The sequence below is a fragment of the Dipodomys spectabilis genome, unplaced genomic scaffold (genome assembly GCF_019054845.1).
Source record: "Dipodomys spectabilis isolate Male_0828 unplaced genomic scaffold, ASM1905484v1 ptg000098l, whole genome shotgun sequence".
Classification (NCBI taxonomy): domain Eukaryota; kingdom Metazoa; phylum Chordata; class Mammalia; order Rodentia; family Heteromyidae; genus Dipodomys; species Dipodomys spectabilis.
In genome coordinates, this window is record NW_024870775.1 from 1,465,015 (window position 1) to 1,609,193 (window position 144,179).

Genomic DNA, 144,179 nt, shown 5'->3' on the forward strand with positions numbered 1-144,179 from the left:
CATTTATTTATTTTATGATAAACCCTTTGTTTATGTTGCTGGTGATCCAGAAAATGTGGTCTCCTACAACACGCCATGACCCAAACAACGACAAGTTGAATTACTATTTCATGTACCATAGGAGACTTTCTACCACGTGTCTTGTAGCAATGATTTTTGACATAGCTGAAGAAATGATAAATTATACCCAACAAAAACAAAAGAGAAACTCAGGGTTTCATAGCAGATAATTGTAAGGAAAATAGTTATTTGCATCTCTGTCTCCTACATTTAAAAAAAAAACACAAGAGACTTGAAATAAAAAAAAACCCAAGAATTATAAAAACAATTTCATTTTCCTCTTATAATTGGAAACATTTGGAGAAAGCACTTTGTCTCTTCAAGCTTTGTATTCACTGCTTAATTTTACATAAAGAATGCATACCTACCTTCTCCCACTTCTTTGTTAATTTATTGGTTTTTGTTTTGTTTTGTTTTGTTTGTTTTGTTTCATCTTTATATCAGTACTGAGGCTTGAATTCAGGGCTTGGGCACTGTCCCTTAGCATTTTGCTCCTGGTTGGCACTCTACCACTTGAACCACAGTTCCTCTCCTGGCTTTCTGGTTGGAGATAAAAGTCTCATGGACTTACCTGCCTGGGCTGGCTTTGAACTTCGATACTCAGATCTGTCTCCTGAGTAGCTATGATCACAATCATGAGCCACCCAGCATCTTCAATACTTTAATTTTCACAAATGACCATTATTTTTTTGCTGAGACAAGTAAGATGTACAATAGCCTTGCTGCTCACCAGTGCGGCTGTCTTTTTATTTCTCTATGAATGGTAACTGAGTCTGAAGTTCATAAGAACATGGGAGGCAGAGATAGAAATATTTTCCACAAACCTGGGCACTGGTGGCTTATGCCTGTAATCCTAGCTATTCTACAGGCTGAGATCTGAAGATCATGATTCAGTTGACCTGGGCAGAAAAGTCCATGGGATTCAAATCTCCACTTAACCATCAAAAATCTGGAAGTGGAGGTGTGGTAGAGCGCCAGCCTTGAGTGAAAAAGCTAGGGGACAGCACCTAGGTCCTGAGTTCAAGCCCTAGTACCAGTATATACACAAAACCAATTCAGTAATAATAACAATTGGATGGCCAATTTACACGAGGACAACTTCTAGTCACTGGTGCTCACTCAAGGTATCATGAAATCAAGTGGAGTATGAAAACATTCCTAGAATATTCATAGCCAAGATAACTCTAATTCATTTTAAACACACAGTATATGTGAAACCCTCATTTTCCTTTGAATTCCTTAGAAATTAAATGAATGTTATCTCCATGAGGCAAAACTTTGATGGCTAAGCATCAGTGCTGATTTCTATTACACTAATTAACTCACTATTTGTAAATTTTCAGAATTTCAGCTGTTTACACTGATTAACATCAAGCTGCAGAAGCATTAATTCAGGAACCCAGGGACACTGAGCCACCTTCCCAGCCCCTAGACTAATTTTGGGTCATGGATTACATGTATATTAAAACTGCAGAAGGGGACTGGAAGGGGCTCAGTGGTAGAGCACTTGCCTTGCATGCATGAGGCCCTGGGTTCGATTCCCCAGCACCACATAAGCAAAAAAAGAAAAAGAAAAAAGCCGGAAGTGATGCTGTGGCTCAAGTGGTAGAGCGCTAGCCTTGAGCTGAAGAGCTGAGGGACAGCACCCAGGCCCAGAGTTCAGGCCCCACAACCGGACCCAAAAAAAAAAAATGTGGGTTTTCTTCTCTCAAAGGTAAAAACTCAAATATTTTTAACAATGAGAAACAGAAAACTACTAGTGTAGGCCATAAGGCTATATAATTATTAACTTAACCAGAATCTGTAGATGAGGTAGCTGATGATTGGACTGAGCTGGGCATTAATGGTTCATAGCCTATAATCCTATTTGGGTCCTGGAAGTTCATAGCTTGAAGCCAACCTGAGGAGCAAAGTCCTGAGACTCTAATTATCAGAAAAATGCCAGACCAGAGGTATTGGCTCAAGTGGTAGAGCACCAGCTGAGAGCAAGCAAGCAAGACAAGTGAAAGCTGAAGGCCCTGAGTGCCAGCTTCAGCACCAAAACAAAACAGAAACAAAAAAGATTCGATGATAGCTTAATGTTCGCAAGAACTAAGGTTCTCTCTACTTTTCCTTTTGGCTTTCCTTAGCTCATTAACTTTTCAGTCTTACCCTTATTGCCTCATGATAGCTATTATTGCACCAGGCATCACATCCACATTCAAGACAGGAAGGATGAGAAGAAGTCATACCAACATCTTGCTTTTCATACCATTTATTTTATCAGGAAAGTCAACACGGTTCATTAAGAGCCCCCAAGACAATTTCTCATTAGGTCTTTTGGCCCACATCTGATATATGTGACCATTTCTAGCTGGAAGGAATACAACAAATTGACTGTTAGGCTATTAGAGGAAAAGACAAGCTGGGGAAATGCAGTTGGTAGTAGCTGTTGAGTTAGCTAATCAAGGAGTGTGCTTCTTAATAAGTAAGCAGAATTCTGAGGTTCCTTGGCTTAATGAGAGCATCTCCTTGGCCATCTGTTTCTCAGCTGCCCTTAGGCTTCTGTGAAGGCTGAACATTCTCTTTAGCTCTGTTAGAAACTTTGAGATCTAGCCTTGATGAATGTTGGAATCACTAAAGAGTATATGACCTTCCTATTGCTCCCTCCCACTCTCCCTTCTTATTTTCTTTCCTTCTTTTAGCCCATCTGCTTTTTTCAAAGCATGGTGCCTCACAGTGGTAATTTTGTGCTAAGCATTTAATAATCAGCTAACCATTTAATAATTTTAAAATATATTAGTAGAAGGAAGGTAGGATTTATATATTAAACTAATGGGTAGATCATAGGATAAGGTATTCCTTGCACAAACACTGTCAGCTAAGTAATAATGATGCATTTTAAACTTTTATGACATTTCTTATACTTTAAGACCCCACACTTATGAGACCCACTTGGGCTTTGCTATTAAGAATATTGTTGAGAAAGGTTCTATCCATCACTTCCTACTCTAGATTTCTTTCAGAATTCAGAGCTGAGAAAGATTCACTTACGCTAAGAAAATTGACAATGCCATCTTCTTGATGATACCATAAATAATGTAAAGCAAGGTCCCATCTTCTTAGGCTGGAATACCAGGAAATGCACATCTGAACGTGAGCCACTGTTTAAACAAGTCCATGCCCCCCAGGATCTCTGTATTTGTCTCATTGTTCTCCATGATCTGGTTTTCATTTTGTTATTTTATTCACAGCGTTCTGTTATAACCCACCTCAAATTTTCTGGAGAAAGGAGGATAGTATGTAGATAAGGGAGAGAGAAAACATTTATTTTGACATGCTTTTAAAAGAAAACTCCAAGGGCCAAAAATAATCACCCTGGCAAATCGGGGAATGTTAGAGGAGATCAGTTAGGTTGAAAACAACAGTACATGGTTTCTCACTATATAAAACTCTCCCAGTTTAAATGGGTCCTTAATGACCAACCATTTGGTTCTATATTAACCAGCTTTTTATTTCTGTAATAAAGATATTAAAGATATTAAAATTAAAAATAGAAAAAGGTTGCTTTGGCTCAGAGTTTTAGGTTTCAGTCTGTGGTCAAGTCCAATTGTTTTGGGGCCTGTGGCACAGCAGTACATCATGGTGGGAGCTTGTGACAAAACCTTAGTGAGGAGATAGAAAGAAGGGGTTGGCAATATCTAGTATATGTATGAGTCAAGCAGAAAAGATCAGATAATGTGATGTTAGGAAAACGAACCCTTAAATATGTATTTTAATGTTTTTTTTTCTTTCATGCATGTGTTTCTAACGAATTTATAAGATTATTTCTTTGTTGCTTTGTATGTCCCTCCCCCACAGTGTAACCCCCGCTTTCACTATATTAGATGTCAGTATAACTTGTGGAGGAGATGGGGACAAACAAGTCATTTAAGGATTCAGGTGGACCTGTTGCAACAATGAGAAGTACAAAATGTCATGTCAAAAACGAGCTTTACAATGTCGGTGTGGGGGGGGAGGGAGGGAAGGATTGGTTGGGGGGGAGGGGGGAGGTTGGGAAGGGAGGTGAAGGATAAACAAAGGAGGAGGCTGCAATGCTTGGTAAGAAATGTATGCATTATCCTGCCCATGTAATTGTAACCCCTCTGTACAGTATGTTCTCAAATAAAATTAAATTAAATTAAAAAAAAAAAAGAAAGAAGGGGTTGGCTTCTAATACCTCCTTCAAAGGTGCACCTCCATGAGCTAAAGTGCCCATAAAACCTCATTGTTTAAAGTTTCTACCACCAAAAGGAACAAGATGAGAAGTCAGCCTTTAATACATGGGTTCTTGGGGTGTGTTCTACCTCTAAACTTTAGCAAGTTCTAAAATTCCTCTGACATATTTTAGCCTGTTCCTGCTTATCCTTTATGTGTTGTACTTCCCAAATTTTAGTTTTTACTGATTTAATTATGAAAAATTACCCAAAGATAAGTATTCATGTACATTGATCTTAGAACAGGCTAGCTGCCTGTCAACTATGCAACTTTTTCTTCTCTATGTGGGCAAAATCTCAATGTATTTAGGGCAACCAATGTGCACACTTAAAAAGCTGATTTTTCCCAGTGGCCCTTACAGTTAGGAATGACCACATGATCTGATTCTGGCCAATGATATTGGCTAGAATTTGTTAGAATAGATTCCTGGGAAAGCCCTTTAAAGATAGCAGACTTAGCTGGTATCCTAGTTTGCATTTCCCCAAAAGTAGATGCTGAGAGGACTGGCGAGTGGGTTGCTTATTTAGGACACAGAAATGAGGGGAGAGAGACAAAAAGGAAAGGAGAGAAATAACTGAGGAAAGAATTGATGAACACCAAGTACCAGTGACTCATACCTGTAATCTTAGCTATTTGGGAGGCTGAGATCTGAGGATCAAAGTTTGAAGCCAGCCTGGGCAGAAAAGTCTGTGAGACTCCTATCTCCAATTAACCAGCCAAAACACCAAATGTAGAGCTCTGGTTCAAATGGGAGAATGCTAGTCTTGAGCAAAACAGCTATGGGACACTGCCAAAACCCTGATTTGAAGCTCCAGAGCAGTACCACAAAACAAAAACAAAAACAGGATAAATGAACCAGTTCCCATAGAACTATTGAGAACATGCTTCTTGATTGTCTTCCTGGAGGACAAGGGCCTTGGAATCCCTTGTTTTCTACTGGTTGGATTACAACTCTATGAACTGCTTGTTCTTATACATGGTGAGAAACCTTTGTGGTAGAGTATGTGGTGCTTTGAATGTACTTGGAACTATACACACAGTTGCCTGAAACAGACAGCCAAGGGAACCAGGCCAGAGCAACCCAATCATCTCCCAGAGCTAATGCACACCTGTGCACCCCACTTCCCAATGCCCAAAATATGAACATGGAACCTGGGTCTGAGTAGCTGTAGACATGAGATGGGAGCCATACTTTCAAAAGGGTAGAGTAGAAAATGAGAAAACACCTAGCTTCCTAATATCACTGCAAAACCCTTGGACCATATATGGTAACTCGGTTTGAGAAAAAAAGTAATCTTTGTAGGGTTTAAGCCTAAATTGTTTCCTTTCAAATAGAGTTGAAATCAGCCCTAACTGATTCACAACCCCAATACCAGGCACATTCACCAGAATCAGGCTCCTGCATCCTATGAATGAGACAGTGCTTTTGCATTGTGACTAAATCCCTCTGGCCCAGCTCAACCGAGTTCCTTCTCAGTGAAGTCTACCCAGAGGAAACTGTGTTCACTTTTAGTTTTTCTTGGCTGCCTGGAAGTTAAGCAGTATCTTGCTTTCCCACACAAATATTGCTACACATCTGAGTTTACCTGAGGCTTTCTTTCCAACAGATTTTACATTAGCGTAGGCTAAGCATTGTGACCACCACTCTCAAATGATATACCATAGAAAAGGCTTATTTCTTAGTCATATCACAATCTGAGACAGGTGGGTTGGAGGGGACTGTTCCATGTAGTCATTCAGGGATCCAAGCACCTCTCTCTAGCAGCTCTGGCCTGCCCTGAGGCTTGCAAGATCTCTCAGTGCAGCATTAGAATCCCACCATCAAATAAAAAGGATAGAGTGGTTGAACAAGTTTACACTCCCACCAACAGTGCAGTAGGGTTCCCTTTTGGCTACATCCCTTCCAGCATCTGTTGTCATTAGATTTCTTGATTATAGCCATTCTAATCGGTATGAGGTGGAATCTCAATGTTGTTTTGTATTTCTTTTATGGCCAGAGAAGTTGAACATCTCTTCATGTGTCAATTGGCCATTCTTATTTCCATGCCCCTCAGTAGATGAATGGATCAAGAAAATGTGAGATATATGTGTGTGTGTGTGTGTGTGTGTGTGTGTGTGTGTGTGTGTGTGTGTGTGTGAATTCTATGCTTCCATCAGAAAGAATGACACCGGCCCATTTGTAAGAAAATGGAAGGACTTGGAAAAAATCATATTAAGTAAAGTAAGCCAGACCCAAAGAAACATAGGTCCCATGGTTTCCCTTATTTGCAATAATTAGTGTACATCTAGGATACTCTTAGCAGATGAGCAGAATAGCCTCAATAGCTATGTACATATGACCATATCAGATGATGCTAAGCGAAATGAACTCCAAGACATGGACACAAGAGGTTATTCTGTGTTGTTGTTGTTTTTAATGTACTTTGTGATGTCTTGTTTCTTTTGTATGTTCTTCCCCCTATGGCAATCCCCTGTTGTCACTGTATTTGATTTTGGTACCCTGGTGTTGTATATACGCTTATTTGAATTAGGGAAGGGAAGGGGAACAACAGAATGGTGAGACAAAGGACGAGGGGGAACCAATGCAACAGCGATATTCACAAGACAATATGTTGGAAATGATCTGTACAACTGGGGCAGGTGTTGAATGGGAGGGAAAGTAAGAGAAAAATGACAAAGGGGTAACAAGTTTGATAAGAAATGTACTTAATAGCTTACTTATGTAACTGTAGCCCTTCTGTACATCACCTTGACAGTTAAAAAAAGAGAAATAAAAAGAAAGTTCAAAGAGAGAGGATAGCAAGGGCAGGAGGATTGGATGTGGCACACACACTGTCTGATTCTGGCATGCTCTGATTATTATTATTATTATTATTTTGGTCAGTCGTGGGGCTTGAATTCTGGGTCTAGGCACTGTCCCTGATCTTTTCAGTTCAAGGCAAGTGCTCTAACACTTGAGCCACAGGGCCACTTCTGATTTTCTGGTGGTTAATTGGAGGTAAAAGTCTCATGGTATTTCCTACAGGCTGACTTTGAACTGCAATCCTCAGATCTCAGCCTCTTGAATAGCTAGGGTTACAGGCGTGAGCCACTGGCACCCAGGTTGGCATGCTCTGATTCTGACTCTCAGAGCTCAGTGTTGTGCATTGTATATTTGCTGAGGAAGTTGGGAAGTAAAGTCTAAGCACTTGGGAGCCCAGGAAGGAAAAAGACAACAGAAAGAAACAGAAGGAGAGAGAGAGAGACAGAGACAGAGAGACAGACAGAGAGACAGACAGAGACAGACAGAGACAGGCAGAGAGACAGAGAGACAGAAACAGAGACAGAGATACTCTCTAAAGAATAATCTTTGGGCTGGGAAGGTGACTCAGTGGTAGAGCGCTTGTCTTGCATGCCTGAGGCCCTGGGTTCAATTCCTCAGCACCACATAAGCAAAAAGAAAAAAGCCGGAAGTGGTGCTGTGGCTCAAGTGGTAGAACACTAGCCTTGCGCTAAAGAGCTGAGGGACAGCGCCCAGGCCCAGAGTTCAGGCCCCACGACCGGACCAAAAAAAAAGAATAATCTTTATCTGGGAGTAGGCAGGTGAGAAATACACATGCCACTGAGACCACAAGTATATTTACAAGGAGAAAAGGTAAAAGGGGTAAAAGGAAAAATTTAAAGCCCCAAGGAAGACAATTGTGTAAATTGCTTTGAAATAATAATCCTTGGCTACAAGATCACTAACAAGGATGGTGCCCATCCAAGACTGAACAGACAGACACCCTTGCAGAATTATTCTGTGAAAGTTGTAGAAGTCTTTATGCAGCCTTGTGGTTTTGGCAGTCTTTTGTAATAGTTATTATCAGGTATGTGGCATGAGAACTCCTCTGTCTTAACCTCCCTCTCTTCTTCCTCCCCTTCTTTCCTTCCTGCTTTTGTTGTTGCTAATGTTTTACACAGAACTCCATTTTGCTTCTGACATCCCTACCACAGATGTCAATGTCTCAAAAAAGTTTGTTTTCCAACAACTATTTCCAAAAAATGTCAAAAGCCTGGACTATTGCCATGTTCCTGAAAGTGGTGTATTCCCATTTCTCTAGTGTTGGATATTTTAAAAAAAATTGTGGGCTTGTTAAACTCACGTGAAATTTTGCATCCTAGATCTTTAAATAACTGTAAAAGGATGTCATTTCTGGAGTCTAGATACCAACACTGGCAATGGCTATGAAGATAAAGAACTTAGATTCTAGCTCATCCTTTAGAGAAAGACTTGGTCCTCTCCCACCCCAACCCCTGCCAGGAGTATAGCCAGGTCATGGTCAGCTTCAGGTGTAACAGTGCGAGGCAGGGGTGGAGTGATTCTGACCCACTAGACCTGATCCACCATCTAGTAGTGGAGCTCCTGTGGGACTAGCCAAGTCTACCATGAGCCTACATCACACAGGCAATCCTTTATCCCCAACTCCATCTTGGCCTCCTTTCTCTTCCTCAGAGGCTCCTCTAACCAGCAGCCACCACAAACCCTCTACTAGTGAAATTTCACCTTGCAATGCCCTTCCTGGATACCCAGCCTTCAAGGGCATTTCCGAGTTAAGTGACCATAAATTCGTGTGCAGCAACAACAAAAGGCATATAAATAACTTTAAGTTCATCTTTAAAAACAATTCTCAGTACCAGAAGCTTTCAAGTCACATCTGTAATCTCAGTTACACAGGAAATGTAAGTAGGGCAATCATGGTACATGGACAGCCCTGGGCCAACATTGTGCATCTTAGAAATTGATTTTCTGACATCCTGAAAGCTGTGGAGACACCAGGCTCCCTTCTTACTCAGCCTGTCAGCTGGAGCTGAGCAGGCCCCAAGACCACAGCATGGCTCCTTCAGGCTTACAATTTGAAAGTCTCATGACTTGCATAGGAAATAGGTGCCAGGCACCAGAGGCTCATGTCTATAATCCTAGCTACTCAGAAGGCTGAGATCTGAATATCGCCGTTTGAAGTCAATCCAAGCAAAGAAAGCCCATGAGACTCTTATTTCCAGTTAACCACCAAAATAACTGGAAGTGGAACTGTGGCTCAAGTAGTAGAACACAATGGAAGTGGCACTGTGGCTCAAGTGGTAGAGTACTCGCCTTGAGCTGAAGAGCGCAAGGACAGCGCCCAAGCCCAGAGTTCAAGCCCCATGACCAGCCAAAAAAAAACAAGTAGTAGAGCACCAGTTTTGAGTAAAAATGCTACGAGACATTGCCCAGGCCCTACATTCAAGCCTTAGTATTGGTACAAAAACAATGACAAAAGGAAGTGATCAGACCTGTGTTGTGTGGAAAGCACCTTCATTGGTTGGAAAGGGTATAATTATATTTTAGTTTCACATTTCCCAGATTCCTGTTAGTTTTTTGTTCTTTTTTTTTTTTTTTTTTTTTTTTTTTGCTTTTGGTGCCAGTAATGGACCTTAAACTCAGGGCCTTTCTGCTCCTGTTTGGCTTTTTTTTCCCTCAAGGCTGGTGTTCTATCACATGAACCACACCTCCACTTCCAGCTTTTTGCTGGGTAATTGGAGATAAGAGTCTTTCAGATATATCTGCCAGGGCTGGCTTGGAACCATGATCCTCACATCTCTGCCTTCAGAGTAGCTAGGGTTACAGGCATGAGCACAAGCACCCAGTTCCCCTGTTAGTTTTGGAGACTTTGTTTCAAGAGCTTGAGTTCATATAAATGAAAGAAGGTTGCTGTCAAGATAAGGTGGGGTTGACCTAGGACATTAGAAGTTTGCTTCTCCCACCATGGAAAGAAGTCCAAGCTCTTCTTTTGAACCATGTCTTCTGAACACATGGGCTGGTAGACAAGTTACTGCAAATGTCCCAGGTAAATCTATCTATAGATCATAGTCTAGCTTAAAGATGGTTGTTTAAATGCCAGAGCTAGTGGCGTCAAGTCAGGCCTCTGCAGGAGGAAGGTGGCCCATTTGTCATGAGGCATTAGTGGCTTCCTCCACACAGCTAAGCTATTTTTACTGCATGCCTCATAATCATTTTATTACCTATTAAGTGCAAATTCCCAAGTCCTATCTTTCCCCCTTGGAGGCATTGTTGGCACAGCAGGCCATTTCATCAGGCTCATTCCTTTCTGGAGAAGCGTCCTTTGTCCAGCAACTCTCTAGCATGGTACCAGCCCCCAGGAAAGCCAAGGGCCCTGTAGAACTAAAATTTGGAGCCTCTGTCCCACCCAGGTTTGACTCTCTTCTTAAAACCAGCCAGGGACACCTGTGTTTTCCAGAGCATTCCACCATAGAGTAGATGGAATGCTCTTTTATTTCCGGGGCTCCACCTCCTTTGCCCAGGAGAATTGCCGATCCCAGAGACATACTAGGATATACCTCGTGCCTCAAGAATTGGCCTTTCCCCTGAAAGGCCAAAGGTCAGCTGGCATGTGCCATCTCTCAGATTCTGTTTCTCCATGATGGGTTACCCAAGCTCCAGGAAAGCTGTCATGCCTACACGCTCACCCCTAAACCTGGGACAATGGCCATCTACGACCTTCAACACGGATTTAAGAGAAGAGTTTGTCTTCACTCCCGGCCTGTGCTGTGACCTGTCTCATGCTGGTTCTGGGCCAACACTTGGTGTTCTAGTTGTTTCTTGTGGTAAAACTCGTATGTCAGGGCTCAGCAGAGATCCACAGGGCTGGCTGACCCAAGATGACCGAATTGATGAACATGTGTGTTCAAAGTCATGGGAATGAGCCAGACCCAGGCTCCTTGGATCATGAGCCAGTGCCAGGGTCTCAGCTCTCCTCAGATACAAGAGAGTCACCTCCCCTCCAAGAAATACCCTCTATTTCCTTCCTCTGCCTTGTTTCTCTTCTCATTGCTTCCTGCTGTTTTGTCTTTAGTTCTTGTTGACTGCCTGTCTCTCCTGTCTCTATAAAGAAATCATAAGAAGGGGAGATCCACAGTGGCTGAAGACTGTTCCTAGCACCTACAAAAGAGGCTGGCTGGTAAAAGTTTAAGAGGTTTTGGGTGCTTCTTTCAATGTGCATGAACAATACAAATGTCTAAGAAGGCTGAGATTCCACACAGACACAAAACTTACCACTTTCTTTTTACTGTTACTGTTGTTTGTGCAGGTACTGGGACTTGAACTCAGGATCTGGGCACTGTCCCTTGGCTTTTTTGCTCAAGGCTGGTACTATACCACTTGGCTCAACTTCTGGCTTTTTGCTGGTTAATTAGAGATAAGAGTCTCATGAACCCTATCACCCTGGCTGGCTTTGGACCTTGATCTTCAGATCTCAGCCTCCTGAGTATGTAGGATTATGAGCATGAACTACTGGTGTCTGTCTCTAAGCACTTTCATTGACAATGAATGAAGAGTTTAGGTCGACTGGCCCAGGAGTAGCAGATTGCTCTGTGCCAGTTTGTGCCTTTTCTGAGCATGTACATAGCAGCCCTTTTCACTGGCATAGGATTTGATCTCAGACATTATCTATGGCAGAGTCAGCACCTGACTGGCACTAAACTGGGCCCTGGGAATAAAGGGGCATGTGACATTTGGGAATAGGGAAGTAAGCAGGCAATCAAACAAATGAGATGACCTTCAGACAGTGACAAGTTCATTGAAGATTATAAATAATGACAGGGGTTGTGCTGGGCAGTGTTATGGCTTGAATACTGTACAGGTGTGTTCCTTGAGAAACTTGCTGGGAACATGGCCTCCAGTATAACAGTGTTGAAAAGTAATAGGACCTTTAAGAGGTGGGGAACTGTGCATCCAAGGCTATCCCTTTACTCTGGCTTCCTGTGATCTCTCTCTCTTGTACATAATTTCTGTCATTGTGGTGCCGACTGTCATCTGGTGATATAGGCAGAGGAAGTCTTCACATTGTGTTCTTTTGACATCCAGTAATCTGAATCAGCCTTTTTACTTCTATGTACTCAGCTCAGGTATCTAGTAATAGTACTGGAAAATAGAAGGAAACAGATGGAGTGGTTCCTTCTGAGTACCATTACCTACTGTGAACAGAGACATCTTAGATACTTGACTCTTTTCGGAGAAAATGGGTCTTATGTAGATTGCAACACTAAGTCTTTTCCGTTACATTTCAAAGTACCCAAACCCACAGGAGACAAAGAAAATTTGTTTTGGAAGCCCTCATTGCATTTAAAAATTCAGTGAAAATTCACTGACACATGTCATTTTCTTGGTGAAGATGATCTATATTAAATCTAGGTTTGTGGTTCTGTCTCACTTAGCTTTCCTAGTTATGCCTAATTTCTAACAGTCTTGGTTTGAATCAACACTTATCAAGGGTCCACAGGGTGTCAGGCACAAGAATAAAAGATGCCAAAAGGAATATGGCGAAAGCAAATGAGTCCTCCTTGGCTGGGAAGAATAGAGGTTCTAAAATCCAGTAGGTTTGGGCTGAAATCTTGGCTTCTTCCCCTCCTACAGGGCAGCTGATCTTGCCTGCAAAATGGGATTATGTCCACACCAAAGAGTTGTTGAAGCTGAGTGCCTATAGCTCATGCCTCTAATCCTAGCCTGAAATCTGAGGACCTAGTTCAAAGTCAGCTTGGACAGGAAAGTCCATGAGACTCTTATCTCCAGTGAACAACCAAAAAGCTCGTATTAGAGCTGTATCTCAAGTGGTAGAGCACTAGCCTTGAGTAAAAAAAGCAAAGAGACAGTAGTGCCCAGGCCCAGTTCAAGTCCCAGTATCAGTATGAAACAAAGATTTGTTGAGATAGTTAAATGAGATAAGTGATAATACATTCTAATCTCAATGGCATCACACTGAAGGATGTTCAATAAAAATGAAGTCATTTTCTCCCTGAGACATCTGGTCTTTAAGAGCCATTCAAGCAATCCTATAACATGATATGAGGAAGGATCCAACACTCACAGAACAGGTACAGATGAAGGCTTGAAGTGTTGGCTAGTTTTCCAGAATGGTGGGACAAAGAAAGTCACAGTGGTAACTAATGGTGGCAGATTTTCTGTACTTGGGACACAGACATATCACTTGGGGGTAGTTGGCCTCTTTGGCGTTTGGTCACAGTTATTATATTTCATGACAATATAGAAAATCTAATAATAGTATTTTCCACCCCAAGAGCAGCAAGGGGTGGCTGTTTTACCCCAAGAGCAGTGGAGGGGCTGCTTTGCATATTTTACATCCTTTGTAGAGCCCTAAGTCACTTGGTAATGTGAAACATATCTATGGAGAGCCTTTGTATTATTTGTTCTTATGGCTTCATGCAAACATTGAGCAACAGGAATTTGTTATAAACAGCTTGCAATTATTTAGTGACAAAATATAAAAATAAAATTGGGTGGGCATCAAGCAGACTTCTGGACAAATCTAAGTTCTTTTAGCAAGAATGATCAAATGAGATGGCACACCATCACTTCTGTCAGCCTTACTTACAACTCAGGAATGTCTGCTTCTCTGCGCTCTTGACTGTGAGTGGCTTGGAACCACGGTGCATGAAGACACCTTCCCAGAGCCCACCCACTGGGTCAACCTTAGTAAGATGTGAAAGAAGAATTCTCAGCCTTAGGGGACCAAGTGGGGAAAGAAAGAAATTCTGTAAAAGGGATTATATAGGATTTCCCATTTTTTTCTTTTTCTCTCCTCCTTCCTTCCTTCCTTCTTTCTTTCCTTCCTTCCTTCCTTCCTTCCTTCCTTCCTTCTTTCCTTCCTTCCTACCTTCCTTCCTTCCTTCCTTCCTTCCTTCCTTCCTTCCTTCCTTCCTTCCTTCCTTCCTTCCTTCCTTCCTTTCTTTCTTTCTTTCTTTCTTTCTTTCTTTCTTTCTTTCTTTCTTTCTTTCTTTCTTTCTTTTCCTTCCTTCTTTCCTTCCTTCCTTCCCTCCTTCCTTTCTTTTCTCTCTTTTGTCTCTGTAATCTATGGTTCAAATTTTTATGTTGAGAAGTTGCAAGTTCATTGTGGCTTATAAAAAGCCAACTACACTTTCTTCCCCTCAGTTCATCAGTAGGCATCTCTGGTTGGAAAAGGATGAGCAGTGCTTGGTTGTGTCTGTATGTTCATGTGTGCATAGGTGAGGACGCATGTGTGTGCCCATAAATGAACACACATGTGCCTGTGATGGAGAACATACACTTGTGATTCCATTACAGTGATATTTCTAGAAAGCAACTGTGTGGCAAGAAAAGTCTTGACTTCTGTGTTCTGTGAGCTGTCATGATGAGAAAATCACCCAGGGAATTGACATTTCTACAAAACAATGGGATGGCCTAAGTGCAGAGATACATGCCTACATAGTCCATGCCTTTTTTTTTTTTCCTCCTTGCAGTACCAAGAATTGAACCCAGGGCCTTGCAAAGCTAGGCAAGTACATTACCTCTTAAACCAAGGTCAGGTACTGGTGGCCCATACCTGTAATTCTATTTTTTAGGGGGGGGGGTCCAGTCGTGGGTCTTGAACTCTGGGCCTGGACACTATCTATCCTTCAGCTCTTCAGCTCAAGGCTAGCACTCTACCACTTGAGCCACAGTGCCAATTCTGGCTTTTTTTTCCTTTTTTTTTTTTTGCTTATGTGGTGCTGAGGAATCGAACCCAGGGCCTCATATATGCAAGGCAAGCGCTCTACCACAGAACCATGTTCCCAGCCCACACCTGTAATTCTAGATACTCAGGAGCTGAGATCTGAAGATCAAAATTTGAAGCCATACCAGGTAGAAAAATTCATAAGACTCTTATCTCCGATTAACCAGAAATACTCTGGAAGTAGAGGTGTGGATCAAATTGACAGAGTGCCAGCCTTGAGAAGAAAAAAGCCAAGCAAGACTTTGAGGCCTTGAGTTCAAGCTCTAATACCAGCGTGCATGCTAAATAAATAAATAAATAATAAACCCAACCCTTCAGCCATGTATTGCGCCATGTTTAATGAGCAGGCTCTGATGAACTGTTTCAGCAAAAGACATTTTCAAATGACATTTCCACGGTTCCGTTGAATTCACTAACTGTAATTTCCACCTTTATAAATGTTATAAACTACTTCAGAAGTAATTGCTTAAACTAACAGTGAACTCTATTTCCATTCTTACTCTATGTTTTGCTGGGACCATCTCATGACAATCTCTCTGTCTCTCTGTTTCTGTCTCTGTCTCTGTCTCTCTCTCTCTCTCTTTCACACACACACACACACACACACACACACACACACACACACACTGGTCTTGGGGCTTGACTCAGGGCCCGGGTACTATCCCTAAGCATTTTCCACTCAAGGCTAGTACTCTACCAGAGCTCCATTTTTGGCTTTTCGTTGGTTAATTGTAATGAGTCTCCTGAATGTTCCTGCCAGACTGGCTTCAAATCACAATCCTTAGATCTCATTCTTCTGACTAAGATCACAAGTGTGAGCCACCACTGTCTGGCTTTTTTATTTTTTATATTTTTGGCAATAGTGGGGTTTGAACTCAGGGTCTTGTGCTTGCTAAAGAGACACTAAAATAATTTGGTCACTCTGTTTCTTTGTACTAGTTATTTTCAAGATTAGACCTTGCTTTTGGCCTACACTGTCTTGGATTGTGATCCTCTTATTTGTGTTTCATCACTGAGATGATGGGCACAAGTGACTATACGCAGCCATTGTGCTTTCCCAATGGCTGGGATAATAGACCTGCACTGCCAAGCACAGATATGGCTGAGATGGAGCCTTGAGACTGGTCTCCTCCCAAGTAACTAGGATTATAAGCTTGAGCCATAGTACCTGGCTTTATCTCATGAACATTTGATGCCTCCAGCCTTCAGATTTAAGAAGAATAGCATGCTCTGCGGTAGGAAGAGTTGCACATTTTTCTTTGCATGAATGGAAGCTGAGAGGAGCTATTTTCCCTACATGCTTTCTCAAATGGAGCCACATAGACAATCTAAATGACATAATTGTGTGTATGTTGAGTGTATGTGTATATTTTGACTAACCATGGGAATACGTTCTGGTATCCTTAGATTGATGACTTCTCCTCTAAGATTGTGCTGTCAGCTCTCTGAGCCTTTTGTCAGAGGCCTTTCTGGTTGAATGAGAAAAGCAAGGCAGCCGTGCACTGCATGGAAAGAGCATGTGCCTTTTGTTCACTGAAGGGGAGAAGGTCTGCTACCCCACAATGGCAACATGAAGACAAAGCAAACACAGTCTCCACTTCCCTGACGTTCGTGTTGGCTTTGGAAAAATATATCTCCTAAAATTCCACCTTCCTCACCGCTGCCATCCAAATGAGGGCGCCTCCAAGGAAAACAACCACAGTTGCAGCTCTACTTCCATTCTCTTGCATGTGAGGCCTCTGTTTTAATAGAGGTGTTTCAATGTTTCCAAGAAAGGAATAAACTTCGTGCAAGTGATCAACCTTTATTAGCAGTTGATGACAGGTATTTGCTATCCACCAAGAAATGCATAAATATGGAAGAGACCAGAGTGGGTTCCTCTGATATTTTAATAACAACAGCTTCCCACACCCCAACTCTACTCACACTTAGACTATTAGTCACCTCCTCCTCTCCTGGAATTTTATACTTAGGCATCAATTATAGAACTTTTATCTTAACACGTCTGACTAGACCACTTGGCCATGAGCCCCTTGAGCTTAAAGATATGATTTTTCTGATTTTGAGCCTTAAGACAACCTTTAGGACATAAAATAGATGCCCTATTGATTTGAGTGATTCAATAGACTTTCAACTGCTTTATCTTTAAAAAATTTTTTTTTATTGTCAAGGTGATGTACAGAAGGGTTACAGTTACATAAGGTAATAAGTATATTTCTTGCCACACTCGTTACCCTGTCCCTCATTTTTCTCTTACTTTCTCTCCCCTCAATCCCCCACTGCCAAGTTGTACAGATCATTTCCAACATATTGTCTTGTGAATATCGCTGTTGCATTGGTTCCCCCTCGTCCTTTGTCTCACCATTCTGTTCCCCTTCCCTTCCCTAATTCAAATAAGCGTATATACAACACCAGGGTACCAAAATCAAATACAGTGACAACAGGGGATTGCCATAGGGGGAAGAACATACAAAAGAAACAAGACATCACAAAGTACATTAAAAACAACAACACAGAAAAACCTCTTGTGTCCATGTCTTGGAGTTCATTTCGCTTAGCATCATCTCATATGGTCATATGTACATAGCTATTGAGGCTATTCTGCTCATCTGCTAAGATTATCCTAGATGTATACCAATTATTGCAAATAAGGGAAACCATGGGACCTATGTTTCTTTGGGTCTGGCTTACTTTACTTAATATGATTTTTTCCAAGTCCTTCCATTTTCTTACAAATGGTCCGGTGTCATTCTTTCTGATGGAAGCATAGAATTCCATTATATATATATATATATACACACACACACACATACATACATACATACATATATACATGCACGCATACCACATTTTCTTGATCCATTCATCTACTGAAAAGCATCTGGGTTGGTTCCACATCTTAACTATGGTGAATAATTCTGCGATGAACATAGTTGTGCTGGTACCAGCTGCTTTATCTTAACAAGAACTTTGATATTTGTTGGCTCATCTGAAAGCTGCAGAAGTTCTGTCCATGTGAGTCTTCCTTAGGCTTTGGATGCAGCAGTTCTCTTCAGTCCAGCCACATGTTAGCCATAATGAATAGATCAGCATAGAGAACACCTAGCAACTACTCAGTCACCTGAGTTTACTACTACTTAGTAGGTTTGCTTAATACTCTTAGCCTAACTTGTAAAGTCAATCACTAATAAGCACAAACAACTCTACAATTTTTTTTATGTTTTAGGTTTGAATTGTTACATTAACAATAAAAAGTAAAATAATCTTTGAAGAACAATTCAAAGAAAATATTTCATAAGTTCCTTACCATCTCAGTTTTGTTTTGATAGAAAAAGATTTTTTCAAAGCGCATCATTTTACCAAAAACAAAATAAAGTACTGACTATAAAGAGAACAGGCCATTTTCATAGTTCTGAAGTTGTAGAGAACACAGAAACACCTGGTACCACAGGTGTCTGTGTGGAGACTGAGAACTTCCAGTTCTTGAAAGCTTCCAGATAATGGTGGGATAGTAGTGATGGATGGTGATGGTGTTAGTGGTAAAGGTGGGGCTAATGGTGGTGATTGTACTGATGGTAGTGATCCTGGTATAGAGATGATGGTGATGGTAATTATTATGGTATAGATGCTGACAAGGATGAAAATGATGGTGATGATGCTGGGTATAGTGGTGGTGGTGAGGGGGATAATGGTGATGGTGGATATGGTAGTGCTGATAGTAATGGTGATGATGAGGATTATAAAGATAGTGATGGTGGTAGTGGTGATTGTGGTTTCATGGTGATTTTAATGATAGTGGTTGCTATATTTGGAATGTAGAATATCCCTCAAAGACTCATGTGATAAAAGCTTACCCCCAGCATGTGACAGGGTTAGAAAGTGGTAGAAACTTTAGGAAGTAGCGTTTGGTAGAGATCTACAGGACACTTTCTCTCTTTCAAGCTCTTGAGATTGAACTCAAGGCATAAGCTCTTGAGTTTTTTCACTCAAGGTTGGCACTCTACCACTTGAGCCACATGGGCTTGAGTCTCATGGACTTTTTTCTATGTGGGCTGGCTTTGAACTGGAATCTCAGATCTCAGCCTCCTGAGTAGCTAGGATTAGAGTCATGAGTCACTGGTGCTCAGTAGAACTTCCTATTGTTGACACTCTCGGGTATTTTTCTAGTATAGTAGAAAGCTAACTAACAAAGACAGGCGATAGTGTTTATTGTAGTCATAGTTATATTGTTATCTGAAAAAGCACACTTTGGGTTAAAAAGGAAATTTTCTTAATAGTTTGGAATTGAGTTGATCAATTGCTTGATTTGCTACTATTGATGCCACCAGGTTAAAGTCTTGGTAGTGGATAGACAGAAACCTCACTTTGCCATTGGTTTTCTCCAATTTAAAAAAGGCAGACATTTATTTAATGGCGACACCTAATTTGTAGGCGGGTAGAATAGTGTAGTAATGAACAGATGCCTGTCAACAGTAACAAAATCCCTAAGTTCTGTTCTTTGCTTCCATGATGTGAATCCCCTCCTGCAGCCATCTTCAAGCTGACAGCATGAACTCACTGGGTGTGGCATTTGGAGCAGCCAGCAGCACGTACTTTAAATTGGACCCAGACAAGCTTTGTAACCTACTACCCACTTGTTAGGTCCTGGACTTTTGGCTCAATCTCTCCTGGCCTTATCTCATCTGAGATAAGGAGGAGGCAGACCTCCAGCGTGTTAAGGAGGAGAGAGCAAGCCAGGCTGTAGAGGCCTGGCTGCAAAAATCTACAAAAAAGCTCCCTTAAGCCATTGTTCCTGGCTCCTTATCTTCTTCAGAGGATAGATGTTTAGAAGAGCTACTTCAGGGCTCTACAGTATGGCTCAACCTCTCTGTTGCATGAACATGGAGGGCTGACTAGGTTTGTGCTTCCATGCCAGACTCAGTAGCTTTTAGGTATACTCACCTTCCAGTCTTAGCTATGCTGGCTCAAGCTCCAAGTCTATTGAAAGCTTTGCCTTGGTTGTCCAGTTGCTGTATCTCCTTTGTCTGTATAACTTGACTTGGCTCTTCTTTCTGCTGCCTAGAAGATTTTCTCTTCTGAGTCAACCACCATATGGATAATTTGGGTTTTAAAAGTCATTGATTCCCTGACTTCCTTGGTTAAAGTAAGAATCTGAACATTGGTGTAGTGCTTGCGTTGTAAATTGCCTTGCATTCCTTCCACACGACAGCATGCAAAGGGCTTGGCAACCTGTGAAAAGCAGTTAAAAGTAGGCATGGGATTTATAATTGTGAAAAAAAAAAACAACTGGAAAGAATTCAAAGGGCCAACAATGGGGGATTGGTTAAAGAAAGCCTGTATAGCCACAGGATGCCTGTTACACAGTAATTAAAAATGACATTTGTGAAGTGTTTCTGAGAATATAAGAAAATATAAGAAATGCTATGACTTGTCCTATGACAAACACAGTGAGTATTTGCAAACACACCACACACACACACACACACACACACACACACAGACTAACCCTGTAATCTCAACCTTGTACAAACAAGATTAAGAAGACAAGATTAAGATAGTCCTCATGTGGGAGGTGAAAGATCATTGTTTGAATCCAGCCCAAGCAAAATGTCCTGTAACAATCCACAAGCTAGGTATGGTGGTGCATGAGTGCTTTCACAAGCTATATGAAACACCACACATAGGAGGAGCATGGTCTAAGGCCTTGTTCTTCCACCAAAAGCAAGACCCTGTCTGAAAAATAACTAAAGTAAAAATAGGGACAGGGGTAGGGCTCGAGTGGTAGAGTACTTACCTAGCAAGCACAAGTCTCTGAGCTCAAACTCTAGTACTCCCAAACAAACAAAGATAATCCTTGCTTTCTACTCTCTCCATCCATTTTAGATTTTAGACAATAGCTTCTAGTTATGAGTTCATGCTTTCCTGGTACAACGACAGGCCTTGTTCACATCCTTTCTCTTGTTCTCTCATTCCCAAGACAGAATCAAGATAAATTTTGTTCCTCCATTACAGATGAGAACACTGAGTTATAGAGAGATAAATCAACTTGCCCAAGGTGACAGAAGAGCAAACGCAAGAACTAAGATTTGAAGCAATATCCATTCACCTCCCAACCGGTGCTTTTGCTCTTCCACCACATCACACTTGGAAGATTATGCATTGCTTTTATGATGTTAAAGCCATGTAAAAAGTATTGAGTTTTTTGTTTGTTTGTTTGCCAGTTCTGGGGTTTGAACTCTGGGCCTGGGTGCTGGTCCCGAGCTTTTGTAAGCAAGGCGAGAGCTCTACTATTTGAACCACAGCTCCACTTCCAGCTTTTTGTGGTTAATTAGAGATAAGAGCCTCATGGACTTTCTTTCCTGTCCAACCTGACTTTGAACTGTAATCTTCAGCTCTCAGCCACCTGAGTAGCTAGGATTACAGGTATGAGCCACTGGCACCTGCCATTACAACAATTCCTTATTACTCATTTTCTGCTGTGATTGGTCTCACAGAAGTATTATTTTGTAAAAGCATGATACAATTTTTTTTTTAAATAGTAGTGATGAAAGCCAAGGTTAGGGACCATTTCAAAGAAGATATGAATGGGAAAGGTTGTACGAAGGCCACCACTCACCAGTACTGTTTTTCAAATGTAAAACCATCGTCTTTCCTCCTGTCAGCTGTCAGCCTTGCTCTGACTCCCAAGTCAGAGAGCTGAGTGCAGAGTGGAGTGTAGTCCCTTTTTCCTCTTGAGAGGATGCAGTAAACAATCTGTGCCACTGCCTGGCAGTGCTAGCAACCTGCCCACGGAGGCTGGGTATCAGAAGCAACACCCATCTACACTGTTGATGTGGCGACTCTTTTGTCTGTGTTCTTTCTCTCTTGCCTTCATCTCTGTCTCCAAGCTCATCATTACTTGGATATATTGTTGGCTGTTCCCTTGAATCTGAGACTTGAGCAGAGAACCTGCACTTGCTGTCTCCCACTCTTTTGAGACATTGCTCAGATCTTTGCACATATGTCTTGGACAATAGGCTGATGCTCAGAACTTTGCAGTGTTCAAGGTGATCATTATTTATTTGGAGGATGCAAGATTCAAGGGTATAACATTTAAACCAATATTCTCTAGGAGCTGCGAACCTAAGTTACAGTCCTCTCCAGTTTGGTGCTTTTTTTGAGTATCCCTTGTAATCTTACACCTCTCTGTACACTTTCATGCTTTACTGGAACCGTTTGCATATGCTGGGTCTGGTAGGCCAGAAATTCATGGCAGGTTCTTGCTTTTAAAGACTTAAGCTGCTATAGAACCATATCTATTACCCTGAGATCACTGTGGAGAGACCAAATGGACAGACCACATGGAGAGGCCCACTGCTTCTGTGAGGAGAGAAATGCCCCCAGCAAGATAGATTCACTGCTTTTGGATAAATACATACCAGACATCTAACTGATTTCTTTGGGCTCTAATTCTTGAATGTAATTGAGTGGATCAGAACATGATATGTTTTTCTTGGAACTTCTAGGAATCCTCCAGATTCCTAATAGAGAATCTCCAGAAGAGAATAGGAGGAAGGAGAGAAGAAAATAATTTTAAGATGCATGTTTGTGTGGTAGAAAATATACAGAACACCCATGAATGGGATCTGGGAACTGCAGTATCATATTGATTCTGATGGTGGAGAACATAGCTTCAGGTCTTATAGCCTTGTGGGTTTCCTTAGAGACCCCAGAATTAGACACAGATTATCACTTAGTCACACACACACACACACACACACACACACACACACACACACACACACACACACACACACACACTAGTAGATGACCATTGGACTCCCAATGTGATCAAAATTTAGGACATATAGAAACAAAAAAAAAAATCATGCACTTCCTATGAACGTCTCACGGGCTAAAAGAAGAAATTAGAAAGGGATAGAAATAAGCAAACTCAAGTCTTTTCCCTTTCCTTTCCTATGCTGATACTGGAGCTTGAACTCAGGGCTTGGGTACTGTCTCTTAGGGTTTTTTGCTCAAAGCTGGCATTCTACCACTTAAGCCACAGCTCCACTTGTTTTTAGTGATTAATTGGAGGCAAAAGTCTTATGGTCTTTTCCTGCCTGGGGTCGCTTTGAACCTTGATCCTGAGATCTCAGCCTCCTGAGAAGGATTAAAGACATGAGCCACCAGTATCCAGCAGAAGTCTTTCTACATTATTGGAATAAACTAAACAAAAGAAATAGAAGGTAACCAGGAATGTGATGCTAACTAAGCTCTCCCCCATGGAAGAGAACAATAAAATGTGTAAGAAGCAACGGAATAATGTGAAGCAATGAAGCCTAGAAGGGTGGGCGCTGCCTCCCCTTCCTCCCTCCAACAACAGGGGACCCCAGCAATTACATCAGTGCAAAGACATGAAACCAAGTTCACCAGATCATAAACTTGCTTTGCATTTCAACTCAGTCAGCACTTATTACATGTCTACTAGGACATTAATCTTGATAGCATGGTCCTAATTCTAAGTACATGTGTTAGTGAGGAGATAGGGAAACTGTCATAACCAAAGACTCAATAGAAAGACTTTATTCCAGACACTTAACTAGCTCATGGAATAAAGGGATGGATCATGGCAAGGGTCTGTTATGAGAGAACTACCTGATCAATGATTGAGACAGACAGGTAGTAAGAAAACAATAGGACAGTAGTGCTATACTAAGGCCATGTTCATAGCAACACAGGTATAAAAAAGCCATCAGCTCTTCCTAAGACAGGGAGAAGGAGCAAAGAAAGGATGATGAGCCAAGAGGAGCAAGAATTTGCCAAGATCGGGGAACAGCCTACAGAAACCATGAAAATAAGAGAGTGAGTCATAAGACCAAAAAAAAGAGTTCTTTCCTCAATAGATATTTATTAAAGGTGCCTGCTCAGTTTTAAGGATTCAGTCTTGAACAAGAGAGGTACCATCCCTGTGATTAGGGAGTCTATTCAGAAGACAGAGCAGGAGACAAGATGAGAAAGATGGACTGGGGTCAAATCATGGAAGCTCTTAGGCATTGTGATATGGGAATTGAGGGTTTGCTCAAAAGGTGTTCCCAGACTGGTATAGCTCATACCATACTAGATAACTGGATCAGGAGGGAAACATACCATATCCCTACTGGAGGTCCAAAGTGGCCATGCTTATGGAGGATGGATAACAGAATCTAACAAAGCAAGGACATTTCATGTTCCAGGAAGTCTAGGTGGGCAAGGAAACTTTTTTAAAAAATTATTTTCTTGTAAAGATGCTGTACAGAGAGGTTACAGTTACATCAGTAAGGTAATGAGTACATTTCTTGTTGGACAAGGAAACTTTAAAAAGTTTTTTTCTTATCAAGCCAAATCATAACAAAAAAAGAGAGTGAAACACAAGGCAAAGAAACCAAAGTAAAATATTATTAACACTCAAATTCAGTACCATTAGGCATAGTAAATCTTTTGAAAGTACTATCTGATTTAGTAAGGTTTCTGGAATGAATATCTTCCCGGCCAACTGAGAAACAAAAATAAAAAAGGAGTTTATAAGTGGCTCCAACTTCTGACCAAATTTTCAGGACACTGGTTTGTTTATTTTTGTTTTCTTTTACTTAGGCTCAGTTGATGTTTAAACTGTTCTGGAATGATGCTTCTTAAAGAAAAGTAGGGAGGAGAGTCATATACCAGTGGCACACACCTGTAATCCTAGCTACTTGAAAGGCTGAGAATGGGAGGATTGTAGTTCTAGACCAGCCTGGGTGGGAAAGTCTGCAAGACTCCATCTCCATTAGAGGAAGCTAGAAGCTTGGTGCATGCCTACCAATCCCAGCAATGACAGAAAGTCTGTATTTGACGTTGGTGCCCTGCATCTTGTATATACATCTTTGTAATTTGGGGAGGGGAAGGGAAATAACAAAATGCTGAAACAAGGATACAGGTTGACCCATGAAACAATGAGATGTACAAGACACTATGTAGAAAACAAACTTTACAACTTGGAGGGGTAGGGGGAGTTGGGGAGGTGGGGAGGGAAGGGATGGTAGGGGAAAAATAAAGGAGGTAACAATGCTCAATAGGGAATGTACACATTACCTTACTCATGTAAGGTAACCCCTCTGTATACTATTTTTACAATAAAAAACATAAAAAATAGATTGTGATCCAGAATTGTATTTAGGCAAGGCTTCAGACCCTACTTTAAAAATAACTAGCCCCAAACAAGGGTAGAGGCATGACTCAGTATTTGAGTGCCATCCTAGCAAGCTTGAGGCCCTGAGTTCAAATTCTAGTACCACATGAAAGGAAAGAAGGAAGGAAGGAAGAAAGGAAGGAAGGAAGGAGAGAGGGAGGGAGAAGAAGGGAGGAAAGAAAGATGAAAGAAGAGAGAGAGGAGAGAAGGAAAAATTCTTTAGTAACTATATAATGTTTAATGCTTAAAATTTAATGAATACATTTGCACTGTACTCAACTTATATATGTTCCTAAACCAATTGTGGTAGCACATGTCTTTAATCCCAGAACTCAGGAACAGGCAAAAGGATTGCACGAATGTAAGGTCAGCCAGACTACATTGCAAGACCCTGTCACAAAACAAGACAAAATAAAAACAAACAATTTGTTACTAAGAGGAAAGTTCCAGTTCATTTAGGTTTTTATAAGAAGAAAAATGGGCATGCCTTCATCGGAAAAAAAATAATCTGAAACAATTGTGGGGGGTATATTGCTTCAGTGTTTTATGAGTAGATGGAAGCCCTTGTCCAACTTTCCCATTTCTTCTGATGCTCAAAGGGTCAAATCTCTTTTGAAGAGAAAAAAAACTCTTTCTAGTTGGAGAAACAAAAATTATCATGGGGATTTACATGGGTGACTTGACAATGAATTATTTAGCACAATTGTCTCTGCTCTGATTTTTTCCACAATGCAGGGAGGAGAAAAGGGTGGTCCTTAGGTTTAAATCCCAAATAGCCAAAGAGACAGACCTGAACTGCATTAATTCACACACAGTCTCTGGATTCTGTAGGAATCATTAGAATTCTCCTCTCTTTCTGGGGGACTTTGAACTTCCCTCCTGCTCTGTTCAAAATTAGATGTGGCCATATGACTTATGTTAGCTAATCAAATGCAAGAAATTCATCACATTCCCACCTCCTTGGTCTCTCTGCCTCCATTATTTGGAGGTTAATTCTGCAAGGACAGCCTTTCAGCAAGAAATAAACTTCACTAGATAAAAAGATGTATTATTCTAGCAAACTTAGGTCCCTACTGACTGATGGCAAACATTCTTGATGTAACCAGCCATGTGTCAAGCTTTGAGGGAGCAAAGGTGGTCAGACAGTATGCTTATTCTGTAGTGGGAAACGCCTATGGAATAGGTAAAGAACAAGAAAAAAACAATGGGAGACAGCAAAGCCACTGCTGAACAGTAAATTCAAGTTTAGGAATATTCAACATTGAGGAAAAAGTGGTGATGAGGAAGGAAGGGAACTGTTAGGTAGAGTGATGGAGTATCACATGGCAGATATCAGGTGTTCTCACATGGCACTTGCTCCCATAGTGCCTCAAGCTTCTGCTCACATCTTTTTCCATTAATGCCCTGGGTGCTCATTCAACCAAATACAAGAGCCAGGGTGCTGTATGCCCAAACCCTCAAGCAATCTTTGCAAAGCCTAGGAGAGGAGATAGGGGAGGAGCTCTATACTATAAAGGGGGCCGTCCAAGAAGAATCCTCTTTGAACCCCTCTCCAAATAAAGAGTCTCACTACTTTAGCAGCTTTTCTTTCACTTTCACGTAAACTTACTCTGTTTACCTTATGCACTTTCCTGCCTTTAAATTATTTAATGAGTGGAGAAATGACCCATTCCTCCTAAACAGCATCATTGGGTTTGATTTTTCCTTTAAAACATGAAGAACAAAGACTGAAAAGGCTTACTTATGTATTCAGTTACAATTAGATCTATGCCTAATTATACTTTATTGCTGTTTATAGTGAAGTGATAGCTCTGTTTACAAGCTAATGGAAAGTTTGATGTTCTACTCAACACATTTCAGTGTTTCAGTGGAAATTCTGCTCCAAGATAGCAATTGGGAATCATAGTTTGGATGTCCTCCAAAAGATAAGTAGGGTCTACCTGGCCTTTCTTTTGAGAGAAATAATGATAATGAAGCAGCCAGGCTTGGGAGATTAGACATCTGCCTTATGTTTAGAAGAAAGGAACTTAGAAGTCCTACATTACTATTTGCCAACCTATGCCTGTCTGAAATGGTAGAATTTCTTTGACAGCTTATTATCATGTCCCACCCTAAAGAAGAATTAAATAACTTTGAAAAGTCATTTATATAAACAACAGCTAACCTGTGTGGAAAAGGAAAATAAGTATCACTCTGGGTTGGAAAGTCTTAAGTTTAAATGCCTGAGATGGGAGAGTAGGCTAAGCTGCTATAACAAAAAGGCTTTATATACAATGGCATCATTGTCTACATGGCATGAAGAGGAAGAGAAGGGAAAGAAGGGAAAGGAATTTACTCTGTGTGTGTGTGTGTGTTTGCGCCCGCGCGCGTGCGCACGCGCGCTCATGTGCTACTAACTAGGTCTTGAACTCAGGGACTAGGTGTTCTACCACTTCTTGGTACTTAATTGGAGATAAGAGTCTTATCTTTCCTTATTGTGCTGGCTTCAAATCAGTCCTCAGATCTTAGCCTCCTGAGAGCAGCTAAGTCATGAGTCACTAGTGCCCAGCTTAGGAACTTTTGTTGTTGTTGTTGGTGATGGGGCTTGAATGCAGGGCCTGGGTGCTGTCCCTAAGCTTTTGCACTCAGTGCTAACACTTTACCACTTTGAGCCACAATGCCACTTCCAGGTTTTTGGTGGTTAAACAGAGATAAAAGTCTCTCAGACTTTCCTGCCTGGGCTAGCTTTGATCTGTAATCCTCAGATCTCAGCCTCCTGAGTAGCTAGGATTATAGGTGTGAGCCACCAACACCTGACAGAACTTACTTCTAATGCATAGACATTATTAACATTCCATTGACCCTGCACGGTCTATGATCCCATCCAGTTTCAAGGAAGACTGGAAAATGGGATCTCCAGCTAGGCAGCTCTTTGATCAGCTTAATGTTGGCATAGTATTCCTTGATTAAAATTAAGAATAAAAAGAGACTGCAATTATGGGAATGTAGTCTCTTATAAAAGAAGGGAGTGACCAATTTATTCTGAAGCAATTAGGGAAGCTTTAATAAAAGAAGGAAGAGTTAAAGTAATAGAACAGGATAAAATGATCAGAAATGTGTGAGGAAGACTAAAATATAAGATTTCTCAACTATGCCCTGTGTTAATATCACCAATAATTAGTGTTATTAATGGCATGTAAAAAAAGGTAGAATTCAGTTGGCATTAAATATTTACAATACAAATCTAATGGTGAGAAAATATTAGCTAAGTACTGCTGACTCATGCCTGTAATCTTATCTACTCAAGAGTCTAAGATCTGAGGATCATGATTCAAAGAAGCCCAGGCAGAAAAGTCCCTGAGCCTCTTATCTCCACTTACCCAGCAAAAAGCTGAAGGTGGAAGTATGGCTCAAATGGTAGAGTGCCAGCTTTACTTGAAAAAGACAAATAGGAGTACAAGGTCCTGAGTTCAAGCCCCAGTACCAACATGTATGCATGTGTGTGTGTGTGTATACATGTACACACATACACACACACAAGTATTACATAAAGTAAAATTGTGGGACACATTATAAAATAACTGGTTATTCATCTTCAAAAGTGTTGAAGTCATGAAAAGCTGAGGAGATAAAGAAATTACTCAATACAGTGTGGGATCCTGTATTGAATACTAAAAGAGAAAAAAAAAATTAGTGGGAAAATCAAATTTTAATGAGGCATATAGGTTAGTTACTGGTGTTTTATCAACATTAATTTCCTGGATTTGGTAACTGTCTGAGTATATATAATGTTTACTTTAGGAAAAATTGGGTGAATACAGTATGGAAACATATTTCTACTTTTGCAACTTTTCTTTAAGTCTAAAATTATTTCCCAATGAAAGGTTTTAAAAGTCCCTGTCATATCATATTAACACATTTACCAGAGAAGATTAATGAAAGCTACAGAGTTAGAAACTCAGGCCCCATGGCGGGTATCCATCTCTTCTTTTTGGGCTATTCCAGTAGTCATTTAATTCACTGCCATGCCTTTTCCTCTCTGCAATCCTGCATCTAAATGGCCCATTTCCAGTACAGATCTGAGAAGCTGGCTCCCCTATGTTGTGCCTCTTCATTGCTTAAAAGATTAAATCACACACTTCAGTGACCCACAGGATCATAATAGTGTAGGCCAAACCTATGTGTCCATTTGCCACTACTGCCATATATTGATGTTCTCCAACCAGTAAAACTCCTCACAGGGTTCAAGGATTCCATTTCTATCTTTTAGCAGTACTGATGTCTGATTTCTGGTTTCCTGTGGTACCAACAGACTCTATGTCCCATTAGTAATATTATTGTAACTATTGAAGAATGAAGTAAAATATTTTCATCTTTTAATCTAATTTTTCTCATACAGCTACCAGATTATCAGAACATACATTTTGTGGAGATGCTTGAATGTGCTTCATAAATGGAAGTGTATATTTCTTTTGGCCTAGAGTGCCATGAAAAAAAATTACTGGGAAACCATGCTGTGAACTGAGAAATCTGAGACCCTACAACCCACACTACTATTGAATTGGTGATGATTTTGTTTTCTTAAAATTGCTTCATCTGAAGACCACTAAATTCTTTGGTATTTTAAGGCCTCTGTGGACCTTCAAGTGTAAAGACAAAGACCTAAAAGCCTAACAGAAGAAATCTGTTTTATCATTAAAGGAAATGGAAAAGCCTATTTCATTGCTTTGGTCTTCAGTAGTGGATTATCATAACATCATTCTACAGATTCTATTACCATTCATAAACTTCATCAGAGGGCATGGCAATGGGTTTGACCTATATTCCTTTATGTACTTATGGGAAAAATAGATTTTTCCATTTGGACAGCCAGTGTGGGGTTGGTTTCTATGACTGTATTCGTTTGTTTTGTATTACTATAACAAAATACTAGAGGCAGCTAAAGGAAGGTTCATTTTGGCTCATGGTTGTGGAGGTAGAGGATCTCATTTAGTGATGGACTTCTTGCCAGTATAGTCCTGAGGCAATGCAGGGTATCACAAGACCAGAGACACAGGTAACATACAGGTATATATGTGTGTTGTAGTCTTTACCCTTCTTCTTATAAAGAACTAGTATTAAGTTATGGGGCTCCACCTTTATAACTTTATTTAATCCTAATCACCTCCTAAAAAGTCCCATTTCTAAGTATCATGACTGGATTAAGTTTCCACACTCTTAATAACTCTCATTATCGATTAAATTTTAACATATTATCTCTTTTGAGACATAGTCAAACTTATCCAAACCATAGAGTGACCAATCAAAATACAACGAAACTCTTCTTACTTTTTGTTTTATGAAGTTGCTTCCTCACTGAGGTTTAAACTTATTGCTTCAAACTCATTGGCACTAGAGTTGTTGTGACTCTAACCAGAAGCACAAACCAGCACCTCCCCTAAAGCTCTAGTACAATTAGATGTGAGCATCACTGAACAACAGACAGAATCCAGGGGGTAGGAATGAGAAGGGGAAATACAAAAGCATGTGTTTCATTGAGAATGGGTTGTAAAAATTATCTTCTTCCTGTGAAACTGAAAATAATGTAAAATTAAAATCTCAACTAAAGAGTTGACTAAGAAAAGCACTTGGTATTTTTAATGCTTGTGTGTGTATGTGCATGCACACACACACATGTGTGCACTTGCATGTGCTAGTCCTGGGTAAACTCTGGGCCTTACACTCTATTTCACTTAAGGATAGTGCTCTACCAATTGAGCCATACCTCCACTTTCTTACTTTTTGCTGGGTAATTGGAGATCTCATAGATCTGTTCTCAGGCTAGCTTCAGACCACGATTCTCAGATCCCAGCTCCTTGAGTACCTAGGATTACTGGCAGAGACTCTAGTTCTGAAAGCCATTTTAAACATTGGCCAAAATAAAATTTTCAATGGAAGATGCTGTATCCTAATAGATCACCATTAATTCCTTTAAAGCTAAAACAAAACTTGGCTATAGTTATCTTTCAGAATGCATTTGTAAACTGGCTAATATAAATATATTTTGTTTTATACCCTGGCTAAATCAAGCAATTTGCTTATTCATTAGGGATTATCTCTCATCAGTCATGCATTCAATATATTTATTGACCTTTATTTAGAACCTGACATGTTCTACACACTGCCTCAGCCGTTCTACTTGCTGGCAAAACTGGAATTTGGGAGAAGGCATGAGTCCAATGAATTAACTACATCTTTCATAAATCCTCATGTAAGGGATTACGTTGTGGTTACTAATGCAGTATCCTCTGTAGATCAGAGGGGTATTTTCCCCATGAGGCTCAATGACACACACAGATGTGGGCAAGAGCAGAAAGACCATGTTCTTCTTTGGCTTAGAGAGATTTGTTCAAAAATCCTAAGAGTGTTTGTCATGAGTGGCCGCCACTTGTGAATTGAAAGATTGTCCAAATGTTTCTATCTTGCAGCTAAATTTCTTTCTTGCAACTGCATCCTATTTCTAAAGATTGAGGCCGCAAATTAAATGAAGGGCACATAATTTGATTTTCCCTGAGATCTTTTCTATTTGTGTTCTAATTAGGAGTAGTATTAGATGTTCACAAATAAATGATGTTATCTAAGAACAAGTTTTTGCCTTTTATGTAATGAATAAAGTATACTACTATCTCATCCTAGGTTATGGAAACTTAAAGTTAAAGTAGAAGAAAGGTTAGTATAATACTCTTTATGTTATCAGAAAGAAATTATCCGGTAAATTCCCAGACATACCAGAGAAAGTTCATTGGATAGTAGTGATAATTGGATAATTGGATAGTGGTGATTTCAGTGAAAAGGAAAGATACTGGATCACATAAATAAAACTTCAGCAGGGAGACGGGGTTTCAGTCAGGACATTACAAGAAGAGCAATGGCACCAGGACACAGTGTGCTCCTTCCTCCTCTGTTCCACTTCCTCAGGGCTCTCTTGCTTCTCAACAGTTGTGCGTATAGGGTAGGAAGATGTCTCCAGTAACTCTACACTTACATTTTTGTAACTTAATTACCATAGAATGAAAAATGTCTCTAGGTCAGAAGTATAGTGAAAGCCTCACGTGTTTCATAAGAGCAAAACCAATTGTGTGCTCAACTCTGAAGCACTCCAGCCAGAGGAAGGCAGTGCCCTGATGGGCGCTGGCCTGTGAAACACAATTTATTTGTAAGCCAGGAATGGATTCTGCCTAAAGCTGAGGAAGTTGGGGGAAAATTATTCAAGGAAGGATAAATGGAGATAGGAAGCCAAATATTCATTCTAAAATAAAACTCCTCTCCTTTTTTTAAGAAAAGAAGACAGCTTCATAGATCATGGAGTCTAATCACTATGTCTTGAAACAGTATTCTATCTTGAACTAAGTATTGAAAAATAGCGATAGGAAGCAGAGGGCAGGTGACATCTGACACCAGGCCCTCTTGAGGGTGATTGGCCACCTCTGATTCCCATGGTGTGAAAGACTCCCCCTATGGCTGATTTCAAGGGCCCAGCATGACAACACAGACTTTGGGTTTGGGAGGAAAGGCAGAGTTAACTCTTGTGAGCTAGTATAAACTGGCTCCAACATTCACAGGCAATAAGCAATGTTCATGAGAGTTTTAACACATTATTTTCTTATGCTGCCAAAATGACCATGAAAATTCCCCCAAACTTTTCAAATTGAGGTGGGCATGAAAGCTGAGGTAAAGGAGGGGCAGTCATAGGAAACAGGTTTGTTACTTGGTCAAAAACATCCACAGTTAGATGTTTTTTCATGGAAACAGTGTAGATAAATTCGTCATTTGGTTGGTCCTGTAGCCACATGAATATAGCCTTGCTCACTATATAAAATGTTGGGGGAAACAGCCATCAGTGCCTCTGTCCCCATGAATGGCTGCACAGTGAAGCCTTGAGACAGCTCTGATATTCAGAGGGTCCCCTGGGTGCAGAACTCTCTGGCCACAGAAGACACATCTGTTTGTTAATATTTTCTAGACTGCTAATTACATGAAGCCTATGATTTTCCTTTTCAGTGAATGAACAAATGCAAGGCTCATAGCAGACACTAAAGCTCAGAACACTGGTGGCTTATTACGAACCAGGAAACAACCACAATGGTAGGGCTAAGGTAAAACTCTCATTAAGAAAACATGTCTAAACGTCAGCATTGGCCTTGGCAGTCAGCTCTACTCAAGTGCAAAAGCTATGACATGTCCTGGGGTTCTTGGGGACTAAGAATCAATTCCCTTTTCAATTACTTGCTGGAAAACTATGCTGACCTGGCTTGAAGTGAGGTAGGGGTAGGGCTCAGAGCAACCTCCTTGCTCCATTCTCTGTTCTGTCATCCCAGGGCCTATGGGGACCCTAAGGTCATAAATATGACTCAGTCGAGACTATTAGGAAATAAGAAAAGTGTACTGTTAGAAGAAACAAATTTCAAGGTATATTGCCTCCATTCTTTCAACAATGACTAGTTTCAGGTGTTCTCAAATGTGTACATCTGTACGTTTCAAATTCCAGAGCAGCAAAATATAGAAAACTCATTGAATTCTTCCTCAAATGTCTAAGAGGAGTGGCCACACAACTTTTAGTAGACAGATTATAGATCATATATTACTCTATATTATATAAATATTAAATGTATGTAATATATGCCAGAATTTCATCTATTGGAAAGCATTGAATTAAATCTTTTTCACTTATGAAATACAGAGTATTAATAGGCTTCTTCCTTTGTCAAACTGCCTAATCTACCCATCTCTGCTCTCCCAAAGAATTCAGGATTAATCTCTAAAGCATTGTTGATGGTAATAATAACTAAAATTTATTTTAAGCTTCCCCTCTCCCAGGCTCCAAGCTATTCTTTTAACAAGTAGAGGCTTTTTTAAGATGGTCAAAATATCTCTATCCTCACAAAAACTCATAAGGATGTTCCTATCTCACAAATAAGGAAATTGAACTTAAAAGTACTTTGTGATTTCTATTGGAAACACAGTTCATTAAATTCCTGTTGAAGGTGTAGACCAATGTCAAAATCCCTGCTTAGCAAGGACTAAATAAATAAATAAATAAAATGTGTTTAAACCAAAGATCACAAACCTAGTACATGTCAGAGCCAAAGATTAAAACCTGAGTAAGTTACACTAAATTTCCAAGTCAATTTTCCAAGCCTTTAAGGTGTACACAGAAATAGGATGAAGAATAGATATTTGAAGACAGCATACAACACATAGAGCCAGAGCTAGAAATGGAGTTCAGCTGTACAACATTTATTTTATGCTGTGTACTAGTGGCTCATGTCTGTAGTGCTAGCTACACAGGAGGCTGAGGACTGAGGATCCCAGTTCAAAGCCAACCCAGGCTAAGATAAGCTGAGATAAGAATTCAAGAGACTTTAATCTCCAATTAACTACCAAAAAGTCAGACATGGAGAAATGGTTCAAGTGGTAGAATGCCAGCCTTGAGCAAAAATGCTAAGGGACAGGGCCCAAGTCTTGAGTTCAAGCCCAAGTACAATCACAAAATAAAAAACAAACAAACATTTATTTGCATAGCACACACAAGGCCCTGGGTTCAATCCATAGCTTTAAAACATTTTTGAAACATTTAGACAAACTCAATCTTTAGATTTAGCATAATAGTAATTAGTGCTGTTTTATTTTTTTTATAATAGTTACATTACAAGTAGAATCTGGAAATCATCTACCTGTAGGTTGACCTTTGTGGTAATTCTAGAAAGCAAGTGGGGGAAAAAATCTGTGGTTTTTATTTTAGAAATACAAACCAAGGTTTGGCCAGCCTTTATAAAGACAGATCATGGCTCAGCTAGTCTAGTCTCCAAAAAGATGAAGAGCTTTCAGTTGCTTTTCAAATTTAAGATAGGGAAGTGGCACTGTGGCTCAAGTGGTAGAGCGCTCACCTTGAGCTGAGGAGCTGAGGGACAGCGCCCAGGCCCAGAGTTCAAGCCCCATGACCAACCAAAAAAAAAAAAAAATACAAGTTGTCAAATCTAAGATACCCACAATAGCAAAATGAGATTAAGATGTAAAAAAGAATACACAGATTTTACTCGTGAATATAAATTTGAAATAAAATATTTTCAAATTAACAGCAATGCAGAAATTTTAATAAATATCTGCAAAGAGAGTTTGGCAATGAATAAAATGCTATGACTTCCTGAGTTTACTCCCAACATTAAAGGAGAGTTCAAAGTAAAAAACTCATGATAATATAGTCTATTTTCAAATTACAATAGCAAAGTATATTGTGTCAGCCTCAAAAACAGGCATTTAGTATATTTCAGTAGCCATTACTGAAGTTATGGAAAAAACCATGAAGCAACTACTCAGTGCCTAGCACCATGTCTTACAGTACTGCAGCCATAATGCAACATAATGAGCATTGCACCTGCCAAGTTTGGGGTAAAATGTCTGTGTATGAAACTGTGCTCTCCATCTCATGATAATACACCAGTGGACATGTGGATACATATGACTATTTGCTAAACAAGCTTTGTTCCTTTACCCATGTGCCAGTACTAGGACTTGGACTCAGGGCTTTTCTTTCTCAATTGGATTTTCTGCTCAAGGCTAGTACTCTACAACACCTCCACTTCTGGATTTTTGCTAATAATTTGGAGATGAGTCTTCCAGATTTGTCTAACTGGGCTGGCTTTGCACCACGATCCTCAGATCTCAAAATTCTCTGTAGCTAGAATTAGAAGCATGAAGCATGAGCCACTGGAGCCCAGCTCCAAGTCATTTTTAAGTTGAGGGCATGCACTCTAGAATCTGGAGGGGCACAAATGTTGTATATCTGACATACATGTATAATTTATCATATGAGAAGCCTGTAAAAAAAAGCCAAGAACTAACAAGCTACAACCTTGCTCAGCCCTTCCCATAAAACACCTGCTTCGGGGAGGTCCAGGAATGCATCCAGCTCTAATTGTCATTCTGTAGGTCTAACACCCATAATTAGTGGGTTCTCTTGATAAAGTGTAATCTGTTTATGAGCGATGACTTGGAGACAGCTATTATTAGAGGAAACACATTGGTTGTTTCCATCCTCCTCTCTGGCCTCAAAAGTCTATAGCCATGGATATTGGGGGAATGGTAGTGACAACCTTCCTTCCCACCAGATGCCTTTCTAAGCCCATAGTAGCTTTTCCAGCTATGAAACAGATGCCAACAGCCCCTTCATGATCTCAGTCATTGTGGCTCAGAGCAACTAGCCAGATTCTAGGGGTAAAGGAACAAAGCCAGTTTTGCAAACAACCATATACATCCACATGTCAACTGGTTCATGAGATGGAGAGCAGTTTCACACACAGACATTTTACCCCAAATTTGGAAGGTGCAATGTTCATTATGTTGCATTATGGCTGCAGTATTAGAGGATCTTGAGCTGAAGCAATTGCTGCTACCACGTTGCTATAACAAAATATATATCTGAAGCTGAGTAAAGATAAAGAGATTTATTTAACTTATAATTCTGTAAAAAGCCCAAGGTTGGATGGTCCCATTTATTCAGCCTCTAGTGAGTCCCCCATGATGGATGGCATCCTTCTGGGAAAGGATGTGAGAGGAAGATATCCCGTGAGACAGCATGCACCAAGAGTAGGAAAGGACAGTGTCTCTCTTCTATAAGAACCCTCTCCTGAGAACAAGCCAAGGTGTCATGAGAACTACATTCATTGCTGCCAAGAACAAAATCCCTAATAACCTAAATACCTCTCACTGAATTGTACCTTTTAAAGGGTCCACTACCTATCATGGTGAGGACTATTATCATGGACTACTATCATCCACTATTATCATGGTGAGAACCAAGCTTCCAACACACTGTGTGTGGATACATTCAAACCATATCCAAGCCAAAATACACTCTTGTAACCTGATCAGCTCATCAAAACATGGAAGAAATGTGTGTGTGTGTGTGTGTGTGTGTGTGTGTGTGTGTGTGTGTGTGTGTGTGCATAATTAGGTGACATTTTCAATTCTTCTTCTTCTCTAAGGTCACAGATAGATTAAGTACCAGAAAACTCTATGTGAATCACCATTTTTATTTCAAAATGAACAAGAAATTCATCTACTCTTCCAAAAGGAAGCCCCCAGAAAGTCAGCAGCTGCTCAGTTTTTACACTAATGTTCATTTTAACATAAGTTTTAACACAGTAAATTCTTTGATTTTTACACACAAAAGTCCATTAAAACTAAACAAAGCAGTTATTTAGCCTCATAATAGATTATTCTTTCTTTGGATTCAAGCTAAATTATAAGCCCCACACTGCCTTATTCTTCATTTGTACATAATCTTTATATGTAAAAAGAAAAAATTCTTTAGTACATTTTGAGCAATAGGAAAAATTTTTGCCCCAACCTTCATGGAAGCATGCTTTCTAGTTGGCATGTTTTGACTTCCTGACTTCTATTCATCTTCAGATACTTGCTTGGTGTGCCAAAAATGCAGAGATCATTTTAAACTATATGATCTCAATGTTTATATTTAGCAATATCATTCATCTAAAAAGAATAGAGACACAAAATGATTCTTTAAACTCATATGTGTTTCTATTGATCAGAATTAGTTAAAATAGATTGCATGTTTAAAAATGTTCCTTTCATTTAATTTCAAGAGTTGAATATTGTAAAATAAATATTCTAAAAACAACTTTTCCATTAATTAGTCTAGTATGAATAACATGGAATATGTGCTATGGTCTGAAAATGTCTCTTAAAATACCTCCAATGACCTAAAGATGCTTCATTAGGTTCTGCCTTTTACAGGTGCCATTACTTTTTGATGGGTTACTCTGGGAAACCAAGCCTTTAACACAGGGCTTTGTGAGGATACTTACAATTCAAACCATAGCAATTGGGTTATTCAAACAATCTGAAAAAAAGGATTATGATCCCACATACATATGTAATATTTGCAAGTTAGTTTCCCTTTCAAACATTCTCTTATAGACAAATAGGCCCTAAGTAGAGCTCCACACTTCACATTCATTCATACATTTAATCTATTTTCACAAACACTCTGATAAGCTCTATGCAGATACAGAAGATAAACCAGGAGTCTCTGTTGTAGATGACTGGCAGATAAACTAATAATTAAGTAGCATAACTTTCTGTATCTTGAGAAATTAGAAGAATGAATCATTAACTCTTCCTGGATAAATAAATGGCATTACAAAAGAAGTAAGCTGAAGTATTCATGAATGAGGATGCACCAAGGAGGAGGTTGAAATCTCAGGATTGCAGTTCAAAGCCAGCCTTGGCAGAAAATCCATCATAATCTTATCTTCCATTAACCACCAGAAACCAGAAGTAGAGCTGTTGCTCAAGAGGTAGAGTGCCAGCCTTAAACCAAATAGTTAAGGGACAGTGCCAAGACCCTAAGTCCCAGTACTGGCACAAAAAAAGAAAAATGAAAATGTGTGATCTTTCTGACCCACTTCCTAGCCTAATTTAGTGGGAGGGTGATCTGTTTTGTGTGTCAAGTAGGAGGTAGGTGGCTGTTGGGAGAAGATCTTCACTAGTCATACAACAGAAAAGGGTCTCATATCTAAAATATACTTAGAACTCAAAAAATTAAATCTCCTGAAAACAAATCCTCAAAGAATCAACCACTCCATTAATAAGTGGGATGAAGATTTAAGAGAGACATCTCTGAAGAGGAGATAAAAATGGCCAAGAGACACATGAAGAAATGCTCAACATCTCTGGCCATAAAAGACACGCAAATCAAAACAACATTAAGATTCTACCTCACACCAGTTAGAATGGCCATTATCAAGAAATCTAATAACAACAGATGATGGTAGGGATGTGGCCAAAAGGAAATGCTAATACATTGTTGGTTGTTGTTCAATCACTATGGAAAGCAGAATGAAAGACTAAGCATAGAACTCCCCTCTGATCCAGCAATCCACTTACCCAAATGACCACAAACAAAGCCATACTAAAGCTACCAGCACAACCATGTTCATTGCAGCATTATTTACTATTGCTAAGATATGGAATCAACCCAGGTGCCTCTCAGTGGATAAATGGATCAAGAAAATGCCATATATATATATATATATATATATATATATATATACACACACACATACATATATATGTACTATATATATATTGTACATATATATATATATATATATGTACAATGGATTTCTATGCTTCCATCAGAAAGAATGACACCACCCCATTTGTAAGGAAATGGAAAGACTTGGAAAAAATCGTATAAAATGAAGTAAGCCAGACCCAAAGAAACATAGATTCCATGGTTTCCCTCATTTGTAATAATTAGTATATGTCTAGGATAGTCCAAGAAGGGATCACAATAGCTCAATAGCTATGTGCATATGACCATATAAGATGATGCCAAGTGAAATGAACTCCAAGATATGGACACAGAGGTTTTCCTTTGTTGGCGTTGTTTTTAATGTACTATGTGAAGTTATTTCCTTTTTCTTTCATTCTTTTTTTCCTATGGTTTATCCCTTGTTGTCACTGTATTTGATTTTGGTACCCTGTGTATTGTGTATGTGTTTATCTGAATTAGGGAAGGGAAGGGGAACAACAAAATGGTGAGACAAAGGGTGAACAAATGCAACAGTGATCCTCACAAGACAATATGTTGGAAATGAACTTTACAGCTTGGGAGGGGGGTGGGTTGGAGCAGGGAAAGTAGGAAAAGATTGAAGGAGGGGTAACAATGTTCAGGAAGAAATGTACTCACTACCTTAAGTATGTAACTGTAACCCCTCTGTACATCAACTTGACAGTAAAATTAAATTTAAAATAAAAAGAAAATACGTGAAAGGAGGAGTCCAAGTCTTCATCCTAGGGCCATCCCATGAATGAAAGTTGAGGTACTACAGTAGCTGAAATGAGAAAACTGGTCTTTAGATTCTAGTCAAGAGTAAATGTAGCACCAGAAAAGGATGGTGACAAACAGATTGTTGTCTACAAGAGAAGAGCAGTGGCTTGGGATTTTAATGACAGTATTACGGATGGTGAGTCAGGCTATGTAACACAAAGTCGTTTTTGTGTTATGGATGGTGAGTCAGGCTATGCAACACAAAGTCGTTTTTGCTTCTGGAATGGTCTCATGGCTGTTGGGATCCATGATGTTAGCTTCGTTAGAACATAAAGGCCTACCTTCTTCAGCTCTCACTTCCTGTACCTGCAAGTACAGGTAATAACATTTCATTTTAGCAAATTAAAATAAAATATGTAGCTCTTTGTGAAAAATCACATGGGCTAATGAAGACAGAAAAGACTCTTCATACAATATCCAGAATGATGATGAAATCTTTTCAGATATTGTTACACTTTTCATAAATTTGACTTTGAGATTTTTGTCTTTATCTTCTTGCAAGATACCTACTACTTTCATGTATTTTTAGTATCTATTGCCATATTGTTTATGTTAATAATGCATTTGAAATAGCAAACTCATAAAACGAATGAGAACTGTACAAATAAATAAGGGCTAGTCCTTTGCTGGAGGAGTATGCTGTCATTCTTAAATTATCTCACCTTTAAAGGCATGGGAAACTGTCTATATTGCAAACTAAGTGACACTTTTGTAATATTAAAGGAAGAAAAAAAAGACTAGAAATAGACTAGCCCAGGAGTTACTAGCAATTCTCTCCAATCAATGTAGTTATGAGTGAATAGTATTTTTTCTAAACTTATTATTTTCCATTTTTCTGCAATTTACTCACTTCCTAATCAGACAATTATCTTAATTTTGCTTTTTTTTCCCAGTGCTTAGATTTGAACTCAGGGCCTAACCCTTGTTTGCTTGATGCTCTACCACTTGAGTCACAGCTCCAGTCTAGCAACATTTTTTAACTACTTGAATAATAAGAAAAATAATTGCACCCTTGGAACTCCACTTGCAAAGTAAATGCAGGAATTCTGGAAACAAATTAATTTTCTCTGCTTTTGCAATCTTCACACCAGGGTTTTGCTATTATAATTCCAATCAATTAGTAGCAGTGATTAGAGTCTCATATATGCTCTTAAAGTAAAAGCTCTATTATTGCTTTGGGCTGAGGAATCTCAACATGCTTGTGGTAATTGATGATATTATTGATGACTTTCTACATAATGTCCCTAGAACAACAAAGGAGCCACTGAAATCATTTCAGGCAACTCACATTCCATGCACAAATGGAACTTCAGCTCTTTAAAATGTCTCAATTTCTAGGAACTAAAATTGTTTTGCACAATTCAGGAGGTAGCCTTAGAATTCCTGTGTGTTCCTAACTGTAAAGTCTATACTGCTTTGGTGGCATTTTGGGACAGCCACAGGATGTTTTAAGACTAATTTAAGCTGGGAACTAATTTGAGTGGCTCACATATCACGAGCTACTCACGAGGTTGAAATCTAAGAATCAAGCCAGCTTGGGTAGGAAAGTCTGTGAGAATTCTTAACTTCAATTAACCAACAAAAACTGGAAGTGGAGGTGTAGCTCAAGTGACAGAGCATCACACTTAAGTGAAAAGGCCAACTGAAAGCATGAGGCCCTGGGTTCAAGCCCCAATATAGGCACAAAAAAAAGAAAGAAAGAAAAGAAAAAGACTAATTTGAGAATGACAGCATTTACAGAACCAAAGACTAAAGGAGAAATTGTTCAGGAAAGGTAATTAGAAAAATCAGAAAGAAGCCAGACCCAAAGAAATGTAAGTCCCATGGTTCCTCTTATTTGCAGTAATTAGTATACATCTAGGCTAATCTTATCAGATGAGCAGAAAAGCTCAAAAGCTATCTATGACCATATAAGATGATGCTAAGCAAGATGAACCCCAAGATATGGACACAAGAGGTTTTTCTTTGTTGTTACTTTAATGAATTATGTGATTTTTTTTTGTATATTCCCTGTTGTCACTGTATTTGATTTTGGCACACTGCATCTTGTCTATACATTTTTCTAATTTGGGGAGGGAAGGGGAATAACAAAATATTGAAACAAGACTACAGGTTGACCCATTACAACAATGATACTCACAAGACACTATGTTGGAAATGAACTTACAGCTTTGGGAGAGGAGGGGTCAGGGAATAGGGGAGTTGGGGCAGGGAAGGGACAGTAGGAGAAAAACAAAGGAGGGGTAACAAGGCCAACAAGAAATGTACTTATTTCCTTATTCATGTAACTGTAACCCCTCTGTATAGCATCTTTACAATAAAATAAAAAAATTAAAAACTAAAAGGAGGAAGAAGAGGAAAAGGAGAAATAAAGATTAATATCCACAAAAGAGACTAGTTTACATGAGAGAGCAAAAACCCAACATATGAGATTAAAAATTAAAAAGCTAGACTAGAAATAGGCATCAGGGCCCAGATAAATCTAAAATCCTAGCTCTTAATACAATCCACCAGGGGAATTTTTGCCAAAATCAAGAAAGATTAAAATTAAATTCCATTCATTCACATTCATGCATTAAACTTCAAAACTCTTATTCTGAGTGAAATTGTCAGCTTTTCATGGGGTTGTCAAAGAGAAGTATGATCAAAGTTGGCTTGGGCCTGGTAGCAAGAAGCTACCACCAGTTCCAGACAATGACACAAAGCCTCCAGGCAGAAGAGGTGGTTGGTCTTTCCGAGAGGAGGTCCAACATCTGGCAGCCACAGCTGGCCTGGAGCAGGCAGCAGGGTAGGCAAAGCCATATGCAGCTGGTTAGGGACATACCTCCCAAGGAGAAAGACACCTGAAAAGAGTGTCTGGATGGATTAAATTACAGCTGGGAAAGATCCAAGGCTGCAACAGTTGCAGCAGCAGCAGCAGCAGCAGCAACCTAGTCACAAAAAGACAAGGACCACAGCCTTCACGTGGAAAAGGGCATTTTTATTCTAAAAAGTCTCAACTGAAGATTGAAAATTTGACCAAGCAGGTTGACTTGTTTTAAGCAAAACATACATTATCTTTCTCCTATGTTCTGATCTTTTCTAAAATCAAAGAAAAAGTAGGAACAACTTAAAAGCATTTTGAATCATTTTAAAAGTATTGTAATAGTATGTTTAAAATCCATCACTTTTCTTTTTCTGAAGTTGTTGGGAGTGTGTGTGTGTGTGTGTGTGTGTGTGTGTGTGTGTTAATGCCAGTAGTGGGGCTTGAAGTCAGGACCTGGACACTGTCTCTAAACTTTTTTTTTCATTCAAGGCCAGCATTCTACCAATTAAGCCACACCTTTACTTCTGGATTGTTACTTTCTTGTCAAGAGTTGGTTTCAAACCTCAGTCCTCAGATCTCAGCCTCCTGAGTAGAAGTTGTTTTTAAATAATAAATAAATTTTTAATCCCAAGCTTGGGTGATTTGAAAGACTTTAAAGATGATGCTCCCCACCATTCCCAGGCTCTGTATACTGATCATTCACAGCTTTGAAACTCTTTAGAACCTCAGTTTCTGGCATTGTTTCCTAAGCTCAGTGATGGTTGCAGTACTCTATTCTCCAGACTACTGAAATTCACAATCCATTTATCCTGTCTTATCTGATCCTCTTTAGGGCTTCTTCAGAGCTTAGAATCGAGGATTTGTCATTCCCTTGAATCTTTTATTTTTCTCACCAGTATTGGAAGGGCTATAATATCACTCAAGATGGTAATACCCATTCCACCAGTGGCCACGTCACTGGCTGCTGGAACCTCATAACTCAATTGCTTTCTGACCATTATTACCCTTGATCACTGGGAGTTGGCCTATCCAAAGTTATACTCCATCTCTAGTGGTAGCATGGGGCCAACAATGGGAACCCAAACTCCTGGCTCCTCATCTTGATCTCAGACAACTCTGAAAGACCATCTCAATTGCAGAATTTGCTTAGATCAGTGCAGACCTTGGTTGTAAGTAAACCCAGAGCACCTCTCCCTCTGTTCCTCTGTCCCGTCCTCCTTCCCTCGTCTGTTCAAGTGTTCTTCTCAGGAACATCCCAGTAAACATCCTGCTTGCTGATCCCCTCTTCCCAGTCTTCCTTCTAAGACCCCAGCTCTACCTCCTTTAACAAAATCCCAATGCTACCCTGTCCTCTGGGGTCTTCAGAAACAAAAGTACCAAGGCCATCTAAGACATCAATAAGAGAATATACAAAGTTTTGAGCAAGGTTGAATGGAACAATGAGAATTGAGCCAGTGTGCAAGAATAGTATTAGGGCTGGCAAATTGATACTCTTAAGTATTTTAGCCATTAATTCTCAGCTTAGGCTAATCTAGTAAAAAATGAGCATTCCTTCTAGCAAGGCAATGTGTCCCATCCTAGCCCTACAAACAAATCATTGGAAGACAAGAGGTACTTACTGAGTGCCCATGCTATAGAAAAACTTTTAAGCACACAACATCATCAACATAACCAGTTAATAACAGAACAACTCAAACTTTCAGCACAAGTTTTGCCTACCTATTGGTTGGAACATCAAATTTCCTAAATTAACACATGCTTCTGGATAGGGTAAATAAGATTCTCCAGGGATGAGAAGGGGAAACAAAGAGGAGGCAACAATGCTTGATAAAAAAAAAAAATGTACTCGTTATGTTGCCCATGTAATTGTAACTCCTCTGTACGGTATTTTCACAATAAAAAAAAAAAAAAAGATTAAATGTAGCTGGATGGCTCACACTCAGAATCCTAGCTACTCAGGAAGCTGAGATCCAAACCACCAAAGTCAAGGCCAGACCAGGCATAAAAGCCTGAGATAACTCCATGTCCAAAATAACCAACAAAAATCTGCGTCTGGAAACCTGGCTCAAGTAGTAGATTTAGGCAAATAAGATGAACAACTGTGAGGCCCTAAGTTCAAACCACTTCCAAAATAAAAAAAATAAAAAAGGAAAGGAAAGGAAAGGAAAGGAAAGGAAAGACCAGCCAACTTATGTATCTCAGGCATCCCCCCAAAACGAAGCTACTTACCTCTCTCTATACCCTTCCCCCTTCCATATCTGCCCTTTTTCATACATTTTATACTGCTCTGACTGACCTGCATTATGATCCTCCTTTTATACTTCTACAACTAGAATGTGGTTCACACCACACCACCAGGCCCAGCTTCTTATGGTTTGAAGTAATCTTTCAAACTCTTTGCCTAGCTTGGCCTCAAAACTATGATCCTTCTAACCTCTGTTTCCCAAGTAGCTAGGATTATAGATCCTGTCTGTTGTTCTAGGCACAATCTTTTTACTTTTTTATTTATAAATGAAGCTTCTTATTATATCTATGTGAAAATTTTGGAGCTTGATTTTTGGGTTGAATGATTATATATTTTTAAGAGGAAATCATGTTTTCACAGAAGTTCTACTTTTTATGAATGATAAGTAAAGTGACTTGGAAGAATCCCAAAAGACAGGTTTAATGGGAAATTCCACCTTCTTTTTTTGTGTATATGAGGTTGTGTGGTGTGTGTGTCTGTGTGTCTGTGTGTGTGTGTGTGTGCTCACGCACGTACGCATGCATGCCAATACTGAGCTTGAACTGAGGGCCTGGGCACTGTCTCTTAGGTTTGTTCAAGGCTGGTGCTCTACCCTTAAGCCATAGTTCCACTTCTGGCTTTTTGGTGGTTAATTGGAGATTAAGAGTCTCAGAGACTTTCCTGCCCAAAATGGCTTTGAACTTTGATCCTCTGATCCTAACTTCTGAGTAGCTACGATTTACAGGCATGAATTATCAGCTCCTCGCTCATTTTCTTAACTTGGCAAACTAAATGCTAACATTTCTGATTTTGCTGTCGGTAGATGCTCACTATCTGTCATTCTGTTAAATAGAATCTTCTGAGTGCTTCCCATGTGCGAGCTTGTGAAACACCAGAACATCAAAGAACTGGCAACTGTGATGGGCTAGTGACACAGACACTTAAACACTGTGTGACAGAAGCAATCTCAACTGGTGAGAGTGCCGAGGGTCAGAACTTTTCCCCCTACAAGTAACTTGCTGAAAAACACATTTAGAAGTTACTTCATTGTTCTTGTTTACATCACCTGATCTCAGGAAAGAATATTTTAAATCTGTGCCCTGGAGGAAACATTTTCAACAAGGCCTGCCAATCTTTGCTAATTGCAAAGCAAACAATTCTTCCAACAGAGCTGGGGACTGAACTGGCTTTATTTGTTTCCATTCTGAGCAAGAAAATTCCCTCTAGTTTCCAGTTAAGTTTAAAAGGAAAGGAGAAATGGGAAGTTAGGTGATAAAAAGAGATGAAAAAATTCATAGTTCATTCTAGGTTTGAAAGAAAGTTTCAATAAATTTTAGTGGAATGAAGTCTGGCTACCATGGAAAAATTAGAAATTAATGGCAGTGAGATGTTTTTAGAACATCTATCTAGAAAACCATCTATTTGGAAATTAAGCACATCTATCTATAACACATGGTACTTTTTTGTTGTTGGTTGTGGAGCTTGAACTCAGGGCCTGGGCACTGTCTCTGAGCCTCTTTGTGCTCATAGCTAGCGCTCTAACACTTGAGTCACAGCACCACTTTCAGTTTTTATAATTCAACATGTCAATTTATGAGTACAATGCAGTTTGAGCAATGTCACCCCTCTTATTGTTCTTCCCCATTCCTCCCAACCCTACCCATCCCCTCAATTTTCCTGGTTTCACAGAACATACATTGAATATTTTAACTGCAATCTCCCCCATTTTCCTCTCTTCATTCATCTTAGCCCCTCCCCTGGCCCCCCTATCCACACACACTGCTTCCTGGTATCTGCTTCCTGGTATTCGTTTTGTTCTAAGAAGGCACACCATTTGAATTCCCCCAGTATATATCATTCTTTGATTAATACATTTGTGTCCATGCGCATATGACCCTATATATGTTTACTAATATAACTATATATTGGAACAAAACATGCATCCATTGTCTCTCTGGGCCTGACTTACTTCACTTCATATAATTTTCCAGGTCTATCCATTTATTTGCAGATGATGCAATATCAGTCTTCCTAATGGGTAAGTAGAATTCCATTGTGTACATATACCACATTTTCTTGATCCATTTGTCCTTTGAAGAGAATCTAGGATATTTTCATACCTTGGCTATAGTGAATAGTTTCAGCAATGAACCTGGTTGTACTGGTGCTTTACTGTATCCGGATTTATAATCTTTTGGATTAATGCCCAAGAGTAATATACTCCTATGTTTAGTTTTCTGAGGAATCTACTAATTGCTTGCCATAGTGGCACTAGTTTACATTTGTATCAACTGTGTATTAGGGCTTCTTTTCTACCACATCTATGCCAGCATCTGTTACTCTTTGTATTCTTGATGATGACCATTTTGTAATCAGACAAGATGGAATCTCAATGTTGTTTTGATTTGCATTTCCTTTAGGGCCAGAGATGTTGAGTATTTCTTCATATATTTATTGGCCCATTTTACTTCTTCTGCGAAGTCTCTATTTAGCTCATTTTCCCATTTATTACTTGAGCTGTTAATTGTTTTAGGTTTTAGTTTTGTCAGCAGTTTGTATTTTCTGGATAATAGGCCACTGTCTGATGTATAGCTGGCAAAGATCTTCTATTCTGCAGGCAGTCTTTTTAGCTTATTAACTATGTTCTTTGCCATGCAGAAACTTTTTATTTTGATGCAATCACATTTGTCAATTCTCTCTTCTATGTGTTGGTCCCCTGGAACTTTACTCAGAAAGTTCCTGCCTGTGCCAAGAAGTTCTAATGTTTCTCTTCCTTCTTCCTATAATAATTGCATGGTTTCAAGTCTTACACTGAGGTCTTTGACCCATTTTGACTTGTTTGTGCAGAGTGGCAGTTTTCTGCATATAGATATCCAGTTTGGGGACTGGGAAGGTGGCTCAGTGGTAGAGCGCTTGCCTTGCATGCATGCGGCCCTAGGTTCGATTCTTCAGCACCATATAAGCAAAAAGAAAAAAGCCGGAAGTGGCACTGTGGCTCAGGTGGTAGAGCGCTAGCCTTGAACTGAACAGCTAAGGGACAGTGCCCAGGCCCAGAGTTCAGGCCCCATGACTGGACCCCCCACTGCCCACCCAAAAAAAGATATCCAGCTTTCCCAACATCATTTGTTGAAGCGTTTGTCTCTTTTTCAGTCATTTTTGGCTCCCTTATCAGATGTTAGATGGCTGTATATCTGTGGGTTTATTTCTAGGGCTTGTATTCATTCTGTTCCATTGGCCCTTTGTTGATTTTTACCCTCTATCTTCTCATTGTTGGGTATACAGAAAAGCTACTGGTTTTTGTGGGTTGAATTTTAAATTCTGCTACTTTGTTGAAGTTGAATAATATATAGTATTTCTTGTGCACTAGGGTTTGAATTCAGAGCTTTGCATTCTCAAATAGCTTTTTCACTCAAGGCTGGCACTCTATCACTTCATCCCTGTGTCTAGTTCAGATTTTTGATGGTAGATTGGAGATAAAGGTCTCACAGATTTTTCTATATAGGAAAGCTTTGAACCACAATCCTTAGATCTCCTGAATAGCTAGGATTATAGGCATGAGCCACCAAAGCCTGGCTACACAAACATTTTTTTAAAGGAAGTAATTATTAAGGAAATGGAAAATATTTCAAATTTAATGACAAAACAGACTCAGAGCATCCAAATTTTTAGGATGCAGTTTGCATAGCCATTGGTCAGATATATATATTCTTAGAAATAACTACATTTAAAAAAAAGTTTAAAACTGGTCATCTAAGTTTTCACTTTAAAAGGCTAGAATGAGAACAAATAAAACAGTAGATGGAAGGAAATTATATAAGGATAGATAAAAGAGGCATCAAAGAAATAGAAAATAAATAATATAGGAAATAACAAGGCCAGATGTTGGTTTCTTTGAATAGCTTCTTTAAAGATAAATAAATAAAAGAGCAAAGCATGGTTTACTTGTGTAAATCCTAGTTACTCAGGAAGCAAATATCGATGGACTACAATTCAAGGTCAGCCCAGGAAAAAGTTCATGAGACCCCCATCTCAACCCATAAAAAGCTAGGCACAGTTGAATGACTTATCCTCTCAGCTATGGATCACAGTCCAAACTGGTCCAGAAAAAGAAAAAGCAAGACCCTATTTGAAAAATAATGAAACTGAAAAAGACTAGAGGTGTGACTCAAGTAGTGAAACACCTACCTGACAAGTTTAAGGCCCTGAATTCAAACATCAGTACCATTAGGGAGTTGGGTGGGGGGGAGCATCAACTCATATATACACATACAGCACTTTCCATTCCTATACTTTGCTAGGAAATTAATCAATTGCTTTGCTTCAGGAACAGCAGAAGCCACTAATTCCATGAAAGAGGGGGAAAGAGTTAAATATACTCTGAAGGCACCATCCTGATCAAATAGCTTCCAAAGAAGGCCAAAATCATTGTTTAAATTGAAATATTCAGTATATACATAACATCTAACTAGGAATTTTCTGAAATATTGCTACTTTTGTTAGAAAACATAAAGCCTAAGTAGCATCTAAAAACTAGAAAATGTTGGTTCATTTCTGTGTTTCTTTGTCTCATTTCTACAACATTGCTATTGGAAAGGATTCACCACCACAGTTCACATACTCTCCCTCCTCCTCTCCCTCCCTCCACCCTTCCTCTTTTCTTCCCTGCCTTCTAAGCTCCTGTCAGAGACTTCAGGCTTCATTACTCTTTAGGGCAAAATTGCTATCTAAAACAGCTTCATAGAGTCTATTTATGGTGTATTTTTTTAAAGCAATAGTTTACTGTGTAACACATGTTTCAGGATCTGAAATGGGTTAGCGCCATAGACTTGAACCTGATGGGATACTGCCCAGACTCATTCCTGGGAACATGAGCCCTCACTCCCTGCCCACATAGGGGCTTTCCAAAACTCCTAATTGCAGTGGTTCAGCTCCATGGGAGGTCGTTGCCGTCACAGTAGCTGGCTGGATGCCCCAGACAGGCAGAACCCCCAGAATTGTGGGCACAAAGACAGAGGAGGGGGGCAGGGACAAGATTTCAGATGGTCAGCTGCTGAACTCTGAAAGAACAGAGCTGGGCCTGGCTGTACTTCCTCTCAGCTGGAGGCTTCCTGCCAATAGCCAGAAAGAAATGCCAAGGCCCCCAGCAACTCAGGCACAGCTTTCAAGGCCAAGGTAAGCCGCAGTTGGCCTTTAAATGTGCACTTGACATACACAAGATCATCCAGATTTGGATTTGCCAGCTTGTATAAACTGGGAGAATCAGCAGGTTTACCTGATGCTATATGCAATAAATTCCCTTTTGCATTTACTTCTTCTATTAACAAACCTGTATCAATGATCTTGAATGTACCAGCTTTTGTGCCATGCCTGGAGATAGCTAAGGGAGGCTTTCGCAAACATATCCTCATATAGAAAGTACATTAAAGGGACAATTTCAGCAAGGTGCCAGTAGCTCATACCTTTAACCCTTGCCATTTAGGGGCTGAGGTCTGAGGATCATAGTTTGAAGCCAGCCAGGCAGAAAAGTCTGTGAGATTCTTATCTCCAATTAAGCAGCAAAAATCCAGAAGTGGAGTTATAGAACCAGCCTTGAGTGAAAAAGCTCAGGGATAGGATTCAGGCTCTGACTTCAAGCCCTAGTACTGGCACACACACACAAAAAAAAACGCATAAAAAAGGGAAAGGGCGGGGGTAGCGCAATTTCAGAACATACCATTGCTCAAGGAAACATGAAATAGGGTGTTGTGATAGGGTATGATTTGTACAGGGTGCTACAGTAGGGCCATTTTGGATGAAAGGGGTAAAACCAAGTCCTAAAATAAAGTCAGCTTCACAAAGCCATATAGACTCTGTGTTCAAGTGGTCCTGTACTTAGTGACCAGTACTCTGCAGAAGTCAGATACATACTGTTACTAATTTCATCTTTGACTTTGTGTTTTCCACATGGCTTCAGATAGAACAACAGAGCATGTTCAGGGGTGACCAGGACCGGTTCTTAGCCATGCCTTCCTAGACCTGCCAGCCACTGCTGTTGTCTTCTGCATCTGGTACAGGCTTGTATGCCAGGGCAGGAGGCTTTAGGTTGAGAGTGACTGTAGACTTCAATAGCAAATAAAAATACCCATGACAATCGAAAGACAGAATGTAGGACAAGGCTTCTTTCCTGCTTATTTTTGTTTTGTGCAAGCACTGGTGCTTGATTCAAGGCCTCACTTTTTTTTCTGTCTTCTTTTACTGAAGGCTGGTATTCTACTGCTTGAACCACACCTCCACTTCTAGTGTTTTGCTCATTAATTGGAGAGACAAGTCTCATGATTTTTTTTTCTTGAGCTGGCTTCTGTTCTCAGCCTCCTGAGTACCTAGGGTTATAGGTATGAGCCACCAGTGCCCAGCTTCTTTGTTGTGATTTATTTTGATTGTTATTATTAAGTAGTTGTATTAAGGGGTTACAATTCTATAAGTCGGGTTATGAGTTCAGTGCTTCTTGACAATATCACCCCTTCCTTTGTTCTCCCCAGTCTCCCCCTCCTGTTCCTATCCACAATTTTTTAGATAGTATTCATCAAATACAATGACTACATTTGCGGCCGTTCCTCCTTCTGTTCTTTTCTGTGGTTTAAACACAAGATCTTGAACTTTCAGTTTACACCATGCCCCACAAATTACATAGCAGGATCTGCTCTGAAAAGATGACCTCTGGAACAGAAGGGGGAGTATTTCAGGCAGGGAGAATGGCAGGTGCAAAGGTCCTGAGCTGGAAGCTAGGTTTGGTATTTTCTCAGAACAGAATAAGAACAGATATGGGAACCCCATGAGCAGGGCCTGGCCTGAACAAGGTATAGAAAGAAGAGAAAAGACCCCCGTGGGCAGAGAACAAGCCCTGGGAAGTCCAGAGTGAAGTATAAGTATTGTTGTGCAGGTGCTAGAAGAGTAGAGGAAAACAGGTGTGGACTGAGGCAGTAGGAGGAAAGACCGCAGATGGCACCCACTTCACTTCTCAGTGATATTGTCAAGTTCTAAGGCTGGGATTCCCTACTCTACTCTAAGCCTGACTTGTCTCTGACCTTCCAAGTCCATCATTTGTAAGGCACATGAAGTAGTGATCTGCTGTCTCTTTTGTCCAGTTGGGGCTCATCTTCTAACTTCATTCTAAGCTTGCAGACTGATTTCTCTTACCAAACAGACCCCTAGGCAATGCACCCTCTATCTTGCCTCTGCTTCCCTCTCAAGACTCTTCCTAAATGGCCCTTCCTCAACCCCCAGATTGGCTTAGGGCTTTACACTGTTGGACATTTCTTTTGTAGCAATGGTGAATTTCTTTTCTTTTTTTTTTTTTTTTCTGGGTCCGGTCGTGGGACCTGAACTCTGGGCCTGGGCGCTGTCCCTCAGCTCTTCAGCTCAAGGCTAGCGCTCTACCACTTGAGCCACAGTGCTACTTCCGGCTTTTTTCTTTTTGCTTATGTGGTGCTGAGGAATCGAACCCAGGGCCTCAGGCATGCAAGGCAAGCGCTCTACCGCTGAGCCACCTTCCCAGCCCCACAATGGTGAATTTCTCTGCATGCTTATTTGATTAGCATCTATCCCTCTCAATGGACAGTGAGGTCCTAGAACACAGGGCACAGGTCTCTTGCTTAATATGGTGTCCTTAGCATAGGATCTGACACAGTTCAGGCTCTGTCAGGAAAGACAGCCAAAAAAAAATTCATGCTAGGGAAATGGATGATGTCTAAGCTAGACATCCAGAAATGCAAGGAATGGTCTAAGTAAAGAAGAGGCATTGGCTGAGAACAGGATATACCTCGGTATGAAGGGAGAAAAGCGGGAAGAAGAGACAAAGTTTGCCTTCCCTGTGGAAGACAAACTCTCAGACCATGAGCAGTAGGTAGCCTGCCATCTAGACCTAACCACTTCTTCCTTCCCTTTGCCTGTGTTCTTACCCTCATACCTTGGGTTACCTTAATTTGCTTTCCTGTATTGTTCCATTTATTCCATGAAAGTTACTATACCAAAAGGGCTCCTCTGAACATTGGATAACACACCATTGCCCTGGGCTGATCTGAAAAAGGTTCATAGGAAACTAGCTTCCAAGTATATTACTAGTAAGAGCAAAAATGGAGATGGAAATAACACAGTGTAGTAAGCAGCCTCTCAGATGCAGTTCACAATCATCCTGTGAGAAAATGATGTGGTGCAAGTGGTAGAGTTCCATCCATGAGTAAAAATGCTGAGTGACAGCTCGACACCTGAGTTCAGCCCCAGTACAGGCACACATATTTTAAAAAATCATCCCTTGAAGTATCCATGTCCTGCATTATTGCCTTTCTTTGAATGTGGACTAGAATTATCAACTTGCTTCTAGAAAACAGAACACAACAGAAATGATAAAGACTGAGCCTAGATTTTTTTTTGGGGGGGGGGCGTCGGTCGTGGGGTTTGAACTCTAGGCTTGGGCACTGTCCCTGCGCTCTTTAGCTCAAGGCGAGCGCTCTACCACTTGAGTCACAGCACCACTTCTGGTTTTCTAGTGGTTTATTGGAGATAAGAGTCTCTCGGACTTTCCTGCCCGGGCTGGCTTTGAACTGCAATCTCAGATCTCAGCCTCCTGAGTAGCTAGGATTACAGGCGTGAGCCACTGGTGCCTGGCTGATACTAAATTTTTTTTTTTTTTTTTTTTGGTCGTGGGCCTGGGTGCTGTCCCTTAGCTCTTTACCTCAGGGCTAGAGCTCTACCACTTGAGCCACAGCACCACTTCCATTTTTTTCTGCTTATGTGGTGCTGAGGAATCGAACCCAGGGCCTCATGCATGCAAGGCAAGCACTCTACCACTGAGCCAACTTCCTGATACTGGATTTTTTTAAAGGCTGGATCCTACCCAAGGCACACTTTCTCTCAGTTTCTCTTGGCGTTTTCATCCTTCTGCATCCTAGCCCTAGTGAGAGGTGAGAAGCTGAGGCCTGCCAACAACCCCATGGATAAGCCCTTCTAGTGAAGCCTTCATATGAGACCACAGCCCCTTGTGATCCTTGAGACCAACCTCATGAAAAATTTAAGCCAGAGGGAACAAGTTAAATCCAAATTCCTGATCCACAGAAATGGTGGACAACAGATATTTGTGAGCTAAGCCATAAGAAAAACCCAAAACTGGATTGAGTAACAGATTGTATTGGTATATTGTCTATACACTGCCATATGCAGTTTCTCTACTCCATGCCCACGCAGAACTTTTATATTTGAGCACCAACAATAGTGCTCACTAGAACTTCTACCCAGTGAAGTTAATAAATAACAAAACCAAACAAAAGCATTGTTTTCCTGTGAAGTTTTTATAGCATAGTTTTTTTTTCCAGCAACACTTAAAAAATCCATAATCATTACCACTATCCCTTCCTTAAAAAGAAGCCCATATAAGAGAAAAGAATCTCGAGTTTTGATTCCTTTTTAAGGAATATATTGAAGCATGTGTCCACAACATGTAATGCCAAGAGGACTTGGCCAGTTCTTTCTCAACCAATATTCAGAAACTGTGTATAATCCATTACATCCCTATATTTTTATGGCTTTCCTTCTTTCTTTCTTTTCTTCCTTTTTCTTTATTTCTTCTTTCTTTCGTCTCTCTCTTTCTTTCCCCTTTCCATCTCCTCCTTCCTTCTCTCCTTCTCTTCTTTCTATCCCTATCCCTCTTCCCTTCCTCCCATCTTCCTTTTCTTCTTCCTTCCTTCCCTTTTTCCCTCCCTGTCTTCCTTTCTTTCTTCCCCTCTTCCTTCCTCCCTCCCTCTCTTCCTTCCTTTGTATTATAAATGAAATATTAGTAGACTTTTGGCCATTAAATAAAGTGTCCCCAAAGTATGACACTCCAAAACTTATATTTATTTGGATACCAGTCCTAACTCATATGTAGGCAAAAGTTCAATACAAATGAGAAAACTTATCCTAGATCATGTGTTTAACTTAGTACTAACCCAGCTCTGCAACTTATTAAGTTCCACAAAATAATCCTCCTCTAACTTTATTCCTATAAATCTTGAGATCTTATACTGTAGATTCCAGTTCTGTAGGACTGGGAAAGACTAACATTCTGTATGCCTATTGAGCTTCCATACTTAGAGGAGAAAAGCCTTAGATAGCATTCTTTCTTTCTTTCTTTCTTTCTTTCTTTCTTTCTTTCTTTCTTTCTTTCTTTCTTTCTTTCTTTCTTTTTTTGTCCCAAACATCTGCCAAAGCAAATGGGTTAGGTTCATTGATTCCATAGATTCTATAATGCCATAAACTTTCTCTTGAGCCATCTTTCTGTCCTCCTTCCTGCATTCACCTCTACCCTGATATTCAGCCTTCTGCTCTAGGCTGAGGTTTCATGACCGTTTTGCTGTTCTCTTAGACTAATATCACCAACTTTGAGGGTAGTTAGTTCGGGGTTTTTGAGACAGTGTTACACTAAGCCTTCCAGGTTGGCCTTATGATTCTCCTACTTCGGCTTCCTAAACTCTAGGGTTATAGGAGTATGCCACCACACCTGGCTCTTGGGGCCTTTGAAAGGCAAAATCTAACTGCTTCATTTCTCTGCTTAAACACTGCAGTTATTTCTTAAGGCATCTCACATGTACTTTTTTCCACTTACTGAAAAACACAGTTTTTCTAGCTGTAAGAGCCATCTCATGAGCAATCTGATTGGCTAGAAAATCCTGTTCCCTAGCCTTATCCCCCTCTGGACACGGCTTGTTTCAGTGAAGCCTGTTTTGACCCCAAAAGTAGGTTATATATTTTTATTATGCAGCTTTCTAGCAGGCTATGCTTTTCCACCATAGCCTTGATTTTAATGGATAAATTAATTAAATTTCACATGAGTGTCTAGTTCATGCTGAGACTAGAATTCATGTTCAACTTTGGTCACCATTGTACATTACATTTCCAGGCAAGACAGGCACACTCAGGTACATGGTCAAGATCTTTTGAAAAGGAAAATGCTTACCAACCCACATCCAGAATTCCTAATAGATTTCTCTACATTGTAGCTGCACGATTCTAAAGGAAACTAACTTTTTAAAAAATTGAAGTTAGCTGGGCGCCAGTGGTTCACGCCTGTAATCCTAGCTACTCAGGAGGCTGAGATCTGAGGATCGTGATTCAAAGCCAGCCCCGGCAGGAAAGTCCGTGAGACTCTTACCTCCAATTAACTACCAGAAGTGGCACTGTGGCTCAAATGGTAGAGCGCTTGCCTTGAGCTGAAGAACACAGGGACAGTGCCCAGGCCCCGAGTTCAAGCCCCACGATCTACCAAAATAACAAAAAAAAATGACATTAGCTTCTCATAAACGACCAACATTCCCACATGGTCTTATAATTGTTTGAGCAATTTTCTTCCAAGAAAAATTTGCCTATCCATGACTGTGTGATAATAATTAGTGGATGGATGCAAGAAGCATATGGCTTCTGCACTGATGTTCCAAATAACTGACACTGGAATTCTAAATATTGACACGAACAACACATAAAGAACACGTGGTCTCCAGGCCTCTCCTACTTATGAACTTGGGTTTGCTCTGGCATTTTTTTTTTAAGATAGTGAATTTTAAAAGCAAATCTTTGCCTGTGAAAACCTGGGCCAGTCTCAGAAATAGGCAACATTCATGGCCAACGAGTGTCTATCCAGGGCAGCAAATGGAGAATTTGGGAACCTCATGCCCACAACTCATTCCCAGCCTGTTGAATGTGACCCAAAGATTTGCATTACTTTAGAACTAGGAAAACTGGATTAACATACAAAACGCCTTTGGATAATGGATTCTTCCAACATTAGAAAAACAATGTCCTTAAATCAGAATGATGTGCAGCCAAAGATAAAAGAGGAATGTTTTCCTAGAGCATTCAGTTTCTACAAAGAGTGTCTTTGTCATCATTTATATTTTGAACAAACAATAAAAGCATTATAAAATAATTACAGATTGTTTGAATCTGTAATCCTAGCCACACGGGAGGCTGAGACCAGAAGTCTGTGAGATTCCTCCAATTAAAAGCAAAATACTATACTAGAGACATAGCTTAAGTGGTGGAGCACCACTTTCAGCAAATGGTATTGGAATTACTGAACATCCACATGCCCCCTCACACAGACACGAAAGTTAATTTAGGTAGAGACCTTCCACCCTCCATAAAAACGAATCCAAATGTAAAAATGAAAGTATAAAGCTTGGGCTGGGAAGGTAGCTCAGTGGTAGAGTGCTTGGGGTTCGATTCCTTAGCACCACATAAGCAGAAAAATAAAAAAGCCGGAAGTGGTGCTGTGGCTCAAGTGGTAGAGTGCTAGCCTTGAGCTGAAGACCTGAGGGACAGTACCCAGGACCAGAGTTTAGGCCCCATGACCGGACCCCCTCCCCCCAAAAAAGTATAAAGCTTGTAGAAGATAATACAGGGCAAATTTCTTGATAAACTTGCGTTTGGAGTTTGGCAATAACTTTTCTTTTTTCTTTCTTTTGTTTTCCTTTTTTTTTTTTTTTTGTCGGTCGTGGGGCCTGAACTCTGGGCATAGGTGCTGTCCCTCAGTGCTTCAGCTCACGGCTAGTACCCTACCACTTTGGGCCACAGCGCCACTTCCAGCTTTTTCTGTTTATATGGTGCTGTGGAAGCTAACCCAGGGCCTCATCCATGGAAGGCAAGCACTCTATCACTGAGCCACCATCCCAGCCCTGGCAATAACTTTTTTAAGGCATGATCACAAAGGCATAATTCATAAGGAAATCATTGGATTTCATTAAAATTAAATGTTCAAGCCAAGAGCTGGTGGCTTACTCTATAATCTCAGCTACTCAAGAAGCTGAGATCTAAGGATAGCAGGTCAAAGATAGACTGGGTAGGACAGTCCATCAGACTCTTCAATTAACCACTATAAATTAATTAATTAATTTGAAAGGTAGAGGGACATCATTGGTTCACAATTGTAATCCTAGCTACTCAGGAGGCTGAGATCTGGGGATCACAGCTCAAAGACAGCCTTGGTCAGGAAAGTCTCTGAGATTCTTATTTCTAATTAACCTTGTAGAAACCAGAAGTGGAGATGTGGCTCAAAGTGGTAAAGCACTAGCCTTGAGCAAAGAGTTCAGGGACAGCACCCAGGCCCTGATAGACAAAAAAAAAAAAGTAAAGAAAAAAGAAAAAAAAAGAAAGACGTGGCTGAAGTTACTACTTCAGAGTGCCAGCCTTGAGCAAAAAAGCCAAGCAAAAGTGCAAGACTCTGAGTTCAACCCCAGTACCAGCACATACACACACACACACACACACACACACACACACACACACACACACACACACACATGAGAAATAAATGCATGGGAAAATGTTCACTCTATATGTCATAAGGAAAATACAAATGATGAAATATCAACAGGAATGCTCTTATTGCCTGTGGATGCAAATAGTATAAACACACTTGGAGGCTAGCTTTGCAAATTTCTTACAAAAGCAAGCACACTATCTCTATAAAGATTCAGGGCTCCCTCTCTTGGGTATTTACCCAAAGAAGTTAAAGGCCTATTTCTGTAACAAAAGCCTGCATGTAGCAGTATATAGCAGCATTATTTATAACTTCCCAAACTTGCAAATACCCAAGATGACTTTTGGTAGGGGAATGATTTTAAAAAATGTATATCTAGACAATGAAATATTACTCAGAACTATAAAGAAAACAATCAAGCTCTGAAAACCTATGCAAATACATATTACGAAATATAAAAAACCAATCTGATAAAGTTACATACTGCTTACTCCAGTTACATGACACTGGGTAAGGCAAAACAATAGACATTAAAAAGATCAGTGGATGCCAGAGGGACAGAAAAATGAGGAGATGGAACACAGAGGTTTAATACAGTGGCAAAACTACTCTATGTGATTCATATAATGGTGGATATGTATCATAAATCAGACCACCCACAGAATATACTCCAGAGTGAACACTTTGGATTTCACTAATAATGATGTATCAATGCAGAGTCATCACTTCTAACAAAGGTGGGACTGTTGTGGAAAATGGGCACACAGAAGGTTTGTGAAAACTATATCTTCTCAGTTTTGCTGTGAATCTAAAACTGCTCTAAACTATAATGTCTATGTCAAAAAAAAAAAAAAAAAAAAAAGCTAATGCCAGTTATCAGTGGTTCTCTCCTGTAATCCCAGGTACTCAGGAGACTGAGATCTGAAGATTGCTATTGAAAGCAAGAAGAGTGCATGAAACTCTTATCTTCAATCAACCACCAAAAAGCTGGAAGTGGAGCTGTGGTTTAAATGTTAGAGAGTCAACTTGGAGCAAAAAAGCTAAGAGACAGCACCCAATTCAAGCCCATACACCAGCAATGAAACAAAACGATTTCTAAAAACTGGCATATGTCCCTTATTGTCTGACTTCCTTCTGATTGACTGTGGTTTTCCTAAGATGTCCCTGAGATTTGGGGACTCAGCAGAGGGTTATGCATGAATGAACTACAGATTAAAAATATTCAGAAAAAAATTGTCTTCACAGAACATGTAAAAACTTTCTTCCTGTCATCATTTCATAAACCATATAGTATAACAACCACTGACATAGCATTTACATTGTGTTAAGTATTATAAGTCATCTAGAGATGATTTTTAAATCTCTGGGAGGCCCCGTGTAGGGTCTAGGCAAATACAATGCCATTTTACATCAGAGATGGGAGTATCTGTGGTTTTGGGTATCCTTGGCGGTCCTGGAGCCACTCCCCTGTGAATACTAAGAACAACTTTAAATAGCTGTAGATTTATACCATATGATATACAACAATAAATATGTCGACAATGTTTAGATTCAGCAGGACAGCTCCACCTTGATTTCTGCCATATAGTTCACATACAGATAATTTCCCATATTCCCTTTTGGTCCTGAAGTCAGTGGCTTCACACATTCTTCAGCTGCAGCACAGGACAAGGACTTTGTGTGACATACACTCACTGGGGCAGTAATATCAAATGCTTCCTATCCTCTACCTAAATTCAGGAGTTAACTGACTCTGGCACTTAGAAGGTTTTTATTTTTCCTTTGTTTTGTGCCATCACTTGGAGCTTGAACTCAGAGCCTTAAGCTCACTTCACTTTGTTGCTCAAGATTCCTGCTCTAACACTTGGGCCACCACTCCACTTTTGGCTTTTTGCTGATTATTTGGAGATAAGAGTCTCATGGACTTCCCTGCACAGATTGGCTTTAAACTGCAATCTTCAGACTCAGCCTCCTTAGTAGTTAGGATTACAGATGTGAACCACCAGCAAGAGGTTTGAAGTAGGTTGTCTCACATCTTTCACGATTTATTTCAGTGCAACCATTAATAATATTTTCTTACTAAGAAGTAAAGGGTCATTGAATACAGTGGCTCAGATATGTAATTCCAACTGCCCAGAAAGCAGAGTTTAGGAGGATTGTGGTTCAAGACTAGCCCAAGCAAAAAAATTAGTAAAATTCTATCTCAACCAATAGGTAGGTATGGATTTTATATTTGGGAAGAACAAATGGAGGATCAAGGTCCAGGCTGATCCTGGGCATGAATCTAAAAATCTATCCCCAACATAAAAACAAAATATGCTGGCGAATAGCTTAAGTGGTAGAGCCCCTGCCTACCAAGTGCAAGACCTTGAGTTCATACTCCAGTACTACAATAACAAAAAAGAAAAGGAGGAGGAAGAAGAAGAAAAGGAAGAAGTGAAGAAAAAGGACCTGTAACAGATATTAACATATAGGAGCCAGACACAATAAGCTCATACTAGAGCTGTCTAGAATAAGTAAACATTTTCTATATCTTCCATAACCTCCATCTTCTATCTACCCTCTTTTATAGAGGTTAGAAAAGGAAAAACAATCCTCTTCCATTTTCTCTAAAGTGAACTCCGGTAGGGAATAATCAGAATTGTTTCTTTTTATAGGTCTTTTAGCATAACATCAATCAAATTGTTATATTCAGTATTTATGTTTAATCTGAGGAAATACTGCTTTTTTCAAGAATTTTAATGTTCATAAAAATGGACTCCAACAGTTATTACAAACATTCTGACTTTCACTATCAATTTTACCCTATATTTCTTTCTTCTCTACATTTGAGACAAAAATACCACAGTAAAGAATTCATATTATCATGAGTATCAGACCAAGAAAAATACTTCCCAGTAGATAATAAGAATGCATCTAATTTGGAATCCAAGATAAACTAAAAGGTGAGGCTATTCCTAGACATTGTCCAATAAATGTTGGACAGGGTACAGGTTTTACTGGTTTACATTGTAGAAGATAGAAGATAAAAATTTGGAAAGCTAGTGGAGTGAATTTCATTACTAAGAAACATCTGAATTTATAACTCTTTCCTTGAAAGAACCAATCAAGCTTGTCAAACCACTCTGACTAATAATTTGTCAGAATAGATACAAGTTGATAACTAACTTCTGTGGGGCATGTGTGTGTGTGTGTGTGTGTGTGTGTGTGACTACTAGGGTTTGAACTCAGGACCTGGGCACTGTTTTTTCACTCAAGGCTGGCACCCTACCACTCAAGCCCTACTTCCGGTTTTTGAACCTCGATCTTTAGAAATCAGCCTCTTGATGGCTAGGACTACAGACAACTTATTTTGCATGATATAGAGTAAATATAAAAATATAGTGATCTTGCATCATGTATGTGCTTAAACTTTCTGCAATTTGTGCAGAACACAAATGTTCAAAGTGCTCAGGCTGGCTGTCTCTGGATGCTATAGTTTATGTTTGGAGTAGCCCTCAAAAATCTCTGTGTAAGAGGCTTGCCCACTTGGCATTATTGGGAGGTAGTGAAAACTTTAAAAGTAGGGCCCTTTTAAAAGTAGAGAAGCTTTTGGGTCATTGATGGTGACTATGGCTCCCTCTTTCTTTCTCTGTCTCCTTTTTGCTTTCCTGGCCATAAGGTGACTTAGAATCATCCAGGAACTAAGCATCACCCACCTAGCTCTTCTATTCTTTTGCCAATGAATGTGTATAAAATAGAGCAACTCAGAGAACAGGAATGAGAAGAATTTTCTTCCCTTTTCATCAGACCTCTCTGAGCTTCTATGTGTTTTTAATAACAAGGGACACTGAGAAATGAGACCCAAACCACAAGTTACACTTTTCTGATCTGATGTCTTGGATTCCTTGGAAACCCTTGGTTTCTAAAAGACAGAAAACCCATGGGCCTAAGAGCATGGGAAAGAATGCCTGCATTTAACGGAAGGAAGTTTTTGGAAAGACAGCTGCTTTCTAAAGCAGTCCACAGTGTAAAGTGAATATTATAAAACTTATTCATAAGCTGGGCAAAGGTGGCCCAGGCCTGTAATCCTAGTTATTCAGGAGATCTGAGGATAGTGATTTGAAGCCAGTCCAGGCAGGAAAGCCTGTGAGACTCTTATTTCCACTAAACTACAAAAAAAAAAAAAAATCCAGGAATGGAGCTATGGCTCAAGTGGTAGAGTACTAGCCTTGAGCAAAAGAAGCTCAGCAACAGTGCCCAGGCCCTGAGTTCAAGCCCAAGGACCAGCATTGAAAATAAATAAAACTTATTCATAAGAATGCATATTGAGCCTGGCACCTGTAACCCTAGCTACTCAGGAGGCCAAAATCTGAGAATTGCAGTTTAAAACCAGTCTAAGCAGGAAAGTCTGTGAGACACTTATCTTTAATTAACCACCAAAAGTAAGGGTGTGGCTCAAGTGGTAGAACACCAGCCCTGAGAGATAAAGTCAAGAACAACAGTGCCCAGACCCTGAGGTCAAACCTAATAGTGGCACATTCAGGAAAAAAAAATTTTTTTTTTAATTTTTTAAAAATTTTTAAAATTTTGCAATATCTAGTATATGTATGAGTCAAGCAAAAAAGGTCAGATAATGTGATGTTAGGAAAATGAACCCTTAGATATGTATTTAAAGGTATTTTTCTTTCATGCATTTGTTTCTAACGCATTTATAAGATTATTTCTTTGTTGCTTTGTATGTCCCTCCCCCACAGTATAGCCCCTGCTTTCACTATATTTGATGTCGGTATAATTTGTGGAGGAGATGGGGAAAAACAAGGCATTTAAGGATACAGGTACACCCGTTGCAATAATGAGAAGTACAAGTTGTCATGTCAAAAATGAACTTTACAACTTTGGTTGGGGGGGGGAAGAACTGGGTGGGGGGCGGGGGGAGGCTGGTAAGGGAGGTGAAGGGCAAACAAAGGAGGAGGCTGCAATGCTTGGTAAGAAATGTACTCATTATCTTGCCCATGTAATTGTAACCCCTCTGTACAGTATGTTCACAAAAAATAAAAATAAAATAAAATTTAAAAAAAGAAAGAAAAAAAAGACCACACACTTTGTTATTTCCCCCTTTTTTTTTTTTTAAAGTGTGTGTTCTTTTTTTAAAAATAATTTTTTTTCTGCCTGTGCCACGCTGCAACAAGGATACAGGTTGATCCATTGTAATAATGAGATGTACAAGATACTATGTAGAAAACGAACTTTACAACTTGGGGGAGGAGAGAGGGGAGTTAGGGAGGTGAGGAGGGAAGGGATGGTAGGGGAAAAACAAAGGAGGAGGTAACAATGCTCAATAGAAAACATATTCATTACCTTACTCGTGTAACTATAACCCCTCTGTACACTATTTTTACAATAAAAAACACAAAAAAAACACACTTGATATAGAAATTTGACTATAATAATTTTTTTAAAAAAGAGCAATTGCTGCAAATCTAGAAGATTTCTACCTCCATGGATGAGCAAAACAAATTACAAACACAAAACTCCCAAAGTGGTTTTTCCTACATGTCATATCCTGGTAGGATTCCCACCTCATAAGAGGAAAATGCTATGACCACAAAAGAAAAAAAATTAAATTCATTCCAGGTTTTAAATGAGTCCAAACTAAAACAAAGATTTTATAACTCTCAGTCTGCCATGCGGATTTCCTCCTCTGGCAAAAGCCAGGAATCCCTGTGGCTTCTTTAGATGTTCAACCCATTTATTAGGAAGAATGGAAGTGTGCCATTTTGGGAACAAGGGTCTGGTAAAGGTAGCTCTTGCCACCACTTGGGACACTCGCCCAAAAAGGCTTCTTGGCAATGAAGCACATGTTTTTAGGAATTTTACAATTATTGAAACTCTCCTGTGCAATCTAAGAAAAGTATGTGCAATGGGAAGGAGATGCTGCAGAGCTGCAAATACAGATGGAAAAATTCTCTCCAGATAACTGTCTTAAGCTGAATATGAGCACTAAAACTCAATAAAATGTTGGCATGATCCACAAGATGTTTTCAGAGGAGCCAGTCTCTTTCTAGTGACTATCAGGCTGTTGGGCAAGAGGATGGAGAAAAATAAACCAAATGTGAATGTCTAAGAATGCAGACTTATTGCAGGGCACCCGTGGCTGGAGCTTGTAATCCTAGCTACTCAGGAAGCTGAGATCTGAGGATCATGGTTTGAAATTAGTCTAGACAGGAAAGTCTATGAGACTCTTATCTTCACATTAACCACCAAAATGCTGGAAGTGGAGATGTGGCTCAAGTGGTAGAATGCCAGTTTTGAGAGAAAAAGTTAAGAGATAACACCCAGGCCCTGAGTTCAAGCTTCAGCACACACACGCACACACACACACACACACACACACATACACACACGAACACAGGCTTATTAATTTCTAACTTAATTGGTATCAGGCTTTTGGTACAGCTGATACAATGATCTATGAACTCAGAAGTGATTGGATGATGAGATTATTTCCAGATATGGGTAACCTAAGGACTAAATTCTGCTATGATATATTTGGATGAAGGAATGGAAAAGGAGAGATAGAAGTGAGATCAAACTGCCAGCCAGATGGAGGAAATACCAGAAATGGAGTCGTGTATCTGTCTATAAATCTAATTATGTCTAGTCCATGACCTGGAACACACACGTCTATGCAAACCTGTTTGGTTAAAAATAAAGCATCTTCTAGAAAATAAGATCTGTATCTGAGTCAACCAGTAAAGCACTTGCCTAGCATGTGCAAGGCTCTGGGTTCAGTCCCTAGCAACACACACATACACACACACATACACACACTAAATAAATAAATCTTATTTATTTGCTTTAGAGACAGAAAGAGTGTACTTTGCGCAATAAAATGTAGATAAGAGGGATGCATGGACTGAAATGATAGGGTTGCTGTTTGACTGAATTATGAAGTACTACTTGGCTGAGATCTAATACTGTCCCATTTAACAGTTTTAATGATGTAAATGAAAAATATAAACTATATATTTACTAAAGGTACTAAAGTTGGGCAAAATAAAAAAATTACCTCAAGTTGAATCAAAAGGCCAACATAGAGATTGGAAATCTCTTAAGGGTTAGATTTTCATGATGAGTTTTAAGGTTATTTTTTTAAACTAGACATTAAAAACTATTCTGTAAATTTAGTAAGCAATTTCAAAATGATTCTAGTAGGCATGTGTTCCCTTCTGTACAACTGTACAGGAAATCACTAGTAGGAAATCACTTTCTACTAAAAAAGAAAATATGTTCCTAAATCTCTTCAAATTCAATTCACCTCAGTTTTCAGTAACTTATAAAAGCTGACTGAACTTGTATTTCTACTTTCTTAATTCTCTTGGCAGAGATACTTAAGAAGACTTTTATCTTCTACATCACCCTTCCCATATTAGATAATTCATAGACATTATTCCTTGGAGTTTAAGAGTTGAGTATTAAGCAGACACTGTACAGCCATGTTGGATTGGGAAACCTGGATCCAGCTTGACTGACAGACTTCATTTCTCCCAAAGCCTTGGAGCACATTTAAATATGCTAATAAGAAAGGGAAAGGTCATAGAGAGGGTTAAACAGCTGCCAATCTTGACCCTCAGTCACCATACCAAAAAGACCTATTGGTTGGAACACAGCCATGTCCATCATTTGCATATTGACTACAGGTCAAAATGAGCACTGTTACTCTTGGTCCTCAGAGAAGCCATGGGAGAATAGCCATGGGAGATACTCTAGCTGAGTGTCTCTAAACCTCTTAACTCTGTTCAGCTGCTTCTCACCTTGCTTTGCTTCATCTTCTTCCACTGAGATTGTAGTTAAGGAGGGAGGACTCTGAAGTAGACTAACTTACCCACTGAGGAAAGCTAGCCACCTCAGTAGCTGATAGTCCAGTGTCACTGCCTGTTCTTAGACTTTAGTGATGATTATGAGCCCGGTGAGCTGATGGCACTGGCAAAGGCAACTTGTCATCTAGCTTTCATGTGTCTGTCTCAGATATTTAAGCAAGTCTTTCCATTAGTAGCTATAGGAAAGGACCATCACCTAGCAACTAAACAAAAGACATTGTTTCTAAACCCCTCCCCCCAAAATCCAAGGATTCCCAAGTGTCATATAACATGAATTACTTGATATATCCTATGCACATCCTTGTATATGTTTTAAATTGTTTCTTGTAAACAACACACAGTTGGATCTTTAGTCTGTTCAGTGGACATCTATAGAATTAAGACCATGTACATATAAAATGATAAATGAAAGATACATGCTAATTTCTCCCTTTCCCCTCTTAAAAGTTTGCTGGTTTACTAATTTAGTTTTATTTGACTCTTCCCTACTTCTCATTTGTATTTCTTCTAGTAGTGAGAATTATTATTTTGAGCTCTTGAAATAATATATCTTTATCCTTCTGTGTGTAGTATTCATTTTAGCACCTTCTAAAATACTGGCTTAGTGGTCATGAATCCTTATACTTATCATGCATGAAAGGTCTCGGGGTTTTGGATTTTGGGGGTTTGTTGTTTTCCTTTGTTTTTTTATGCCATTCTTAGAACATGAACTCTGGGCCTCGGCATTGTCTCTGAGCTTTTGTGCACAAGGCTAGCACCCTACCACTTGAGCCACAGCTCCACTTCCAACTTCTTTGTGTTTGTAAGTGTGTATGTATGTGTGTGTATATGTGTGTGTATGCTGGTCCTAGGGCTTGGGCTTGAACTCAGGGCCTGAGTGCTCTCCTGAGCATTTTTGCTCAAGGCTAGCACTCTACCACTGGAACCATAACTCTACTTCCAGCTTTTTGATGGCTAATTGGAGATAAGAGTCTCAGGGATTTTCCTATCTTGACTGGCTTTGAACTTTGATCCTCAGATCTTAGTTGCCTGAATAGCAAGGATTACAAGCCTGAATCATCAGCACTCTGCTTCACTTTTGGCTTTTGGGGGGTATTTAATTGGAGATAAGAGACTCATAGACTTTTCTTCCTGGGCTGGCTTTGAACTGAATTCATCAGATCACAGCCTCCTGAGTAGCTAGACATGTGTAAACTACTGACACACACCTTTCTCCTTCAGTTTTAAACAACATAGTGATCTTTGTTGGCAATTATTTTGTTTCAGAGCTTGCAATCCATGCTCTTTTGGCCTTTCGGATTTCTGCTGAGAAGTGTGCTGGTATTCTGATAGTTTTGCCTTTGTAAACAACTTGATACTTCTCTCCCGAAGCTTTCAGTATTCATTTCCTGGTTCTGAACGCTTAGTATTTTAACTATAATACACTGTGAAGAGGCTTTTTTTCAGTTATGTCTCTGGGATTGTAAATGCTTCCTGTACTTGGATATCCATTTATTTCCCTAAATTTGGGGGCATTTTTTGCTATAATTTTATTAAATAAGTTTTATTTGCCATTTATCTGTATATATTAGTTCCTCTTTTTTTTTTTTTTTTTTTTTTTTTTTTGCCAGTCCTGGGGTTGAACTCAGGGCCTGGGCACTGTCCTTGAGGCTCTCTGTGCTCAAGGCTAACACTCTACCACTTGAGCCACAGCACCACTTCTGGCTTTTTCTGTTTATGTAGTATTGAGGAATCAAACCCAGGGCTTTATGCATACTAGACAAGCATTCTAACACTAAGCCATATTCCCAACCCCTATCAGTACCTCTTATACACAGATTTATAGATTTGTTCTCTTAATCACGAATATTTCATATTTGCTTTTTTTCCCCCTTAATGGCCAGCTGACTGTATAATACCTCTTTAGTGTCTGATATTTTTTCAGGCTGGTTTAGTTTGTTAATGATGTTTTTCATCGGTTTTTTATTTGATTTATTGAGCTTTTAGCATCTAAGATTTCTGTTTGGGATTTTGTTGTTGATGATGAAGATGATGTTGCTGTTTCAGAATCTTTTTTGCTCAAATTTCATACAAGTTGTTGAATCTGTCATCCAAGTCTTGAGTTGACTTTTTCACTCTATTTGAATTTGTTTTGCAGTTACTGATCATTTTTCAAACTAAACTTTTAAATTCCCTGCCTGCATTTTTACCCATTTTGATATCTTTGTAATCAGTTACTCAACAATGGAGTCATATTGCAATGTTTTTCATATTTCTTGTGTTTGTTGTGATTTTCACATCTTATAAGTTGGGGATCTCTTCTTATTTTATTTGGGGGTCTTTTTAATGAGCCTCCTTCCTGAATGCTCAATCCCCAATGTGGTACAGAGAGAAGAAAGCAAAGCACAGTAATAACAACAACATCAAAACAAACCAGATATAGAAAAATTTTTTTAGAAATATAAATTGAAGACAACCATGGAGAAGTGGAAAAAAATAATGTAGAATGAATTATGAAGTAAAAAGTCAGTAATGCTATAAAATTAATAATAATAAATAAGATAAAAGGAAGGGGAAACATCAGGAGAAAAGAAACAAGTTTAAATAAAAGACAATGACAAGGAAAAAGAAAAAGATGAGGAAGAGATAAAAGACAATCACAACCACAAAAGAAAAATATGTACATAAAATTAGATTATAAAAAAGAAGAGAAATAAAAAATAACATAAAAGATTGTTCTTGTTTTCAGGTCCACAGAATAGCTCAGTGTCTAAAAGTACTTAGACTGTAGTTAGTGAAAGAGTCATGGAGGAGAAATAACAAAATGGATTTCCTCTCCAATGCTGGCCTGTACTGTAGGAAGAATCACTAGGACACAAAATCCCCACACGAACTGGGTTTAAGATGTATGAGAACCAGGGGTTCCTCCTGTCACTAGAACTACCAGTCTGTTGTCACCAGGTTGCATGCTTGACCTTGTGGCTGTAGCTTTGAATTTCCCTCCCTGACCCCAAGCCAGAGTAGAGCTATTAACTCCTACTTTCCACAGTCTTGGCACCTCTTTCCTGATTTCCCATGCTTAACTTCTCATTTACAGAGTTACATGGAGGAAACTTCTAGTCTGCCTTTTGACCCAAGAGACCTTAACAGTATCGCTTATACTAGGAAACTCACAAAGGAACTTTGCAGGTATGATTAAGCCAAAGGTCTGGAGATTTATCTAGGTGTGCCATAAATGCACCCATCAGTGTCCTTATAAGAGAGAGGTAGAGAGAAACTTATCTACAGAAGAGAAGGCAGAAGAAGAGATTGAGTGATATGGCCGCAAGCCAAGGAATTGCTGAAAACTGCAGAATCTGAAAAAGACCAAAAAAAAATCTCCCCTGTAGTTTCCAGAGGGGAGTACAGCCTGTAAATAACTTGATTTTAGCTTAGTGAAAATAACTTCAGATTTCTGTCCTCTTAGACTGTGAAAAAAGAAATCTGAGTTGGCATGAGCCACTAATTTGTGATCATTTGTGGTGGTGGTGACAGTTTGGCCAACTGTGGCCCAGTACTCTATCTGACCCGCTGTCTATTTTTGTAAATAAAGATTTATTGGAACACAGCCATGCCCACTTCTCCATGCAATCCTAGAACTGCCTTCCTGTTACACTAGCAGAGTTGAGTGATGGAGTTGAGTCATTGCCGCAGAGACCATATGGCTTGCAAAGCTGAAACTACTTACCAGTTGGGCCCTTTATGGAAAAATTTTTGCTGACCCTGCTTTACATTGTGAATTAATTCCATCCTTTCTCACATTTTCCCATTGTCCTTTCAGACTAAAAATAATCCATGTTCATTACATAAAATTAAAACATTACAAAACTACATTACAGAGAAAGTAAATGTCTTCTAAAACTATAATTTAAATTTTGGGTTACAGTCCTCAGTTTGTTCTTTTTCCTAACCCATATGATAATATTTACTATTACTGTTAATCCATGCTTATTAAGAATGGAGGTCCCATACAAGGGACCAAATACTCCAGGAAGACAATTCACGAGGGACAGTTTTTACTGGCAAAGAGGACAGCATGAAACTGACAGTCTTCACCCCTGGTGCTAGGGAAAAAGAACGGTTTCACTGTCCTTGGATCTAGGCAATGGACAAGTACAGTGATTATGTTCCAAGCATGGCATCTTCTGGACCTGCCCCAGGCACCCTCTAATGAGTGATCAGCTATCTTTTAGCCTCTTCGGGATCACTTTCTGTATCTGTCACATGAGAATAATAAAGCATTTGGAGCAATGGATTAAACAACAATTCCCAGAGATAATCCTGTGAAGCACTACACACACCAGATTTAGCACACATATTGAAAAAAAAAATGGTTGACAGTATGGGGTGGGGCAGGGGGGGTGGGTGGAGGCGGTAGGTGCAGGCACACACCACATGTGCTAGTCAGGATTAAATTCAAGGCTTTGTTCTTGAAATACTCTACCACTTGAGCCATATACCCAGTCCCTTTCACTTTTAGTTTCTTTCTTAGTCTCTTGTTTTGGCCTTAGATTCCCAATTAACATACGCAGCTTGGTTTTGACATAGAATCTCAATGACTTCCATCCTAGAATTATGATACTCCAATCCACTGATTCCTTACCCCCAAGTAGTTGGGATTATAGGTAAGTACCACCATATCTGGCATAGCTAGTATTTTAAACCAGTATAACAATGTTAATTTAAAATGTCCAAGGAGAAGTATTTTTAAGTACTTACACAGAAAAGCAATGGATGGGTCTTGTAGATAATTTGAATGTGACTAAAATAATAAATTTTAAAAATTAATTACCTTATCTCACTACCATAAAATTTCTTTTGGTCATTTTTTCATATTTCCTTCCAGTCTTTTTTTCTATGTGCATAAACCTGTGCCCATTTATAACAAAACCTCAGTCATCTTTTTGTAAAGCTTGTTTCTTGTCTTTTTTTCCATAAAAGCCTTATTTTCCAATGCCATTAAATATGTTGGGGAAACTCTCTTAATAACCTCTCATATGTTTTCCATAGATATATTAAGCATTTCCTTGGTTTGATTATTTATTTATTTATTTATCTTTATTTGCTTGGTTTGTTGGTTGGTTGGTTTTGAGACCTAGTGTTGCTATGTAGCCCAGGCTTTCTTGACTTTGAAATCTTTCTGCTCAGGCTCTAGGGCTGATATTTCTGGCTTGTTCTTGCACGCTTATTGAAGACATTTTAGCTTCTCCATTATGTTCTGCCTCACCCCTATCACATGTCAGACATACTGATTGGTATTTAAAGGGTGAAACAAGAATTGGAGAGGGGAGGTATGTGCCAGTACTGGGGCTTGAACTCAGGGCCTGAGTGCTGAGTTTTTGTGCTCAAGGTTGGCAGTCTACCACTTGAGCCATAGCTCCACTTACAGCTTTTTGCTGGTTAATTGGAGATAAGAATCTCACAGATTTTCCTGCCCTGGCTCTGAACCTCAATCCTCAGACCTCAGCCTCCTGAATTGCTAATACTACAGACATGAGTCATCAGTACTCAGCTAATAAAAGCATGATTATTTAAAAAAAAAAAAATAAGAAGAGGAAGAATGAGCTAAAGAATGTCTCCCATAGCTGGGCGCTGATGGCTCATGCCTGTAATCCTAGCTACTCAGGAGGCTGAGATCTGAGGATCGCGGTTCAAAGCCACCCCAGGCAGGAGAGACCGTGAGACTCCTATCTCCAATAAACCACCAGAAAACCAGAAGTGGCACTGTAGCTTAAGTGGTAGAGCGCTTGCCTTGAGCTGAAGAGCTGAGGGACAGCGCCCAGGCCCAGAGTTCAAGCCCCACGGCTGACCAAAAAAAAAAAAAAAAAGAATGTCTCCCATGTGTAATTTTTCTTTCTCTTTTTTGAATTTCCTATTGTCTGTTTTCTCTGTCAGATTTGCAAAGGTGGTGATTCTTCAAAGGGTAATAGAACTGGCAAAGAATTGTCTTTGCTAAGCAAGGAGACATTTCCTTCCAGTGTCCACTCTCTGGGAGTTATTTTGAAAAAGGGAACAAGTCCTTTTCAGAAGACAGGAAATGAGCGCTTGTCATATCCATCTCACCTTAGATAATCAAAGGTCAATCGACATCAGAAATTGGAAACAAATTCTAGGAAAATCTTTCTGAAGTTTCCACAAGGTGATCCAATTAAGATATGACTGGCAGCCATGAAAAGCTTTGGTACTGCCAAACCACAGGGAAATTTTAGATGTAGAAACATAAGAAATATCTTGCTGGATAACCAAATATTTTTTAAAGGGGCCATATAGTATAGGCTGAAACTTCCAAGACATCGTTGACTATTTTTCTTGCCCTGTAGCCAAAAATAACCTAAAACAAGGGAAAACGCTAGCTATCCCACGAAAGCCAGACGAGTAAACAGAAATTTGCAATGAATCTTTCTTAGCCTCAGGAAAAGCCAAGCTTAAAATCCGTCTTCAACACATTGGAATGGAATCTCTTAGATCAACTAACAAGACCTACCTCACAGGGTGCTGACATGGACCAGCTCAGACTTTCCTATAAAATGTGCCTCTATCTGCCATCATAAAACACTGTTAATGGTAACCCTGCTCATCTAAGGGTTACATGCACACATGCACACGCCAGTACTGGGGCTCAAACCCAGATCCTAGGGGCTGCTCTTTAGCTTTTTCATTCAAGGCTGGCAATCTATCATTTGAACCACAGCTCTACTTCTAGCTTTCTCAGAAGTTAATTGGAGATAAGAGTCTCACAGATTTTCCTGCCTGAGCTGGCTTTGAACCATGATCCTCAGATCTCAGTCTCCTGAGTAGCTAGGATTACACATGTGAGCCAACCATGCCCAGTTTCCCTTCCCATTCTTTCATAAGATAAATGGAATGTTCTGGAAGCCTGGGTACCCGACACTTTCAAATAGGCTTCTCAAATAGATTGTATAATCAAATTTCTTCATCTTAAAAGATATCATTTCCTTTGTATTCCTATGGTTTCCCCATTAGTTAGGACTTTCTGAGATAATAGAATATTTGTTGAGTACTCTGAAACAAAATTAAATCCTCTCTTCCTCTCCCTTCTCTTTCCCTCCTGCTCATCCCTCCAACATTCCCACTTTTTCAAGTTGATTTTCACATATGGTATAAAGTAGGGGTTGAGGTTATACACAAAAAGAGAAAGAGGGCTGGGAAGTTGGCTCAGTGGTAGAGCACTCGCCTTGCATGCCTGAGGCCCTGGGTTTGATTCCTCAGCACCACATAAGCAAAAAAGAAAAAAACCGGAAGTGGTGCTGTGGTTCAAGTGGTAGAGCGCTAACCTTGAGCTGAAGAGCTGAGGGACAGTGCCCAGGCCCAGAGTTCAGGCCCCACGACCGGACCCAAAAAAAAAAAAAAAGAGAAAGAAAGAGATTATGAAAATATGAATATCCCATTGTTCCAGTACCACTTATTGAAGAGATTATTTTTCCTTCTCTCCAATTAAAGTGCTTCACAGTTACAGAAAACTGAATATCCCTTATCTAGCCAACTGTCTAGAATATCTACCTGGACTTCTATTTTGTTCTATTGACCCTGAGGACCTTTCTCCCACACCACCATGATTTTTTTTTTTTTTTTTGTCGGTCGTGGGGTTTGAACTCTGGGCCTGGGCGCTGTCCCTCAGCTCTTCAGCTCAAGGCTAGCGCTCTACCACTTGAGCTACAGTGCCACTTCCATTATTTTTTTTTACTATGAGTCCAGCAATTTTGTTCCTTTTTAGATTGCTTAGGCATTCTTACCCTCTGCTTTTCCAAATAAACTTTGAAACTATATTATCTATTTATTTTGCTTGTTTGTTTTGCCAGTCCTGGAGCTTGAGCTCAGGGCTTGGGCACTGTCACTGAACTTCTTTTGTTTAAGACTAGCACTCTACCACTTGAACCACAGTGCCACTTTCCACTTTTTTTTTGTTTATGTGGTACTGAGGAATCGAACCCAGGCCTTCATGCATACTAAGCAAGCACTCTACCACTAAGCCACATTTCCAGATTCTATTTCTTAGTAAAAACACTGTTACATACAATAGTAAAGATAAGAAAACATAAGATTTTGCCATGAAAACCAGGCAAGGAAGTTTGAGGTGATTGTCCTAGGGGTAAAGCTTCCAGGGAGTTAATGATTAATGAAGGAGAATAAGCCATATAGAGACTGTCATAAACTAGCTCACATGCTCCCAAATTTATAAATTTAAGTCCTAACCCTTGAGCAAAGGTGGAGACTTGGGTGGTAATTAGGTGCAGATGAAGTCACTAGGATAGGGTGCCCTTGAAAGAAGAAATACCAGAAAGCTTGCTTCTTCTTCTTCTTTACAATATAGGACAGCAAGATGGTAGCCATTGGCCAGCCAAGAAGAGTGCTTACTGTAGAACTGAATCAGCTGCCCCTTGATTTAAAACTTCTCAGGTTTAAGAGCTGTGAGACATACATGTCTGTTGTCTAAAGCCACCCAATCTGTGGTATTTGGTTAGGAGAGTCTGAGCAGACCAGACTGATGCAGAAACTTAAGGCATGAAAGGGAAATTATCATGGACCTTAAAGCTGACAATTTAATTTGATTCAAGGGGCCATTAAAACTTACCAATGGCAGATTAATCACATGCATTTATCTGCATTCCTTTTCAAAATCCTACTAAATGACAGTAAAAGAAAAATATTAAACCCATAAATTCGAAAAAGATGGAATTTGAGATGCATCAATTAAATCCTTGGAGTAGAAAGCAGATGGGCATATCTCCCCATAATTGTCCTAAAGTGAAGAAGGAAAGAAGCAAGTGATTTGTCCTCTAGAGTCCAGAAAAGATCAGAAATTAGAGGCCACATGGCCCATAAACATGTGGGACTGAGCCAGAAGTGGTGAGACCACTGGATTCCCATTTCTGCAACCCAGAGGAGCAGCACCATCCAATAGAAATATGTGAGCCATGGTATAATTTAAATTTTTTCCATTAACCACATTAAGAGAGATTTAAATTAATTTTAATACTGTATTTTGCTTATTCCAATATGGTATCCTTGGAGGATCAGTTCCAGAACTCCAAAAGAATATAAACACACACACACACATATATGTATATGTATATATACATACATATGCATATCTGTGTATATATGTATAAACATATGGCTATGCAGACATAGACATATGTCTATACATATATATGTGTATATACATATACATATATATCTGTGGATGCCTAAGTCCCTTACATGAAATAGGATAGCATTTGCATATAATATACATATATCCTCATATATACCTGAAGCAATCTTTAGATTACATACAGTACTGTATGTATATTTATAGTATTGGTTTGAGGTAGGTAGTCAGAAAGGGAACAAGAGCTATGGACAGGTGCCACACTGTATTTGATACCTTCTACCAAACATCCTGCTTTACCACTGTCCTGAAGTATCAGTTGACCATTGCTGAGGCTACTTCTTGGTTACAGTGGCCAATGGTCCCAACAATGACCTCAACAGGGATTTCCTCAACCCTACAGATTAGCTACAGGCCTTCTCTATGTCTTATGATAGCTGTGGTTTCATGAGTGCTCCTTCCCCTCAAATAAACATCGTACTTCTAAGGACAATTTAGTAGGTAAACCACTCTTGCTCCCAGGTTCTTGGAAATGTCTTCTCATTTCTTGGAAAACTCCACAGTTATGGACTTATCTTAGTATAATCATAACCCCTACTGATAAAAGTGCCCAAGACCTGAGAACTAAGCACACTTAGGGGATTGGGCAAGTTGTCCACCTTCATTTTTTTCTAGAGCAAACTCTGGCTTTGGCATCCACTTCTACAATCAAATGTAATGGTCTAGAAGAAATCTAGCTTTTCTAGAACTAACCATTTGGATGGTTTCACCATAAAGAAATGATAAATGTTTGAGGAGCTAGGTATGCTTACCCTGATTTGGATATTACATGCTGTATACAGGTATCAAAATATATGTATGATTTTTACACACCTTGTTGCTAATGATACTGGGTTTTGAACCCAGTAGGCCAGCCCTTTAACCTAGTCATGACCCCAGATCTTTTGTTTTTAAGGTAGGGTCTTTCAGGAATCTCTTTAGGTAATCCAAGCTGACCTCAAACTTGTAATCCTCCTGCCTCTGCCACTCAAGTAGCTGAAATTGCAAGTGTACATCACCATGTGCGGAACATTTGTGTGTGTGTGTAGGGCGGGGGGGGGGGTACTGAACCCTTACTCTTCAGTTTTAAGAAATAAATAAAAATAATTAAATGATTTAAAGTATAAGTAAATTAAATCTAATTTTTTTTTTTGGGGGGGGGGTCCGGTCGTGGGGCCTGAACTCTGGGCCTGGGCGCTGTCCCTCAGCTCTTCAGCTCAAGGCTAGCGCTCTACTACTTGAGCCACGGTGCCACTTCTGGCTTTTTTTCTTTTTTGCTTATGTGGTGCTGAGGAATCGAACCCAGGGCCTCATGCATGCAAGGCAAGCGCTCTACCACTGAGCCACCTTCCCAGCCCTAAATCTAATTTTTGCTTCAATAAATTTGCTCTGTTAAAAAGTTCTTGACAAGCTGGGCACGGTGGCTCAGTCTTATAACCCTAGCTACTCAGGAGGCTGAGATCTGAGGATTGCCATTCAAAGCTATCCCAGGGAAGAAAATTCCCTGTGAGACTCTTATCTCCAATTAACCACTCAAAAACTGGAAGTGACACTGTGGTTCAAGTGGTAGAATACTAACCTTGAACACAAAGAGGCTCAGGGTCAGTGCCTAGGCCCTGGGTTCAAGGCCCACAACTGACCCCAATAAAAGGTCTTAGAAAATCCAGCTCTGAACTATTTGTTTGACAAGATCAAAACCCTGCCACTTGTCTCCTCTGACCATCAGCACAGTAGTCCACAGATGGTGGAATTCATAGACATGAAGCCTAGGGATATATGGAGGACTGACTAACCATGTCTAACCATGTACTATCATTTTAATATGCAGCCAACCTTTTACAACTACTAATGAGATATTTTACCATTTTTGTAATGTCTTCAAAGCCAGTGAGTATTTCACCCTCAGAGTACATCTCAATTCTGAGCAGCCACCTTTCAAGTGCTCAGTGACCATCAGTGGCAAGGATTTATGGGGCTACACAGCAAGTAGCAGATGAGTAACAAAAAACCAAAGAGCCACTAAATCCAGGGAAAGTCAGAGATCTGGAGCTAAACTGGAAATAAGAGTTTAGAATAAAAATCTGCATTCTGAACAGTGTAACCTCCAGCTTCTTGTCACTCCCCAAACCAAAACACCACCTCTTGTCTCTGTGGCCCTCAGTTTAGGAGACTCAACTCTTTTCAAATCCTTGGGAGAAACAAAAGGTCCTGGGAGGACAACATAGGAGCTTCAGAAATCAATAATGTTTAAAAAATGAATATGAGATTATTAATAAAGCAATAGTAGGATGCCCTATAAATGAAGAGTTTGATAATTAAAAACATCATTGCCAAGTAAAAATATTAAGCAGAATAAATAACAAACACCAGGAGCTGGTAGCTCATACCTATAAATCTAGCTACTTAGGAGGCTGAAGTTTGGAAAATTGTGATTTGAGGCTAGCCTGAGCAGAATCACTGGATTCCTTTTCCAAATAAACTAGCAAAAAAGCAGAACTGGACAAGTGGTAGAATGGTAGAGCAAGTCAAACAAACACAAGGCTTTTAGTTCCCAATCTCCAAACCAGAAAAAAAAAGGGTGGGGGTGTTTGAATAATAAAGACAAAGTAATCTTTCAAACAAGAGGAAAACTCCAAAAAGCAACAATAAAAAGATAAGCAATTAGAAGATTAATCCAAGAGATTCCACATGCAGATGAGTTCAAGAAAAAGAAGAGGACAAAACAAACGAAGATATTCTTAGGAGAGGATCGCAAAAGCTCAATTGTTATTTGCATATGACCATATAAAATGATGGTTATTGAAATGAACTCCAAGAATTAGAAACAAGAGGTTTTATACTTTAGATTTTGGTATTTTCTCCCCTTTTGTCACTGTTTTAGATTCCTGTACTTTTTGTCTTGTATATATTTATCTGATTTGGGGAGGGGGAGGGGCACCATAGAAATGATGGGACAAAGGGTAAGCTAATTCAGCAATGATACTCACTAGACACTATATTGAAAATGAACTTACAACTTGGGGGGAGGAGTTTCAAGAGGAAGAAAATTGGAAGAAAAAGAGGGAAGAGGTTGACACTGCTCAGAATGAAATGTACTCATTACCTGACCTATGTAACTGTAACCCCTCTGTACAACACCTTTACAGTAAAAATAAATTTAAAAAAAAAAAGAAGAGAAAACACACTGACAGAAAATTCACAAGAAAATACTATGAGAAACTTTTCTGAGGAGTGATTATTTGTTTTGGGTATCCACTGGATTGCATTTTTTTTTCACTTTTAAAACTCTTTTTTTTTTTTGGCTGGTTGTGGGGCTTGAACTCTGGGCTTGGACGCTGTCCCTGCACTCTTCAGCTCAAGGCAAGTGCTCTACCAATTGAGCCACAGCACCACTTTCGGTTTTCTAGTGGTTTATTGGAGATAAGAGTCTCACGGGACTTTCCTGCCCAGGCTAGCTTTGAACTGTGATCCTCAGAACTCAGCCACCTGAGTATCTAGGATTACAGGCATGAGCCACCAATGGCCAGCAAATACATGTAATACTCTTTTCTCCAAAAGAAGCTAGAAGTGGCTCTGTGGCTCAAGTGGTAGGGCGCTAACCTTGAGTACAAAGAGGCTCAGGGATAGCGCCAGGCCCTGAGTTCCAGCCCCAGGACCAGGAAAAAAAAAAGTATGTAAATACATAATACTTTAAAAACATTAAAATTCATTTACAAGTAAAAATCATCCTATGGAGGTGGGGGTAGGGGGGCAGGAATAGAAGCCATTAGATTTTGCCTGGAATTCTGAAGCGAAGGACTATGGGCTTATAAACCACTCTGGATGAACACTTTGTTTCTCTTATGTGGTAGCTATAATCAGAAACAGCACAGCCAACAGGAGGTTTGTCTCTCCTACCACTGCCTCACACCTTGTTTTGTCACTGTTCTCATGCACCAGGAACAAAAGCTTCCAGGCTTCCCATTGCAGAAAATCTTGTTTGTACTGCATGACATTTTTTGTAAAATCAGATTCTGTGGTCTAGACATTTCTTTGGCACTTGTCATCATGGTCCCAGAGAAGTGAAATTCAAATGAAATGAAGGTTGGAAAATGCTTTACAATAATCCCCCGGAAGAGAAAATGAAGAGCATGTTCATAGACACCACAGGCTCCTGTCTCCAGTGCTGATTCTGCAGACTGGGATTGGGATGGATACAGCATCAACAAAGTTCAAGGAACTTGGACAGCCTCATCACCATGGCAACCTAGGGGAAGGAGAAGGGTGAGTCCTCATGAGCCCTTTATGAGTCCTAGCCTTAGTTAGTTTCCTAAAATATAACAAAATACCTGAGACTAGATGATCTATACAGAAGAGATTTGCTTGGCTTACAGTTCTGGTGGCTTTGGAAGATGTCAGCTTTTGATGAAGACTTTGTACAGCATCAATTTATGGCAGAAAGAAGAAGAACAGACATGCAAAAAATAGAGAAAGAGAAAGAGAGAGAGAGAGAAGAGATTTCCACCAGAGCAAATCTACTCCAGCAAGATAAGTAGTGATCTGTTCTTAAGATCTACCTCCATGCTCCTCAATGCCCCCCCCCCAACCTCTCAATGCCATTACTCTAGGGACCAAGACTCAACACAAGTTTTCATGAGGACAAACCATGTTTTCACTATAATAGGGCCCTTGCCTTCAAGAACCCACCACATCAGAACATGCAGAGTGGGCCGTTCATACAGTTCCTATGATATAGCCAGGCAACCGTGGCTGATGCCTATACTACTAGCCTCGCAGGAGGCTGAGATCAGTGTTCAAAGCCAATCCAGGCAGCCAAGTCTGTGAGACACTTTTTTGTTTTGTTTTGTGGTCAGTTGTGGGTCTTGAACTCTGGTCCTGGGCACTCTCCCTGAGGTCTTCAGCTCAAGGTGAATACTCTACCTCTGTGGGACTTTTATCTCTGATTAATCACCAAAATGCTGGAAGTGAAGCAGAGCTGTGGCACAATGGTAGAAAGTCAGCCTGGAGCAGAAGATGCAAAAAAAAAAGTCTAGGATCAGCACCCAGTCCCTGAGTTCAAGCCCCAGTACTGGCACATACACAAAAAATACACATACATACATACATATATTAATTTTTTCCTTTGCTAGACCCTGGACCAACTAGATGGACAGCTCTGGAGGTAAGCTATAGCACTCACCCTTAATGAAAGTTCCCTCCATCTTCCATACCATTCATTCTCATGCACACCCACCGTAACTAGAGAACTCTTTGGCCCCCTGGAGAAGCTGTTCTATGGGCACCACTGTGGATGTTTTCCACATGCAGATCCTGAGATCCACCCTCCAATGTACTGAATCAAAAGCAAAAAGAGTTTTGAGGCTTATTCTGATATACTTTTCTGCTTTAGAGCATTTGGGTCCAAGGTTCTCAAACTTACATGTATTTTTAAATCTTCTGAGACTTCAACTGTAAAATTTTAAATTAAGAAAATAACAATACTGCAATATAAAGTGCATATATCTAAGTTCTGTGCCTTCAAGGGTATCTGTATTCCTGGTTATTTGTAATTGGACTGTCTCCTCAGGTGATTTGGATGCAGGTAATTCAGGAGAACTCACCATTGAAAAACACAGCTTCCAGCTCTGATGCTTACCTCAAACCACATCTCAGAGAGAGCCCTTTGCTGTACAATCAGTTATTTAATGGGTTGGAAGAATATCGTGTGGTAATCTGGGCTAAAACACCCAAATACCTCCCAAGCAAACACTCATCTGATTGTATCTGCACTTTTAATATATGAGAGAGAGAGAGAGAGAGAGAGAGAGAGAGATGAGTGGAGTTTGCCTTGAACTTTGAACTCCTAGCCCATCCTTTTCTTGTTGAGTGACCTTGAGCATGTGCTGCTGGGAGAAGATATGCTTATTTCATCCACTTATTTAAACCATCTCTGCTAAAAATCATCTGCTTGAGAGCTTCATGTTATGACGGTGGGTGGCATGGCCATATGTATGTGTGGTTCAAATGCTTCTCCTATACAGCACTCTAGATTGGAGCTAGGCCAAGGGCAGATACTAATGAGACGTTTGATTAAGATCAAGCCCTGCCCACTCATTTGAAGTGCATGTTAACAAAGAGTCAAGAAAAGGGATATGAGCGCCAGTTCTTCAAGAACATGTGGGGGGCAGCCCCAGTCTGTGTGTGTGCTGGCCGGGAGGCAAACATTCACGTTTCCAACTGCTGGATACCAGATGAGAGTGTGGCCTGGCCATGCAGCACCATGGCTGAGAGTGAGGGAATGGGCTCTGCAAGGAAACACTTGGGATAAGATCTAGAGGCCAGAGAAATGCTCCAAGGGAGTTCAAAGGCCTACAAAGAGAATGTCATTCTCCCTCCAGGCAAGCATCCTGCTATAGTTGCTTCCTGGGGACATACTGGTGGAGGCCAACAGAGTTCTTCATGGAGAATGGAGATGGAAAGGAATTATAAAAATGATTGGAATGAAGCCATGTACAAAGTGTTCCACTAAGACAAAGCCACCAGTGTCTGGCAGGACTGACTGCTTCTGCCTCCAGGAAGGAGGCTGTACCAAGTCTCTTAAAATGAGGCCCTTTCTTAGTTCTCTTGTGTCCCCACTGCTGAGTGAGCAGCTGGCAGGGATGCATAGAGAAGCACCTGTACCCAGTAAATGCTTGAGCTCTGATCATACCAGAAAGGCCTCAGGTCCTAAATGTGATCAGGAGGTCCGTGAGACCTCCTGATCTACTAGAAGGATTCTCCTTGGGTAAATTGAGTCATAGAAGGAAAAAAAGAAAGGATGGAGACTAAAGTGACCTGACATTAAGGCTAGGGTACTATTTTAAGATGACAAGAAGGTATGCAGCACTATGGAAAACTCAAGTCAGAACCATCCATGATATATATAATCCCTGTCTGGCTGTAATTAAAATTATGTAGCATACAAAGGATGTTATTAATGTATCCAAATGATGATGATGATGGTGACCGTGACATGACCATCTTTCTGTGGGCATATTTTATATATGTTTAGTATGTCTATCTTTAAGACAATCTTGGCAATATCTCTACTTTATGAATGAAGAGACTGAGACCCAGAGAGATTAGCTTTGTCCTTACAGGCCACCCAACTAACAAGAAGAACTCAAAAGCATGGGATTTACTCATGGTTTTCATTGCTAGTCAGTTCACATAATGGGCAATCTAACATTTTTCAACTCTGTCTCTTCTCAGAAAATAAAAATGAAAAGCTTTCAGGTGGTTTTGAAAGAAACCTGAGAGACGTTAAAAGCATACTAAAACTGCAATGAAAGAAGTTATGAGGAAAAAAATTGTTTTATTTTGTTTTTGTGCCAGTCCTGGGGCTTGAACTCAAGGCCTGGGTGCTGTTCCTGAGCTTTTGCACTCAAAGCTAGTGCTCTTCCACTTGAGCTACAGCTTTATTTCTGACATTTTGGAGATAAGAGTCTCACAGACTTTCCTGCCTGGGCTGGCTTTGAGCCACAATTCTCAGATCTCAGCCTCCTGAGTAGCTAAAATTACAGGTATGAGATATCAGCACCTGGTTTACAAGAAAGAATTTGAATGGGGAAATAGTGGAGGGAATCTTGCAGGTCTTGACTTTCTGGTAAAGGGAAATATTGAATCAGACTGATTGAGAGTCCAAATCTCACTCTTGGAAATAAGGTAAATGCTTTTGAAGTACTTAGATTGGCTAGCTAAGTACTTGCTCCCCATAGGCCTGCCTGCTCTGAGACATCACAAGAGACCTCCAAGACAGTTTTCCATGCTGGAGACGCATCAGGACAAGCAAATGGACTAGACCACCTGTGAGTGATATTTCAATCACATTAGGCATCACTACAAAGCATGCAGACTGCTTTTCTCAAGGTCGCCTATGGTGCTAATCTGTAACTATGCAGATTCTCACCCTTATTTTTTTTCTAATAGATTTCTTTTCACCGAACATGGATTTGAATGTGAATGGAAATGTCCCATCCAGAGTATTACTGGGTATTACTGGTGATAGCAAATATCAAACAGTCGCTTCTGCACAGATCTCAAATCTGTGTTTCTGAGACAGCATTAGAGTACATCGGGGGAAATTAAAGATGATCCTTCAAATTTATAAGATGCTTTCTGAAAAAATGTGAAGCATCCTTTACTCCAAGAGGATTTAGCCCCTTATCAGGACACATACTTGGGAGCAGAAAGCATGGATTAGTCTTTTGCCACTGTTCATCTCCTTGAGAAAGTGACTGATCTGTTAACAATTTGTAGAGCCTTCCATAAAAATAAGACCTAATAATTTTATGTATATGTGCTGGTCCTAGGCCTGAGTATTTTCCCTGAGCTTCGTTTGCTGAAGGCTAGTGCCTTACCAATTGAGTCACAGCGATAAGAGTCTCACTAGCTTTCCTATCTGGGCTGGGTTGGAACTGTGGTTCTCAAATCTCAGCCTCCTGAGTAGTTCAGATTATAAACATGAGCCACTGATGCCCAGCTAAGACCTAATAAATTTAATAAAATATCAATATGTTTGTTGCCAATAATTGAAAAGAGAGCTCGTGTATAATTAGCAAAGAATAATACACATCTAAACATCTAAGTCTACCTGTCTCATTTCATCTGTTCCTTATATTCTGCCATCTTTTGATGTGAAGACTGTCTACTTCTATCCTGTAGCCAAATTCCATTTCTTCTCACTGACTCAAAGACCTCTCACACCTTCAATTGATACCCCTTTACCTATCATCAATATCTTTATAGTAAATGATGCCAATCAATAAACAAATACTGACATAAATAACCATCTTTGATCTCATTTTCTTCTATCTGTTGCACCAGTTTGCTCTGACCTTTGGGGCTTTAGTCACCATAAAGATAGAGTTACATTTTATCATAATAATACCTACACTTTAAGAATTATGAATTCAGCTCATACCTGTAATTCTATATTCTCAAAAGGCTGAGACCTGAAGATCACAATTCAAAGCCAGCCTCAGCCAGAAAGCTGAGATATCTCCAGATAACCACCAAAAACCCAGAAAAGGAATTGTGGCTCAAATGGTAGCGTGTCGGCCTGAAGTGAAAAAGCTAAGGGGCACCCAGACTCTGATTGCGCGCGCGTGCGCGCACACACACACACACACACACACACACACACACACACAAAGAACTGTGAATTAATTCTCTGAAGCAATTACAGTCTTGTGAATATATTTCTTCATGTCTATCAATACGAGTCCTTCATTGCCTTAAATGTTTTTTGGTAAATTTAAAACAAAAATGCATTTGGTCATAGCTTGCAAACTCAATTGGCCTGGGTAGCCAGTGTAAATAATGATTCTCCAGAAATAAGAAATAGGTAGTAGGGGGCTGGGAAGGTGGCTCAGTGGTAGAGTGTTTGCCTTGCATGCTCAAGGCCCTGGGTTCGATTCCTCAGCACCACATAAGCAAAAAGAAAAAAGCCGGAAGTGGCACTGTGGCTCAAGTGGTAGAGCGCTAGCCTTGAGCTGAAGAGCTGAAAGACAGCGCCCAGGCCCAGAGTTCAAGCCCCATGACGGGACCCAAAAAAAAAAAAAAAGAAAAGAAAAAGAAATAGGTAGTAGATAAATAGGCAGTAGATTAAATTTTTAAAAAATAGTTGTGTTGTGTAGCAAAGATGTAGTAGAAATATCAACGATCATCAACTGGAAGGGATGATAATATTTTGTCTGGGGCTATCACTGACCACTTCAGCCCATTACTACTTTGTGGAAATATATCTGTAATTTTTTTCCATGTTCTAGTTTTTCAAGAGATGGTAGAAATCTAGCTCGTGTGTGTGTGTGTGTGTGTGTGTGTGTGTGTGTGTGTGTGTGTGTGTGTGTCCATGTCTGTGTGTGTCTGTGTGTACCAATACTGGGACTTGAACTCAGAACCTGGCTGCTGTCCCTTACCATTTTTCTCAAAGCCAGCACTTTACCACTTGAACCACATCTTCACTTCTGGCTTTCTGGTGGTAAGCTGGAAATAAGAGTTTCATGGACTTTTCTGACTGGTGCTGCCTTTGAAATCCTCAGATCTCAGTCTCCTGAGTAGCTACAATTACAGGTGTGGGCCACAGGTACCTGACTAGAAATCTGGCTTTTTATGTGAAGTCTCCAGATATTTAAGTATTGGTTACTAAATCACAGGTTCTTCAAAATGTTGTATGGACTAACAAAGCAGTAGCCAGTCAAAACATACATGAGTATTAGAGCTGTCGCCACAGTTGGCAAGTTTGGCCTTACGTTTTCATTTTAAGTTCAATCTCACTTTGACAATTTCTCCCAATTTCTCCACAATGTTATCATTTCCTCCTCATTCCCTCAAGCTCTTTTTTCTTAGTTTTTGGAAATTAGAACCAGGAGATGGATGGACAAAGTACAATGTTTATTTCCCACGCACTGAACTTGGTGCTTCATTGTTGATTCACAATATAATTGTGAGTCAAGAAGATTTTTTCCCCCATCTTCTTTCTTTAGCTTGCTTCTGTTCTAAATCAGAGCACAAAGAATCAAGTTCCAGGGTCACCCACCAGATGACAGAGCCACCAGTGAAATTACCCACATGGTTTATGAGCTAAAATGCCCCAAGCATATGTCTGACTAGAAAATCAAAAAGCAAATGGACAAACACTGGCCCAAAAGGAACCAAAGCCTGAGAGTTCTCTCCTCATTTAACATGAATATTGCCATGAACATTCCTTCCACATTTGTTCATTCTAAGAGAGATGACTATTGAAGCAAGGGCTGAGCTCTAGAGGCTGCCTGCAGGGCTGAACCATCAGCAAGGCCTTCCTTTCATACCCTCACCTAAATCCAGAGGGCAGGAAATTAGCAACATCCAGTGTCCACTGTCTACCCCCCCACCCCCCCACCCCGCCCCAGCTGTTTATCCTCCTGCCTGAAAGTGGCTAAAAGAACTTCCTTCTTATACATTAAGGCACATCCCTGAGGAAAATGCCTGTCACTCGTCTATGAGCTACTTTTACTGTAGTGTTGAGTAGGTTTCAAAGGTTTCCTAAGAGGCATTTTGCAGAAGTTTCCCTAGGAGTTGGAGGCACTGACATTTCCTCTGGGACTGGAAGGCAAAGGCAAGACAGAGGTGCTGTGTTTACCGATATCTATGTATTCCTTCTCATTCCCCAGATTCCTTCGCAGTTGAGTTGACCAAAGGATTAATTTTAGCCAGGCGTGTTATTTCTGTGACTGAGATAAACAAGTTAATATCTGAGATAAACAAGCTTTAGAAAGGAAGAGATTTATTTGAGATCCTGGTTTCAGGATTTCCAGTTGGTTATGGTCACTTGAGACTTGTTGCCAGAGAGGACATCATAGCCAGGAAAGTGTCACAGAGAAAAGCTGCTGCTTATAGCTACCAGGAAACAAAGAAGAGAGGGAGGGGCTAGGAATAAATATGCCCTTCCATCGCATGTCCCCTACCCCCAACACCAGGGACCTATTTCCTCCAACTAGGCACCACCTTCTGAATTTCCAACACCTCCCAATGGCCCATTAAGCTCTCAGTCTATAAATGGATTAAGATATTCTATGCAGTCAAATCTCTTCATGATCGAGTCATTTCCTTAAATCTCCACTTTTGAACTTTTGCTGTGTTGGGGAATAAGCTTTCAACACATGAACTTTTGGAGGGACATTTAAGATCCACACCACAGGAATCAGCACTGCTGATTGAAGCGGTTCAGTATCTGGTGGTTCTTTTAACCCTCTTTCTTCTGTCCACATGACTAGAAGCACACAATCATCCCTGATTTGCTCTTTGGAGGCAACTTGCCAGGGAAGACAAAGCATAGAAGACAGCATGAATGAGAAGTAAATTTGTATTAAGTCACTAGAGTTTGGAAGAGATTTGTTATAGCAGCTAGCCTTAATTACTATGACAGAAAAAGAAAGGGGGTGGAACAGAGGAGAGAGAAAGGAAAAAAGGAAGAAAGGAAAAAGAGAGAAAGGAAAGAAGGAAAGAAAGATAGGAAGGGAAGGTAGGTGAGGAGGAAGAAAAGAGGAGAAAATGAGAGAAGAAAGAAAATAGAGGAAAAAAGAGAAATAGAGGGAAAAAAGAAAAGGAAGAAAGTAAGTAAAGAAAAAAGACAAGAAGAAAATAAAAAAAAGTGGAGGTATAGATCTAGGGTAGGGCCCTTTGCTCAGCATGCCTAAGGGTCTAGGTTTAACATCCAACAACAAAAGAAGGAAGAGAAAGAGGAGATGAAGAAGGTGAAGAGGAGAAAAAAGCTCTGATCCTTTCTATTTTGATGCAAGTATAGAGGTACATGGTTCCTGGTGGATTTTAGTATTCCGTCATTTGGAGAGAGTTCTCAAGTTTTTCTGAGTTCCATTTTCCCTCCAAATTTGAGGATCAGCTTCTTATGCTCACCCATGGTTTGACCTCTTGGTTTACTAATTCAGGTAGATGAGTAAAATTTCTATTTTCTGCTCATTTGGCACTAGGCTGCTAGGAAGGATTAACTTCAGTCTCTCTCTAGCTGCCACTCTCCCAGGTCAGAGTGAAGAGAACAAAACCAGTTTGGGAGGTGGGGGGGGGGTCTCTGTTACAGAGCAGCTGTGGCTGTGGGTTAGAAAGTTCTGGCATGTATCCTGACTGCTTCAGTCAGTGACTAAAAGAGAAAACGCAATTGGCCCCACACTGGTAATGTGTCCATCGCCTGGCCAGCGAGAGTAGGGCACTTTGATTGACAGTCTACCAGGAAGGTGAGCTAATTCCCTGGAATGCACAGAACTGGGATGAGGTAATTTCCTGGAAAGGAAATGGGGTGCTATTAGCATGAATGGGGGAGCAGCAAAATCAACAAATATCCACTCCTACATCTCCCTAAGTCCATATATTTGATTTTAACCCAAGACTTCTGGAGACAGATGCCTTAACTCAAAGGATCAACATACATAGCAAAGCAGAAAAGCGTTCTTTGGTGGGGTCATAAAGAGAGAGCACCATTCCATAAAACATCCCAGCACTGGAAACTTACGACATGCCTGAATATGCATTTCCTCCTGTGTAATTATTTCTCTCCTATTTCAGAAATAAAAGAAGCAAAAACGATGGGAAGTCTGCCCAAGATCACCAGCTCAGCAGAAAGCTTGCCACGCACCAAGGAATTCTCTCTTAAGGGTCAGTCTCTTGTCTCTGTGAACATGTCTGTCACTTTCCTCATAAATAGAGAATATCTAGGACATCCAAAAAGTGGTTTCCTTTCCTTCCACTTCCCTCCCTCCTTTCCTCCTTTCTTCCCTCCCTCCCTCCTTCCCTCCCTCTTCCCTTCCTTCCTTTCTTTCTTTCTTTCTTTTTCTTTCTTTCTTTCTTTTTTCCTTCCTTCCTCTTTCTTTCCTTCTTTCTTTCCTTCCTTTTTTCTTTCTTTCTCTCTTCCTTCCACTTCCCTCCCTCTTTTCCTCCCTCTTCCCTCCCTCCCTCCCTCCTTCCCTCCCTGCTTCCTTCCCTCCCTCTCTTTCTTCCTTCCTTCCTTCCTTCCTTTCTTCTTTCTTTCTTTTTCTTTCTTTCTTGCCAGTACTAGGACTTGAATTCAGGGCCCGGGCACTGTCACTAAGGTTTTTTACTCAAGGCTGGCACTCTGTCACTTGAGCCACAAGCTCCACTTCTGGCTTTTTTTTTTTTTTTTTGTCTATCATGGGGCTTGAACTCTGGGCCTGGCACTGTCCCTGATCTCTGCAGATCAAGTCTAGCACTCTACCATTTGAGCCACAGGGCCATTTCCTCTTCTGGCTTTTTTAAATGGTTAACTGGAAATAGGAATCTCAAAGTCTTTCCTGCCTGGTGCTGGACTTGAACAGTGATCCTCAGATCCAGCCTCCAAGCAGCTAAGATTACTAGCCACTGGTACCCACCCCAAAGAGTGATTACTCCATGTTTCGGAAGTGTAGGGATATACAATGGTACTTTAGACTCTTCCTGCTAGGGATTGGGACAGAGAGGACAAGGCTGGGTATAGGGAGGGACCCAGTGAGCTGAATTTCAAAAATGGACATATTTTCCTGAAAATACAGCATCTGTGTGCAGTAGGTATTGATATGACTAACCTTCTGTCTTAAGTTGGAGCTGGGAATGGACTTTTTTTTTTTACAGGAAAAAGGAAATGCATGGGTGTGGAGCTGCCAGCAGTGGAGGAAGTTCCCAGGCGACCTGTCACACAGCAATTTATAGACCCAGGTCTCAGAAGGGCTGTAGCAGGCTGGGGAGAGGGTGTGATTTGTTGATTATGGAGCCTGGCACCTGGCACTCATCCAGGCTGACTTGGTCTCGCGTGCATGTGCGTTGCTGGGATGCATAGCAATAGTAGCACTATCTGGGCGACTGGAATGAAAAGAGCAGAAAGCGAAGACTCTTATCCAGAAGAGAAAAGAAAATCAGAACCCTAAAAGAAATAAAAATAGTGACTGTGAGAAGGGAAACAGGGGGAGTGAGCGGGCCTCCCATGCTCTCTCTGAGACTTAACTTGGAACGAAGTCAACTTTCCCTTCCATTCCAAAATGCATTGGTGTTGCCACAGTCATCCTTCAAAAGTGAAGATAGGCCCCTCCTAGCTGATAGGTTGGAGCCTCCCAAAACTGACCACCAGGGAAAGAACCAAATATCTTGTCATCAACCATCACAGTCCAAGAACAGAGACCAGAACCAGCCTTCACCCTCAGTGAGAGCCAATTAGGCAGTAAGGCATGACAGTCAATACGACATCCTGGGGCCAAGGACCACAGCAGTGTTTACAGAGCTCAGCAGCCCCTGCCAGAGCTAACAAGCCACATGCACGGTCCATCTGGGCAGGCTGGAGAAAGTAAACCATTTTATTCTACGTCTCAGTGGCTGGACCTGAAAACATTCTGCACAGCCACATTTGCTTCCCTCCTCCCAGCCCCCCTTCCAAAACCCCCACACATCTGTGTACACACTTTAAAATAAATATGCATGAAAGCAGAATCCACACGAAACGGGGGAGAGCGGTGTACCTCTGAAGTTCTCTGGGTGGACCCTGTCCACTCCACACAGGCTCCAATTGTGGCATTTTTTGAGAAGGGTGAGAACTCTTCAGATCATCATACCTGCTTTGTGGCTCCCCACTTAACACAAACACAAGTTTGAGGTCTGCAGCACCAATTTTCTTCCCCCAAAGCCATCTACAAACTTCTAAACTCAGCTTAGAGGGTGAAAGACCTGGTTGTCTTTTCAAATTCATTGGAAACCCTCCCAGTCCTCAGCAACCCCACTCTATCCTCCAGTCCAACATTTTCTTTTTACTAAGGTAGCAAAAGACAAAGGCTGATTTCCGCCTTTCTTTTCCTGACAATCTGTTTCTGTAGCCAAGTCCAGTTGGTCTTGAACTTGAAATCCATCTGCCTCAGCCTCCTGAATGCTGGGATTACAGACAGGTGTTTGTCAAGCCAGTGTAGCTTCACTTCTAGATTCATTTATTCTATGTTCTCTAGGTTCGTTTTCCAATTCCCATCTCATAGAACTCCTGGAAAAATTACAGGGATAGAAAAGGTCTCTGCAAAAGAATCCCACGGACTCCACTCCCAAATTACTCAAGCTGATTCAAAACTTTAGCAAAGTAGCAGGGTATAAAATTAACCCTCAAAAATCAATGGCTTTTCTGTATGCCAACAATGAGAAAAGTACGGCTGAAATTAGGAAAGCAACTCCATTCGTAATAGCCCCACAAAAAAATAAAATACTTAGGTATTAACCAAAGAAGTAAAGGACCTCTATGAGGAAAACTTTAAAAACCTGAAAAAGGAAATTAAAACAGAACTTAGAAAGTGGAAAAATCTCCCATGCTCCTGGATTGGAAAGATCAACATCATGAAAATGGCAATACTGGGGCTGGGAAGGTGGCTCAGTGGTAGAGCACTTGCCTTGCATGCATGAGGCCCTGGGCTCAATTCCTCAGCACCACATAAGCAAAAAGAAAAAAGCCAGAAGTGGCACTGTGGCTCAAGTGGTAGAGTACTAGCCTTGAGCTGAAGAACTAAGGGACAGCGCCCAAGCCCAAAGTTGAGGCCCCATGACCGGACCTACCCCCCCCCCCAAAAAAATGGCAATACTTACCAAGGCTATCTACAAATTCAATGCGATACCTATCAATATTCCAACCTCATTCTTCAAGGAAATTCAAGAGGCAATCCAAAAATTCATATGGAACAATAAAAGACCCCGAATAGCAAAAATGATCCTCAACAGAAAGAACAGTGCTGGACGGATATCAATACCAAATTTCAAACTCTACTACAAAGGCATAGTAATCAAAACAGCTTGGCACTGGCACAAGAACAGACCTCAGGACCAATGGAATAGAATTGAAAACCCAGAAATGAACCTACAGACCTATAGCCATATAATCTTTGATAAGGGAGCTAAAAAAAAAAAAAAAACAACAAACAGAATGGAAGAAAGACAGCCTTTTCAGTAAATGGTACTGGCAAAATTGGTTAACAACTTGTAGAAAACTAAAGCTAGATCCTTATATATCAACCTGCACCAGAATCAACTCCAAATGGATCAAAGACCTCGGAGTCAAAGCAGACACTCTGAAAACATTACAGGATGGAATAGGAGAAACCCTAGGTCTCCTTGGCACAAGCCAAAATTTTCTTAATAGAGACCCAGAAACACAACAAATCAAAGAAAGGTTGGACAAATGGGATTGCATGAAATTGCAGAGCTTCTGCATGGCAAATGACATAGCTAGCAAGATCAATAGAAAGCCCATGGATTGGGAGAAGATCTTCACTAGCCATACAACAGACAAGGGTCTCATATCTAAAATACACCTGGAACTCAAAAAATTAAATCCCCTAACAACAAATCTTCAAAGAAACAACTGCCCAATAAATAAGTGGGCTAAACACTTAAAGAGAAACTTCTCTGAAGAGGAAATAAGGATGGCCAATAGACACATGAAGAAATGCTCAACCTCCCTAGCCATAAAAGAAATGCAAAGCAAAACATCATTGAGATACCACCTCACCCCAGTTAGAATGGCTATACTCAAGAACTGTAATAACAACAGATGCTGGAGGGGATGTGGACAGAAGGGAACCTTACTGCTTTGTTGGTGGGAATGTAAACTTGTTCAGCCACTTTTGAGGTTCCTCAAAAAACTCCACATAGAGCTCCCTATGACTCAGCAATCCCACTTTTGGGCATTTGCCCAAATGATCACAAACAAGGTTATACCAAAGCTACCAGCACAACTATGTTTATCACAGCATTATTTATCATAGCTAAGATATGGAACCAACCCAGATGCCCCTCAGTAGATGAATGGATCAAGAAAATGTGGTATATATACACAATGGAATTCTATGTCTCCATCAAAAAGAATGACATTGACCCATTTGTTAGGAAATGGAAAGCTTTGGAAAAAATTATTTTAAGTAAAGTAAGCCAGGTCCAAAGAAACATAGGTCCCACGGTTTCCCTTATTTGCAATAACTAGTATATGTCTGAGTCAAGCAGAAAAGGTCAGATAAGTTGATGTTAGGGAAATGAACCCTAAGATATGTATTCAAATGTTTTTTCTTTCACGCGATTGTTTCTAACACATTTACAAGATTATTTCTTTGTTGCTTTGTATGTCCCTCCCCCACGGTATAACCCCTGCTTTCACTGTATTTGATGTTGGTATAATTTGTGGAGGGGAAGGATTTAAACAAGTCATTTATATAGGGATACAGGTGAACCCAGTGCAACAATGAGATGTACAAGTCGTTATGTCAAAAACAAACTTTACAACTTTGGTGGGGGGGGGGGGGAGAAGGAGGATTGGGTGGGGGGGGCGGGGGGGGAGGATGGGAAGAGATAGGAAGGGGAAACAAAGGAGGAGGCTGCAATGCTTGATAAGAAATGTACTCATTATCTTGCCCATGTAATTGTAACCCCTCTGTACAGTATTTTCACAATTAAAAAAAAAGAAAATGTCTCAGCAATAGCTGGGCACCCGTGGCTCAGACCTGTAATCCTAGCTACTCTGGAGGTTGAGATCTGAGGATCTCGGTTCAAAGCCAGCCTGGGCAGGAAAGTCCATGACACTCTTATCTCCAATAAACCACTAGAAAACCAAAAGTGGCTCAAGCGGTAGAGTGCTTGCCTTGAGCCGAATAGCTTAGGGACAGTGCACAAACCCAGAGTTCAAGCCCCATGACTGACCAAAAAAAAAAGTCTCTGGAAAAAATTATATTAAATGAAGTAAGTCAGGCCCAAAGAAACATAGGTCCCATGATTTCCCTTATTTGCAATATCTAGTATATGTCTGAGTCAAGCAGAAAAGGTCAGATAAGGTGATGTTAGGGAAATGAACCCTAAGATATGTGCTCAAATGTTTTTTTTTCTTTCATGTGATTGTTTCTAACACATTTACAAGATTATTTCTTTGTTGCTTTGTAAGTCCCTCCCCCACAGTATAACCCCTGCTTTCACTGTATTTGATGTCAGTATAATTAATGGAGGGGAAGGGGAAAAACAAATTGTTTAAATAGGGATACAGGTGGACCCATTGCAAAAATGAGATGTACAAGTCGTTATGTCGAAAACGAACTTTACAACTTTGATGCGGGGGAATGGGGGGGAGTGGGGAGGATTGAGTAGAGGGGTGGGGGGGGAGGATGGGAAGGGATGGGAAGGAGAAACAAAGGAGGAGGCTACAATGCTTGATGAGAAATGTACTCATTATCTTGCCCAGGTAATTGTAACCCCTCTGTAAAGTATTTTCACAATAAAAAAAAGTCTCTGCAATAACTAGTATATGTCTAGGACAAGCAGAAGAAGTCAAAAGCTATGTACATATGACCATATAACCTGATGCTAAGCAAAATGAACCCCAAGATAGAGACCTAAGAGGTTTTATCTTTGTTGCTGTTCTTCTTAATGTATTTATGTATTTATAATGTATTTATGTATAATTTATGTATTTATAATGTTTCTTTTGTATATTCTTCCCCCATGGTACAACCTCTGTTGTCACTGTATTTGATTCTGGTACCCTGCATTTTGTATATACATTTTTCTAATTTGGGGAGGGAAAGGGAAATAAAATGCTGAAATAAGGATACAGGATGACCCATTGTAAGTAACAATGAGATGTACAAGACACTATGTTGAAAACAAACTTTACAACTTTGCAAGGGGGGAAGGGGGAGAGGAAGGAGTTGGGGAGGTAGGGAGGAAAGGGATGGTAGGAGAAATATAAAGGAGGGTGTAACAATGCTCAATAGGAAATGGACTCATTACTCCTGTAACTGTAACCCTTCTGTACAGTATCTTTACAATAAAAAAAATATGTATTTTTTAAAAAAGAACATGTCAGCCTGACTTCTAGAAAACTAGAAACAAAAAGCTGCTCTGACCAGGCACTGATTGTTCAAGTCTGTAATCCTAGCTACTCAGGGGGCAGCGATCTAAGGATTGAAATTAAAGCAAGCCTGGGTAGGAAAGTCTATGAGAGTCAATTACCAGCAAAAAGCTGAAAGTAAGGCTGTGGCTCAAGTGGTTGAGCACCAGCCTTGAGCAAAAAGACTAAGGGACAGCACCCAGGCCCTAAGTTTAAGCCCCAGTACAAAAAAAAACCAATAAATCTTAATTTAAAATGCTGAAATGTCCCCTTGATATAGGCTCTAAGATAGCAACCAAACAAGGCACCAGTGGCTTACACCTGTAATCCTAGCTACTCAGGAGGCTGAAATCTGAGGATCGCAGTTCAAAGCCATCCCAGCAAGAAAGTCCATGAGACTTTTTATCTCCAATTAAACACCAGAAAACCAGAAGTGGTGCTGTGGCTAGAGTGCTAGCCTTGAGCTGAAGAGCTCAGGGACAGCGCTCAGACACAAAGTTCAAGCCCCACGACTGACAAAAAAAAAAAAACACTCAAAGGAAAGAAAATGTAGTTTGGAGTCAGAGCTAATTCAGGATGCAGCTGAGTAATGACACTGGAGTACAATTTGGCTGAGAAGAAGAGAGAGCAGAGTGTAATGCACAGAACACTTGCAATGGGAACACTAGTGAGATGCCAGGAGTTCACCTAGGCCCTAAAACATCAGCCTCCTGAGACTATAAGGGCCCCTCTCCCTGGCAGGCACCTTTCTTATCTGTCAAAATGTCACTTACCCATCACCTTTTTAAGGCTCAACCCACCCACCAAACTTAATTACCCTCTTTGAGCCCCAAGAGCAGTGACTTCCAATGTTTTTGGTTTACATGCTCCCCCAAAAATGGTTTGAAAATTTACATATTCCCTTGTAAAATATTGTTTGGGGTTTTGTTATTTTGGGGAGCTGGGCAGGGGGCTTTTTTTTGTTTGCTTTAGTGCTGTGCCTAAGACTTGAACTCAGGACCTGGGCCCTATTTCTGAGCTTTTTTTGCTCAAGGCTAGTACTCTACCACTTACGCCACCGCTCCACTTGCTGATTTTTGGTGTTAATTGGAGATAAGAGTCTCATAAACTTTCCTGCCCAGGCTGGCTTTGAACCTCAGATCTCAGCCTCCTGAGTAGCTAGAATTACAGGTATGAGGCAGTGGCACCCAGCTTCCTTGAACAGTTCTTAAATAGCTTAAAAATAGAACTTGGTAAGTTTAAATTGTTGCAAGGATATCTATAGTATTGTGAATATTAGGACCTTAAAATAAAACCACCACATCACTTTATTAAATATTGCCAACCTAGTTGGGTTACAGAACAATTTTTTAAATATATAAACAGAATTCTGTATTAACTTATTGCTCCATTTCTCTTTGAGCTGATAGCTCTATTACCTTCACTCTATATTTTTGGCCCATGACAGATGCTTTTATATGGGACAATTTGTTCACGAGGTCATCATTATTCTTTTTTGCTACAAAAAATGTGAAATTGTAATGTTGTTATCACTCTGTAAATGTTAGTTTTTTCTAGATCAAACTATAATTTCAATCACCATCAGAAACACGTATTATAAATTTTCATAAGTAATTAGAAAGATACCTTTTCCAATTAGCTGTTGTGCAATAGATGAAAATTATTTACTGCTAGAATGAGATAGCATTCCAAATCAATTCTATTCCTACTTTACATTTTGAGAGAGGAACTAAAACTCTAAGAATTAAAAGTTTTCTCCCTTCCCCCCAAAAAAGCCAAGATACAAATGAAAGGAGTTTTATAGCACCAAATATTACATAACAATCTATTTGTGAAAAATTAATAATGACCCATCAGCTGACGAATCTGTTTAGTTCTCCTTCAATTTTATCACAAGAAAAGAAATGGTAGCCTTGAGACACGAATTTGTATGTGTTACCCAGTCATTAGTCATTTGCTGTTCTGGTTCTAGGAAACATGCCTAGAAGATTGCACCAAAATTTCTTAAATGACAGCTAATCATACCTGTCACTACCCACTCATTGTTTAAAAATTGGAAAGGTTGGAGAAATTAATATATTTATTATTTTACAATAGTACAATTGCTTTTGCTTTTGAAATTTAGATATAATATACATATGATAAAAGTCACCCTTTTAAACTGTAGTTTACTGGCACTAGTATTTTCATAAAGTTATGCAACCGGCCTCATCACTAATTCCAAAACATTTTCATCACCCTACTAAGAAATCTTGTACCCATTAACAGTTACTCCTTGTTTCTAAAAAAATTATTTTATCTCATCACATATTTCAAGTATATTTTCATCGAAATCTTGGCCTTTGCTATGTAGGTTATTGAGTTCAAGGAAATGTCTCCCATATAATCTATTTGGCAAGGAGTCCATACTGTCAAGAAATAGCCAAACCAGACCTATTTTCAGTTAGAAGAAAAAACAAATGTACTTCTAAATTCTAATTCCAGGAAGAGAGATCTAGCTTGCTAGACCAGTTGTCTACTTTAGGGAACTACAGAAACTATAGTACTCTTGAACTCATTCCTTCAGGAGTAAAGAACACTTTCACTCAGTGATGCCCTCTTTATTGGGGGGAATTTTTTATTTAGTAATTCTTCCATTATATTCAGGGGATGGAATGAGAGAGGTTATTGAAGAGAAATTCTTATTACTCTTGCTGCTTTATTCTATGAAACATCTAAATTCTGAGTACCTCAATGCAAGCCAAAATATTCCTTTCCTGAACATTGCATTTTACCTTTCACAGATCAGAACACAGTACAGGGAAGTGTCATAAATGCAGATATGCTCCATGCAGATACTTTTCTAGAATATCCTTTCTGCCCAGCTGTGGAGTGAGGCCTGAAAACAGCCCAGCTGGCAGCCTCTTCAGATCAGCCTTGGCCGCATCAAGCCAGCCTGTTCTGTCTTTCCTGCCTGGTGAGATCACTGGGTAGACGATGGTTGCTCCTGTGTTTCCTGGGTGCCAGTTAAGCCTTAGAAGGCTCTACATTGTGATTTGGCTTGTTTTGCCCACTATCGCTTCTTCCCCTTGGCAAGTATTGATCCCTAATAAATGCCTGGCCTCACAAATTCTGTCTCACCTTCTGGTGCTAAAGAAGCCAGCATGTAACAGAGAGACATGAGTTTCTCTGTGATATCTAGTTACAGAAGGTCTGTTGTATCTGATTATAGAAGGTTAACTGAAAACAAAATGCTAAAACAATCTTATTGCCCCCAAACACTTTTGCGCTCCAAAGCAAGAACCTTTAGTGAGCACAGAATCCATGACGGTGCTATGATTTCCTTTGGCCAAGAGGGAACAAAAATGGCCAAGGGAGAGTTTGAGACCTGTGAAGAGATTCCACTCCATCACAGCAATGTTCCTAGACAATATTTCTTAGGAAAGTATTAGAGTTGATGCCATTAACACCATCTCTGTCCATGTGCCTCTCATCAGGTGTCGACACATTAGAGGGCCTTCAAGAATATCTCAAAGAACTTATCCCAGTTCATAACACCTGCCCACGGTGTTATCTATTATAATAATATATGTCACAGTATATTTACATTGATTAGCATGAATACCTGCTTTGTCTACCCTGTGGGAGATTTGTAAGGTTTTTATTAATTTATTCAACATCTCATACCAGCATTCACTTTTTCTAAAAAGTGTGATCTGAGTGCTTTCTGATTGGTGAGAATACATAGACAATCAGTGCTCTCAGTGAGTTCACAGTTTATGCAACTGAAACAGGAAACAGTGGAGGGGATGAAAAGGAGCCAAACGATTCCAAAAACAGAGAAGACACAGACATATCTAGATCTAGTCCCACTGAAAAAGAAAACCAACTGTTTTAACTACTTCAACTCTTTTGAAATCTCAGTGATCCTTTAGACAGTAACAATTGTCAGCTGATAATCAAGTAAAAGTTTATTCAGTTGGGATCAATAAGGGAGAATACTAGCACAACTGTTTCCTCTTTTAGTTTGGATATTTACTTTCAAGTGAAGATTTTAATAGTTTACTTACATAAATACTCATAAGCATTTGTCTGTAAGAGTTAGTAAAATAAGATGTAGCTTAAATGCATTTATTGATCTCAAACTCCTGGTAGTTAATGGTACTTTTTCTTTTGCTAGTTTCACCTCAAACCTCAACATAATCTGAAGTAAGATAATATAAAATAGCAAGAGTAACAAGCTGATATTTGTTGAGATTTTATTCTATCAGTACATTCTGGTAAGTGCTTTTAACTTATGTTATTATTTGCTCTTTGATATAGTTCTAGGATTCAAATACTACTGCTCTCTCAGCTTATAGATAAGAAACCCAAAATGGGGGGGGGGGGGACCAAGATGGCGACGGGGCAGTAGGGAAACGCCACAGCTCTCTCCAACCAAAAAGAGAGTTCGAGTTCCAATGCTTAATCTCCCCAAGAGACCGACAACAACAAAAAGACGAACACTTAGAGAAAAACCAGAGGTGGAAAATAACAAAAAAAGAAAGAGAGGAAAACAAGAATTTCAGAACAGAGAAGAGCGAAGACCCCTCCCCCAACCTTTACTGGCCGCGCGGCAGTGCGCCAAGCCGCCGGCCAGCCGGCCCCGCGGGGGCTGCCGGAGCCCCAGAGACACAGGGGGCCGCTTGCAGAGCACCAGGTACCGGATTGCAGAACAGCGGATCGCCAGGAACAGAGAAACCTACCAGCCGGGAGTCTCCACGAGGATCCCACCCCCACCCCTCACTCTCCACCGGAGCGGAGAGGCTCCATCCCGCCAAAGCCGCCCGGCACCAGCAGCGCCACAAAGGGACCTGTCCACAGACCACCCGCCCAATCGCGATCGCAACGACCCGGCGGGGGGCCGCCCAACCCAGCCTGCAACCACCCCAACTGAACTCGGATTGCAACAACAACTGACGACCTACACCACACAGAAACAACCAGCTCCAGGGTGAGTACTCCACATGGGACAGTGTATCCCTCAAGGGAGACCAGAGCTGGAGGGAATCCCCAGACCCTGACCTAGACTCCCTACCCCAACACTCGGACCACAGGACCCACTAAAACTGGGAACTGTTCCAGAGCTCCACCAGCAGGTGGAGCACACTCTGCTGGCCAGGCCAGAGCAAGATTGCCCCTGGAAGGGAGCTTAAATGCCCAAGCCAGGAACAGCGCCCCTGGGTCAAGACTACCAACAGTAGAAGAAATTTGAACTGTGTCCTCCAGGCTGCATAACCTAGGTAGTATACACATCAGCACAGGCCTAACGAGCGCGCTCCAGGCTGGGGCCGGAGCCAGGCCCGGGGATCCGGCGCCTGAACAACACAACCAACTCCTCCCAACTGAAGTAAAAAGCTGAGCATACGCCTCAACAGAGGGGAGAAAAACAGGAAACAGCACTCCCCGGGAAGCACGCCTGTGACAACAAAAGACCTGGAGGCTCAGGACAAGAGAAGCCCAAACCCCACCAAAACTCCACCCATATACCCTAGGCTGGGAATTGGGCAACACAGGCTGCCAGCACCTGATAGTAAGCAGGAGCTCAGGCTGATAAGGCAGCTCAGCAATAGAGTGATAGTCTTGGATGTATGAGGCCCTGGATCTGATTCCTCAGCATCACAAAAGAAAAAAGGGTCAGAAGTGGTGCTGTGGCTCAAATGGTAGGGTGCCAGCCTTGAGCTGAAGAGCTGAGGGACAGCACCCAAACCTAGAGTTCAAGCCCACAACCAGCCCAAAACAAACAAACAAAAACACATCAGGAGCCCATAGCAGACTCCAGTATTTGGGAGAGTGCATCCAGAGCATCTGATCTTCCCAAGAGCACCCGTAGGAGCAAACACAAGCAGTCTAGGCTGCTCAACCCTTCCAAAGGCGGGAATTGCCAGCAATCTACAGCAGAGAGCTGAGAATCCTAAGTAAGTCCGAATAGCAGCTGGAAATAGGCTCCCAACAGAACCCAGATCAGGCACAGACACTCTCTCTACCAATACAGATTCAGCAACCAAGCAAAGACAGACACACCAAAACAAAATTGAAGAGCAGTCTCCTGAACCCCCATGCGAAAATCACAGAGAAAAATCACAAGGTTTACCACCACCCAGGACAGCAAGCTCACCTCAAAAGCCAGCAGCCACGCAGGGGAGAGCCCCAGTGGGAGCAAAGCAGGAATGGAAGACAAAAGCTACATCCAAGGGTTGCTGGAGGCAATGACTCAAGAAATAAAGCGAGAAATGGATCAGAAATTGAAAGAGCACAAGGATGAACTATCAAAAGAGATACAGGATATCAAACAAAAGTTGTATGCAAAAATAGAAGCTGCACAAACCTCAGTAAGAAGTGAGATAAATGCCAAATTAGAGGTAATACATACTGATCTCACCTCATTGAGAGGTGAGATCAGTACTCTGAGAACCAACATTGAATCCATAAAGGGATCCATTTCCTCCATGCAAACCACAATAGAAGCCACGGTCAACAGAGTGAATGAAATGGAAGGTAGAGTGTCAGATACAGAAGACAGAATACACCAACTGGACCAAAAAGTGACAGATATGGAAAAAATCACTCAAATTAAACCAAAGGGAAATTCAAGAGCAAGCAGATAATGCCAAGAAATTTAACCTTTGCATAATCGGAGTGGACGAAGGAGAGGAATTCCAGAGCAAGGGAATGCAACACCTATTTAACAAGATAATCAATGAAAATTTTCCCCACCTCAAAAACGACCATCTTAACTACATTACAGAAGCTTATAGAACCCCCAACAAGCAAGATCCCAGGAGAAACACTTCTAGACACATTATAGTAAAAATGATGGGTCTGAATAATAAGGAAACAATCCTGCATGCAGCAAAAATGAAGAAGGAGCTATACTACAACGGGAAAAAAATTAGAATCACTGCAGATCTCTCCACACAAACAATGAATGCAAGAAAAGCCTGGAAAGCACCATACGAGCCCTGAGAGCCAATAACTGCCAACCCAGACTGATATACCCGGCAAAGCTAGCATTCACATTCGATGGAGAACTGAAAACTTTTAAAAGCAAAGAAAAACTAAATGAATACATAAACATTAAGCCAGCATTACAAAGAATTCTAAGAGGGGGGACACAACCTGAAGAAAGCAACCAGGAACTGGGACCTGCCCCAAACAGGCATTACTCAAAGTCTAACTGAGCAAGCACAGGAGGAAAGGAAAGAAGAAAAACTTAGGAAAACAGAATGGCAGGGACAACAATGCATCTCTCTATACTTTCTCTTAATATAAATGGGCTGAATTCGCCAATTAAAAGAAAACGAACTGAGGACTGGATCAGAAAACAAGACCCATCCATCTGTTGCCTTCAGGAGACCCACCTCTCAGCCAAACATACAAACAAACTCAGAGTGAAGGGGTGGAAAAGGATCTACCAATCAAATGCCCCCAGTAAGAAAGCAGGTGTAGCTATCCTGATATCTGACAAAATAAACTTTTCATTAAAATCAGTACAGAAAGACAAGGACGGACACTACATATTAATAAAGGGAACAATCCAAGAGGAGGATATAACCATCATCAACTTATATGCCCCAAATATCGGTGCACCCAGATATGTCAAACAAATGCTCTCAAACTTACAGAATAAAATAGATCCCAATACGATAATACTAGGAGACTTTAACACACCACTCTCACCAAAGGACAGGTCTACCAAGCAGAGGATTGGCAAAGAAGCTACCGAATTAAGTGAGGCCATACTTCAAGCGGAATTAACTGACATCTACCGAGTATTTCACCCTAAAACAACACAGTACACATTCTTTTCAGCAGCTCATGGAACTTTCTCCAAAATAGACCATATCATAGTTCATGCAAGGAACTTAAGCAAATACAAAGGGATCGACATAATCCCCTGTATCCTATCTGAACACAGTGGAATCAAGCTAGCTCTCAATAACAAAGCATATTGCAGAAATTTCTCTAATACATGGAAATTGAACAGCACACTCCTTAACAATGCCTGGGTAACAGAAGAGATCAGAGAAGAAATAAAGCATTTCCTACAACTCAAAGAAAATGAAAACACCTCACAAAGAAACTTGTGGGACACGGCAAAAGCAGTCCTGAGGGGCAAATTTATTGCCCTCAGTGCCCACATCAAGAGAATGGAGACAGACCAAGTAAATAATCTCATGTTGAAACTAAAACAGCTAGAAAAACAAGAAAAAATGGGACCTAAAGCTACTAGACGAAGCCAGATAACCAAATTAAGAGCAGAGATTAACCAATTAGAAAATCAGAAAACCATAACCAAAATAAACCAAACAAAAAGCTGGTTCTTTGAAAAAACTAAACAAAATTGATGGCCCGTTGGCAAGATTAATTTAAAAAAGAAGAGAGGAAACCCATATTAATAGGATTAGGGATGCCACTGGAAACATCACAACATGTACCCAAGATATCCAAACAATTCTAACAGACTACTTTCAAAAGCTATACTCTCTAAAGGAAGAAAATCTGGCAGAAATGGATGCATTTTTAGAGAAATACAAGTTGCCCAAACTGAGCAAAGAAGTAAACCAATTAAATAAGCCAATATCCTATAACGAGATACAGGAAGCTATCAAAAGTCTTCCAACAAAAAAAAGCCCAGGACCAGATGGATTCACAGCAGAATTCTATAAGACCTTTAAAGAAGAACTAATACCCATACTCCTCAAGTTCTTCAGAGAAACAGAGAAGGAGGGAGCTATCCCAAACTCATTCTACGAAGCCAATATCACACTCATCCCCAAACCAGGCAAAGACCCAACCAAAAAGGAGAATTACAGGCCAATTTCCTTGATGAACACAGATGCAAAGATCCTTAACAAGATTCTAGCTAACAGAATCCAGAAACACATAAAAAAAATAATACACTATGATCAGGTAAGCTTCATCCCAGAGACACAGGGATGGTTTAACGTATGTAAGTCAATAAATGTAATCCAACATATCAGCAGAGCCAAGGTCAAGAATCACATGATTATTGCCACAGATGCAGAAAAGGCCTTTGATAAAATTCAACATTCATTCATGCTAAAAGCTCTGGAGAAAATAGGAATAGAAGGAACATTTCTAAAAACAACAAAAGCCATTTATGACAGACCAATAGCCAATATTATACTTAATGGGGAAAAGCTGCAACAATCCTCCTAAAATCAGGAACAAGGCAAGGATGCCCACTGTCTCCACTCCTCTTCAACATAGTCCTAGAACCCTTAGCCAGGGCAATAAGGCAAGAAAAAGACATTAAAGGGATCCGCATAGGGAAAGAAGAAGTTAAACTATCCCTTTTTGCAGACGACATGATACTATACCTCCACGATCCCAAAAACTCCATCCCCAAACTTTTAGAAATCATAAGTCACTTCGGCAAAATAGCAGGATACAAAATAAACCCACAAAAATCAGTTGCCTTCCTATACACTGATAACGTACAGGAAGAGAGGGAAATAAAGGGAGCAACCCCATTCACAATAACCTCCCAAAAAATAAAATATTTAGGAATTAACCTAACCAAAGATGTAAAAGAACTATTTAACGAGAACTATAAAAAGTTAAAGAAAGAAATTGCAGAAGACACTAGGAAATGGAAAGACCTCCCATGCTCCTGGATAGGCCGACTTAATATAGTAAAGATGGTAATACTTCCAAAACTAATATACAAATTCAATGCAATTCCTATTAAAATCCCAATGACGTACATCACTGAAATACAGAAAACAGTCCAAAAATTTATATGGAACAACAAAAGACCTAGAATAGCCAAAACAATTCTAGGGGATAAAGACAATATGGGAGGGCTATCCATGCCGAACTTCAAACTCTACTACAGAGCTATAATCACAAAGACAGCATGGTACTGGCACAAAAACAGACCCGAAGACCAATGGAACAGAATAGAAGATCCAGAAATAAATCCACAGGCCTACAGCCAGCTGATATTCGACAAAGGAGCCAAAGACATACAATGGAAGAAACACAGCCTCTTCAACCGCTGGTGCTGGGAAAACTGGGCAGCCACATGCAGAAAACTAAAAGTGGACCCCAGCCTATCACCATGCACCAACATCAACTCAAAATGGATTAAAGACCTTAACATTAAACCTGAATCTCTGAAACTACTGCAGGACAGAGTAGGAGAGACACTTGAACTAATAGGCACAGGAAGGAACTTCCTGAACAGAGTCCCAGGGTCACAACAAGTTGGAGAGAGACTCGACAAATGGGACTACCTTAAAATAAAAAGCTTCTGCACAGCTAAATCTATCGCAACTAAGCTAGAAAGACAACCAACTAATTGGGAAAAAATATTTACCAGCAATATATCAGACAAGGGGTTAACATCCTGTATATACAGGGAACTCAAGAAACTAATCCCTCCCAAACCTAACAAACCAATTACTAAATGGGCAAGGGAACTAAAGAGGGACTTCTCAAATGAAGAAATAAAAATGGCAAAGAAACACATGAGGAAATGTTCATCATCCCTGGTGGTGAAGGAAATGCAAATAAAGACAACCCTGAGATACCACCTTACCCCAGTCAGAATGTCCCACATCCACAAATCAGCCAACGACAAATGCTGGAGGGGATGTGGAGAAAGAGGAACCCTATTACACTGCTGGTGGGAATGTACACTTATACAACCACTTTGGAAAGCAGTCTGGAGGGTCCTTAGAAAGCTAAAGATTGACCTCCCTTACGACCCAGCCATACCACTTCTAGGCATCTACCCTGAACAACAGGAACCAATATACAAGGACACGTGCACCTCCATGTTTATTGCAGCACTGTTCACAATAGCTAGGATATGGAAACAACCTAGATGCCCCACCACAGATGAATGGATCCAAAAATTGTGGTATCTACACACAATGGAATATTATGCAGCCATTAGAAATGACAAAATAATGGCATTTGCAGGGAAATGGATGGAGCTAGAAGGAATCATGTTGAGCGAGGTAAGCCAAGAACGAAGAGACAAACGGTACATGGTCTCCCTGATAAGTGGATGCTAAATCCAAAATGTTAGGTGATATGACAAAACTAACAGGACTTAAGAAACAAAGAACTCCAGCTCATCTGGTTGAACCACTACTAAATATCCCCATGCTGCTGATCACAAATATGGTATATAATGTGTGAACACTGTTATATATTACAGGCTGTGATAGACAATTGCTCCAGGGAAGTTAGAATGAACTTGTGACGTTGAAATTATGTAATCACTTAATCACAAAAAAAAAAAAAAAAAAAAAAAAAGAACCTCGGGGAAGGGAGGGAGGGAGGGGATGGTAGGGGGAAAACAATGGAGAGGGTAACAATGTTCAAGAGGAAGTGTACTCATTACCTCACTCATGTAACTGTAACCCTCTGTATAGTATCTTTACAATAAAAAAAAAAGAAAAGAAAAGAAAAAACAAAAAAAAGAAACCCAAAATGGGAGGGTTTTAGAAACTGAAGATGCACGGTCAAGCATATTAGGGAGTGAAGAATCAAACCCACTGACCGTATTATTTGTCACCAGCCTCCTCCCATGTCCCCCTCCCTACTCCCAGTATTATCTGCAAAGTCCTAAGCCAGAAGGGAAACTTGTCTCTGAACAGATGGTAAGAAATTTTTTCCATAGCCACATAAATTGTAGATCTTTCTGGACAAACTTTTTATCTCCAGAATAACAGAAAATCAGCCCCAAATGCTCTCTGTGTTCCATGATAGCTTCATTCTGAAGATTCACATAGCACTGACACTGGGTTTCTTTGTGACAAGAGCTTGTGTTAGTCAACTTTCCATCACTGTAACGAATACCTGAGATTTTTTTTTTTAATAAAAGGAGGTAACCTTTATTTGGACTCATGATGTCAGAGCTTTCAATCCATGATTGGTTGTCCCTGTTGTTTTGGACCTGTGGTAGCACATATCATGTGGCACAGGAAGTGTGTTCACTGGAAAGCAGAGAGAGATGGAAAGCTGAGCTAATATTGCTTGCAAGGATACACCCCCACTGACCTGAGTTCTTTCAGCCTCTTAATAGAACCACCTCCCAACAATTCCACGTGCTAGGACAAAGCCTTTAACGCATAGGCCTTTGAGGGAGATCCAAGATCCAAAGTATAGCAGGGCTCAAACTGTTACATCCCTGACCTGAACCTTGCCCCCCAAATTCTAGCAATGTATACCCACTTTCTATGTTTCCACTTGAGCTTTTAAAGGGCTTCTCAGACTTGACATGTCCAAAATGGGATTTCTGAGCACACCCCTATCAAAGACCTGTCACTCTACAGTCTTTCAGTAATTCTAGTTAATGTTAATTCTATCCTTCTCATCACTTGAAAAAGTTTAACTGTCATCCATCCTTCACGCCTTACTTTCTCTCCCAACTTCTTGGTCTCCTTATCTTCTTGGTCTTTTATCTCTGTCTCTATCTCTCTTGCTCTCATAAACATGCACACACACACACACATACATACACATACACACACACACACACACACACACACACACACACACACAGAAGACCACACACAATTGACATCCTGCCTCTTAATTTACTTCCTAATATCCTTCCAACAACCCTGCAGAAATTTCTTGTGGATCAGAAACATCTCAAAGAAGCCCCTCCCATCCTCCTACCCCACCTCTGCACAGGTGGCTGTTGATAAAGCAGCCAAGGGCTAGCCACGCTATAGCAATTTCCCTTCCCAGGAAACCTGAACAGCAAGCCTCCAATCACCTCATCCCAAACCCTGAGAACAGGAAAGCTGAAAAGAGGCCAAGCAGGATAACTGGACCTCTTTGATCACTAAATTCCTCCTTTCCTCCAGCAGTTTCTCAAGCCAGGTTGTGGGTATGGGCATAGATGCTTTCCTCTTCCTGGCTATAATCCTCTCACCCTACCACCTTCTCAGGCTGCAGCTCTGAGGGGCACACACTCACTGAGCATCTTGTTTTTCCTTTCCTCTCCTTTTAAACATCTGAATATCAGATGGTTTTTGATCCTTCTCATTTAGCTTGGTGGGTTTCACAGGTAGAATATTTGGAGTTTCTATTTAGGTTGGCAGGGTTGCAAATGGCGTGCCAACAATTTCCACCCTAAAGGTACCTCTCCCCTTCGGGGTGGCTATAATGCTTGTGAATTCAGACACGCTGCCTTCAGTTGCCAAAGAGCTGCTCAAGCCACCTTCTCATTAAGTCTAGAGGGAGCCAGGTGTTAGTGGACAATACCTATAATCTTAGCTACTGGGAGGGTGAGATATAAGAATCACTGTAGGAAACCAGCCTGGGCAGGAAAGGCTATGAAACTCTTATCTCTAATCAATTGCCAAAAAGCCAAAGTGGAGCTGTGGCTCAAGTGGTAGACCATACTAGCCTTAAGTAGAAAAAGCTAAGGGACAGAGGGCAGACCCTGAGTTCAAGCCCCGATAATAACACCAATAAATGAATTTTTTAAAGAAATAAATAATAAGTAATCAACTTAAAATACAATTTTTAAAAAATTCTAAAGGAGTGGAGAGCAAGGAACACATCTTCTATGTCAGAGGTCTTCTTTCCCAGGAATCTCTGAGAGGCTGAGTAGAGAGGAGCCTGGGCCTGGAGGCCAGTGTGGGGATGATGGAGGATGTTAGTCAAAGAGTACACTCAGTTAGAAAGAGTAAGTCCAAGAGGCCCATTATACAACATGACAACCATAGTGAGTAACAATGCAGAGAAGATTGTTCTAGGAAGCCCTGAGGTTTACTAAATCCCAGGATGCTCAAGTTCTTTATATAAAGTGGTATACTATCTGCATATACCCTATTCACATCCTCTGGGTATTTTATATATATGTATATATTATATATATATATTTATTTATATATATATATAATTATTTATATATATTGGTGTATTGTACTTTTTGTGTATGTGATGATAGCAGGACTTAATAAACTCAGGGCCTGAGCACTGTCCCTTAGCCTTTTCCTCTCCAGGCTGCCATTCGAACACTTGAACCACACCTCTACTAAAAGCTCTTTTGCTGGATAATTGGAGGTAAGAGTGTCTCAGATTTGTCTGCTCAGGCTGGCTTCAAACCTCAATCTTCTACTCCTTCAGAGTAGCTAGGGTTATAGATGTGAGCCATCTGCAGCACCCAGTTTATACTGTATTATTTAGGAAAGAGTGACAAGGAATAAAAAGTCTGTGAGTGTTCAGTACAAATGAAATTTTTAAAAATATTATCAATCTGAGACTGTTTGAACCTGCATCAGCTGATCCCATGGATACAGAGGCCTGAGTGCATTGTACGCTTGACATTCACTAAGAGAATAAAATCTAAGGGTTCTTAGCACAAAAAGTTATATGAAGTGACACATATGTTAATTAGTTCCATTTAACTATTCCTCACTGTAGACATATTTCAAATCTGTACATATATTGTCAATATACATGATTTTTGTCAGTTAAAAAATAATTACTTTGAAAAGCTAGGTGCTTGTGGTTTACACTTGTAATCCTAACTACTCATGAGGCTGAAATCTGAGGATCACAAGTTGAAGCCAGTCTGATCAGGAAGGTCTATGAGATTTTTATTTCCAATTAACTACCAAAAAGCTAGAAGTGGAGCTCTGGCTCAAGTGGTACATGCTAGCCTTGAGCATAAAAGCTCAAGAACAGCATTCAAACTTGGGGTTTAAGCCCAAGACTGGCAACAACAGCAACAACAACAAAAATAATAAATTTTAAAAGACTAATGTCAAGCCGGGCACCAGTGGCTCACACCTGTAATCCTAGCTACTCAGGAGGCTGAGATCTGAGAGTCGCAGCCCAGGCAGGAAAGACCGTGAGATTCTTATCTCCAATAAACCACTTGGAAAACTGGAAGTGGCATGTGGCTCAAGTGGTAGAGTGCTAGTTATTTTCTTTTCTTTTCTTTTTTTTGGGGGGAGAGTCTGGTCGTGGGGCCTGAACTCTGGGTCTGGGCACTGTCCCTCAGCTCTTCAGCTCAAGGCTAGCACTCTACCACTTGAGCCACAGCACCACTTCCGGCTTTTTTCTTATGTGGTACTGAGGAATTGAGCCCAGGGCCTCATGCATGCAAGGCAAGTGCTCTACCACTGAGCCACCTTCCCAGCCCCGCTAGTTATTTTCAAATGAACCATCCCCTTGATTTTCCAAATCCTTCCCAAACACGCCCATCATATCTGTTGATTCCAAACCCTTTGTTATGTTATGTGACCTTCCTTGCCACTCCAGTGGAAGACAAAGGAGAAGATTTGGGATCTGGTGCTTTCTTTCAGCAGTTTGGGTTGGTATTCTTGGCTTTGAGAACCGAGACACTATTGCATGGTCAAGAGTGAGAGGAGACTTTTTCTCTGATGTCAGGTCAATCTACAGACTCCTAGATCCTGTCCAGACACTAGAGTTCAACCACAAGGAGACGGTTTGTGCTCCAGGAGGCTCATGTCTAGCCAAGCCTCCAGCCACTGGCAATCTCACCGTCCTCAGCAGGGAGATGATTTGGCATTATCACGGGTTAAGATAAAGGGGAAACTCAGTAGCTTTAATCCCTGTGTATGACCCGGGATAGAATTCTCTGCTAGAAGTATCTGTCTGCTTTGCAGAACTGAGCATGATTTACAGGTGAATCTACTGCTTCTCAGGAGCCTGAGGTAGGGCCAGACTGGCCTGCATGTCACAGAAGCACCTGCATCAAGCCTGCTTATAGGGATGTGGGTCATATGCATTCCTCCTCCAGAATGATTTCTCTTACTCCCTGGTCAAATTCAGGCAGACCTATAGAGAAAAACCCTCTATGTACACACTTTGCATCAAAAATTAGGCCTAAAGCAAGGGAAGAGGTGACATTGTCCAAAAAGAAATGTACTCTTTGTAGCTGCAACCTCTCTGTATATCACCTTTATAATAACAATAAAAAAAATATTTAGTGACTAGATGAGTATGGTAGTATATACCTGCAATCCGAGAACTCATTAGGCTAAGTCAGTACTACAAAAAGTTCAAGAAGGGCTGGGAAGGTAGCTCAGTGGTAGAGCGCTTGCCATGCATGCATGAGGCCCTGCGTTCGATTCCTCAGCACCACATAAGCAAAAAGAAAAAAGCCGGAAGTGGCACTGTGGCTCAAGTGGTAGAGCGCTAGCCTTGAGCTGAAGAGCTGAGGAACAGCCCCCAGGCCCAGAGTTCAGGCCCCACAACCGGACCCAAAAAAAAAAGTTCAAGAACAGCTGGGCTGCATAGTGAGACCACCAACAGTGTTGTACACTGGCTTCAAACAGATGTTCCAGGTCTCAGAATTACAAGCCTGAGCCACAATGTTTTGCTTAGCCATTTACTTCCTAGCCATATACTTCCTAACTTTTGTAAGCCTCAGTCTCCACATCTGGAAAATGTAGCTAATTATAGCTACTTTTGCAGAGTACCTTCTCATTCAAGGAGCTCAAATAGCACAGCTGCTCTTATGATTCTGTCACAAGCTGATGTAAGGGCAGAAAGGTTTCAGATACTCTGTTTAAGGGTTGGCACAAGAATAATTCAGACCTTAGACGGGGGACCATGCAGACATTGAAGCAGGCACCCCAAGATTATGACAGGTTAAAGCATTCACAGACTGCACTGGAACATCCCAAGGTGTTCCTTAAGTTCCTAAGCAGCCCTAAGTTGCTTTAGTGGCTATGGTACCACCAGAGAATTTAGTGGCTATGCTACCACCAGAGAATTCATCAGCCACAGATCACACACACACACACACACACACACACACACACACACACACACACGTTTTAACCAACCATACAATAGGCTAATAATGGTGCTAGCCTTTGGGTGCACCAGACAAGAGCTATTTATTTGACACATCAATGGCTCATCTTTCCCCTTCTTCTTGTCAAGGGTCCCTTTTCTCTTATTTTTGAATGTGCCCCACTATGAGCTTTGGGGGGCTTGAAACAGGAGAAATGAAACATGAAATTGGGATTACCTGTTTGGAGAATAGCCCAGGCTTGAGTAGGAAAGAGGGAAAAGATTCTCCTTCCAAGTTCAGATTTAAAAAAAAAAAAAATAGTGGTAGATTTTGGCTTTTGATTGAAGGTGGATAATGACCAATCAGAATGGCTAAGACAATTGGATTTAAGCCAGGTACTGGTGGCTTGTGCCTGCAATCCTAGCTACTCAGGAGGATGAGAACTGAGGGTATTGGTTCAAAGCCAGCCTGGGCAGGAAAGTCTGCAGACTCTTTATTAACAAAAAGGTCAGAAGTGGAACTGTGGCTCAAGAAAGAACTAGCCTTTAGTGAAAACACAAGGGAGAGCATGAAGCCCTGAGTTCAAGACCCAGTACTAATGGGGGGGGGGGGGGGAGAGAGAGAGAGAGAGAGAGAAAGGAATTTTGAAACAGCCCTAAATCCAAGGGTTCACATGCAAACTTGCCAGGTTACCTTCTGAGCCTTGGCCTCGCCTCCTCATGCAGTGGTTTTGATGGGTGCAGAGTAAGTGCTTTAAAAAATACACCTGAAAGCCATTTCCAGGTTGACCTCTGCTCATAGCATGCTTACCCACAAGTTTCTTTAACTCCTTTGCAAAGAAAGAAACACAAAATGATCTACAATGTGCTTTGTATGTCTGGATGTGACTCCCACCTCAAAATAATTCACTCTCGGGGGTCCGCGCCCACCATCGCCCGGCCCGGCCTCCTCCGCGCTCGGTGCCCGCGCCTTCCTCCGACCGCCCGGGCTCCTCGGGAGCCCCAGGGTGAATACTGCCTCTGCTGGGAAATAGAAGAGTGTGAGTAGAAATGTGCCCCCCAAGTTCAAGCGCCACCTCAACGATGATGATGTTACTGGCTCGGTGAAAAGCGAAAGGAAGGGGACCATCTGGACCAAGATTTGGACCTAGAAATGATCAAAGTAAGCATGTGCAGAGTCGGGTGGATGAAGTTATTGGTGTTATGCAAGAAAAAATTACAAAGGGAATTGAAAGAGGGGAGAGACTCGAGGAGCTGCAGGACAAATCAGAAAGCTTATCGGACAATGCGATTGCTTTTAGCAACAGATCGAAACAACTTCGAAGGCAGATGTGGTGGCTGGTGAGGCTGCAAGATAAAAGCCATCATGGCTTTGGTTGCTGTTATCCTTTTGCTAGTGATTATCATTCTTATAGTTGTGAAATACTGTACTTGATTTGATGACAGAGATCCTCATTAAACAAGATCTGGGACAATAATAATAATAATAAAAGATTGCTGCATAATTTAAATGAAATCTATGTATATAACTTCCCAAACTTCTTTTTCAAGAAATTAAGAGCTCAGATCATCCTGCACTTGAAAAACTGAAGTTACACCGTCATCAGAACAGTCATTCTTTAACAACAGTGAAGATGAACAGAAAAATTCAAGTAGCTTTGCAAATAGTAGCTGGAACTGAGTGAAATCCAGTCACTGTTTTTATGCCTGAAACATAACCTTGTGATTTGTGTTTAATTCCAGCTGCCTGTTGCCTGGCAGCCATTTTGGCATTACAATTCTGATTAACCAGTTCCTCCTTCTGATCATAACATTATAATATGTATAGTCTTTTGGCTCCTCTGTCCTAGCAGAGCACACTAGAAATTTCCCTAAGGTTTTGTAAACTTGGAGATTTTTTTTAATCTTTTGGGGGACTTCTTGATTCAAAGAAAGTTCAATATTGAAGATGGACCAATGTCTAAAGTGGAGGGAGAGAAATTAATACACATTATATATGTATATAAAAATGCCCTCTGGTAGCTCTCCTGTAGACTACCTGTCGCTATAGTCCTTTCTGTATATTTCTGTACTCTGCATTTGAAAATTATAACGTTGGCATCATTAAAGCAAAAAGTGTTACCTTTAAAAAAAATAATAATTCACTCTCCAAAGTTCACTCGAATTCACTTTTATGTTAGGTCTTGCTTTAACATTCTTTGATCTTTAATTTGATGTACCAATGGTATTTGGAGGTGAAGCTTTGGGAGATAATTAGGATTAGATGATGTCATAAAACTGGAACTGCCCTGATGATATTAGTGGTTCTACACGAAGACAAAGAATGGCCTCTCTTACCATTTGAGGTCAGTTGCCAGGCTATGATGTACCAGGGAGTCCTCACCAGAGGATTTCTGGATGTCTCAGCCTCCAGAACTGTGATCTAAAAGAACGTCTATTCATTATAAATGGCTCAGTCTGTGGTATTCAGTTATAGTAAACTGACTGAAACATGTGGAGTTTTATGTTCCAAAATGAGAGGAACATATTAGATCCAAGATTTAATTCCACTGCAAGATGTGTTCTGCAAATGGCATGAGTATTTCAAAGTTAAACAAAAAATCGTAAAATTATGCATCTTTTTCCATGGAGTATCTACCATTAGCATGGTCAGTAGCCTCCCTGACCTTCCAGTACCTACTTTTACTCACTGAGTCAGCAGCTCATTCAAGGACACATGTTCAAACCTGCAGACACAGATGAGATAGAAATGGTATTATCCCCATTTAATAGGCAGACTATGAGTGGTAATGCAATATTCAGAACTCAGGCTTTCTGCCTCTGTTTCAGGATTCTCTTCCTAACCTGGTTCTCTGTCTTCCTCACAGAGCATGAGTTCTACTCGATGCAGTATTAGACCACTCCTCAGTGGTGGAAAACAGAGGCGAACAGGAGGCAGGAAGCTAGGTGGAATGAACAAGACACAGGCCTTAGCATCTTAAATGTATCTCATCACCTCTGTATACCCCTTGACCCTTGGCAAAACATCATTTAGGATCCTACTTCTTAATTCATGCAATGGGCCAAACCTTACCTCCTAAGAAAAAAAGCATGGAACGTGATATATGTAAATTATAAAACACTCCACAAATGTAATATAATACATGTAAATTGTAAATATTCCACACATGTAAGATTTGCCAAGTCCTTGCCAAAGAGTACAACAGGAAAATTGGATATCATGAAGTATATTATTAAAACATTTGCTAAACCCACAAAACATCCCATGTTAGAAGCTGAAATGCATCCTAACTTCAGAATAAGGACCAAGCTAAAATATGAGAGCAGTGCTGCTAATGCAGGCATCCCTGGGACCAGTGGTGCCATCTCAACACTTTTAGAGGGATATATTTGTAAGCCTCACTCTGGATGGGTGATGACACATTTTCTGGGCCTAGGGATCAGGCTTCTGCAACTTAACAAGCTTCCAGGTGAATCGCATGTGCAAGTTCTGAAACAACCCAACCTAATATACTTAAAGTTAGTCACAATCACCACCTTAATCCCAGTGTCTTCAAGAAGGTTATTAGCACACCTATTACAGATGAGGGAAAAAAAGTCAAATTTGGCCCAAGTTAAGGATGAACTATTGCTAGGCCTAGGCTTGGAAAAGTGTTGCTTATGTGTTAAAAGTGGTAGCTCATGACTGTAGTCTTAGCTGAGATCTGAGGATTGCAGTTCAAAGCCAGCAAGGAAAAAAAAAGTGCATGCAACTCTTATCCCCAATTAACTACCAAAAAAAAAATGGAAGTGGTAGTAGAGCTCTAGCCTTAAGCACAAAAGTTCAGGGACAGCATCCAGGCCCTGAGTTCAAGCCCCAGGACTGGCACAAAAATGAAAAACAAAAAACTGGTCTTCAGCCTTTAGAGTTAGCTGATGGTAGAAGCTTTAAGAGGTGGAGCCTAATGGGAGGACATTAGGTTATTGGAGGTGTGCTCTTGAAGGTATATTGAGACCCAGCTCTTTCCTCTCTTTCCTTGCCTTTCAGCATCCTTGAGGTAAGTAGATTCTTCTACTACACCCCTACATCACGATGGGTTACCTCACCAGAGATCCAAAAGCAATGTAGCCAACTGACCATAGACTAAATTCTCCCAAACTGTGAACCAAAGTAAACCTCTTTTTTTCAGTTGGTTGTTTAAAGTATTTTGTTTGTTTGAAAAGCTTACCAACACACCAAAGCAGTTGAAGATTAGTCACTACAAAACCTGAGCTGAGTTTTGCTTAAAAGATAATAGTGGAGGGAAATTAGTGAGTGAGGAAGATGGGAACAGAGGGGTCTCAACTGCTATGGCAGATGCAAATGGACCCCTGGCCAACAATATGTAGCTAATTGTTATTCCAAAAATTAAGCAAGTGTCAACTAGCCACTGTCATCAGCGCCATTATCCTTACCACAGCTTCCACACTCCAGCTTGGACTGTGCTCATGAATATCTGTATGACTAAGTTTCTTTGGCCCTTCATGTATACTTACTGTGTTAAGAAAGAGTTCAGGAAAGGGCATTTGCATGTTTTACAACAGGCCCTTTGATCATTGGCAGAAATGCTTATAGTCAATAGAGAAAAATTGGGGGAGTCTTATTTTTTTTTTGCCTTCTAGGCCTATGCTAACATTAACCCCATCATCAAAGGGGTCAACTGCAGACCAAATGAAACTGGTTTCTAGAAGTGAGAAGTGAGTCAGAGTGTATAGCAGCTCATTAAAAATAATAATAATAAAGGCATTTGCTAATGAGTGTGGAAAATTTCAGTAAATGAAAGAGACCCACTCCATTATGACAGTCCTAGAGTTGCTCAAACCTAATTTTGCAACAGTAAGAAGAGAATAAAAATGTCCTGAGCTGGTTTGTCCTACATTCACAGACATGATAATCTTAAAGAAACATTTTATGGTGTATCACTTAAAGAAAAGTGTATTAATCTTTCCTGAAGGAAAAAAAAACTATTTGGTTGACCTAGAAAATAAAAGCATTCATGAGAAGTATGAGCAGAAGTTTTCATTATTCCTTAAGCCCTTGCTTCAGAGGGACAAAAACTTCCACCCTCCACTGAAGGGCGACAATGCCAAGTTGCCAAGCAACTGATCTTTTATGGTAGATCGCCACGGAGACTGATGTAAACAAAATCATAAATCCCATTACCCTGCTAAATACTGGGTCTGGGTTAGAAAGAGAGCAAAAGAGCTGCTTTTCAGGTTAAAAGAGATAATATGAAACAGTGTGTGGTAAAGATTTTAGTCTGAGGAAATTGTCATGGGTGAGACTATAGTTAATGTAGCTCTTGGTTTTGGGGTTTTTTTTCTTTTAGTAGAGAAGGCCCCAGATTTTCTTGGTCAAGAAAAGCAGTCTTAGTTGAAAGAGTCATTTCCAAATGAAAACTTAACTCCAGCACCCCCAGGGCCCAGCTGGGCTGAACCACCAAAGTCCTCATTCATGTTGGCTTTTCCCAGCCAGGCATCAAGTGTCCATCTACCAAAAGCCTCTCAGAGTCCATGGTCATTCTCACTTGGGAAACAGTTCCTAGAAAGAAGAGCATGGGGATCAGGTTGTGTATTTTATAATCCATTCAGGAAAATGAGTATTTTTAAAAAGTGGCATTCATGGAGTCTGTCTCTATGGTGTGACAGCAATGGGTATCCTGAGAATTAAATAGCTCTATTCCTACTGAGCAGATAAGAAGCTGGAGGCCCATGGCAAGGATGTCTTACCCACAATCACCAGTTGAGGTTGGATAGCAAAGATGACCCCTTCAAGGTTGAGTTGATATTTAATATGGCTCCCACACGCTTGGAGCTAAGTCCGTCAGCCTGCAGAGACCTCTGCCCCAAACAAGGCAGTAACTCCACTTCAGGAACATTGATCCTGCTGAGGGAATAACTCATGTTCTGATTCCCACTAGAATGACCCAGGATCTTCAAGAGTGTGCTAAGAATGTTTAACAATGGGTTCTTTGAAGCAGGAGTGTGGCTCTGGTTTCTGTGGTTCAAATACCCCCACTGTGGACAATTTTAGGCAATCCATAGTAGGTTCACACCACTGGCTCTTCTGGCTATACACAAGTCCAGCATATACTAACTAGCAGTCTTTAATATATCATTCTCAATGGTCAACCTCAGATAAATCAAACCAGAATTCCCTAGGATGGAGTCCACATCTGTGTGTGTGTGTGTGTGTGTGTGTGTGTGTGTGTGTGTGTGTGTGTGTGTGTGTGTGTGTGTGTTAAGCCAAGGATTGAGAACTATTAGACTAGAAGCATTATATTCAAGAGCCTTTTGGCATCTTTGGCTTTGTTCTAGTAAGAACACACTAGGCTCCATAACTAAATACCAGTCATCAAAGTCAGGCATTGGTGGTTCACTCCTTGTCATCCTAGTTATTCAGGAGGCTGAAATTAGGAGTATCAAGGTTCAAAACCAGCCTGGGCAGAAAGTTTGCTAGACTTCATCTCCAAAATAGCCAGCAAAATGTTGGTTTAGAGGCATGGCTCAAGTGGTAGAAAGCTAGCTTGGCAAGTATGAGTTCAAATCCCAGTTCCAACAAAACAAGCTAAGCACCAGTGGCTCACACTTGTAATCCTAACTACTCAAAGCTGATAGCTGAGAATGATGGTTCAAAGCCAGCCTGGGCAGGAAAGACTGTAAGATTCTTATGTCCAATTAACTATCAGAGAAGCTGGAAATGGACCTATGGTTCAAGTGGTAGACAGCCAACATTAAGCAAAAACCTGGGGAACAACACCCAGGCCCCAAATTAAAGCCCCAGGACACTCTCTCTCTCTCTCTTTCTCTCTCTCTTTCTCTCTCTCTCTCTCTCTCTCTCTCTCTCTCTCTCTCTCTCTCTCTCTCACACACACACACACACACACACACACACACACACACACAAAAAGCCAGACCCATTCTCCATGAGTCAGACCAAGCCTTGGCAGCAGCAATATCCCATGTGGATGATTTGGCATATGGTCACCTGTGTTTGCCCTAGTTCCTGGGTTCCAACAAGTGATACTAGCACAGGGACACAAAATCAAATGCCTACAGGGTCCCATCAAACCAAGAAAGCAATGGAAGGCAGGTGAATGGGACCCAGAATGCCTAACCCTGTCTGAAAGTCCAGTTTTGGTGGATCCTTGGCATGAGAAAGGTATGCTCCATTGTCCAGAAGAACTTTTCAGTTCTTCAAGATGTGACACAAATGGAGCTTTGTGTGAACTCTTCCCATCTAAGCAACTAATTGAATTTCTAAAAGTTCCCGGTAAACAATATCACTCTCCTCTTTGGCACTTGTTTTTGAGGTGGAGTTCCCTGACCTTTGGGTACCTTGAAGGAAACAGGACTTGTCTCTTGGTACCTGTGGGATGCAGATTGAAATGGAGTGTTAGCTTGAAAGTATACTAATCACAGCATTGACCTGCAGGAGCTCCTGGAGCCTGAAAGCCCTTCTACTCCTAGCCCAAGAGTCTCCCTCACCCAGACACTTCACTCAGAGTGGTTGTAGGCAAGGGGAGGGAGCCTGCTTGGTTTCTGGAAGCAGACTTTAGACTACCCTGGTCAGGATAGTGAGTATAGGAAGGAATCACAGGAAACAGGAGTGAGTGGGAAGGGGCCAGGAAGGGGGCTGGGGTGGGATGGAGACAAATGGGCTGTTCCTGAGCAACTGATTCTACATGGCAACTGCCATGGAAACTCCAAGGCAGTGCAGACACCCCTCAGGATCAGTCCACCCAAGAGACTAGAAGCCAAGGCGGGTATCTAACTCTTTATCCATCATTGCTCTGGGCTCTGCTGGGACATAGCCTTAAGGCACTTTGGCAGGCCCTGAGCTCAGCCACACACCCTTCAAGATGAAAAGACTATCACAGGTGTTTTCAGGAAGCTTCTTTTTGATGCATAGAGGTGAAGGTCAACATGCAGGCAGGAGGCCAACACAACACCATCAACACGAAAATGCTAAGTAGCTCATCATAGAGGACACAGAATAAGGGGGACTGTGTGGCATCAAGTCTTAGGCAGGGCAAAATAAAAACCAAGGAGCTAGGGCATAGCAGAAGAGATAAAATCATATTGGATCCACATATCTTGGCATCCCCAGTCTGCAGATGGGTAGAGCTCATTCTCTGCCTGCCCTGCCCTTCCCTGCCTCCCTCAGCTGATTTTTCCAGTGGGGCTTGGAGTCTACACCTGAGAAAGAAGTTCTAGAAAAGTAAGGACCAGAGAAAATGGTCAAACAGCCAAATTTGTCTCTTGCTGCTTTTTAGTTCTACCTTTGGAAAGTTCAGCCCCTGTACCTAGAATACCCGAGCTGGACAAGTGCCTGGATGGCTGGAAGTAGCCACAAATGGTGCAGAAGAAAGCAAGACCCCTAGGAGAATTTTAGTCCAAGTCTGAGAAACAGATGCTAAGACAAGACAAAACATGTATGAGTTTTATTAAGGAAAATGTCTGGATGGAAAACTAGAGAAACAGAGGAAGCAAGGAGAAGACATTGCCTGTCTGACCTTGAAAGGAGAGGCAGGAGAGTTGGGCAGAAGTGTCTAGACTGACAGGCATCTAGAGGGAAGCTTGGCGAAGCCCTGGGGGAGGAAGTCCTCAATCCAAAATCAGCTCTCAGGACAGCCTGCTTCTCTCAGGACAGAGCAGTGGCTATGCCTAGTTGCAGTGATTGATGATTTCAGAGTCCAGCACAGAAAGTCTTTGGTTAATTATACTGGCCACTCACTACAGTGGAACATAATCAGGAGTACTGGGAAGGGCATTGGATTTTTCCATAATTTGGGGAACCAAGGTTCAAGTTGTTCTAATTCGGCATTAAAAGGAGAGTGGATATTGCTCTGTATAAATACAGATACAATATGGGAGGGCTATCCATGCCGAACTTCAAACTCTACTACAGAGCTATAATCACAAAGACAGCATGGTACTGGCACAAAAACAGACCCGAAGACCAATGGAACAGAATAGAAGATCCAGATATAAATCCACAGGCCTACAGCCAGCTGATATTCGACAAAGGAGCCAAAGACATACAATGGAAGAAACACAGCCTCTTCAACCGCTGGTGCTGGGAAAACTGGGCAGCCACATGCAGAAAACTAAAAGTGGACCCCAGCCTATCACCATGCACCAACATCAACTCAAAATGGATTAAAGACCTTAACATTAAACCTGAATCTCTGAAACTACTGCAGGACAGAGTAGGAGAGACACTTGAACTAATAGGCACAGGAAGGAACTTCCTGAACAGAGTCCCAGGGTCACAACAAGTTGGAGAGAGACTCGACAAATGGGACTACCTTAAAATAAAAAGCTTCTGCACAGCTAAATCTATCGCAACTAAGCTAGAAAGACAACCAACTAATTGGGAAAAAATATTTACCAGCAATATATCAGACAAGGGGTTAACATCCTGTATATACAGGGAACTCAAGAAACTAATCCCTCCCAAACCTAACAAACCAATTACTAAATGGGCAAGGGAACTAAAGAGGGACTTCTCAAATGAAGAAATAAAAATGGCAAAGAAACACATGAGGAAATGTTCATCATCCCTGGTGGTGAAGGAAATGCAAATAAAGACAACCCTGAGATACCACCTTACCCCAGTCAGAATGTCCCACATCCACAAATCAGCCAACGACAAATGCTGGAGGGGATGTGGAGAAAGAGGAACCCTATTACACTGCTGGTGGGAATGTACACTTATACAACCACTTTGGAAAGCAGTCTGGAGGGTCCTTAGAAAGCTAAAGATTGACCTCCCTTACGACCCAGTCATACCACTTCTAGGCATCTACCCTGAACAACAGGAACCAATATACAAGGACACGTGCACCTCTATGTTTATTGCAGCACTGTTCGCAATAGCTAGGATATGGAAACAACCTAGGTGCCCCACCACAGATGAATGGATCCAAAAATTGTGGTATCTATACACAATGGAATATTATGCAGCCATTAGAAATGACAAAATAATGGCATTTGCAGGGAAATGGATGGAGCTAGAAGGAATCATGTTGAGCGAGGTAAGCCAAGAACGAAGAGACAAACGGTACATGGTCTCCCTCATAAGTGGATGCTAAATCCAAAAGGTTAGGTGATACGACAAAACTAACAGGACTTAAGAAACAAAGAACTCCCGCTCATCTGGTTGAACCACTACTAAATATCCTCATGCTGCTGATCACAAATATGGTATATAACATGTGAACACTGTTATATATTACAGACTGTGGTAGACAATTTGCTCCAGGGAAGTTAGAATGAACTTGTGACTTTGAAATTATGTAATCATTTAATCACAATCAAAAAAAAAAAAAAAAAAAAGAACCTCGGGGAAGGGAGGGAGGGAGGGGATGGTAGGGGGAAAACAATGGAGGGGGGTAACAATGTTCAAGAGGAAGTGTACTCATAACCTCACTCATGTAACTGTAACCCTCTGTATAGTAGCTTTACAATAAAAAAAAAAAAAAAGATAAAAAAAAAAAAATAAATGTCTAGGAATCAACAGAGATGTTAGCCTAGTCCTTACACAGAAAAAAAAAAAAAATACAGATACATATTTGTAAGTTTCCTTATGGTAAGCATTTATATCTTTTCTTTAGTTTTTTGGCTCAAGGCTGATACTCTACCACTTGAACCATGGTTCCACTTCCAGATTTTTCCTGATTAATTGGAGACAAAAATCTCAGACGTTCCTGCTTGGAGTAACTTCAAACTGCAATCCTCAGATCTCAGCCTCCTGAGTAGCTAGGATTACAGGCACCCAGCCATTAGTTGTTTATAACTGCAGGCAGGAGGTATGCAACCACTGTGGAGGCTCCACTCCATGCCATCTATCAAGCCAGAATGGCCACCACTACCACACTACCACAGACAGCCTCTGCTTGTTTCCTTACCCCTGAATGAGCATCCCTGCATTGGGTGTTTCCCAACTATCCACTTCCCCTGTGACAGACCAACCCAGAAATAGTAGTCAGCACTGTAGTCTAGGGCCCCTGAAGGCTGCATCCTAATTCCTTCCCCTCCTCTCAAAAATAAAGACTCAATAACTCCTTGTGTAAGAATTCTCAGCTTGGAAGCTGGGTGTGGATGTCTCATGCCTATAAAGCTGGGAACAGGTGTATATATCAAAGTTCAAGGCCAGTCTGGGCAGGAAAGTTCACAAGATTCCTTCTCAACCCACAGGTTGGCCCATGCCCTGTCATCCCCAAATTACATCGGAAGCTGAAATTGGGAGGATAGTGGTTCCAGACTAGCCTACAAAAAAAGTCCACAAAACCTCATCTCAAGAGGAAGATGCTATGTATCGTTGTAAATGTTTGTCTTCCCAGCCGGGTACAACAGGAAGCCTAACACAGGTGGATTGTAGTCCAGGCAGGAAGCAAGACCCCGACACATCTTAGGAAACCCAGCCAAGGACAGGGGATTAAAAAAAAAAAAACTTGCACAGACTCTAATGACTCATAATGACTCTATTGAAGCATTATTCTCTGTTAATAGTCCTTGTTCTACTATACAGTCCATTTGTGCTATGAAGCAATGACTTAAACTTTTCAAATTCCTATTACTTCTTGAAATAACAGATCATTTCACTTCAAGTGACAAATTCAACTTTTCCTGAAACAAAGCAGTTAGTGTCCATACCCTGGGCCAGCTGGTGGGAAAAGAGATAAGCTGAATGCAATTGCCTCATCTGAAAGAAGATGGTCCTCTAGATTTTTAGTACTAGACCTAGAAATTCATATTTTTTATGTGAAAGCTCCTAATTTTTAAATGTTGGCTCAGATATTTTCTGCCTAGGCCAAGCAAAACATGTCTGTGACTGGATTTGGACCACAGGTTGTCATTTCTAGTCCTTTTCTTTTTGGAACAAGTTGAGGAAAGTAAAAAAAAAGAATCACTAAATCCCCTTCACCACTGACTCTCACAGATGTGCTGACAACAGTGACATTTCTTTGCCCTTATATTCTTTTCGTATCCAGACATGATTAGAAAGCCTAGACCTGGAGTCCAATGGGAGCTAGATGTAGGGACCAGTCTACACAAGGGAATTCAAAATACAAAAATTCATCTGAATTTCCAAGGTGGACTTTGGAGTTCTATGGTTTCCAGAACCTATGCTGTTTGGGTAAAGCTTAGATATGGCTGAAGGGTGCTTCCCAAAGCATCGCGTGCTGCAAATGTCCTAATATGGCAGAGTGGAGGGGGCAGAACTTTTAAGAGGAGAAGATCAACTAGGTCAATGAAGATTAAACACTTCCATTTTTGGAAGTGTTTAATGCAAGTCTTTCAGAGTGAGCTAGCCACTATGAAAATGAATTGTTATACAGAGCCTCATGCTTATCCTGAACCACTCTGCAGCCTCCATTTGCCCATCACTCACTCCTACCATTGTAATGTCATTTTTAAAACCTTTATTTTAGCCGGGCACTAGTGGTTCGTGCCTGTGATCCTACCTACTTAGGATGCTGAGATCTGAGGATTGCGTTTCAAAGCCATCCCGAGCAGGAAAGTCCGTGAAACTCTTATCTCCAATAAACCACTAGAAAACTGGAAGTGGTGCTGTGGCTCAAGTGGTAGAGCACTAGACTTGAGCTGAAGAGGTGAGGGACAATGCCCAGGCCCAGAGTTCAAGCCCCCTGACCTACCAAAACAAACAAACACCTTTGATTTTTATTAGTGCATAATGATTGCATGTATTTATGAGGTACAAAAAACAATCATAGTAATCAGTATGCCCTCTACCAAAAACAGCTATAGTTTCTTCCTAGTAAGCACATTCCAACTCCATTCTTCTAGCTGTGATGAAAGACAGGATAAGATAATTTGAACTATAGTCACTCTACTGTACAATAGAATATTAGGAGCTATTTCTCCTAACCAATCTTTCCCTACCTCCTTTGCCCCTGCCCAGCCTCTGGCAATGCTAGTCTTCTCACTACTTCTGCAAGACTAATTGGTTTTAGCTCGCACTTATGAGTGAGATCACGAATATTTGTCTTCTTGCGCTTGGCTTATTTTATTTAACAGAATAACCTCCGGAATCATCCATGCCATTGCAAATAATAGGATTCCAATCTGTGTGTGTGTGTATTTGTGCACGCGCGCGCGTGCACGTACAAACACACACATGCTAGTACTGGGGCTGAACTCAAGGGCTCACATTCTTGCTTACCTTTCTCACTCACACCTGACACGCTACCACTTGAGCTACAGCTCCACTTTCAGCTTTTTTTGTTGTTGTTGTGCCAGTCTTGGACCTTGAACTCAGGGTCTGGGCACTGTCTCTGAGTTTTTGTGCTCAAGGCTAGCATTCTACCATTTGAGCCATAGCTCGATTTCTGTCTTTTTAATTGGAAATAGAGTCTTACACAGCCTTTCCTGCCCAGGCTGACTCTGAACCTTGATCCTCAAGCTTCCTGAGTAGCTAGGATTACAGGCATGCGCCACTAGGGCCCTGCCTAGGATACCAGTGCTTTTAATGATTCTACAGTGACAATATGATTTTTGAGTAAAGACCGAAAGATGAGAATAAGCCACCATGCCCTGGGGAAGGAAGGGCACTGCAGGCGGTAAAACCAGCAAGTGGGAAGATACATTGACTAGAGAGGCTTATCACCCCCATGAAAAACCAGGACAGCAGTAACTGACTGGTGCAGCCAGGCATGAGTGGAAGGAGCTGACCTTCCTTGCATAGGCCACAGTAGGGATCATGTGTGACTGTGAGTGAACTGGGAAATCAAAGTAAATTCTAACCGCATCCACTTGGCCACTATACTGAGAATAGATGAAGAGAGCCAAGTTTAAGTAGAAAGATCTAATGGGAGGCTCCTGAAAATCCAGGGAGCCAGGGCAGCCTGGACTTGCGAAGCATCCCTGGTGACAGTGAGAGGTCACTGCGTTCTGGAAGCAGGCTGAATAGAACAACACGATTTGCTGACAGATTAAACATAGGAGGGGAAAAATGGGAGAATTCAAGATTACTTCATGACTTTTGGTCTGAGCAATAGAAAGGATAGGGCTTCCAATCATGGGGATGGAAAAGGGAAGGAATTATGTGAGGGGGAGTGAATTGATATTCAACTCAGACATGTTAAGTGGTTGATGATTTACTCATCCCAGTGAAGCTCTAAGGTTGACAGGGAGATAAGAGACTTCCAGCCCTGGTTGGAGACAGATGTGTTTTGAATTGCTCAGCATCAACGTGAGATCTTCAGTTCTAGGACTAATGACATCACTTGACTAATGCAGAGAAGAAAGAGAGAGGGAAGGCAAAGGGAAGGATAGGAAAGGAAAGGAAAGGGAAAATAAGGGGAGGGACAGATGAGGGAGAAAGGGAAGGAGGGAAACTAGACACAGAAGTAGTCCTAACATATCCATAGCCAAAGAACCAAAAAAAGTTTATTTTAAAAAGTGGCTCCGGGGGCTGGGAAGGTGGCTCAGTGGTGGAGTGCTTTCCTTACATGCATGAGGCCCTGGGTTCGATTCTTCAGCACCACATAAGCAGAAAAAGCCGGAAGTGGCGCTGTGGCTCAAGTGGTAGAGTGCTAGCCTTCAGCTGAAGAGCTGAGGGACAGCGCCCAGGCCCAGCTTTCAGGCCCCACAACCGACCAAAAGAAAAAAAAAGTGGCTCCCCTATATCACCCTCAGACCATTCACTTACCTCCCAAATGCTAGAATCTTCAGAAATGTAGTTTTAAAAAGCATACACACAATGTCATGGATAATGGCTCATACCTATAATCCAAGCTACTCAGGAAGCTGAGATAGGGGTTATCATGTTTCAAGGCTAGCCTGGGCACAAGGCTCACATGACCCCCCAGCTCAACCAATAAGAAGCTCACGCAGTGGCATCTGTTATCCCACCTGTATGGGAAGCATAAATAGGAGGGGAAATTTTCCCAAAGAAAATTTGGAACATTTCTTCCAGCCACCATTTTTCTTTGTCTCTATTCTTTATAAGATTATTTCTTTGTTGCTTTGTATGTCCCTCCTTCACAGTATAACCCCTGCTTTCACTGTATTTGATGTCGGTATAATATGTGGAGGGGAAGGGGAAAAACAAGTCGTTTAGATAAGAATACAGGTGGACCCCTTGCAACAATGAGAAGTACAAGTTGTCATGTTGAAAATGAACTTTACAACTTTGGTGGGGGGGGAGGATTGGGTGAGGGGGTGGGGGGGGAGGCTGGGAAGGGATGGGAAGGGGAAACAAAGGAGGAGGCTACAATGCTTGATAAGAAATGTACTCATTATCTTGCCCATGTAATTGTAACCCCTCTGTACAGTATTTTCACAATAAAAAATAAATAAAAATTTAAAAAAATAACAATGCCACATGGTGGAAGGCATTTCCTAGTCTAAGTCAGTAATGATATGAGAAAATAGAACATGGGGACTCTGTGGAGGCAGAGCTTTGGCCTTCAACTCGACTTGCTAAAGCAGCAAGAACATTGTGGGCCCAATAAAAGACAGTGGCTCCTAAAAGTCAGTGAGATTGCAGTTCTAGTGACTTTTTGCAAAGGAGAGCTTCGTTTCTGATTTGGGCTGGAAAGTAGGCTGGGATAAACAGAACAGGGGAAAACACTCAGGGTCTCCTTTCCTTCTTATTAATATAGGTTTTCTCACCCAGGTTCTACAAACAGAGGCCATAATGAAATTGGCTCTGGCTACTTCACACCCAAGTGTTTTGCTGATTTGACCCTCTAACCACAGGCTTAAAAGAACCATTTATTCTGGCTAGTTGAGCAAATTCTTTTGGTTTTATAATTCAATCAAAGATAATAGTAAATGAGATGAGAGATTGCTCACAGGAAAGTCAAATGCAAAACAACAACAACAACAACAAGCCACAAAAATAAGGAGAACCAAAAACTTAAATTTCATTTAGAGCTTGAATCAGTTAGGCAGGGAGCCAACTAGAAAAAAAAAATCTTTACTGGCATAGTTCCACTTCACAAAAGTGTTGTGCAGTTGAGTCAAAATCTGCAATTTCTTCCCACAAAGACCCAGATTAGGGGAAGACTGGAAGCAAAATATAAGTTTCACACATGGCTAGACAGGAAAGCTAATCTGTGACTTCCTGATTTCAGGGATGTCCTAGACCTTCAAGAAAAGCCTCCAGGAACATGTCAGTCAACAATTCAAGAGCAATAGCATTCATATCAAAAATCTGTTGTCTTGTGTAATCATTAAGAACATAGGTTTTGGAAAACCTGGGCTCAAGTCCTACTCTCTAGCTACTCACTAGCTGTGTAATGTTGGCCACATTACTTAACTTGCCAAAGCATCCATTTTCTCATCTACACCACATGGAAAGTCATGACAACTTTGCTCTCCAAGTTGTGGTACAGATTAAATGAATGGTACCAGGACAGTATTTGCATAATGCCCTGGCATATCCTTAAGGTTGGTGAAGTCAACATTATTATTGCCAACACTGTCTCCAGGAAGCAATGTATAAGTTCTACTATATCTTAAAATCTACTTTCCAATCCTCCTGGTGATTGGAACTAAAAAAATAACAAACTATGTAACATCTTCATAACTGCTGAGTCTCCAGAATCTGTGGGCTAATGCTTCATCCTAACCACCAGGGTCTTCTATCAGGAAGTCATAGCAGATTCCTCTTTTATTTTCTGCCTGTACTAAGGCTTGAACTCAGAGCCTGAGCACTGTCCCTAAGTTTCTTTTGCTCAATGATATAGCTCTACCACTTGAGCCATAGTTCTACTTCTGGCTTTTTTTTTTTTTTTGCAATTATTGGAGATAAGAGTCTCACAGACTTTCCTGCTTGGTCTGGCTTCAAATTGCAGTCCTCAGATCTCAGTGTCCTGGCACCCAGTTAGCAGATTCCATTTTTATAAAACAGCCAACACGCAATTTTCCTTCATACATACTCTTCCAGAGCATTGCATTTCTCTGTGAAGGAATGGTGACCACATCTCTTCCTCTTGATCCTGGGTCCCTTTATGGTTGCCTGGACTGGTGGAGCACCCACAAATACCATGGGACTTCCAAGGCTGGTCATAAATGGCAGTGGAGCATCTGCTGGGCTGAGCACTATTAAGAAGTCTCTGATCTAAACTTGACATACTGGAGAGATAATTCAAAGATAGAGACACCAACAGTGGCTAAAAGAAGGCCACAAAGATAGAAGCCAGCACAGCCAAAGGGCTTAAAGTCCAGTCTTCCATTTCCAAAACCTAACTGAATGGTTGTTAAGATAAATGACAACATGTCTTTCTCCTCTTCAACCTCAAGTTCAGGACTTTGGGAATCCTTTTCTTGCACTTTTCTGTTAAGGATCCATCTGCATCCCTGCTATCTGCCGCACTGTCGGTCAAAATTTGCTTCATTTTGGAATTCGATCTTTTATCCATCGCTTCAATGATGGAGACTTAATCAGCCATGGGAAAAGGAATCTCTGAACTAACCAATGTCATGTTCGCCTTCATCTTCTCTCTTGCTGGTAAGCGCTCACAAGTCAAGGTACCTCCTTTTCTCTTCCTTCCCTGTCCTCTGTACACCTTCTCCAGTGGCATTCACATTGTGTGATCACCTCTAGAACATTCATTAAATCACATTTATTGTTATAATCAAGCCAGTTGGAAAAAAATTGGTTCCTTTCCTTTTGGTAATTTCTTTCAAAATGCTCTAAGTTTCTTGAGCACTAAAAATTGCTTTGCCTTTTTCTTTCTAATGGCTTTCATTCTTTTTTTCATAATTCGATGCAATTTTTACAGCAAGAAAAGTTGTGCAGAGAACTCAATGATACTATAACCCACAAGGCTAAGGTCATCCTTTGTGGACACAGTCTCAGTCACTAGTGGGCAGTTCCTGCCATCTCTGCAGCCTCAGCCTGAACGACTGGATCAGAAACACTTCTGAATAGGTAAGTCTGTCCATGGCTATTGGCTGTGGTGAGACCTAGTTGGCAGCCAGAGGCCCCACTTTGTGGATCTGGTACCAGGACCCAGCATAGCTTACATTCTGTCCCTTGTAAGCCCCTATGTCATATAGTTTGTCCAGTAAGCAAACACCACCACCACTTGGCTCTAGTCCAGACTCAGACCATAGGACTCACACAAGGGCTGGCCTGTTACATCCTTGTGAGGCCAATCCTTGGTCATACGATTCTGAGGCTTGGCATACATGAAGGGGCCCCATTTCAAAGCCTTGACCCCTCCTAAACTGAGGAAGGCTACATATATAAAAGCACTGGCCAGAGTTTTCAACACTCGCACAATAAGTCATGACTTGTGCAGGCCAGGACTCTGGAAGAAAATGGAAAAAAGTCATAAATTTCTTGGGGTTTTTTTGTTGTTTTTTTTTTTTAATGTCATTTTACACAGTGCACCTCAAGCTCAGTTGTAACACACTTTGGATAAGGAATTGTGTGGCCTTGAGCACAAATCACAAATGGCAATGCCCCTGGGCCTTGTTAGACATGGGGGCAGGTTTGGAATGCTGCACGGGGCCAAGCATGAATTGGAACCCAGACCTTTCTACAGGGGCCTGGCCAACTCCTTGTTGCCAAGTGGGACCACAGTCAATTTTGCCAAGTCTTCACATTTTCCCCCAGAAATTATTGCATGAAGGCTTCCTATTTTAAAACATTGGCAGCCAAAGAGAAACAATGAGTACCACACTCAAAGCCCTACAAGCTGACTTCCAGCTGCATCAATGAGCCAGAGCTTCTCCAAGCACTGGGAGAGAGAGGCCTCTGCCTGCACACACAGCCTGGGCTCAGCAGACATTAACACCTCCAGAAACAGCCCACAGGAAATGATCGGGCCTGGTATGAATGCTTCAGCTGCTGCCCCAGGCCTGTGTTCTACATTGTTGACCAGCCTTACTACCAGAATTACCTGCTAGCACTAACAAAATTTGATCCACAGCCTTCCATCCTGTCCTTCTTTCCCATCCATACTTCTTCACTGGCAACTACTGAGAAAGACTGTCTCCCTTAGAAAGTATACACTTGGAGCCTTGGCTCAGAAACCAAGTGCAAGCCAAGAGCTCTTAGCTCATGCTAGAAATCTTAGCCCTTCAAGAGACTGAGATCTATGGATCACAGTTCAAAGCCAGCTCAGGCAGAAAAGTCTGTGAAACTCTTATCTCTGATCAGCCACCAAAAAGCTGAAGGTAAAACTGTGGCTCAAGTGGTAGAGTGCCAGCCTTCAGCAAAATAATTGAAGGACAGCAAAAGAAAGAAAGAAAGAAAGAAAGAAAGAGAGAAAGAAAGAGAGAAAGAAAGGAAGGAAGGAAGGAAGGAAGGAAGGAAGGAAGGAAGAAAGAAAGAGAGGGGAGGGAGGGAGGGAAGGAAGGAAGGAAGGAAAGAAGGAAGGAAGGAAGGAAGGAAGGGAGGGAGGGAGGAAGGGAGGAAGGAAGGGAGGTAGGAAAGAAGGGAAGGAGGGAGGGAGGGAGGGAGGAAGGGAATAAAAAACAAACTGCATAATATTTAGTGCACAGAGCTATTGTAAAGGGCTGTAGGTCCTAACCACTTTCAAGGATACCAGGAAAAGTAAGTAGATACTATAATACAGCCAACCCTTTCCCCTCAAAGCCTGCACCTCAGCAGGAGGCTTTGTGAGTCTTTGGCACAAAGATAGGCCCCTTTCTGGAATTCACTTGAAGATGTAAATTGTGTGGCTAAGCATTCTGAAAATAAATCTGAGGGTAGATTTGATCTGGGGCCACCCGTCTACCTTCTGATTTAGAGGATAGCTCTGTCTGCTCGTTCCCACCAGACCCAGCCCTCCTCGCTCTCTCCTGTGCTACCTCTGCTGACTCCTTCTGAAATCTCATTTCTGGAAAGTAGCAAAATGATTCCTCTATACCGATTCAGTTTAAACTAAAATTATATTATTATGAGCCACGGTTACAAGAATTACCCAATAGAAAAGTAGTTATGCTTTTCATAAACTGAAAACCCAATACAAAAAACTGTGTCCTGTACTCATTTATTTTAAACAGCTTTACTGAGACGTTTTCTGGTTTTTGTTATATATTAAGAGTTGTACGCCCATCCTTTTCATCACCCCAAGAAGAAACCACAGATTCACTAGCAGACGAAGCTCCACTCCATTTCTTCCAACTTCAGCTCCTGTAAGCACTAATCTATTTTCTATCTCTATGGATTTCCCCATAGAGATATACATTTCATATAAGTAGAATCATACGTTATATGGTCTTCTATGCCTGGTTTCCTTCACTTTGCATTATGCATTCAAGGCCCATCTGTGTGTGGCACATAGCATTCATTACTTTTGATTGCCAAATAATATTCTGTTGTATGTTATTTATTTTTCATGTATCAGTTGATTGACATTTGAGTTGTTTATTTATTGGGGTTATTGTGTAGAGTGCTACCATGAATATTCATGTACACATATTTGTTTGAGTGTCTGTTTTCAATCTTTTCCAAGATATAACTAGGTGTGGAATTGTTCAATCATATGGCTTCCTGTTTAACGTGTGTGTGTGTGTGTGTGTGTGTGTGTGTGTGTGTGTGTGTGTGTGTGTGTGTTGGTACTGGGGCTTAAACTCAGAACCTTACACTCTTGCTTTTTTGTTGAAGGATGAGGCTTTAATACTTGAGCTATAGCTCTATTTCTAGCTTTTTGGTTGTTCTTTGGAGATAAGAGCTTCACGGACTTTTTTGCTCAGGCAGCCTTTGAACCACAATCCTCAGAGCTCAGCCTCCTGAGCAACTAAGATCATAGTCATGAGCCACCAACTCTTTTTAACTTTTTGAGGAAATGACAAAATATTTTCTATAGTAGCTGTGCCATTTTACATTCTGCCAACAATATATGAGGGGTTTTATTTTGCACATTTTCATTTATCTTTTTTTCTCTTTAAAATTATTACAATGATAGCTGTCTCCACAAATAGTGGGTATTGCTGTTCTTGATGTCACAAACACACTTTCTTGGTTATTATAGTTCTGTTATGTTTTCAAATTTGTAAGTGTGAGTTCCCCAACTTTGTTCTGTTTTAGGACTGGTTTGGCCAGTCTGTATCCCAAGTGTTTCCCTAGGATTTTGATTTACATCTGTCTAATGGTTAATGACCTTGATGCTTGTTAGCCATTTTTGTATCTTCCTTAGAGAAATTGCTATTCAATTCTTTTGCCAAGTTTTTAAATTTGGTTGTGTTTTGGTTATTGACTCATAAGAGTTCTTTACATATTTTAGATACTAAACCTTTATCACATACATGATTTGAAAATATTGTCTTCCATTCTGAGTTGTCTTTTTACTTTTGCTACAGTTTCATTTGTAGTATAATTTTTTTCAATTTTTGTGAAGTTAATCAATTTTTCTGTTACTTGTGCTTTTGTTATCCTATATAAGAATATTTTGTTTCATATAAGGTTGTGTTATAGTTAGTTACAATTTTGGCTGTTAAGTCTATGATGTATGATTAGTTATTTTTCATTTGGAGTATAAAACAAAAGTCCAGCTTCCTTCTTTTGTATGTGGATATGCAGTTGTCCGGCACCAAAGCTTTTTGTTTCATAGTATAGTCTTAACATCTTGTTGGGAGTCAACTGAACATAGCATCAGTACCTACTTCTGAACTCTTAACTCTATTCCATTGGTCAATATGTTTATGTCCCTTGACTATTACTTTTGTAAGTTCAAAACTTAAAACTTACAAAAGTACTACTGCAGATTTCCACATAGATCTTAAAATAAGTTGTCATTTGTGTTGCCACCTTAACCACACATGAACATGATCTGAACATGAACTAGAACATGAACATGAGGGATGTCTTTCCATTTCACTTCTTTCTTTTCTTTTTTTTTTCTTTTTTCTTTTTGCCAGTCCTGGGGCTTGAACTCAGGGCATCCAAGGCTAGCACTCTACCAGTTGAGCCACAGCACCACTTCTAGCTTTTTCTGTTTATGCTGTACTGAGGAATCAAACCCAGGGCTTCATGCATGCTAGGCAAGTACCTTCCTCTAAGCCACACTCCCAGCCCTCTGTTACATTTTTATGTTTCTACTTTTCAGTGTGAAAAGTCTTACACTTCTTTTGCTAAATTTAGTTTGAAGTATTTTATTCTTGATAATGTTGCTATAAATGGAAAGGTTCTCTTAATTTCAGTTTTGGATTATCCAATAGACTAATTTTACTTATGGATCTTGTATTTTGCAACCTTTTTGATTAGTTATAATAGTCCTTTAGTGAATTTTCTTATTATTGTGTCATCTGCAAATAGATTGTTTTATTTCTTTTCTTTCTTTCTTTTTTGTTTTTGTTTGTTTGTTGGTTGGTCAAGGGGGGCCTGGGAACCATCCCTGTGCTTTTTTGCTCAAGGCTAGCGCTCTACCACTTAGATCCACAGCTCCACTTCTGCTTTTCTGGTGGTTAATTTGAAATAAAAGTCTCATGGACTTTTCTTCCTGGGCTGGCTTTGAACTGCAATCCAAAGATCTCAGTCTCCTGAGTAGCTAGGATTACAAGCATGAGCCACCAGCATCCGGCTTGTTTTATGTTTTTACAGTCTGAATTTCTTATATTTCTTTCTCTTACTTAATTTCCCTGGTAGACATAATTTTTTAAAAAATAAACCACACATGGTGTTTGAAAGTGCTATATGCATGAAGAAAAAAAAATGGATCCAGATGAGGAAAACTGGCAGTGCTGGGGGGGTGGGGGACTGACTAGAGTTGTGATTTTAATTGCCCTCAGTGCAGAGCTAGCATTGAAAGAAAGACCAGGCAAGATGAAGGAGTAAAGCATTCAGCACATGGGAGCAGTCAGACCCCAGAACCCTGGTAACAGTGAGGTGAGCAGGTTCTCTAAGCACAAGCGTGGGCCACTATGGCTAGAGCAGACAAAGCAAGGACATCCCTGTAGAGTCTGGGGACTGGAGAAACTGAAGAGCAGATGTGGCATGAGCTGACTCACACAGAGATAGGACCATCCAGAGAACAGACTGGGAGCGGGGATAAAGGAAGAAGACCAAAGGCCAGCTGAGACTTCTATAGCAATCCTGGGAAAGATGATAAAGGCTTGTACAGGGAGTGGGATCCCTGGTGGTGGAGGTGCTGAGAAAACATTGAATCCTGCAGGTATTTTGATGCTAGAGTTGACAGGATTTGCTGACAGCAGTGAAGGAGAGTGATATAAAAAGAGTCCCACGTTCATGGCCAGGCACATTAATCACCTGTTCCCATCAGCTCAAGCCAGAGGAGGTGCTGGTTTGAGCTGAAGAGGAGGAATCCACTTTTAAATCTGCTGAATTTGAAACCATGGAGCTGGGAATATAAGTTGTGAATCAGAAGACAAGACTAACTGGAAATAGAAATGAAATGCTTAGGGGAAAGTGGTGGTGCCTGCTTGGAATCTCAGCACTTGAGAGGCTGATGCAGAAAGATGGAGAGTTTGAGGCCACACTACATAGCCAGACCCAGTCTCAAAAGAAATGAGAAGCTGATAATCTTTACGAATTTGATGGCTTTGGAAGCTATGCAGTGAAACCCTTATCACCAAGAGGAGAAATAGACACAGAGGAGAGCTGAGGACATTAAGCCTGAGGTGGGCAGCCTTCCAGGGTTGACAGATTTGGAACGAAAATGAAGCAGGAATTGAGGCTGGGATAGAGCTGTCAGGGATATAAGCAGAAAACCACAACTCTGTGAAGACCTGGGAGGAAATGTGTTAAGAAAAACAGCAGCTGAATGGTCAAAAAAGATGAGGACTAGCCCCATGTTGGGGGCTTATGTCTATAATCATAGCTACTCAAGAGGCTGAGATCTGAGGATCCCAGTTCAAAGCCAGGCCTAGCAGGAAAGTTCACGAGACACTTACCTTCAGTTAACCACCAGAAAACTAGAAGTGGTGCTGTGGCTCAAGTGGTAGAGCACTAGCCTTGAGCAAAAAAAAAAAGACCTCAGCGACAGCACCCAAGCCCCAAGTTTGAGCCCATGACCAACCAAAAAAACAAAAAACAAAAAACTGAAGATGTGGACTGAGAACTCACATGGCAAATTAACCCAGAAGTTAGTCATTTCGGATACCATGGCATAGAGATAACATTATTTTCTTTTTTTTTTTCCTCTGATGTTGGACAGGGGCTCAGATAAGCAGAGTTTGGAGGTAGGACAAGGGTAAAGTCTACACCAATGGGTGTATAACTAACTACTTCAAATTTTAGTGGCTCAAAACAGCAATTATCAGGGCTGGGAAGGTGGCTCAGTGGTAGAGTGCTTGCCTTGCATGCATGAGGCCCTGGGTTCGATTCCTCAGCACTACATAAACAGAAAAAGGCAGAAGTGGTGCTATGGCTCAAGTGGTAAAGTGCTAGCCTTGAGCTGAAGAGCTGAGGGACAGCGCCCAGGCCCAGAGTTCAGGCCCCACAACCAACATACACACAAACACACACACACACACACACACACACACACAAAACCCGTAGCAATTATCATCTCAAAATGTCTACAATCATCAAGCTGGATGTGGCTTGGCTGAGCCTTGGCCTTGGGGTCTGCTCAGGCTGCAGTCTGGTTCTAAGGCTCTTGCCTGATGAGGATCTAGCTGTTGGCCAGAGGCTGCCCCCAGCCTCTTATGATATGGGCCTTTTAATAGGAGAGCTCAAAATATATCAGCTAGCTTCTTCAGAATAAGCAAATAGAAATGCCAGGGACAACACAGGCAAAAAGAGCCAGAAGAATGAAAATAATAGTTTTTACATTACTGAAGCACAGGAATGACATCCCAGAAATTTTGCCATAGTCTATGCACATCAGAAAGTAGTAATCATACAGAGACCTGAAGTCCAAAAGGTTAAGATCATTAGAAGTTGTGATAGCAGCATCCCAACTCTCAGGTGAAAAAAAAAATCACATAGACTGTCATTTCACCTGTTAAGTACTAAATCACATTAAGCATTAACTAGGAAAAACAGACAAAAGAAAATTCTACTCAGGAAATGAACTCACTGATGAGGTTCTTTGGTAACATTTCTTTTAAAAATGTAAATCCTTAAAAAGGTAACTCACCAAATAAACAACTAAATAAATTCAACCAAATAAACACCAGGAAAGGGGCATTCAAAGTCAGAGTGGGATCAAGTGGAGGGGTGTGGATGAATGAAGGGAGGAAGTGGAAGAATGCAACCATAAAATGCAATGCATGTCCCACAAAATTAAGAAAATAGAGAGAAGGATAGGGTTGGGAGTGATAAAGGAATAATAATGAAAGGGATGACATCAATCAAGATATATTGTTTTCATAAAGTGTTTTGTTGAATGGCAATTTCTTTCTACAATTACTTAAAGGTGATTGTAAAATATTTTTAAACATGTAAATCCTAAAGCTGTTTGCCAGCAGCTCATGCCTTAGTCTTAGCTATCAGGTAGGTAAGATTGAGAGGATCATGGTTCAAAGCTAGCTGGGACAGAAAAGTCCTCAAGACTCCATTTCCAAAGTAACCTGTAAAAATCTGGACTGGAGACATGGCTCAAGGGATACAGCACCAACCGTGAGCAAGCAAGCCAAGAAAGCATGAGGTAGCAGAAGGAAGGAAGGAAGGAAGGAAGGAAGGAAGGAAGGAAGGAAGGAAGGAAGGAAGGAAGGAAGGAAGGAAGGAAGGAAGGAAGGAAGGGAGGAAGGGAGGGAGGGAGGGAGGGAGGGAGGGAGGGAGGGAGGGAGGGAGGGAGGGAGGGGAAAGAAATGTAAGCAGTCTTAATATGAAAGAAAAAATACTTTCTAGAAAATCATCTCTACCCTGTCAATTACTTTAGCTCCTGATGTTAGTTGTATCACAAGGAAATTGTAAAATCTAAAGCTCCAAGACTAAATCTCCCAACACTCATCTCCAACATATCACCTTGCTTACAGTCAACAGATGTGAATAACAGCATTTTCAATGGATAATTCTCCAAAAGCAGAGGAGCAGATGATACAATCATGGGGTTCTGTAAGGTCACATTCAGGATCTGCTGCTTATCACCTCTGTGATTTGGGGGCAGTCACTCTACCTCTCTGTGCCTCAGTTACTCTATAAACAAAATGCAAGCATTCGTGCCTACCCCAGGTACTATGTTGTTTAGGTATGGAAAAATACATGGGTATTGAGCCTATCATAAATGCTTTTATCAATGGAGGTTATCATTATTACCGCTATTTTAACAAAAATAAAATAAAATAAATTAAACTAAACTAAATAGGAGACTGTATACAATATGATGATGTGTAGGACTAAATAATATGGAGAAATCATACACATTTTCTGGCACATAGTCAATAGCTTTCAGTAAATGGATTGGATTAATTGTTGTTGTTAATGTAATAATATCAACAATCAATAATTAGTATGATGCAAACTATAATTACTGAAGGAATTTGCATGTGTGTATTTTCATTTATTCTGCTAAGTCATATCTATTCTCAAAGCAGTTCTTAGGACACCTCCCCCATGGTGTGCTTTCTGAGTTGGCCATTTCCAGTCTCAGTACCTCAAATTGAATAGTAGCTGTCACTGACTAGGGTGAGCAGAATTCATCACACTACAAATCTGTGTGCCCCAGGCTAAGTCCTATTCTAAGGCCTATTCTAAGGCACACTGTGACTCCCCAGCCGACTGTGGCACCTGCACAGCTGTGTCGTGTGGGTTTCCTCTTCTGCATGACCTCCCGGACCTTGCAGTTATGTTCTCAACCCCATCCTGCTCCACTCTGTGCATGTGCTATCATGCCCCCAGATAATACCTCCAGGGCTCCACCCTGCTATCAACTCCAGATGCCTGGCCAGATGGTGACCAGCAAGGTAAGCAGGAGGCCACAGGGAGGAATGGAGCTGGAGAAAGAGCAAAGACAAGCTGTTTGGTTGCATTCAGTCGTAATGGTACAGGGAGTGGCAGAGGCCATAAGTAGCAAAGGTTCCCATCCCAGGCCACCCACGGGGACAGGCAGCTGAATTATGGAGATTCAAATGTGGCTCTTTCCCCAGCAAGGACACCAGGAGAGGTGTGGTCACTCACTCCACAGGGGCAACAGGCATTTGCTAATGAAATTGGTTCCAAATTGCAGAGAGGTCTTGAGTTGAGTCTGGAGCTGTGTAGCTTCAAATAGTTAAACTCCCTGAGATTCTCAGCTAACATACTAAAAGTACTCTGTACCAAGCACCCTTCTCACCATTTGCCCATATTATTAAATACCACAATAACCCCAAAGGCAGGAACTATTATTAGATCTATTTTATCAATGAAGAAATGGAAGAACAGGAAGGAGAGAAAACTTGCTCTGGTTCTAATGTTTCTGGTTCTAGGGAAAGGCCGGATTTAAATCTACTACACAGTTAACATCTATTACTGTACTAGTCTCATAGAGAGTGAGAATTAAGTAAGATATTGTAAACAAAGTTGTTTCTTTAAAAAAAAAAAGGAGGGGGGAGTAGAGGAGTAGGCAGGGAATATAGGTGCCAGTGGCTTGTGCCTATAATCCTAGCTACTCAGGAAGCTGAGATTGTGAGGATTAGGATTTGAAGCCAGCCCAGGCAGGAAAGTCTGTGAGACATTTTATCTCCAATTAACCAGTAAAAAGACATAAGTAAGGCTATGACTCAAATGGCAAAGCTCAAGCTCCAGAGAAACTGGGGCACAGAGGGCTTTCATAGGTTTTTCAGGATCTCCCAACTGATGTATGCTTTCGTTGACATTTGAGATCAGATCCACTTGTCCCCAAACAAGTAACACTGTTTCTATGTCTAAATCCTTTTGTTCTTAAGTCTCTTCCTCAAACCCATTTTGCGTCAGACCCAAGAAATATTCTCAGAGTCAAGATCTTAGAAGGGGCCACTTTGGACACCTGCTCATTCAAGCAACAGGAAAAGAATACTCTAATTCGGTGCTCGTGGTTTTTCCTATGCTGACCCCTCAGTGGATCCTCTGAAGTTATGGGGAAGTAGAGCCTCCAGGAACATTCCATCCCCTCTACATGTTGCTTTGTCAAGGGTGGGATGAACATATGAGAAGAACTTCAGATCACAACAGCTGTTAGTTATGGACACTACAGTCCTTAGCCCTGTCTTTGGAGGAAAGGAAACTGGGGTCACAACATCCTTGCCAGGCAGAAGATGCCACTTTCTAGAAGGATTTTACCACAAGGGAGGTGGAGGGCGCATACTCTTCTGTGAAGTGTCATAAAACCTTGAGAAGAGATGAACCGTATGGAGAAGACAGTGGGAACCACCTGACCCATGAGATCCACCTCTTCCCTACCCTCTTTGGTGTTGGGTGGTCTCCTCACAATCTCAATGCAGGGAGTTGGGGGGGGGGGCTGTGTCATTCTCAAGAGCACATGGAAAGATCCTGGAATAGGTTTAAATGTTTAGATACTAAGCTAGGCTTTGAGATTAACAGTCCCATGCTGTCCTCTTCCTCTGGGGTCAGTTCTATTTTCCAAGCCCTCTTGTGTCCCAGGAAGGGCTTTTAACCATCTCCAGAGAAGTAAGCCCACAAAGGAAGTGGTCTGCCAAAGATCATGAAGCCTGCCTGAAGACCCTGGCTGTCTCCTGTCACTTTCACACAGCACATCGGGTTAACTGTCCTACTTAGCTCCAAGAGGATTCTTGAAGGATAATGAGCACAATATGAACCAGAGCTCCCTCCAACAGGGCTCAGAGGAGAGGAAAACAGCAACAGGACTCACTGATGTTCCAGGCTTCTCTGAGGAGGGCCAGAGTCCCACAAGTTCCATTTCTTTTGCTCAATTTGGAGACATTTTCCCCAGTCATTCTCTGCAGCCCATCTTCAGCCACAAGCTAGCAACCTTATTCTCTTGAACTTTAGGAATCTGGCTTCCTAATTTTTTCCAATTCCAAATATAAAACAACTCCCTTCAAAAGAATATTAAAATGATCTGGACTTCAAAAATTCTTTCTAATTCCTAGTGGTCACAATGAAATTAAATAAGAATCAGACTCTCCTGCACCTCTCTCTCTCTCTCTCTCTCTCTCTCTCTCTCTCTGTGTCTCTCACCACTCCCCCTCTTCTCTCTCCTCTTTGCGCTCTCTCTCCTCTCTCCCTCTTCCCTTCTCTTTCCTCTCCTGTCTTTGTCTCTTCTTTCTGTCTCTCTCTCCTCTCTCTGCTTTCTCCCTCTTCTTTTCTTCCTCATTTATCCCTCCCCTGCTCTCTCTCTCTCTCTCTCTCTCTCTCTCTCTCTCTCTCTCTCTCTCTCTCTCTCTCTCCCCCCCCCCTCCCTTGTCTCCCTTCTTTAAGGAGAAGAAAATGCAACAAAGAAGACAAGGACCCATACAACTCAGGAAATGCTTGCTGGAAGCTTATTTACCTTCTAACTAACATTTGTAACCGAGGATTAGCGAAGCAGCCTCTTGTAATTATCCTTGTTGCCCCATTTGTGGCTGGCTATCTCTGTGAGGCCAGTAAATCTTGAAATTACAGGCTGACCACCCTGGAGAACTGAGACAGAGTCAGCCACATCTCTCAAAGGGCCTGCCCCGGGGCCATTTCCGCCCCCCTGAGATGACTAAAGACGCCCTGCCTGGGAGTGGCTCCCAGACCTCACTGTGGCTTTGAGGTAAATAAAACCAGGGTGGCCCGGGACGCCCTGAACCCCTTGTGAGTAGAATGGAAGCAGCTGTCTCGGACAGTCTCCAGCCCACCTTCCATCACCTCCCCCCCCCCAGTGAGCAGAGGACTCCTTCCCATTAGGCTACGGAGACGGATGAGAAGACCGTGACCAGGAACTGAGGTACAGAGGTGCTTCCCAGAACATTGCTTATCAATGTTCAGAAAAATACTTCCTGCAACTCAGTTTTTAGAAATTGAGATAAAGAGACTGAACTACGAAACTGAACTATGGCTTTTAACACAACTTTAAACTTTTATAATGGGTCTGGAAATGACCAGTATTTAAAATCAATAAGCTGATGTCCCTCAGGACACCATTGTAGGCTGTTTTTGAAATGAGATGCCTTGACTCTTACTAACACCTTCATTAGAGTTTTCTCCTTTTTGGTCTCTGTAAATACACTAAGACACAACCAGAACTAGTAGATGTTGGAGCCCCTCCCTATGCCAAGAGCCGAGACAATGCAGGGATGTGCTCTGTGTACCACATGGCTGGCATTCCATGGTGGGCCTTCACAGAATTCACTTCCTTGTTGGGTTTTTTAAATGTGGCTATAGAGACCTAGAAAATCTGCTTTTGCACTTACTATGTCCTTTTACCACCTTTTCACAAAAGCTTAGCAGTGATTTCACAATTGATGAGTACAACTAACACACCTGAGTCATACATTAAAATAATGTCCCTGTAGTACCTTAGCATTTAATAATAGTCCATTTCCCAGGTACTCTATTGTATCTTTTCTCCCAGCCTAGCCACTGACCCTCCTAATTCTCCACACACGTTCAGTAGCTACATGGGCTCTTGATGACCTTTTTCTCTCCCCTCTACCATCATTTCTCATTCTCTGTCTCTATCACTCTGTGGGTGTCTCTCTCTGTCTCTCCCTGACTCTCTTTCTCTCTCTTTCCCCCTCTCTCTCTTACACACACACACACACACACACACACACACACACACACACACACACACACACACACACACACACACATTTAAAACTCTTTCCAATTCCAACCTCAATAAATAGAACTTGGAGTTTAGAAGACGTCTGTTTCCTACTAAAAAGAATAATACAGAGCATTAGATGATTTGCCCAAAGCTACAAAACAACATACAAAAAAATTAAACAAATAAATAAAAACACAAAAAAGAAGGTGGTTCCTGCTGTTTTTCCTGCAGTGCTCTGCCAACCTCTTTGTTTTCTGCAGTTTAGGGCTCCACAGCATGCTAATCTGATATGCATTCTGTTGCATCTCCATTACAGAGAAAGCAAAAGAGCTGCATCAACCAAGTTGGTGGCTGTACTCTGGAGGAAGGTTCTATGAGTGTACATACATCAAAGCATTCTCAATAGCAATTCCCCAGACAGCATTTAATAAAACCCTAAAAAGAAAGAAATGACTAAAAAGACAGAAGAGAAGTCAGGTACAGGCTCATGCCTGTAATCCTAGCTACTCAACAGGCTGAGATCTGAGAATTGCAGTTCAAATTGCAGGACAGACAAATCTGAGTCTCTTATTGCCAAGTAACCAGCAAAAAGCTGGAAGTGGAGCTCTGGCTCAAGTGGTAGAGTGCCAGAATCAAAATAAAAAGCTAAGGGCTAAAGACCATAACTTGAGTTCAAGAACTAGCATTGACACAAAAGAAAGATAGCAAGAGGGAAAAGGAAGGAAGGAAGGAAGGAAGGAAGGAATGGGCAGAGGAAAGGAGGATGGAAAAAAGTAGAGAGATGGAGGAAGAACGGGAGAGGAGGTAAATTACAAATTCTTACACATTGTAGATTATCACACTGTGCCTCACAAATACTTGCTCATATTACATGTCCATTTTTAATTTATCAATTCAAAAAGAGAAGCTCAGAAGGAAAGTTGGGAAGATTTAGTTTTGCAAAGACGGTTAAGATTTGGTTACTCTAAGAGCTGTAGGGAGAGGAAGGATGGAAAGCCAAAAATTCACTCATCACCCTGGCTGGTAAGTTTGGAATTGTTTACAGCACAAGTCCCCCGAGGGCGTCTAGCTGACTTGCCGCTGACTTCTAAGTACCAATCAGGCATTAACACACTGACCCCTCCACCATCTCCACCCCCACCACAACAAGGCCAGAGGCTGTTAGCATGGTTGTCTCCAATGGGGAAACTGAGGACTGAAAGGAGAGCTAGAGAAAAGGGAGCCAGGGAAGAAATAGGGCATGCGCCAGGATCCTACCACTAAGACCCACTGCTAACCTTAGTCACCAAAGGTAGTCTATGCCCTGATCCCAAATAGACCTTATGAAGCCTTTAAAAACAGAATTCTCTCAGGAGCCAGAGATAAAGTCCCCAGTGAAAATAAAATCCAACAGTTTCTGAGTTCCTTCCATTCCAAATGAGCAGTCAAGATAGCCCATTGTGATACTGGTTCTAACTAAATTCCCAAGGATTGCCAGCAGCCTGGCCACACCCTCCCCACAGCCTCCATCTAGTCCTTGAATTCCCCTGTCCATCTCCTAGGGAGAAGAAGCTGCTGGAAACTCAGACATCCCACAGAAAGGCCTGGTGCCAAGCCGTCTGGGGCCCCTTCCCTGGGGAAGCAGGAAGCCCAGCCAAACTTGTCACCATGCCCTAAAGTAGGATGGATGGCCCAGGTAAAACGATCCTTGCTAATGTAACCATAGGTGCTACTTCATATAAATATATCCACCAAGCATTTCTCCTCAGCACAGGGTCTTCCCCTTGAGGCCTGGCTCTCCATAGCTCCTACCCCCACTGACAGCCTCAAACCACCGGGTTAATAACATACTTGGAGTGGGGACCAGACTGTTCAGTATCTTGGCCATAGCAAATGTGAGGCCCCCAAAGCCTTCCTTTTCATTTATCATTTTCTATAATGTACCTATCACATCCCTGCTTCTCTCTCCTTTGCCAAACTAAACAGCTTTAGTCTTACTAATCTCTCCTAGGATGGAGGCTGAGGCTATAAATCGAATGAGGTGGAGGGAAGGCCTATTCCCTCACTAGGCCAGAGTGTTCGGAGCAGAACAGATTGCCCAACACACAGCAGATCCTCATAGAAGTACAGTCACAGGGCAAGTTATAAAATGCAGATGTTGTTATAACAATGTGCCCCTTGTGAAGTTTAAACTGTAAATTGG

The 144,179-nt window shown here is 40.9% G+C and overlaps 1 pseudogene; it reads left to right on the plus strand.

The window, feature by feature from the left end:
* The first annotated feature begins 12,630 nt into the window (after window positions 1-12,630).
* LOC122113643 lies at window positions 12,631-112,943 on the plus strand (annotated as a pseudogene).
* Window positions 112,944-144,179: the final 31,236 nt, after the last annotated feature.